General features: G+C 45.8%; 6 protein-coding genes across 6 annotated transcripts; 1 reads left to right on the forward strand and 5 right to left on the reverse strand.

The window, feature by feature from the left end:
• Positions 1–40,007: 40,007 nt before the first annotated feature.
• Positions 40,008–40,671, reverse strand: LOC123162603 (probable calcium-binding protein CML25/26). The gene has a single exon (XM_044580370.1). The coding sequence runs from the start codon at positions 40,572–40,574 to the stop codon at positions 40,137–40,139; it is 438 nt and encodes a 145-aa protein (XP_044436305.1). The 5' UTR covers positions 40,575–40,671; the 3' UTR covers positions 40,008–40,136.
• A 2,771-nt stretch (positions 40,672–43,442) lies between these two features.
• LOC123158568 (probable calcium-binding protein CML25/26) lies at positions 43,443–44,038 on the reverse strand. The gene has a single exon (XM_044576492.1). It carries the CDS (start codon positions 44,036–44,038, stop codon positions 43,586–43,588), a length of 453 nt encoding a protein of 150 aa, XP_044432427.1. The 3' UTR covers positions 43,443–43,585.
• A 1,272-nt stretch (positions 44,039–45,310) lies between these two features.
• Positions 45,311–45,827, reverse strand: LOC123156402 (probable calcium-binding protein CML25/26). Its single transcript, XM_044574529.1, has one exon. It carries the CDS (start codon positions 45,743–45,745, stop codon positions 45,311–45,313), a length of 435 nt encoding a protein of 144 aa, XP_044430464.1. The 5' UTR covers positions 45,746–45,827.
• A 36,303-nt stretch (positions 45,828–82,130) lies between these two features.
• On the reverse strand, positions 82,131–83,009 carry LOC123155599 (probable calcium-binding protein CML25/26). The gene has a single exon (XM_044573756.1). It carries the CDS (start codon positions 82,911–82,913, stop codon positions 82,452–82,454), a length of 462 nt encoding a protein of 153 aa, XP_044429691.1. The 5' UTR covers positions 82,914–83,009; the 3' UTR covers positions 82,131–82,451.
• A 2,152-nt stretch (positions 83,010–85,161) lies between these two features.
• LOC123155600 (protein FAR1-RELATED SEQUENCE 5-like) lies at positions 85,162–88,718 on the forward strand. Its single transcript, XM_044573757.1, has 6 exons — positions 85,162–85,312; positions 85,412–85,640; positions 86,246–86,936; positions 87,037–87,494; positions 87,587–87,874; positions 87,970–88,718. The coding sequence occupies exons 3-6, from the start codon at positions 86,900–86,902 to the stop codon at positions 88,273–88,275; spliced, it is 1,089 nt and encodes a 362-aa protein (XP_044429692.1). The 5' UTR covers positions 85,162–85,312; positions 85,412–85,640; positions 86,246–86,899; the 3' UTR covers positions 88,276–88,718.
• A 5,106-nt stretch (positions 88,719–93,824) lies between these two features.
• LOC123155601 (probable calcium-binding protein CML25/26) lies at positions 93,825–94,522 on the reverse strand. Its single transcript, XM_044573758.1, has one exon. It carries the CDS (start codon positions 94,422–94,424, stop codon positions 93,987–93,989), a length of 438 nt encoding a protein of 145 aa, XP_044429693.1. The 5' UTR covers positions 94,425–94,522; the 3' UTR covers positions 93,825–93,986.
• Positions 94,523–144,179: the final 49,657 nt, after the last annotated feature.

A 144,179-nucleotide genomic window follows, 5' to 3' on the forward strand; every position in this document is an offset into this window, starting at 1 on the left:
AATTGGAAGATTCCATATGTAGTCATTAATGGTATTTGGGTCAATGAACCCAATGCCATAGCGTCCAGATCTTTTCATTTCATACATCTTCATCCTGCATATAATACCACAGAAAAGAATATAGTGAGGATAATTACATGTAATGATTGATCAAAATTATCACTACATAGCTAGCTTGAGACTTAAATTACAGAAAAAATCACTTACAGACAATAGCAACTGACGAGAGACTTGTCGAGTGCGTTTTGATTGTATAACTGAAATAGTTCTGAATACTCAATGGCCAGAGCTTTCTCATGGTAGTATTGCTCATGCTTGACATTCACCATGAGGGATTCTCGATTGGAAATCTTGGTAATGTTCATGTACCATTGATGCAATTCATACATTCTCGTTGGGAGGTTCTTGACCTTGTCTGGCTCGACCAAAGGTTGGCCCCGGACATATTTCCGTTTTATTTCCGATTCTCTAGCGGAGACATGGGCTCGATTTCGAGGAGTTGTCCAACAGAGATCTTGAGCATTTCAGCCTGCATTGTATGCTCCTCCGTTATTACCACATCGCCCAGCTAGGGAACGCTAACGGTTTGCCCACAATAATATTGGGCGCGCGTACTCCTCTCATGTGTTGTTGGCACAATAAGCGGGGGGGGGGGGGGGGTCGCTTGCGTCGCCTGTTCTCCCAGCTGGGGAACGGTTTTCCCGCATTTTCTGCTAGCTGCTTGTTGGCTCGAGCTCGAGCTCGCTTCCTTCTGTAGCCGTGCTTGATGTTGCTTCCTGATTTGGCGCTCATAGTCTGAGTCAACAGGCTTGGGAGCTGGTGCTCTAGCCATACGAATGAAGTGATCAATCATTTTCTCAGGCACTTTCTCCTTTGGCGGCGGTGCCGGTTTCGGTCCAAAATGGGCGTCCACTTGGGCCTGCACTATGGCTGCATTTTGCTCCTCGGTCATGTCGTAAGGCCTCTGAGGAAGAGGAGTGAGGCTTGGACCATATTTATATCGCTTGTCTCCGCCTGTACTTCCTGTACTACCTCGACTCGTACCGCTACGCATCATAGCTGCGGCGTGTCTCTTCTGCGATTGCTGAGACGGCGGAGATGGCTGACATGGCTGAGTTGGAGCAGGAGAAATGGCCTGACGATGTGCCGGACTTGAAGCAGGAGGTGTGGCCTGACACAGTGCCGGACTTGAAACCGGAGAAGTGGCCTGACGTTGTGCCGGACTTGAAACCAGAGGAGTCAGCTCACGCGTTCGGGGACTTGGAGGAGGTGGCGGACTTCGAGGAGGAGTCGGCTCACGCGTTCGTGGACTTGGAGGAGCGGGAGTCTGCTAACTCGGTGGCGGACTTCGAGGAGGAGTCGGCTCACGCGTTCGTGGACTTGGAGGAGCGGGAGTCTGCTGGCTCGGTGGCGGACTTCAAGGAGGAGTCGGTAGACGATGCGGTGTCAGTGGACTTCGAGAGACGATGCAATCCTTTCTCCATAGGATGATACAATGTATGGCCTCTCCCAATGTGCTCTCGTCTTCACCTCCAGGAATGTCAAGCTGTAGCCCCGAATATGGGTCCATCACTTCATCAACCAAGACACGAGCATAGCCCTCTGGAATCGGGATGCAATGGAAGGTTGCTTCGGGGGTAATTGTAAAAGCAACGGTGTCAGCCACCTTCATGGATATGTTCTTCATTTTGGAGTGTAGCTCACAGTTAGTGTTCTCTATGATGTCATCCACAGGGTATGTATCCAGCAGTGTGTCGCCCGGGGCGGAACCAATGCTGCTTCTCGGCATGGATGGGACAGTGCCATCCAATGCTGGACGATCATCCGCTTGCTGCTACCGCTGCTGAGACCCCCTTTCCTGGCTAAGTGAGTCGATCTGCTGCTGCTGCTGCTGGAATTTGAGTGCCAAGTCCGCGTGCCTTGCTTCTAGGCCTTGAAGGCGTTCTGCGTCCTGCTTCCTCTGCTCCTCCTCCAGCTTCCTCTTCTTCTCCTCCTCCATCTTCTTTCTTGCATGGGTCCTGTAGTCCTCGTTCCATTCTGAAAAGCCATCATACCAGGGAATAATGCCCTTGCCTCATGTTCTTCCCGGGTGTTCAGGATTTCCTAGGGCGTGCGTAAGCTCGTCGTTCTCTCTGTTGGGCGTGAACACCCCCCTTCGAGCTTCTTCTATTGCGTCAAGTATCTTTTGTTCGGTTCCTTTTATACTTGCCTTCTGCGAAACCAGGCCTGTCTTCGGGTCCAACGCCCCCCATGTGCATAGAACCAAGTTCTGCACTTGGGGGGCCAGCTCCTAGTAACCGGAGTGACCCCTGCATCCTTCATCTCTTGCTCAGACTTATCCCACTTAGGCATTCCCACCACGTAGCCACCTACACCCAGCCTATGGAACTGCGTCTTTTTTGTGGCACTGACCTTGTTTTTTATCGACCGTTCCTTAGATAATTCTGAATCCTTGAATTTCATGAAATCGTCCCAGTGTTCTCTTTGCTTCTCCAGTGTTCTCATGAATTCTGGAGTCTTCCTTTCTGCAGTGAGGTAGTTGGCCCATACAGTTTTCTTGTGGGTGTCGAATGCAATTGTCCTCTTCTTAAGAGCAGCGCCCTTGACTTTCTCCACATCTGCTTCTGTGAAATGATCTGGTAGGGTGAAATGTTCCATCAGAGATTCCCAAAGGTCTTTTTTGGCTCTGTCGTCGACCCGAGTAACACATGGACGTTTAGTCTTTGGCTCTTTCCATTCTTGAATGGAGATCGGGAGTTTGTCATTCACAAGAACTCTGCACTGACGAGTCCACTTGTTCGCAATGTTCTTAGGCGTGAGGGGTTCGCCACTAGGTTTGGTGGATTCGATGTTGTACTTTACACCATCCTTCAACAATCTGCCCGGGCCTCGCTTTGTCTTGGTGTCTGTAGAAGCAGATTTGCTCGATCTGGAGGGCTGAAAGAAGAAAGATCGATTCGTTCATATATCTTCAATAAAAAAACATGTGATGATCACCATGATGCCTGCTTATGTAAATATACCTCGCCGGTAGTCTTTGTTATTTGAAGATCAGCATTCTCTATGTCATCATAAACATTGTCTGTGTCATCATAATCAGAATCATAGTTCATGACTTCATCAGCTCGGTCGTCGAGATTGAATATCCTTTCATCACCCTCTCCGGTATTGTTCAGATATTGGGAGTCGTCATCTGCTTCATTCAGATCATCTAGCCTGCGAGGGTTGCGTATGATGTCGAACAATTCATCTTCTCTGTCTCTGCCGGTATTGTCCGCCATACCTTTTACTTAACTAATACAGAAGAAATATAAAACAATTTAGTATTCAAATTACAATGCATGGATGCAATCAATAAGGAAAAACTGAATCATATAGTACATAATATATGCATCATCTCGATTAATATATAATCTCAAATACATCATCGTCTCGAATAATATATATAATCTCGAATACATCGTCTCGAATATTATATATCGAATGCATTACTGGCTAGGTACCTAATAAAGATCGAGTACTACAGAAGAATCTAGGGCGCCACTCGCGGTTCCTGGGGCGCGGGCGGTGGACACCCAAAGAGAAGGAACCATCACAGGATCATATCTCCGGTCATCTGCCCAAAGAACCTGCCAAGTAGTGGAGAACCTGATGTCGTCCATAGCAACCATGTAGCGATGGACGTGCTCATCTTCCTCCCTAACACGGCGACGCACCACCTCCGGCGGGGCAGGCTGCCTCTGCACTGAATGTGGCCCACGCGAACACCACCAAAGGAGATCAGGGTCGACGACGGGACCCGAGGCCGGGTTCCTCACCAAGCGGCGAGCCGCTCCAGGTAGCACCTCCTAGTGCCAGCCTAGAGGAGCCCAGTCCCGGACATTGGTCCTCTGAACTGGTCGACGGCGAGGATGCGGGCCGGGCATATCGTCGAGAACAAATACTATATATATGCCCGCAAAAAGTAACATTTTTTAAATGATTGGATTGTGATAACTAAAATTCTATATATATGCAAATTCTAACAATTTGACATTAATCTAATTCATCTAATTAACTAAAACTAATTCTAAAATTTCTAACATTTCTGATTATATAACTAAAATTTCTATAACATTTCTAATATTTATAACATTTATAACATTTCTATATAACTAACATTTCTATAACTACAAAACAGAATAATTTGTAACATTTCTATAACTAAAAAATAGAAAAAAATTCTATAACTAAAATTCTATAATGTGTGTGTGTGTGTAGTGTGTGTGTGTGTGAGTGTGTGGAGTGGCGGCCGGGGTGAGCTCACCGGCGAGGCGACGATGGGGCGGCGACGACGGGGCGACGGGACGGGGCGGCGACGATGATGGGGCGGGCAGGCGACGACAGGGCGGGGCCGGCGACGACAGGGACGGGGGCGGCCGGGGTGGCAACCAGGGGCGAGGACGGCCGGGGCGGCGACGGCGTTGATCGAGGCAGGCGACGCGTGTCATCGACGGAGAGAAGAAACAGAGAGGGAAACTGAATTTTTTTGAAGTGTTGTATATATAGGATGGACCTTTAGTACCGGTTGGAGCCACCAACCGGTACTAAAGGTCTGTTTTGGCCAGGCCAAGCGGCGGGAAGCGCCCCCCCTTTAGTACCGGGTGGTGGCACCAACCGGTACTAAAGACCCCCTCTTTAGTACCGGTTGTAGCCACAACCCGGTACTAAAGGGGGTGCGCTGGCGCAGTGCGGTGCGGCAAGTTTAGTCCCACCTCGCTAGTCGAGGGGCTACCGCACTGGTTTATAAGCCCCAGTGCGGTAGCTCTCTCGAGCTCCTCTCCTAAGCAGGCCTACTGGGCCTACCTGTTCTGTGCTGCCCTGTGGGCCTACTGGGCCTTTGCGGGCCTGCATCCTGGCCCAACAAAGGTTGTGTTTCTAGTCGTATGCAGGCTGCTTTGGCCCAGTAGGCAGGCTTTTTTATTTTCTTAATTTTTTTGCTTTATTTATTTTTGTTTTATTTATTTTTGAGTTGTTTTTTGCTGTATTTAGAGTTTCTTTGTGAATATTTTTGCTTTAAGTATAAGGAATTACAAACTTTCTGTTAGTGCCGGTAGTTTTCAAATTTGAATAGTTTAAATTTTGAATTATTTGGAATTTGTGTGAATCACTAGTTTGTGAATAACTTAACTTTGAAAAAAGATTTTTCAGTGATTCTTTTTTCTTATGTTTAATATTAGTGTGTTTTATCATTATATTCAATTTGGTATTGCTTAGGTTATTTAAAAAATGAAATGCCTTTGTAACAGATGAGTTTTCGTCCGAAACCCAGATACTTCGAAAGAGATTGTCCATTTTGTACATGAAGTGCATCCAGTTTTTGCCGTAACCCTCTCTACTTTTTTGCACATGTTATGTGGGTGAAATTATGATACCATGCCAACTTTCAACCTTTTCTGAGTTCATTTGAAATGCTTTTCAATTTCAGGGTCATTTAGCTGGAAAAATCAGTAAATGCATGAAAGAATTTGTTTGCACATAAAATTTCTTCGCGTTTCAAATGCCAAAACACATAACTACCCTAACTATTACAGAGATTCCCTCCTGGGTGTGAAACACAGAAGAAAGTGATGATAGTGAAGCCGATCACATCCCAGATCTTTGGGTGTGAAACTTTTTCTTCGCGTGTGTCCCTTTGCGCCGTAGCCATGGAAAATCTTCATCATTTAACTGGATGCTCGGGTCAATATTCACTGTGAATGGAGCAATTTCATCAAACTTTTCATAATCTTCTGACATGTCTGTCTTGTCATCCACTCCCACGATGTTTCTTTTCCCTGAAAGAACTATGTGGCGCTTTGGCTCGTCGTATGATCCATTCGCTTCCTTATCTTTTCTTTTTCTCGGCCTGGTAGACATGTCTTTCACATAAAAAACCTGCGCCACATCATTGGCTAGGACGAATGGTTCGTCTGCATACGCAAGATTGTTGAGATCCACTGTTGTCATTCCGTACTGCGGGTCTTCCGTTACCCCGCCTCGTGTCATATTGACCCATTTGCACCGAAACAAAGGGACCTTCAAACCACCTCCATAGTTAAGTTCCCATATGTCCTCTATGTAACCATAATATGTTTCCTTTCCCGTGTTGGTTGTTGCATCAAAGCGGACACCACTGTTTTGGTTGGTGCTCTTCTTATCTTGGGCGATCGTGTAAAATGTATTCCCATTTATCTGGTACCCTTTGAAAGTCATTATATTCGAAGATGGTAACTGGGACAGCGAGTACAGGTCATTTTGAATATCGCCATCATTCATGGCACGTTTCTGCAACCAACCGGCGAAAGTCCTCGTTTGTTCACGTGTAATCCAGTCGTCAGACTTCTCCGGGTGTTTGGAGTGTAGAAAATTCTTGTGTTCCTCCATATACGGAGCCACCAAGGCGGAATTCTGTAGAACTGTGTAGTGTGCTTCAGTGAGAGAATGCCCGTCCATACATATTATTTGATGCCCTCCTAGCGTGCCTTTTCCATCCAGTCTGCCCTTATGCCGCGATTCAGGAACACCAATCGGCTTAAGGTCAGGAATAAAGTCAATACAAAACTCAATGACCTCCTCATTTTCATGGCCCTTCGAGATGCTTCCTTCTGGCCTAGCACGGTTATGAACATATTTCTTCAAGACTCCCATGAACCTCTCAAAGGGGAACATATTGTGTAGAAATACAGGACCCAAAACGTTAATCTCTTCGCAAAGGTGAACTAGGACGTGCGTCATGATGTTGAAGAAGGATGGTGAGAACACCAACTTGAAACTGACAAGACATTGCACCAAATCATTCTGTAACCTTGGTATGATTTCTGGATCGATTACCTTCTGAGAGATTGCATTGAGGAATGCACATAGCTTCACAATGGCTAATCGAACGTTTTCCGATAGAAGCCCCTTCAATGCAACCGGAAGGAGTTGCGTCATAATCACGTGGCAGTCATGAGACTTTAGGTTCTGGAACTTTTTCTTTGCCATATTTATTATTCCCTTTATATTCGACGAGAAGCCAGACGGTACCTTCATGCTGAGCAGGCATTCAAAGAAGATTTCCTTCTCTTCTTTGGTAAGAGCGTAGCTGGCCTGACCCTGATGTATGCCGTCTTTTCCGTGCATACGTTGCTGGTCCTCCCGTGCCTCTAGTGTATCTTTTGTCTTCCCATACACGCCCAAAAAGCCAAGCAGGGTCACGCAAAGATTCTTCGTCACGTGCATCACGTCGATTGCGGAGCGGACCTCTAGGTCTTTCCAATATGGCAGGTCCCAAAATATAGATTTCTTCTTCCACATGGGTGCGTGCCCGTCAGCGTCCTTCGGAACAGGTTGTCTACCAGGATCCTTTCCAAAGATTACCTTCAAATCCTTGACCATATCATGTACACAGCACCAGTACGGTGGCGAGGCTTCGTCCGGTGATCCGCCTCACCTTTGAAATGCTTGCCTTTCTTTCTTACGGGATGCCTGCTCGGAAGAAATCGACGATGTCCCAGGTACACATTCTTCCTACAACTATCCAAATATATACTGTCGGTATCATCCAAACAGTGCGTGCATCCGCGGTATCCCTTGTTTGTCTGTCCTGAAAGGTTACTGAGAGCAGGCCAATCATTGATGGTCACGAACAGCAACGCCTTTAGGTCAAATTCTTCCTATCCGTGCTCATCCCACGCACGTACACCTGTTCCATTCCACAGCTGGAATAGTTCTTCAACTAATGGCCTTAGGTACACATCAATGTTGTTGCCGGGTTGCTTAGCGCCTTGGATGAGCACTGGCATCATAATGAACTTCCGCTTTATGCACAACCAAGGAGGAAGGTTATACAAACATAGAGTCACAGGCCAGGTGCTATGGTTGCTGCTCTGCTCCCCAAAAGGATTAATGCCATCTGCGCTTAGACCAAACCATACGTTCCTTGGGTCACCTGCAAACTCCTCCCAGTACTTTCTCTCGATTTTTCTCCACTGCAAACCGTCAATAGGTACTCTCAACTTTCCATCTTTCTTACGGTCTTCTCCGTGCCACCGCATCGCCTTCGCATGCTCTTTGTTTTGGAACAAACGTTTCAACCGTGGTATTATAGGAGCATACCACATCACCTTGGCAGGAATCTTCTTCCTGGGGCGCTCGCCCTCGACATCACCAGGGTCATCGCGACTGATCTTATAACGCAATGCACCGCATACCGGGCAAGCGTTCAAATCCTCGTACTCACCGCGGTAGAGGATGCAGTCATTAGGGCATGCATGTATCTTTTGCACCTCTAACCCTAGAGGGCAGACAACCTTCTTTGCTTCATACATACTCTCGGGCAATTCGTTGTCCTTTGGAAGCATATTCTTTATCATTACCGGCAACTTTCCAAATCCCTTGTCAGATACACCATTTTCTACCTTCCATTGCAGCAATTCCAGTGTGGCGTCCAACTTTTTTTTGTCAGCTTCGCAATTCGGGTACAACAATTTCTTGTGATCCTCTAACATGCGCTGCAACTTCTTCTTCTCCAAATCACTTGCGCAGTTTCTCTTTGCATCGGCAATGGCCCGACCTAGATCATCAGCGGGCTCATCTGATGCCTCTTCTTCAGCTTCTTCCCGCATTGCAGGCTCAGCTTCTTCCCCCATTGTTGTATCATCGTATTCAGGGAACCCATGGCCAGGATAGCCGTCGTCGTCCTCTTCTTCTTCATTGTCTTCCATCATAACCCCTATTTCTCCGTGCTTGGTCCAAACATTATAGTGGGGCATGAAACCGGACTCAAATAGGTGGACGTGAATGGTTCTTGACGTAGAGTAATTGTGACCATTCTTACAGCCAGCACATGGACAAGGCATAAAACCATCCGCCCGCTTGTTTGCCTCAGCGGCAAGCAGAAAAGTATGCACGCCATTAATGAACTCGGGAGAGCATCGGTCATCATACATCCATTGTCGGCTCATCTTCATTACACAACACCGAATAGACCAAATTAATACAAGTTCATACATAAAGTTCATAGATAAAGTTCATATACAACACTTAATTAAATGCAACATACAAATAACTCTCTAGCTAAAGAATTTAAATGCAACAACAAATGCGATCAAGATCGCAACTAAGGTAACAATTGATCCAACAGCATAATGATACCAAGCCACACTATCAATGGCATATTTTCTAATCTTTCTAATCTTCAACCTCATTTTCTCCATCTTGATCTTGTGATCATCGACGACATCGGCAACATGCAACTCCAATTCCATCTTCTCCCCCTCAATTCTTTTCAATTTTTCTTTCAAATACTCGTTTTCTCTTTCAACTAAATTTAACCTCTCGACAATAGGGTCGGTTGGAATTTCCGGTTCACATACCTCCTAGATAAAAATATCTATGTCAACTTGATGGGCATAATTTGTCATAAACACGAAATGCAACAACTAGTTTTAAAAGAGAATATACCACATCCGAATCATAACAAGGACGAGGGCCGACGGGGACGGATATCAAAACCATGGCACTATGTATAACAAACAACGTACGGGTAAGATAATTATACGAGTATCTATATATCTAAATCACACAAACATCAATTTGGTAATGTAAAACATTCATGAACAAGAGCCTCACCACAAGGTGGTGCCGGCGACGGGACGGTGCGGGCGATCGACGGTGGTTACGACGGAGATTTAGAAGGCACTAAGTAAACCACACCTACATATGCAAACCAAGTGTTATTTTTGACCTCAAATTGCATATAAATCAAATACTAGCACATATAATTCCTCCCAGATTGCTAAACTCACAAATTAATCACTATACAAAGCATTGCAAGAGCTAATCTAGCAATGAGAGATGAAAGGACAAAGTTGCTAACCTTTGTGATCATTTGAATGGATGGGGGCCTTCAAATCTTGACAAATTTTGGGCAAAATTTATGATGAGCTCGAGGAAGAGAGGGGAAGAACAGAGGAAGTGAGGGGAAAGGGGAAGAACAGAGCGAGCTCGGGTGGACGAAGGGTTTATGTACGACGAGCTTTAGTATCGGTTCGTTCCACGAAACGGTACTAAAGGTGATGGAGGGGCCCCAGACTGACAACATCCTACCACTACTCTCTTTAGTACCGGTTCGTGGCACGAACCGGTGCTAACAGTTCGCCATGAACCGGTACTAATGAGAGCGGCCGGCTAGCCGTTGGAACCGGCACTAATGGACACATTAGTGCCGGCTCAAAATCAAACCGGCACTAATGTGTCTCAGATTTGCCCCTTTTTCTACTAGTGCTACCCGACAAACTCTCTCGAGGCCACCCAAATTTACCAAGTTAAAAGAGCGTCGTTGCCGAGGCCACCCCAAACCCTTGAAGCATTGCCGAGGCCACCCCAAACCCTAGAGAAGCAGCGTTGAGGCCACTAATATGATTTCTTATTGTGATTATATTAGCTATCTAGTTCTGCGTTTGCCACTAATATATCTAGCTGTCATGTTTGAATAATAATTGCCATGTTGTAAATATTTGCAGAAACTATGGAGCACCCCCGAGACGAAGAAACAGAAGAGATGTTGGGGGACATAATCGCAAAAGGAAGTGATGTCGTTGCGTCGTTTCTCAATGACACTGATGGTCTAGAACGACAGGGTAGTGAGGAAGAAGGTTGTGATTATGATGGCTCCGGTGAACCAATGCCGGTACAAGAAGTAGACCGTCATGACGGCTTCGGTGACCGAACCGAGTCCGGCCAGGTATATATATTAGTTAAGCCTGTGCTGACTAGCTAATTGATGCATTCATTGTTTTCGTATGTACACACATATTAATTAACTCTCATCTTTATTCTTTTCTCTAGCCCTCCGGATCGAGCACAACTTCGGCAAAGAAATGAGGCCTGAAGAAAAAGTGTGCTCGGATGAAAGGTTTGAGATCACAGCAATCGCGCGCGATGGCAAGCCGATTGAACCCATTCGGACAAGGGATGCATTTCGTGCTCAGTGCGGGGTTCTTGTTAGGGACAAGATCCCGATCAGTATCCAGCAATGGTTAAAGCCTAAGAAGGAAGACCCTGAGGTGTCTTATGTCTCCGATATGCAGAAACAAGATCTTTGGACATCGCTTAAGGCAAATTTCACCCTACCGCTAGAGGATGATTCGGAGAAGCCAGTTAAAGAGTAATTGATCAAGTCTCATGCTCTTAATAAGATGTCAGAACTATTCAGGAGGTGGAAGAATGAGCTGAAAACAGAGTTTGTCGATGAAGATTTGACACAGAATTCACCGAGTTGAGAGATAAGATCACTCCCTTTGTCCACAAACAAAGAAGAGTAGAAGATGTCATACAAGAAAAATGGCGAGAGTACTACGAGGGGCAGGAGGTACTCAAACGAAAAGGCGAGAATGACCTGATTCTAAAGGGTCGAACCAGAGACTTGAACTGGCAGAAGTTGCCGGCTTGTCTTCATCGGACTTGACCGTAACAGGGTCGTGACGGAAGATCACTGCGAATACTACTCTAGGAGTATATCAAAGCCAGCAAGACCGTCAGAGTGAAGGATGAGCTCACAATGGCCTCATGGAACGAACCCTGATGTCTACTACACAACCTTCTTCTTGTAGACGTTGTTGGGCCTGCAAGTGCACAGGTTTGTAGGACAGTAGCAAAATTTCCCTCAAGTGGATGACCTAAGGTTTATCAATCCGTAGGAGGTGTAGGATGAAGGTGGTCTCTCTCAAGCAACCCTGCAACCAAATAACAAAGAGTCTCTTGTGTCCCCAACACACTCAATACAATGGTTAATTATATAGGTGCACTAGTTCGGTGAAGAGATGGTGATACAAGTGCAAAATGGATGGTAGATAAAGGTATTTGTAATCTGAAATTATAAAAACATCAAGGTAACAAGTGGTAGAAGTGAGCGCAAACGGTATTGCAATGATAGGAAACAAGGCCTAGGGTTCATACTTTCACTAGTGCAAGTTCTCTCAACAATAATAACATAGATAGATCATATAACAAGCCCTCAACATGCAACAAAGAGTCACTCCAAAGCCACTAATAGCGGAGAACAAACGTAGAGATTATGGTAGGGTACGAAACCACCTCAAAGTTATTCTTTTGGATCGATCTATAAAAGAGTTCGTACTAAAATAACACCTTAAGACACAAATCAACCAAAACCCTAATGTCACTTAGATACTCCATTGTCACCTCAAGTATCCGTGGGCATGATTATACAATATGCATCACGCAATCTCAGATTCATCCAACCAACATAAAAGTACTTCAAAGAGTGCCCCAAAGCTACTACCAGAGAGTCAAGAACGTGTGCCAACCCCTATGCATAGGTTCCCAATGTCACGAAACCCGCAAGTTGATCACCAAAACATACATCAAGTGGATCGCAAGACATACATCAAGTGTTCTCATAAAAGACTCAATCCGAAAAGATAACTTCAAAGGGAAAACTCAATTCATCACAAGAGAGTAGAGGGGGAGAAACATCATAAGATTCAACTACAATAGCAAAGCTCGGGATACATCAAGATCGTGCCATAGAGGGAACACGAGAGAGAACACGAGAGAGAGATCAAACACATAGCTACTGGTACATACCCTCAGCCCCGAGGGTGAACTACTCCCTCCTCGTCATGGATAGCGTCGGGATGATGAAGATGGCCACCGGTGATGGGCTCCCCCTCCGGCAGGGTGCCGGGAAGGGCTCCAGAGAGATTTTTGGTGGCTACAGAGCCTTGCGGCAGTGGAACTCCCGATCAATCTTCTGTTCTGGAAGTTTTAGGGTACGTAGGTATATATGGGTGAAAGAAGTACGTTAGTGGACCGAAGAGGGGGCCACGATGTAGGGAGCGTGCCCCAGGGGGTGGGCGCGCCCCCCACCCTCGTGAGCACCTCCCTTCTTTCCTGACGTCCACTCCAAGTCCATCGGGTGGCTTTCCTTCCAAAAATAACTTCTCCAGTTGATTTCGTTCTGTTTTGACTCCGTCTGATATTCCTTTTCCTCGAAACACTGAAATAGGCATAAAACAGCAAATCTGGGCTGGGCCTCCGGTTAATAGGTTAGTCCCAAAAATAATATAAAAGTGGATCATAAAGCCCAATATTGCCTAAAACAGTAGATAAATTAGCATGGAGCAATCAAAAATTATAGATACGTTGGAGACGTATCAAGCATCCCCAAGCTTAATTCCTGCTCGTCCTCGAGTAGGTAAATGATAAAAAAGAATTTTTGATGCGGAGTGATACTTTGGCATAATTTCAATGTAAATCTTCTTAATCGTGGTATGAATATTCAGATCCGAAAGATTCAAGACAAAATTTCATATTGACATAAAAATAATAATACTTCAAGCATACTAACAAAGCAATTATGTCTTCTCAAAATAACATGGCCAAAGAAAGTTATCCCTACAAAATCATATAGTCTGGCTATTGCTCTATCTTCATCACACAAAGTATTTAATCATGCACAACCCCAATGACAAGCCAAACAATTGTTTCATACTTTAATAATCTCAAACTCTTTCAACTTTCACGCAATACATGAGCGTGAGCCATGGATATAGCACTATATGTGGAATAGAATGGTGGTTGTGGAGAAGACAAAAAAGGAGAAGATAGTCTCACATCAACTAGGTGTATCAACGAGCTATGGAGATGCCCATTAATAGATATCAATGTGAGTGAGTAGGGATTGCCATGCAACGAATGCACTAGAGCTATAAATATATGAAAGCTCAACTAAAGAAACTAAGTGGGTGTGCATCCAACTTGCTTGCTCACGAAGACCTAGGGCACTTTTGAGGAAGCCCATCATTGGAATATACAAGCCAAGTTCTATAATGAAAGATTCCCACTAGTATATGAAAGTGATATCATAGGAGACTCTCTATCATGAAGATCATGGTGCTACTTTGAAGCACAAGTGTGGTAAAAGGATAGTAACATTTTCCCTTCTCTCTTTTTCTCTCATTTTTTTATTTTTATTTTTTTGTTTGGGCCTTTTCTCCCTTTTTTTATGGCCTCTTATTTTTAAATTTTTCGTCCGGAGTCTCATCCCGACTTATGGGGGAATCATAGTCTCCATCATCCTTTCCTCACTGGACAATGCTCTAATAATGATGCTCATCACACTTTTATTTTTCTTACAACTCAACAATTACAACTCGATACTTAGAACAAAATATGACTCTATATGAATGCCTCCGGCGGTGTATCGGGATATGCAATGAATCAAGAGCGACATGTATGAAAATTATGAAGGTGGCCTTGCCACAAATACAATGTCAACTACATGTTCATGCAAAAAGCAATATGACAAAAGTAATGTGTGTCATATGAATGGAACGGTGGAAAGTTGCATGGCAATATATCTCGGAACGGCTATGGAAATGCCATGATAGGTAGGTATGGTGGCTGTTTTGAGGAAGGTATATGGTGGGTGTATGATCGGCGAAAAGTGCGCGGTATTAGAGAGGCTAGCAATGGTGGAAGGGTGAAAGGGTGCGTATAATCCATGGACTCAACATTAATCAAAAGAACTCATGCACTTGTTGCAAAAATTTAGAAGTCATCAAAAACCAAAGCACTACGTGCATGCTCCTAGGGGATAGATTGGTAGGAAAAGACCATCGCTCATCCCCGACCGCCACTCATAAGGAAGACAATCAATAAATAAAATTATGCTCCAACTTCATCACAAAGCGGTTCACCATACGTGCATGCTACGGTAGGGCTGGAAAAAAAGCTCGAAGCTCGCGAGCTAAACAAGTAGCTCGTGACTCGGCTTGAATCGACTCGAACTCGAAGAATAACGAGTCGAGCCAAGCTTTAGTTTAAGATCGTTTATAGACCAAGTTAAACGAGCCAATCTCACGAGTACTCGTGTAACTCGTTAGGCTCGATACAATAGATCAGCCACTCCCAATACAAAGAAAAATCAGCCAATAAATAGCCTACGTCCCAGGCGCACAACCCAAGGCCGAGCAGTTGAAGGCCTAGCCTCCTAGGAGACTCACGCGTTACAAGAAAATTACAATTGTATAGTGATATATATGTTTAATATATACATAATCATTTTTATCATATTTGAGGGCTTTATGTTTATATCTTAAACGAGCTTAACAAGCTAAACGAGCCAGCTCGCGAGTTATACGAGTCGAGCCAATCTTGGGTTTGAGCTCGTTATAGTAACGAGTCGAGTTGAGCTAGCTCGTTAACGAAACAAGCTCTAGCGAGTCGAGCCGAGCTGGCTCGACTCGGCTTGAATTCCAGCCCTATGCTACGGGAATCACAAACTTCAACACAAGCATTCTTTAAATTCATAATCACCCAACTAGCATCACTTTTATATTATCACCTCCATATCTCAAAACAATTATCAAGCATCAAACTTATCTTAGTATTCAACGCACTCAAAAGAAAGTTTCACATATCTTGAATACCAAGTATATTAATGTTAAGTAAATTACCATGCTATTAAAGACTCTCAAAATAATATAAGTGAAGCATGAGAGTTCATCTGTTTCTTCAAAATAAAACCACCATTGTGCTCTAAAAGATATAAGTGAAGTACTAGAGCAAATGACAAACTACTCTGAAAGATATAAGTGAAGATCAATGAGTAGTCGAATAATTATGCAACTATGCGAAGAATCTCTCTCATTTAAGAATTTCAGATCTTGGTATTGTATTCAAGCAGAAAGAAAAACAAAATAAAATGACATTGCAAGGATAGCATAACTCATGTGAAGAAGCAAAAACTTAGGCTCAACCGATACTAACCGATAGTTGTCAAAGAAGAAAGGTGGGATGCCTACCGGGGCATCCCCAAGCTTAGATGCTTGATACTTCTTGAAATATTATCTTGGGGTGCCTTGGGAATCCCAAATCTTGAACTTTTGTGTCTCCTTAATTCCTCTCTTATTATGGTTTCTCTTTTTATCAAAAGCTTCATTCACAACAAACTCAACAAGAACTCGTGAGATAGGTTAGTATAAACCAATGCAAAACCTTATCATTTTCTACTGTAACAAATCACTAAAATTATTATTCAACATTGCATACTAAATGCCTCTGTATATTTAATACTCCTATCCTCAAATAGAATCATTAAACAAGCAAACATATGCAAACAATGCAACCATAACAGCAATCTGCCAAAACAGTACAGTTTGTAAAGAATGCAAAAGAATCAATACTTACCTGACTCCAAAAATTATGAACTAAAATTCCCACTTTAATAAATTTATCAGAGCTTAATATGAAAAAATATTCAACGTTATACCACTCTATGACTTTTCTAGGGAATTTTTGCAAGAGCGGTAAACTTTCTGTTTTCAAACAGCAACATGTATACTAGCAAAATAAGCATGGCAAAGGGTATCCTTGACTTTTTTTATTGAAACTAAAGATGCAAAACATTATTCTAACTAACAGCAAGCAAAATCTAGCAAAATAAAATGACGCTCCACGCAAAACACATATCATATGGCGAATAAAAGTATAGCTCCAAGTAAAGTTGCCGATGAACGAAGACGAAAGAGGGGATGCCTTCCGGGGCATCCCCAAGCTTAATTGCTTGGTTGTCCTTGAATATTACCTTGGGGTGCCTTGGGCATCCCCAAGCTTAGGCTCTTTCCATTCCTTATTCCATAATCCATCGAATCTTTACCCAAAACTTGAAAACTTCAACCACACAAAACTCAAAACAAAACTCGTAAGCTCCGTTAGTATAAGAAAATAAATCACCACTTAGGTACTGTAATGAACTCATTCTAAATTCATAGTGGTGTAAATCATACTGTATTCCAACTTCTCTATGGTTCATACCACTTAATACTAGCCATAGATGCATCAAAATAAGCAAACAACACAATGAAAACAGAATCTGTCAAAAACAGAACAGTCTGTAGTAATGTGTATCAAAAGTATACCTATAGAACCCCAACAATTATGAAATAAATTGCTGGACCTGATTAATTTGTCTATTAATCATATACAAAAAGAATCAACCTAAAATAACTCTTCAGTAAAAAATGGCAGCTATTCTCGTGAGCGCTAAAGTTTCTGTTTTTTACAGCAAGATCATAAAGACTTCACCCAAGTCTTCCCAAAGGTTCTAGTTGGCACTTTATTGAAACAAAAGCTATAAAACATGATTACTACAGTAGCATAATCATGTGGACACACAAAAACAGTAAGGATAAATATTGGGTTGTCTCCCAACAAGCGCTTTTCTTTAATGCCTTTCTAGCTAGGCATGATGATGACAATGATGCTCACATAGAAGATAAGAATTGAAACATAAAGGGAGCATCATGAAGAATATTACTAGCACATTTAAGCCCAACCCACTTCCTATGCATAGGGATTTTGAGAGCAAACAACTTATGGGAACAATAATCAACTAGCATAGGAAGGCAAAACAAGCATACCTTCAAAATTTTAAGCACATAGAGAGGAAACTTGACATTATTGCAATTCCTACAAGCATATGTTCCTCCCTCATAATAATTTTCAGTAGCATCATGAATGAATTCAACAATATAACCAGCACCTAAAGCATTCTTTTCATGATCTACAAGCATAGAGCATTTACTACTCTCCACATAAGCAAAATTCTTCTCATTCGGAATAGTAGGAGTATCATAAGAGACTTGAACACTAAAAATTGTTTCCACATTAAAAGAGTAATGTTCATAAAAAGGGTAATCATAATCATGACAAGTTTAATAAATATAATCATCACTACTTTTTATACCATAAGTTTCATCACAATAATCATCATAAGTAGCAACTTCGTTTTCATCATAAATTGGAACCTCTTCCGAAATAGTGGAATCACTAAATAAAGTTGACACTCTTCCAAATCCACTTTCATATTCATCACAAATAGATTCAACATCCTCCAAAATAGTGGGATCACTACTTCCTAAAGTTTACACTCTTCCGACCCACTTTCATCAATATAATCATCATAGGTATGAGGCATGCTATCATCATAACAACTTTGCATATCAAAACTTGGGATGCTAAAAATATCATCTTCATTAAACGTAGCATCCCCAAGCTTGGGACAAACATTAATTTCAGCAAATATATTCTCAAATATTTCATACTCATCGAACATAGCTTCCCCAAGCTTGGGCCCTTTCATATCATAAGCATAATCACTCTCATCATTAAAAATATTGATAGCACCAATAGTATAGCAATTATCATCATCACAATGAGTAGTAGGAGCAACATCATTTGGGAGGGATACCTTTCTACCTTTGTTGCTCCTTCTTTTCTTTTTCTTCTTCATATTATGTGTGGGTTCAACCTTCCTCTTTGAGCTCCTTATTGATGAGATTGGTTGAATAGAAAGCTCCTCCTTGTTACCTGATTCATCATGAGAAATAATAGAAGGATATTGGGAAGTCTCTTCCCTTTCATTAGTATTTTCATCATCTTCTATTTGCTTTCTTTTCTTTAGGTAATTGGCAATGTAAGGATTTTCAATGCAATTCTCTGCACAAAACAAATAAATCTTTTCTAGATCAATATGAAGAACTTTATCAAGGGCAAATTTTGGAATACCTTAGTTATACGTTTAATTTCGTCATAACCCAAGAGCAAACTAAGTTCATTATGATGTGCAAGGGAAATCAAGTCATCACAATTTTTGGACACGATACGATCATGAAACAATTTGCATTGGGTACTAAAATGATCCCGTTCATTGCAAAGTTCACAAGTATGGCTAAGAAAAAATAAATTTTCAGCACATTCATCTAGCTCTTATTGCAAAAATTTGGTTTCTAAATGCGTATGCCTCTTGCAATATATATCTTCTCTATTTGGCGTGTTCATGCAAACATGCAATCCACAAAAGTTGACATGCTCATAATAGATATTTTCATCATGACTAGAGCAATCATCATTAGTACCATGGATATTCAAAGAATTCGTACAAACAACATTGCAATCATGCTCATCATTCACATATTTTATGCCAAGCATTCTATGTAATTCTTCTTCTAGCACTTGAGCACAATTTTCCTTTCCATCATACTCACGAAAGATATTAAAAAGGTGAAGCGTATGTGACAAACTTAACTCCATTTTTTGTAGTTTTCTAAACTAGTGATAAAAACAAGAAACAAAAAGATTCCATTGCAAGATCTAAAGATATACCTTCAAGCACTCACCTCCCCGGCAATGGCGCCAGAAAAGAACTTAGTTGATGGGGTGTGAGTGAGTGCCCTTTACCTAGCCTCCCCGGCAACGGCGCCAGAAAAGAGCTTGATGTCTACTACACAACCTTCTTCTTGTAGACGTTGTTGGTCCTGCAAGTGCACAGGTTTGTAGGACAGTAGCAAATTTCCCTCAAGTGGAGGACCTAAGGTTTATCAGTCCGTAGGAGGCGTAGGATGAAGATGGTCTCTCTCAAGCAACCCTGCAACCAAATAACAAAGAGTCTCTTGTGTCCCCAACACATCCAATACAATGGTAAATTGTATAGGTGCACTAGTTCGGCGAAGAGATGGTGATACAAGTGCAAAATGGATGGTAGACAAAGGTATTTGTAATCTGAAATTATAAAAACAGCAAAGTAACAAGTGGTAAAAGTGAGCGTAAACGGTATTGCAATGATAGGAAACAAGGCCTAGGGTTCATACTTTCACTAGTGCAAGTTATCTCAACAATAATAACATAGATAGATCATATAACAAGCCCTCAACATGCAACAAAGAGTCACTCCAAAGCCACTAATAGCGGAGAACAAACATAGAGATTATGGTAGGGTACGAAACCACCTCAAAGTTATTCTTTTGGATCGATCTATAAAAGAGTTTGTACTAAAATAACACCTTAAGACACAAATCAACCAAAACCCTAATGTCACCTAGATACTCCATTGTCACCTCAAGTATCCGTGGGCATGATTATATGATATGCATCACACAATCTCAGATTCATCCAACCAACATAAAAGTACTTCAAAGAGTGCCCCAAAGCTACTACCGGAGAGTCAAGAACGTGTGCCAACCCCTATGCATAGGTTCCCAATGTCACGAAACCCGCAAGTTGATCACCAAAACATACATCAAGTGGATCGCAAGACATACATCAAGTGTTCTCATAAAAGACTCAATCCGATAAGATAACTTCAAAGGGAAAACTCAATTCATCACAAGAGAGTAGAGGGGGAGAAACATCATAAGATCCAACTACAATAGCAAAGCTCGGGATACATCAAGATCGTGCCATAGAGGGAACACGAGAGAGAACACGAGAGAGAGAGAGAGAGAAATCAAACACATAGCTACTGGTACATACCCTCAGCCCCGAGGGTGAACTACTCCCTCCTCGTCATGGATAGTGTCGGGATGATGAAGAAGGCCACCGGTGATGGGTTCCCCCTCCGGCAGGGTGCCGGGAAGGGCTCCCGATAGGTTTTTGGTGGCTACAGAGGCTTGCGGCGGCGGAACTCCCGATCTATCTTCTGTTCTGGAAGTTTTAGGGTACGTAGGTATATATGGGTGAAAGAAGTACGTCGGTGGACCAAACACTACTAGGAAAAGGGCTATAGATGATATGGACACTAATGGCGCACCAGACTTGTGGTGCACCATTAGTATATACTAATGGTGCACCATGTGTTGGTGCGTCATTAGTGTCCAAATACTAATGGCGCACCACATCCACGGTGCACCATTTTTAACTAGTAATGGCGCACCACACACACGATGCGCCATTACTAACATTTTTTTCTTTATTTTTTTCCAAAGTTAGTAATGGTGCACCGTGGGTGTGGTGCGCCATTACTAGTTAAACTAGTAATGGGGCACCACACCCACGGTGCGCCATTACTAATTTTGAAAACTAGTAATGACCCAAAATTCCTCCTAATGCACCCCCCTGGACCGCCTTTTCAGTTAAAAAAAAGAAAATGATGGAAATGTCAAAAAAAATAAAAAAAATAAGTTTCTCATGTGATATGTGGTCTAGTTGTTGGGAAAATTTGCAAATATGAATTTCGACTTTATTTGCAAAATCTCTCGAGAATTTGTAAAAATGGGCATAACTTTTGCATACTAACTCGGATGAAAAAGTTTTTTATATGAAAAATCATCTACTCGAAAAGTTACATCCAAATTTAATAGGAGGAACCCAGTTGAACATTTTCAAAATCCTCAAAAACCAAACAGAAAAAAAAGTTACGGGGCTTTTAAGATCTGGAGGCGAAAAAATTCAAAAAAATTCAATCTTACTAGTGGCGCATCGTTTGCTAGGTGCGCCACTAGTAACAGAAAAAAAATTAAGTTTCGAATTTTTTTTCGGGATTTTTTTTTCAAAATATGATATGTAATATGAACGGAAGTTTGAAATATTTTTTCAAAATTTCATCACACTCATGCTAGATATATCAACAAGTGCATGTGAAGTGAGCTGGTGCTGGGGTTGGATAGAACTCTGAAGTTAAGCGTGTTTGGGCTGGAAGTTTGACCACGGAGTGTGATTTGACCTGAGATTAAGCATATTGACCCGAGATTAAGCCATAGTGACCTGAGATTAAGAAAAATATATAAAAAACTAAAAAAAATTGAATTTTTTTTGAAAAAAATGTTACTAATGGCGCACTCCTATGTGAGATAATAATGGCGCACCTCTAGGCATACTAATGGCGCACTACATGTGCGCCATTTGTATCTGGTATACTAATGGCGCACCAGTGGTGCGCCATTAGTAAAAAATTCTAATGGCGTCATGCTAGTGGCGCACCTGTAGTGTGCCATTAGTAGCGAAAACAGGTGCGCCACTAGCAGGCATTTTTCTAATAGTGGAAGGGGGGCCACGAAGTAGGGGTCATGCCCCCCACCCTCGCGAGCACCTCCCTTCTTTCCCGACGTGCACTCCAAGTCCATCGTGTGGCTTTCCTTCCAAAAAATAACTTCTCCAGTTGATTTTGTTCTGTTTTGACTCCGTCTGATATTCCTTTTCCTCGAAACATTGAAATTGGCATAAAACAACAAATCTGGGATGGGCCTCCGGTTAATAGGTTAGTCCCAAAAATAATATAAAAGTGGATAATAAAGCCCAATATTGCCTAAAATAGTAGATAAAGTAGCATGGAGCAATAAAAAATTATAGATACGTTGGAGACGTATCACACCCTGGACGGACACGAGGCACGCCAGGCTCCGTTCCGTGGAAGGATGGCTTTCCGAACGCAGGGGGTTACAAAACCCAGGAGAGGAGGAAGAAACTGGAGCATAGCCAACTGCAGGGGCTGCACGAAAGGGTACAAGGGCTAGAGGAATGAGAGGCAGATCGCAGCAAACGACCTGCCGAATCTTCCCCTGAAGCTACCCCGCCATCTCAGCGGAGAAGCAGCGTGGCTTCCACCGAGTAGACTCAGCAGCTGGAGCCTGTCTTCACGGCTCCTCCTAGCTACCCCGTGGATGCTATCACGGAGTCTCAACATTGCCACCTTATGACGCAATGGATGACACTGAAAGTCAAGGCGGTTGTTGGCTCTGTTATACCTAATGAACCTGGCGCAACCTACCACGGCCAGCCGATTCCAGAAGGTTATGCTAGGGTGATGGTGGATCAAATAACGGACGGATTTGAGGACCTTCAGCTTGAGCACCCTACGGGTGAAGGGGAGATTCGGCTGGGTTCTTCTCTGAGGACTCCATGCCTATGGCAGAAGGAGCTCATCAACCTTCCGAACTGGACGCCTCCGCCTCCTCCTCCTCCTCAGGCGAGTCAGGGCAATCCGCCTCCTCCTCCGCCTCCTCCTCCGGCGATTGATCAGGGCACTCAGCCTCCTTCTCCGACGCGTGGCGGCACTCCGCCTCCTTCTCTGCCTGCGCCGGCGTGCCCGAGCAGCCAGCGTCCTCCTTCTCCGCCTCGTCAACAAGGGCGGATCAAGAGACCCTCCGCCGCTCTGGCTGCTCCGGCACGTCGTAGTCCTTCTCCTCCGCCTTGTAAGAAAGGAAAGACAGCCGCAGCCGCTCCGTCTGCTCCGGCGTCTAGCAGTACAGCCAGAGCCGGAGGCAATACAGATTCAGTCCTTCTCTGAAGACTCCAGAGAAGTTACCATACGAGAGGACCGTGGAGGAAAACACACAGATGGTGCAAGCCAAAGTGAAGAACTTCTTTGAAGGGGTGAAAGCAAAGAAACATACACCTCCGGAGGAGAAGATAGATCCGGTAAAAGCGAAGCATACTCTGGCTGCCCTGAAGAAATCACCAAAGTCTTCGGCGAAAGACAACTATGAGCGCATTCTTACAAAGTCATTTATCGAAGCATCGCGGTCGGGAAGTACTGTCAGTGGTCAAAGGTTAGCAGAACGATGAGCTAGGAAAAAAGTTGCCCAGCTCGGCGAACAAGCGAACCAATCGTTGCCCCCGCTCGAGGTGTCTAGCGTCGTCGCGAATCATCCGGGCAGGACAATGGTGCCCGGTTATAACGATCTTGGAGATTACCTGCCCGACGATGCACATTTCGATTTCGTGGAGGTGGACGAACACAAATACGTGTACGGGAAGCCTCTCGTCAAAGATGAAAGATCTCTAACAACGATGATGCGAAGATTCCATGATTGGTACATGAAAACCTACAGAGAGTCTGGGTGAGGAATATTTTGATGCTGAGAGTTAGAGAGGAGCATGACCTCGTTGGAATTGAACTGTTGAATGTTCCATTTGAGGAGTTCTTCGCGTTTTTCAATCTAAAGGCCCTCAATAAATTGATGATCACTTGCTAGTGCCTGTAAGTAGTACTACTTCTGTCATTAAGTCTCTATATATAGGTCAGCTCTTTCATTGCATGTATTTTTAATTATCCTCACTATATTATGCAGATTGAAGATCGCCAAATTGAAGAAAAGACAAATCGGTGATATTGGGTTCATTAACACAAATCTCATAGTTGCATATATGGTTGAATTTCAGGCCAAAGATACCGAGGCCAAGCTGCTACAATCGTTTGTATTAAATCAAAACAAAGCTATAATACTCTTCCCTTACGAATTCAAGTGAGTGTTACTGTCTTGTGCATATTTGGTTTCCCTTATTAGTCGAGGTTATAGTAATGTAATTGATGAGTTATGCATGCGTGCGCAGGTTCCACTATATTCTCCTGGAGATTAAGCTTGAGCAGGGACTAGTAACCGTCTTAGACTCGAGACGAAAAGATCACAAGGAGTATGCGGACATGACTGAAATTCTAGAGAAGTAAGTTAAATCTATCATTATCGCACCATATCAGCAACTTTGTTCATTTCCTGATATCAAGTAACTGTTTTCTTTGTCTGGCAGGGTTTGGAAAAAAATTCACCTCAAAAACTCCGGGACTGACGAAGAAGCTGCAATTTAGACACCCGAAAGTAAGTACTATAGTAGCATGTTCCACGCATCTCCTAGTGATTCAAGCGCTAGTTTCATCAATACCATTTAGCATGCTTGCTAATTATCAGTGTGATTGACCTCTATTTCTTGTAAAGTGGTTGTGGCAGGAACAAGGGAATGATTACTGTGGATACTACATTTGCGAGTCCATCCGCCACACGACCTGTGAGCGGGTCTACTCTGACAAACAATATGAAGTGCGTAAATAATAATATTCACAATTTTATTTTATTACCATCATTTGTGTTCAGTTTCATTTATTCATATATATATATGTATTGACCCCCTTCTTCAAATTAGATATTTCGGATGCGGGATGAACTCCTACCACCAGATCGTATGCGAGGAATTCAAGAGGAATTGATGGCGTTCTTTCTTGACCACGTGATCGCTAAAGACGGAGAATACCATGTGGACCCTGATCAGTTCAATTTTAATTAGGAGATTATATTGTAAGAGATACTTATATTGTATATATGTAGCTAGTAGTGTCGGATAGATATACGAGAACTTGTTGTTCGACCAATCTCTCAAATAAGGAGAGGTGGTCGATATCAGTTCTCTTTGTATGCATCTGTTCATGACGATCTTCTGTTTCCTTCATTTGCTTACTAGCTAGCGTGTCTAGTCCTCTTTATACGTATAGTACGTAGCGTCGACCAAGCATGGAGATAAGAGAGGACACTTCTCTCTATTAATTATCTAGCTAACACAATATATGAAACACCTAAATTAACCCCCTAAAAACCCCAACCCCCCCCCCTTTCAAAAAAAAACAAAAACCCCAGCACCTGAAATGCTGACGCGTGGATGCCTATTGGTCCTGGTTGGTGCCACAAACCGGGACAAAAGGGCCTCCTGCCTGGGCTCGCCGCACCGGCCACGTGGAGGCCCATCTGTCCCGGTTTATGCAAGAACTGGGACTAAAGGTTTAGGGCATTAGTACCAACACTTTAGTCCCAGTTCAAAAACCGGGACAAATGGCCCTCACGAACCGGGACAATAGGTCCTTTTTCTACTAGTGATGCGTGATGAACAAGTAGAGAGCTTCCAGTGGGTTTTTTCTGAGTTCATCAACATGATGGGAGGAAAACACCCCCAGACAATATTGACAGGTTTGTGCGAAGCTAAAAACAGACTGATGCATATGTACTTGTCTACTACTACATAATTGCACATATTTGACCCAGTTTTACTCTGTTGTCCATATTGCAGACCAAGCAAGAGCCATGGAGATAGCAATCAGAAGCGAGCTCCCTAATACCGTCCATAGGTGGTGCAAGTGGCATGTTCTCAAGAAAGCAAAAGAAAGCCTTGGCCCACTGTACACAAGTAAGAGCGAGTTTAGGGCTGAATTCCATAAAGTTAGGAATCACATGATAAGTGAGGAGGAATTTGAGACGGCATGGGCTTCACTAGTTGAGAAATACAATCTGAAATCCCACAATTACATGACAAACCTGTACGAGATACGACACAAGTGGATAAAGCCATACTTCAGAGGAGTCTTCTGTGTGAAAATGACCAGCACACAGCGTAGCGAGAGCACCAACAACATGTTGAAGATTTACATGCCACCAGCTAGCCCAATGCATGTATTCGTGCGCCAGTACATGAGGCTTCAATTCGACCGTGAATCAGATGAGAGCTACCAGGAAAAAAGAACAAGGATTGTAAGCTAGATTTACTTGTGCTTGAAGTATGTGTGATTCTATTCCATATGGAAAATACTAATCATCTATTTTTGTTGTGCTCCTTTCGGCAGAGTGGCGCTGTAATGAGGACAAACAATGCTATCGAGAGGCACGTGAGTAAGGTTTACACAAGAAAGATGTTTGAATTATTTGGTGATAATCTCTTCGAGGGTGGATCATACCAAATTGAGGAAGTGGAGAAGAAGAAAATATATATTGCAAGGCACAATGACGCTAAAAAAGGAGAGAGGTGGAGCAAGGTAGAATATGTGGTGACCATATCTGACGATGGGGATTGGTTTGATTGCAAATGCGGGCAGTTTGCACACATGGGGATGCTATGCTGCCATGCCATGAAGGTTATTTCTGCTCGCCGCTAACTTACATGATATATGGTTACAAGTGTGTTTTTGTGACATCCGTGGGGACTCACTTGTTTTCCTCGTTTACTCAGGTGATGGACCACATTGGCGTGCAGGAAATACCTAAGCGGCACATTAAGAAAAGGTGGACAAAAGATGCTAGGGACATCTTGCCACAACACAGTGCTTACATCCAAAAGGACCAGGCTGCTAATCAATCATTTACCTGTCGGAGTTCGACTCTGTACATGCATGCTATGGAACTTGTGAGGATTGGAGACTCATCAGTAGCTGCGTACGAGTTGGTACTAAAGAAGATGAAAGACCTGATCGTGGAGGCATCTCCATTTGCTGAAAATAGGGATGGACTCGATCAGGATAGAGGATAGGATAGCTGCACAAGCAAGCAGAAAGAACAATGGCTCAGGTATGGCAGTGGGTACCATTGAACCGGATGTCCCTGCCAATGAGATAACAGCATGACTGCATCTGACAACTGGGATGCGCTCGCTAGTCAGCTCCAGCCAAAAAACATGGTGTGGGACGACTGTCGGTGTCAAAACCGGCGGATCTCGGGTAGGGGGTCCCGAACTGTGCGTCTAGGCGGATGGTAACAGGAGACAAGGGACACAATGTTTTTACCCAGGTTCGGGCCCTCTCGATGGAGGTAAAACCCTACTCCTGCTTGATTAATATTGATGATATGGGTAGTACAAGAGTAGATCTACCACGAGATCAGAGAGGCTAAACCCTAGAAGCTAGCCTATGGTATGATTGTTGTTCGTCCTACGGACTAAAACTCTCCGGTTTATATAGACACCGGAGAGGGCTAGGGTTACACAGAGTCGGTTACAATGGGAGGAGATCTACATATCGTATCGCCAAGCTTGCCTTCCACGCCAAGGAAAGTCCCATCCAGACATGGGATGAAGTCTTCAATCTTGTATCTTCATAGTCCGGGAGTCCGGCCAAAGGTCATAGTCCGGCCATCCGGACACACCCTAATCTAGGACTCCCTCAGTAGCCCCTGAACCAGGCTTCAATGACGACGAGTCCAGTGCGCAAATTGTCTTCGGCATTGCAAGGCGGGTTCCTCCTCCAAATACTTCATAGAAGATGTTTGAACACAAGGATAGTGTCCGACTCTGCAAAATAGTTTCCACATACCACCATAGAGAGAATAATATTCGCACAAATCTAATCTGCTGACGTATTCCGTAGCGTGACATCATGCCACGGCCAAGCCTTTATTCGAATCGTTTTACTGTCCCACCTCAGCGTGTTTAGCGAGGCGGTTTCCTTGGAACGTCTTGTCAAAGCAGAGATCATGTCCTCTTATTCCGGGATTCTCATCAATACGGGCGTGGGTAACCCAACCGCGCCACTAATTGTGGCGCTTGGGAGATAAGCGAGTTTTACTAGGCTGGTGGGGGCACATAGTTTCGGCCGCCCATATAAGGGGATATGAATCTACCCTTTCCATCTACGCCTTCCTCTTCCTGCGCACTCGAGCTCCAGCGCCCAAGTCCGCACTTCCCACCTCAACCTTCTCCAATCATGTCCGGAGTGGGAGGCAAGTGGATGGCCTCCTCCGTTACGGAGGGGCAAACCAAAAAGCTGAGGAAAGTCGGATACTTGTCCAACGACATCGCGCACCGGCTCCCAGATGAGGGGCAGCTCATCCCCACCCCCAGGCCCCATGAGAGGGTCGTGTTTCTCCCTCATTTCCTCCACGGACTGGGTTTTCCTCTTCACCCATTTGTCCGGGGGCTCATGTTCTACTACGGCCTGGATTTCCACGACCTGGCCCCGAACTTCATCCTCAACATCTCGGCGTTTATCGTCGTGTGCGAGGTCTTCCACCGCATCTAGACCCACTTCGGCTTATGGCTGAAGACCTTCAATGTCAAGCCAAAGGTTGTGGGCGGCCGACAAGCGGAGTGCGGAGGCGCCATGGTGGGCAAGATGGCCAATGTCACATGGCTCGAGGGCTCCTTTGTGGAAACCATCAAAGGGTGGCAAACCGGGTGGTTCTACATCACCGAGCCGTGTGACCCTGAATGGGCAGCGGCCCCCGAGTTCCGATCTGGCATCCCCACATAGCTCACCTCATGGAAAGAGATGGTCCTATCGTGGGGTAATCCGGAAGAGGCGACCGGACTCCAAACCTGCGTCCAGAACCTGATGGACAAGAAGGTCAAACTCGTCAACGTAGTCCAGGTCATGCTCTTCCGCCGGATCCTCCCGTGTCAACGGCGGGCTTTTAATCTGTGGGAATTCAACCCGGCCCAGCACCAAACTCTGTCCAGGCTCTTCGACACAATGCACAAAGATGCTTGGAAGGTGCTTTTCAAGAGCTCCGAGGTTCACCCTCCCACTACCGAGGATCGCGGATTCTACGCTAAGTGCCAAGCCAGCACGGTAAGCTTAGTTTACCCATTACAGGGTATTTGTTTTTTATAGTTTGACTCTATGCGGGATCTAAACTCCCATTCCTTTAACAGGACTGGCAGAAGAAGGCCGGACAGATCGACTGTCCGGCTCCTTTGCCCGAAGACCCAGCAGGCGCCCGTTTGGCAAAGCTGCTGGTTCCGGCACCTCACGTGGTGCCATAGAAGAAGGCCAAGAAGAAGGCCACGGGAACTCGAAGGAGCTCCCGGCGACTGGTGGTGTCGGACTCATCGCCCGACAACCCCAAAGCGCACTCCTCCTCCGAAGATGAGGAGGAGGAAGAAGAGGCCTTTCCCCCTCCAGCGGGGGAGGCACGAAAAGGAAGGCCGCCCCGACTGGGGAGGCCGGAGGGTCCAAGAAGGGGAAGACCCTTCTCCCGGACTACGCCTCTGACACCGAAGACGACGGAGAGGAGTGGCCAACCAGGGCCAAGCCCCTGGCAACATCGTATCCGGATACCAGAATAACTCACGGTATTCCTTTATTGCACAGTACTTTCTGACGCCGAATATAATCATGCAGTCCGCCCAAGGCTCGGCTCGACGATTCGTCGAGTGGCTCCCTGGACTCGTTGGATATGAATAGTCTTTCACTTCCGACGGCTTCCTCCCCCCGCCCTATGGACGAAGCCGAGGTGGAGTCCCAAAAGGGGCTGAGCCAGGAGGAGGTGGTCCTGGAGGCACAGCAAGGCGACCTCCCGGACTCCAGGCCCAAAGGGGATAAAACCCTGGAGGGATCTAAGTCCGGCCCTGGGCCGGACACCACGCCGGAACCTTCAGTGGTTCCAGAGTCCGGCAGGCGGCCCCTTCGCAAGAAGGGAGAGCCTACGACGTCGGCGGCCTCCGTTCAACCGGAGGCGCCGGACAATTTGCTGGAGGTGCTTAATGGCACCTCCATCGACGAGGAGCACTACACTGTTATGAGTGCGGTGATTGAGAAGGTTCAGTCTGCCAAGAGCGGGCTGACAGAAGCTTGTGCCAGCCTTTTAACAGGCTTTGAGATATGTATTTAAAACATGTAAAAATGTTACCGCATAGACAGTAGCCCCTGATGCTCAGTTTGGTGTTCGGAAAGAGAAGCCGGACTGAGGATCTAAAAAGATATACGCATGAGTCTAACATAAATATGTCAATATGGGAATGCAGGTTGCGCTGCTGACCTCTGCCGCACTGACTGCGGAGGTCGATGCATTGAAGCAGAGCCTCGAGCAGTCCAAGAACAAGCTCGGCCTTGCCAAGAAGCAGCTCGAGGACAAGGAAGGTAGGTAGTGCCTTATGTAAATATATATAAAAATACCTAGTTGCAAATAATGACAGGACCAACGTGAATGTTACAGGGGCCGCAACCGGGGTGGCGACCCTGAAGGAAGCATTGTCCAAGGCCGAAGATAATGCGGCCATGGAGCGCACCGAGCGAGAGAAACAAGAGGCGCGGGTGGCGGAGGTGCGGCAAGTGCTCAATGCTCTCGTGAAGAAACACGAGAGTTTAGATCTTGACTCAAAGACGCGAGAGTCCGAGCTCGCCTCGGCACTTGAAAGTGCCAAATCTGACAAAGCCGAAGCCCAAAAAGCCCTCCAGGAGATTGAGGCGATGGAAAAGATAGCGGCGGGTAAGGCATTCTTTATGCAAAGCAAGCATGTGAAAGTGAATTACGTGTTACTTACCCGAATCCGGAGCTCTCCAGGAGCATTCGCAGATCTGCCCCGCAGTGTGTCCGACGCTGCCGCATTCTACCGAGCTGAAGAAGGGAGCTCGATGGAGAAGGTGTTATGGTCCCAGTATGCTGAGGCCGGACGCCCGGTGCCCTTGAGCGACCAGCTGAAGCAGCTGGTCGAGCTCCATAAGGTGGCCGAACAGGCCATGAAGGGCCTTATAGGCCGGCTTTGGCCTGGGGAGGTCCTGCCTGAGAGCTATTTCAGGCTAGAGAGGCTGCTGGTGGATGCCTGTCCGCGGCTTGAAATCATCAAGCGCTCCGTATGCATCGAAGGCGCCCGTAGGGATTTTGCCCGTGCTAAGGTGCACTGGGGCAAGCTGGATGCTGAGAAGCTGGTGACAGAAGGGCCACCGGAGGGGAAGGAGCATCGCAGGCCCGAGATGTATTATGAGGGCGTCCTGAAGGGTGCCCGCCTTGTGGCGAATGAATGTACCAGGGATGTAATTTTTGAGTAAACTCGCTCGTGTTTATCCTGTGCGCTGAAAACTTGTTCATATGCGCTAAGCAACGCTTTTTGAATTTAAAATATTACCTTCTGTGCGGCCGTTTATTAAATCTGAGAGATGCAAGTCGTCGGGTTCTGCCACCATGCCGCGAGTGCTGGGGTGTTCGGGAAAAACCTGAGCGCTCTTGTTCCCATTCTTGGGTCCTTCGAGGGAGGCGCTCAGCACAATGAACAAGGCAATCGGACTTATAATGCTTTATCACTCTCACTTAGCCATAGAATTCTATAATTCTAAATTTTGGCGAAGCCCCTAGTATTCGTAAGACTGAGTTCGGGGCGCTATCCACGCCTAGGCCGGACAAAGCCAGCTCCTCGCTCTAAGCGGCATAAGTCTTTAAGGACTCGAAAAACCTCGCGAACAGCGACCGGCTCTCACCCTATCATGACATTCAGTTTTTGCTTTCTCTAATGAGGTGTTAACCCAGCTCAACCGGGGCACAATCGCAGTAGTTCTCCCAGTGCTACCTTAGCCGATATAGCGGAACGTAAGGTACCAAAACATGGGAGCCGGGCAAACCCAACTATTGACCCAAGACATGATTCGGAGCCGATGCATATAATGCTATAAGTTCGGGGTGCCGCACTCATGAGAGTGTTTTGTCTTCTCACACCGTATTCTGGAGTAATTAAGCCCCTGGTGTATTGGCCGTACCAAAGTGTACGGTTGCATAATGTCAAAACTGAACATATGTAAGAAATAAATGCAATAATAGACAAGAGCTATATATTGTTTATTAAAGGGCTGCTATGAGAGCAGAACGATACAAATAGTGCGATAAGTAAGAGATGGGATTATTTGACATGTCCCCCTGTAGGGGCAAGCTGCGAGACTTTAAGTAAGACAGGCATTTAGCTCGTTATAGAGACCACCTGGACGTTCGACATGGATTGCTGTCTCCCTGGCTGTTGCATCGTGTGTTCGGCGATTGTACTGCCGGACAGGTCTTCCGAATAGTGGAGTCCTGAAAGTAAAAAAAATCATAAAAATTGGGAGCCCCTAGTACGGTTAAGCCGCATTCTAGGCATGCCGTGGTTGTGCCCCTCCCATTATGCCCATGGTATTTCCAGAGCGTAATTATGTACGCATGGTACTGGTTTCACAATCTCGCGAGGCCTGGGGCTGGGGCCGCACTGCTATGCTAGCTCGGAACGTGCCAGACGGTCTTGTTGTAGGTTACACCGGGCACGCTTGATGGTGTCCGGACGCTTAGCAGCCGGACTGGAGAATTGCCTTGAGAGGCTACTTTGTACTTCCGCCGCGAGGGCCACCGTGTGCTCCTTTGTTCGGAGAGAGCGTTCGGTGTTTCCATTGACCGTAATGACTCCGCAAGGGCCTGGCATCTTGAGCTTGAGATATGCGTAGTGCGGCACCGCATTGAACTTTGCAAATGCGGTTCGTCCGAGCAGGGCGTGATAGCCACTGTGGAACGGGACTATGTCGAAGATTAACTCCTCGCTTCGGAAATTATCCGGGGATCCAAAGACCACTTCGAGTGTAACTGAGCCTGTACAGCTGGCCTCTACACCTGGTATGATGCCTTTAAAGGTCGTCTTTGTGGGTTTAATCCTTGAGGGATCTATGCCCATTTTCCACACTGTATCCTGATAAAGCAGGTTCAGGCTGCTGCCGCCGTCCATGAGGACTCTAGTGAGGTGAAATCCGTCAATGATTGGGTCTAGGACCAATGCGGCGAATCCACCGTGACGAATGCTAGTGGGGTGGTCCCTTCGATCAAAAGTGATCGGGCATGAGGACCATGGGTTGAACTTTGGGGCGACTGGCTCCAACGCATATACGTCCTTGAGCGCACGCTTCCGTTCCCTTTTGGGGATGTGGGTTGCTTATATCATGTTCACCGTCCGCACTTGTGGGGGAAAGCCCTTCTGTCCTCTATTGTTCGGCGGCCGAGGCTCCTCCTCGTCATCGCTATGCAGCCCCTTGTCTCTGTTTTTGGCACTTAACTTGCCTGCCTTCTTGAACACCCAACAATCCCTATTGGTGTGATTGGCTGGTTGTTCGGGGGTGCCGTGTATCTGGCACGAGCGATCGAGTATCCGGTCTAAACTGGATGGGCCCGGAGTATTTCTTTTGAATGGCTTTTTCCGCTGACCGGGTTTAGAGCCTCTGAATCCGGCATTAACTGCCGTATCCTCAGTATTGTCGCCATTAATGCAGCGCTTGTTCTTGTTGAGACGTGACCTGCCATTGTTGTCCTTGGTATCCGAATTACCAGGGCTCTTGGACATGTTATTGCTATGAGCTAGCCAGCTATCTTCTCCCGCGCAAAAGCGGGCCATGAGTGTCGTAAGGGCTGCCATGGATTTCGGCTTTTCCTGTCCTAGGTGCCGGGCCAGCCATTCGTCTCGGATGTTATGCTTGAAGGCTGCGAGGGCCTCTGCGCCCGGACAGTCGACTATTTGATTTTTCTTGGTTAGGAACCGTGTCCAGAATTGTCTGGCCGATTCCTCTGGCTGTTGAATTATGTGGCTTAGGTCATCGGCGTCTGGTGGTCGCACATAGGTGCCCTGGAAATTGTCCAGGAATGCGGATTCCAGGTCCTCCCAGCAACCAATTGACTCTACTGGCAAGCCGTTAAGCCAATGCCGAGCCGGTCCTTTAAGCTTGAGTGGGAGGTATTTGATAGCGTGTAGATCATCACCACGGACCATGTGGATGTGAAGGAGATAATCCTCGATCCATACCGCAGGATCTGTTGTGCCATCGTATGATTCGATGTTTACGGGTTTAAAACCCTCGGGGATTTGATGATCCATTACTTCATCTGTGAAGCATAGTGGGTGTGTGGCGCCTCTATACTGGGCTATATCACGACGTAGCTCGGATGAGCTTTGTCTGTTGTGTTCGGCCTGGCCGTATTTGCCATATCCGTCGTGGCGGTTATCGTCACGTGTCGTGGGGCGCCCATGCGATCCATAGATCGATCTTGTTTGCCTTGCCTTGTCCTCCAATATGTCTCGCAGGTCTGGTGCATTTCCCCGTGCCTTGGAACATTTTGAGCGGCGCCGGGGTGCGGCTTGAGTTGATGGCCGAAAGGCCTCTCTGTCGCGGCCACGGGGTGGCAGATCGGCCGCATCATACGCTGGTGATGTAGGTTTAGTTGCTTCCTCCTCTAGTTGGGGTAGCAGCCTGCGCTTTGGGTAGCTCTTGGAGGGGCGTTCGAGTTTGTACTCTTCGACAGCTAGGACTTCCGTCCATCTGTCGGCTAGCAAGTATTGGTCAGCTCTAAGCTGCTGCTGTTTTCTCTTGAGGCTGATTGCCATGGCCATGAGCCTGCGTTTGAACGCTCTTGTTCGACGGGGTCCTCAGGCACGACAAATTCGTCGTCGTCGAGGCTTCCTTCGTCTTCGAAGGGAGGCATGTAATTATCGTCCTCGACCTCTCTGTCTGTCGCTCTCTCATGAGGGTTGGCTTCTCCATCCTCCTGCGCTGAATCCTGCTAGAGGGGATTGTCTTCGGCACTGTCCGGGGTGTTATTGTCTCCGGTGCCGGACTCGCCATTTTTGATTTTGCGGGATTTAGAGCGGCGCCGCTGATGCCGGCGCTTAGGCTGTTTCTTGGAGGGGTCATGCTCCGTTGTTCCATCGCCATCTCCTTCTTTTGGGGTGTCCACCATGTATATGTCATATAATGAGGTGGCTTTCCAGTGCCCTATAGGCGTTGGTTCTTGGTCGTTTCCTTCATCGGCATCCATACCGTCGATGTCTTCGGAGTCGAAGTCGAGCATATTGGTTAAATCGTCGACAGTGGCTACGAAGTGGGTGGTGGGTGGGCTTCGAATTTCTTCGTCGTCCGCATCCCAACCCTGATGACCATAGTCCGGCCAGTGCTCTCCTGATAAAGAGAGAGACTTTAGTGAATTCAGGATGTCGCCAAAGGGCGAGTGTTGAAAGATGTCCGCGGCGGTGAACTCCATGATCGGAGCCCAATTGGGTTCGATCGGGAGAGGTGCGGAAGATTCGGAGTCCGGAACGGAGTCCGGCGCCTTGGAGTCACGAGCTCTGCGAAGGACAAGATTGGTGTTCGGCTCGATCGCCGTAGAGATTGCAGCCCCCGAGGCGGCGTCCAGCCACCCGTCCTTGATCAGCGCAGTCGGCTCCGAGCTAAGGGTCGTAGTGGACACCTGAGCGGCGCTCTGGGCGCTGTCCGGTGGCAGAGCTAGATCATGCCCCTTGTGACAGTGCGGCACGCTCGGCTGTGGCTCAAATCCGTCGAAGATCAAGTCTCCGCGGATGTCAGCCGTGTAGTTTAAACTTCCAAATCTGACCTGATGGCCAGGGGCGTAGCTTTCGATCTGCTCCAGATGGCCAAGTGAATTGGCCCGCAGTGCAAAGCCGCCGAATACGAAGATCTGTCCGGGGAGAAAAATCTCACCCTGGACCGCGTCGTGTTTGATGATCGAAGAAGCCATCGGGCCCGAAGGTGACGACACAGAGGAACTCTCAATGAAAGCACCAATGTCGGTGTCAAAACCGACGGATCTCGGGTAGGGGGTCCCGAACTGTGCGTCTAGACGGATGGTAACAGGAGACAAGGGACACGATGTTTTTACCCAGGTTCGGGCCCTCTCGATGGAGGTAAAACCCTAATCCTGCTTGATTAATATTGATGATATGGGTAGTACAAGAGTAGATCTACCACGAGATCAGAGAGGCTAAACCCTAGAAGCTAGCCTATGGTATGATTGTTGTTCGTCCTACGGACTAAAACTCTCCGGTTTATATAGACACCGGAGAGGGCTAGGGTTACACAGAGTCGGTTACAATGGGAGGAGATCTACATATCGTATCGCCAAGCTTGCCTTCCACGCCAAGGAAAGTCCCATCCGGACACGGAACAAAGTCTTCAATCTTATATCTTCATAGTCCGGGAGTCCGGCCAAAGGTCATAGTCCGGTCATCCGGACACCCCCTAATCCAGGACTCCCTCAACGACCATGCTCAAGCAGAGAGAAAGCGTCGTATGAAGGCCTGAGCAAGAGGACTAGGTTATGTAGCATTTGTAAACTCCCAGGACACAAGAGGACTACATGCCCGGACCGTGGTGATGTTCCTAAACAACCTCGCAAGCCTGTGACTTGCAGGAATTGCGGTGTTACAGGGCATCGGCGCACCTCGTGCACTAGGCCGCTCATGCCTAACGCATCTTAGAATAAACGTTGAACCCATGTACAAGTAGAATAATAGATGATTTCCCAGTGTGTTATGTGTGGATGGATTTCCACGCTTAATCCCAGTGACTGTAAACTGTGAAGTGATGAAGCTTTCATGTTTGAACCGATGCAGAATCTAGAAGGATTGTACGCCAGTCCTTGTGGAGTGGCAAGATAATATTAGACCATTCGTCGCAACCGCATTTGCGATATGCAACATTTTGTGTGTTCAACACCGAATTGCAATGCAGGTTGGAGCACACAGCCAGACAGAGGCACATATGCATAAAGAAACAAGCACTAAAAATCTTTGGTCATTCTAAACTGATAGTTTAGTGTTTGCAGGACTTCGGATATTTTATTACCTAGCTTAAGTCACTTAAGGAAATATATCAGGGGTTCTAGCCACAATCGACAAATGATAGATGTGAGCATGTAACTTATTTAAATGACTGATTCCAATCACACAGTGTGAGAGCAGTGACTCAGGCAGTTATTTGTGAAGGTGGTAATTAGACAGAGATTTGTCAAAACAACATCATCACAAGTAAAAAAATGAATGTGAAGATGACCAAAACAAAAATCTCCATACATGGCTACATCCTTATATTTATGAGAAGAAAGTGGACAAGATGAGTCCTTCTTAACTGTAATTAATTTTCTAGATGTGAAAGTAAACACTCCAGAGGTACACTGGGTCTATATTTGGATTACTTCTCCATTACCTGGGCCATAGAACAATTCCACGGAAATAAATGTTGTGATCATTATAGTGGAAGCTCAAGATTACATGAAAGATATTTATTTTGTACGATTCTCTTAAAGCAGGAATTGAAACAAACACAGTGTTTGTAGGACTTCAGATTTTTATTACCTAGCTTAAGTCACTTAAGGAAATATATCATGGGTTTCAGCCACAATCAATAAATGATACTCTCTCTGTTCCTAAATATTTGTCTTTCTAAAGATTTCAACAAATGACTACATACGGAGCAAAATGAGTGAATCTACACTTTAAAATATGTCTATATACATCCGTATGTGGTAGTCCATTTGAAATCCTAAAAAGACAAATATTTAGGAACGGAGGGAGTAGATGTGAAGCCTATAACTAACTTACGAGACTGATTCAAATCACACGGTGTGAGGGCACACTATTCTTTCTTTGTTATTCAGAGCAATGACTCAGGCTATTATTTGTGAACGCAGTAATTGGGCAGAGATTTTTTTTCAAACAACATCATCGAAAGAAAAGAAAAAATGAATGTGAAGATGACCAAAAGAAAAAACCTCCCTACATCCTTATATTTATGAGAAGTGGACAAGATGAGTCCTTCACTGCAATTAATTTCCAGAGGTGAAAGTAAAGACTCCAAAGGTAAACTGCAGCTTTATTTGGATTACTTCTCCATTACCTTGGCCATAAAAAATAAAAACTATTCCACGAAAATACATGTTCTGATTTTATGACTCCAAAAATGGTAGTGGAAGCTTGAGCTATGCGAAAGATATTTTCTTTTGTACGATTCTCTCAAAACTAATGTATTTTATGACTCCATTTTCTTTTGTACGATTCTCTCAAAACTAAGCTGACCCCCTTCATGTTCTCTTCGAGCACCGGGCAGTGGCGAGCTGGGGCACCCATGCTCGGGTCGGCCATGCCAGTGTCACCCATGGACCATACTCATCTCAGGCGGCACCAGGCCTATGGCTGCTTCTACTGGGAGTCCACCCTGATCAAGAGAAGAGAGTTGCTTGTGCTCAACATCTAGAGAATGGAGTTCTCCATTGCTGAGCTCCCATCCTCTGGTTGGGGCACTATAGGGGTGGCCATTGTGGAGGCCGGGGAGGGCAGGCTTGGGCTGTTTGGTATCCGGGATGGAATTGCCGGTGGCAAACCTGACCTTTGCTATACAGTTAGGCGTAACAAAGGCAAGAATTCTGGTCAATGGCAGATGGTGAAGACATTCGCACTTGGTTCTGAGGGCTTGAATTATATCAAAGCCGCAACCGAGAGGTATGTGCTCCTTATATGTTCTGAAGCCCCGCGGTTCATAGGCTTGTCTATGGAGATGCCAGAGTTGGAGTATATCTCAGTGGACGTTAAGAAGCTGCAGCTTGAGTAGTACACGACTGTGTGCATCCTGTAACAAAGAGACCGGGGTAATCCCATTTTCAGAAAAAACATGATATAGGTAATCTTTCTTTACTTACTTCTCGTCCGCCAGCTCCATTTATCTTGCGACATGTGTCATTGACGTGAGGCTATATGTGCACCCCCCCTCCCAATGCTAGTTTCATAGCACGCGTTCATAGATAAAATGCTGAAGTGACACGTCAATTAAAGAAAAAAGAGAAGGGAGTTGTATCTTAGTGAAGATATTTCTTAGCACAAGTTCATACATAAAATGTTGATGTGACACATCTAAAAAAGAAAAAGAAGGGAGTTGTATTTTAGTGAAGATACGGCTCTTCTTTGCCGCGTTTTCTACAGTGTAATTAATGCTCTAATCCGGTGTGCCTTTTTTTTCTATCTTTGTATTCTGTCCTCTTCTCTGCATCTAGGCTAACAATATTAAAATGCACATGTGATCCATAAAGAATTTAAATGTGATTGCTTCTAAAAATTTATTATCACCTAGGATTACTGTTAAGAGCCAATACATTGGGAGCGCCTTGGGCACACCTTTTACGAGTATGTCAAATTCTTCCGCTAGGCTCGTCACTAAAATCAAAGGACCTTGATAAGTGACACATGTGTGGCACGAACATATGGTAACTTCGATTATTTTTTATGGCAAGTTTAGTGACGCGAGGATGGCAATTTTAATTTTCAAGCATGGCAACTTCTTTTCGGATGACAAATTTCAGTTTTTTCCGAGTTTGTTTTTTCTTTTCAGATGGCAGTTTTAGTAGTAAAATGTCAGGAGCGGAGTGCTTCGTGCCACACATGTGACACTTATCATTTGAAAAATTGAAGCTGCCGGGTTGCGCGGCCTTAGCTCCACCATATAATGATCTATACATTAGTGTCCCTCTATGGTAAAATCCGTGTGGCTGGCTCATGGTGTGACGAATGTGGATAGCTTCACTGTATGATGCTTACGACGGTGTGTGTCCAGTTGGAGTTGTGGTGGCCAAATGAATTAGTCATGAGTTCTAATTGTAATTCGGCTAAATTGCGAGTTGTTATAGTTTTGGTTTGAGACCGCTTGGGTTCAATTATCTGGCAATACTATTGATGAAAAGGGCACACAGCCCCTGATCCATTTCAAACGAAATGAAACAGAACAATATTTAGTTACAACACGCGAGGACATGCCAAATTGCTGGGGATTTTTTTATTAAAGGATTGCCAGATACTATGGGGAAGGCAATTGCTAAAAGAAATGCTGAAAAGAATTGCCAAATACTGTAGGGAAGGCATTCGGCAATTCTTTTCAGCTTAATATAGATGAGATGCAAATGTGCTTCCCGCTCGAAACCTCCTCAAGTCCTCACTCGTCACAATAAGATGCTGAAACGTTCCATGAGGTTGCAAATATAACCATCCTTTCATTTGGACAATTAAAACTAATCAACCTTCCATAACCCATATTTTAACTGAAGCCACAATCACCCCCCCCTCCCCCCCCCCCCCCCCCCCCCCCCCAAACATACAAGCGATCGTGCGAGCAAAACAATGAATAACTGAACACATAACATATGTACCAGCGATCGTGCGAGCAAAACAATGAATGAATGAACAAACACATGACTGTACACACATGTGATCGATCAATGAAATAAGTGAACATCGAAGAATGAGATCGATGATCAGGCCATCATCATGACCCGGAACTCATCGAAGGAGAGTTTGCCGTCACCGTCGAGGTCGAATCTGCAGATCATTGCCTGGCACTCCTCCACGCCCAGCTCGTGTGACCCCAGCCTGCTCAGCGTCCGCCTCAGGCTCGCCGGCGTAATCGTGTCTTCCGTGGACGACGACGCGTACATCCCGAACGCCTCCCTCAGGCACCTTCGCTTCACGTCGGCATCGTCCTCTTCCTGGGCACCGGGGGCTGTCAGCCTCGAGAACTCTTCTTGGTTTAGCAACCCATCACCGTCGGCGTCCACCGCCGCGAGGACCGCCGCTGCCTCCTCCTCGGACACACCCTCGCCCAGCGTCGCCTCCATGCAGCGCCGCAGTTCGGACACGGACACCTTGCCGTCTCCATCCTTGTCGAAGGCCGCGAACACCGACGGCACCACCATGATCGAGTGACGACTATTCGTCGATCTTGCTTCCTTTTCTCTAAATGTTGCTGCTGATCTAGCTAGCTGATTGGGAGCTGGTAACTTGATTTGTAGGATGCCTTGAAAGTAGTTGGTGATGACATGGCGCGTGTGGCGGGGTTTATATACGCGTGCGAACGGAAGACAGCATGTTGGCATCGATGGAGATGATGTGTCAGCATCGACGCCTTAGTTTCCGCGTTATTTTTTGCACTACACATCACATGTGTGTGAAATTTGGTATATATATTTCGATCCTCCGTGTTTTGTACGCGTGCAAGTCCCTTCGAAGAAGTTCATCGTCGAGCATGGACGTAGTATATATGGCGCATGCGTCGACTTCAATTCCTTGCGTCAATTAATTAAGCACCACGAAATCATGTTTTATACCAAGGGTCAAATGTTAATGACAGCACGTGGATTCATGGATATGAGATGGCGAATAATGAAGCTCGATCCGCAACGCGGACGTCAACAGCCGGCCGACCAGCACCGCCGCGACGAGAAACAGCGATCGACGACGCCCACGCGCTGGGTAAGATGTGCACGGCATGGCAGCCACATGGTGTAGTTATCTAGAGCTTAATTGATTAATTATCTCTTTCGCAAAAAAAAAATGATTAATTATCTGGGAGAGAAAAAAAATCAGATTCTCATCTGCCTCGCGAGCAAACCACTGCTAATCAGTTAGTAGGACGGATGGGATGGGCCCCTACTGAAAAATCATAAGTTTCAATGACTGAAGATTAAAACTTATTGTGCCCCTACTGTGCTCTCTACGGGATCCAACTAATTCGCGAATCGCGAGGCAATTGAGCGGCCGGACGGGACTTGGCAAGTGCGTTCCCCTGTGAATTTTCATATGTAAGTAGGTTGTTGATAACATCTTTATAACCAGCTTTCTGCATGAGTTTATTGGTTGTATTAGTCAGATCTTAAGTGATGATGATTTTTTCTCCCAAGAAAAAATTGATGATGATTTTGTAACCAATGATCTTTAGCTGTTTGCCAAAGCTAATGCAATCTGCGTGTTCCAGATTTAAAATAAATAAATCAAAGTGAGCATAATCTTACGATACAAATTATATTTGATGCGCTATGTGTCGGTAGGTTGATGATACGACCGGATCCGCCGCCTCCACATCCATTGGACAATGCACATGATAATCCTCCGATACCTACCGTGTCAGCAAGTTGCGTCCCGGTAGGTTTGCAACATGGCTCATGTTGTGCTTGGGTGTTTGCACCACGAGCCATGTAGCGCTCTCGCCTTGCCACCGGCGACTGCTTCCACCATTGCGACACAAGCATTGTTGCGCTCAACATGTCTGCAACATGTGCCATGTTGCACATCTAGCCGCCGCTCTCTATGGTTGACCTGTCCGCAACAGACCCCGTCTGCGAAGCCATGTTGCAAGGACTGTGCAACATGAACTGTTTTGCAAAGACATTTGCGTAGTGGGGCAGTGTGCCGAGCAATTACAATAGGGGGACAACTCTGCCCATGGAGGGAAGTTTCCTGCTGAGAGTGGGAATACAGAAGACAACTTCATTGCAATTGGCAATCATGCCACGAACTTGTTCATACAGTTTTCACATCCAATCGCTCTGCAAAGCTCCCACCGTTGCTCCCATCCCCGCAGTCCTCGGCACCCGCATTGCCGCCATCCCCTACGCCCGCAACGCCAACCCTCACTAGTCGGCGACACAACACCTCTTTGCCTCGTTCTTCCCAGGCGACAGCCCACCGACGCCTCTCAACCCTATGCTCGTCGACAACCCCACACGGTCCTCGGTGCCCCACAACCGCCTTCCTCACACCTTCCTGCCCCTTTGAAGGATTAAAGACGACGAATGTCGCCTGGGGGTGGGTGGGGGTTGAGTAGGAAGCTTCCAAATTAAATTCCTTTCTTATTAAATTTTAGAGTCAAGTCGGAAATATAAGTTATCTACAATGCAATTAAGTGATTCAACCCTACATGCTGCATGACAACAAGCTAGTAAGCTACACAAGGTAACACACAAGCAAGTAGGAACAAGTAAAGCTAGGGTAAAGAGAGAACCAAAAGCGGTAGAGAAGATGATGAAATATGAAGTTCACACACTTGAGGGGTGTGCTAATCTCCGTTGGAGAGGAGACCCGGGGGGAGGGGCAATGAATGTCTCACCTTCCTCTCCGAGAACCACTAGAAACGAATGCTTTGGCTCCCTTGTACTAGGGGTAGCTGTTGGGCCGAGCTGGAAACACTCTTAGGGAAAATTGAGCGTAGCTCAGATGGTTTGCTTCTTTCTGATGGAATCAACCCATCAGAATTCAAGTCCTAGACTTAGCACTGATGGATCAGTAATATAAGCCTAATTTGGCTTGGTTGCAAGCGGTTATAATTTAGGTTCAAGGCCGCTTGGGTTTAACTATCTGGTAATTCTATAGCTGAAAAGGGTGCCCAGCCCCGATCTATCCGAAACCAAATGAAACAAACAATATTCTGCTACAACACGCGAGGACAAGCCGAATTGCCTTCCCCATAGTATCTGACAATTCTTTTCAGCTTAATATATGGAATGAAGATTTGCCTCCGGCTCCAAACCTCCTCAAGTCCTCACTGTTGAAATATATTGCCCGCCTCTCTTCATCAGTTCGGACTTTTGGATGAGTTGACTGAAGCATGAATTCAATACTCACTCGCCACAATAAGATGCTCAAGTGTTGCATTAGATAGCAAATATAACCATCCTTTCATTTGGACAACTGAAACCGATTAACCCACATTTGAACTAAAGCAGCAACTTCCCCTATAGCATACTAGTGATCGTGTGAGCAAAGCAATGAATAAATGTACACATGACATAACATACTAGCGATCATGCGAGCAAAACAATGAATGAATGAACACGAGTACATGACTGTACTTACATATGTGATCGATCAACGAATTAAGTTAACATTGTATGTGATCTAGAAGAATGCAAAGAAGAGATCAAGTCGATGATCAGGCCATCATCATGACCTGGAACTCGTCGAACGAGAGTTTGCCGTCGCCGTCAAGGTCGAACCTGCAGATCATTGCCCTGCACTCCTCCACGCCCAGCTCGTGCGACCCCAGCCTGGTCAGCGTCCGCCTCAGGCTCGCCGGCGTAATCGTGTCTTCCACGGACGACGACGTGTACATCCCGAACGCCTCCCTCAGGCACCTTCGCTTGACGCCGGCATCGTCCTCTTCATGGGTGCCGGTGGTAGCCAGTCTCGAGAACTCTTCTTGGTTTAGCAGCCCGTCCCCGTCCGCGTCCACCGCAGCGAGGATCGCCGCCGCCTCCATCTCGGGCACGTCCTCGCCCAGCGTCGCCTCCATGCAGCGCCGTAGCTCGGACACGGAAACCTTGCTCCGCAAAACTCCCACCAACCCTCCCATCCCCGCAATCGTCTGTGCCTGCATTGCCGCCATCCCTGGCGCCCGCAGCGCCGACCCTCACCAGCCGGTGACACAACACCTCTTTGCCCCGCTCTTCCCGGGCGACAGCCCACAGATGCCTCTCACCCACTCGCACACCGGCAACCCCGCACGGTCCTCGGTGCCTCACAACCGTCTTCCTCACACCTCCCTGGCCCTTTGAAGGATGAAAGATGACGAATGTCTCCTGGGGAGGGCGTGAATAGGCCGCTACCAAATTATATTATTTTCTTATTTAATTTTAGAGTCAAGTGCAGAAATATAAATTATCTAGAAATGTGATACAACCCTATATGATGCATGATAACAAGCTAGTAAGCTACACAAGGTAACACACAAGCAAGTAGAAACAAGTAAAGCTACGGTAAAGAGAGAACCGAGAGTGGTAGAGAAGCTGATGTAATATGAAGTTCACACACATGAGGGGTGTGCTAATCTTCGTTGGAGAGGAGAGGGGGGAGGGCAAAAAATGCTCCCACGACAATGAATGTCTCACCTTCTTCTCCGAGAACCACAAGCAACAAATGCTTTGGCTCCCTTGTAGGGGCAGCACTTGGGCCAAGCTCAAAACCCTCTTAGGGCAAATTGAGCCTAGCTTAGATGGTTAGCTTCTTTTTGGTGGAATTAGCCTATCAGGATTCAAGTCCTAGACTTAGCACTGGTGCATCGGTCTTTCTTGATGGCCAAATGGATCGGTCATATGTTCTAAGCCTAATTTGGCTTGGTTGCGAGCGGTTATAATTTTGGTTCGAGGCTCCTTGGGTTTATTATCTGGCAATTCTATAGCTAAAAAGAGCACACAGCCCCGATCTATTTCAAACCAAATGAAACGATCAATATTCAGTTACAGCACGGGAGGACAGGCCGAAGTGCCTTCCCACAGTATCAGACAATTCTTTTCAGCTTAAATAGATAGAATACAAATTTGCCTCCTGCTCCAAACCTCCTCAAGTCCTCATTCGCCACAATAAGATGCTCAAATGTTGCATTAGATTGCAAATATAACCATCCTTTCATTTGGACAACTGAAACCGATTAACCCACATTTGAAGTAAAGCTGCAACTTCCCCTATAGCATACTAGTGATCGTGCGAGCAAAGTAATGAATAAATGTACACATGACACAACATACTAGCGATCGTGGGAGCAAAACAATGAATGAATGAACACGAGTACATGAGTGTACATACATATGTGATCGATCAACGAATTAAGTTAACATTGTATGTGATCTAGAAAAATGCCAAGAAGAGATCAAGTCGATGATCAGGCCATCATCATGACCCGGAACTTGTCAAACGAGAGCTTGCCGTCGCCGTCGAGGTCGAATCTGCAGATCATCGCCCGGCATTCCTCCACGCCCAGCTCGTGCAACCCCAGCCTGCTCAGTGTCCGCCTCAGGCTCGCCGGCGTAATCGTGTCTTCCGTGGGCGACGACGCGTACATCCCGAACGCGTCCCTCAGGCACCTTCGCTTCACGTTGGCATCGTCCTCTCCCTCGGCGCCGGCGACTAGCCTCGAGAACTCTCCCTGGTTTGGCAGCCCGTCGCCGTCGGCATCAACCGCCGCAAGGACCGCCACCGCTTCCTCCTCGGACACGCCCTCGCCCAGCGTCGCCTCCATGCAGCGCTGCAGCTCAGACGCGGACATCTTGTCGTCGCCATCTGTGTCAAAGGCGGTGAACACCGACGGCACCGCCATGATCGAGTGACGACTATTCGTGGATCTTGCTTCCTTTTCACTAAATGTTGCTGCTGATCCAGCTAGTTGATTGGGAGCTTAACTTGATTTGTATGCCTTGAAAGGAGTTGATGATGATATGGCGCGCGTGGTGGGGAATATATAGATACGCGTGTGATTTAGATGCATCCCTAGTTGGCGCAGAGGCCGGGGAACTGAAATTCTCCCCCTTTTTTTTAGTCCAGAGCAAATCCTCACTATGCGCAAACCCTAATCGTCCCGACCCGCTCCTCCCTGCGCGTCCCCCTCTCTGCCGCCGCCCGAGGTACTCACCGGCGCCGCCGCGTGGTACTGGTGAAGGTGGCGGCGGGGATCCAGGCGTATCCTCCTCGGGCAGGGAGCCTCGGATCCATGGCGGCGACCCTGGCTGGTGGCACGCGGCGCAGCTTGGCGGCGGGCGGCGCCGGCGTGGACATGTGGGCCACTTCCCTGGCCATGTGGATGGCGGGGAGGTGGTGGGCTTCAGCTGCGGCAGCGGTTCCTCCCTGGATGTTGGTAGCCATGGTGATGTTCGTCCTCGACCCCGATCTACTCCGATCTGCAGCGGATCCGGCCCTTGGTGGTTTCGGTCACCGTTCTGGGTGCTGGCCTTGCAGATCCGGTGGCTGGAAGGGTTTCGGGGGAATCTCTTGGCCGGCGTGGCGGCCACTCCGATGGCAGTGCCTTTGGATGTTGCTTCCCTCGATGGAGGCTTCAGAGAGGACCTCCTTCTTTCCACCCCTCCCAGGAGCTCAGGTGAAAACCTTAGACCCCCCCTATTCCAAGCGACGACGACACCACAGTGGTGTGCTCCTTCCTGAAGGGTTGCTCCGGGGCTGCTCAAGCGGCGGTGGAAGTGGTGGCAGTTCGGTGCCGACACATGCATTCTGGTCAGCTTCATCTTGAAGGCTGCGGCGACGTAGGCGACGCTCGTCTGGTGGAGCTACTGCCGATGGTCGAGGCATCGTCGGCAGTCTGCGCCATCAGGCTCGGGGTGCTCAGGGGGAAACCCCAGATCTGGGTCTTCCGGATCGGATGATGATGGCGTTCTATCGCTTTCCCTTCTGGGGGCATCGTTTTGGAGCAAGTGCTGGCTGGAGGGATGGTGGAGCGGTGCTTCATCTCACACTTTGATGGCGGCGGAGATCGATGACATGGCGCTGTGGAGACCCGACGTCCGATGCGCGGAGATGGGCTCGCACAGGAGGAGGTTGCTATCTGGCGTCATGATGACGTCGATGGCAGAGTGGCCAGACAAGGTAGAAGCCTCAATATGATCTGAAGACCTGTGAAAGATGGCAGCGACGACACACGAGTGCTTCTGATCGGACTGTGCCCCGAACCCGGTATGTGGCTCGGCTGGGGCTTCCGAATGAGTTTTGGCTTTGGGCTTTTGATGTTAGGCTTAAGTGAGTGGTTTGGGTAGTGGCCCAGCTAGCACCCCTTCATCATATTGGATAGGAGTAGCGGCATTTGTTGCCAAGATGGTGGATTCAGGCACATTGTTATAATACTTTGTATGGTCGTCGAGAATAATCAATAAAGTGGCCGTATGCATCTCCCAGATACAGAGGCCGGGGATCATATTCCTTTTCTAAAAAAACATACGCGTGCGATGTTGGCTTCGATGGAGGTGATGCGTCAGCATCGACGCCTTACTTTCCGCGATAGTTTTGTGCACTACACATCACATGTATGTGAAATTAAGTATATATTTCGATCCTCCGTGTTTTGTACGCGTAGAAGTTCCTTGAAGAAGTTTATCATCAATCATGGAGGTAGTATATTGGCGCGCATGCGTCGACCTCAATTCCTTGCCTCAATTAAGTAAGCACCACGAAACTGTGTTTTATATCCAATTGTTAAATGTTACTGACAGCCCACGTGGATTGATGGATATGAGATGACCAATCATGAAGCTCGATCGGCAACGCTGACGTCAACGCCGGTCGGCAAGCACCGCCGCCATGTAAAACAGCAGGCGACGACGCCAACGCGCTGGGTGAGATGTGCACGAAAACACGGCATGGCAGCCACATGGGTGGTACGGTTATCTAGAACTTAGAGCATCTACATTCGCGACGGTCAGGTACGGCTCCTCAAACATCTGCGGAAGCGTCCGCGGACACTGACTGGTCGCGTGCACAGATATTGATCAGTCATGCCTCAAATAATACAATCCACATCCAAACAACTCAATTATCACATCTCTAATCTATACAAACTCATATAACTACGTTCATGCACACACATCGTCCGGCTAATCCATCATTACTAAATAACATGTCATCGGACTACGAAAATTTGTCATGTTCAGCTATGGTGGAGATCATCCACAGCTGCCCTAACCCGTCCCGGCGCCCTTGCTGTCCTTCTCATGAAAGTACCGGTCGAAGACGCAGTAGCGACCAAGCCGGTTCCGTTCGTCGCCGGAGCTGTCCTCGTCATTGTTGTCCTCCTTCTCCTCATGCGATGGCAGTCCGGCCATGGCACGGACCGCCCGATTTTACTCTCGGGCGAGGGCGTGCGTGTTCCTCCGCTGCCGTTTCTTCACAATACGGGCGCGAATGGCTTCCTTCTCCGCGACTGGCCGCGCCGCCGCATCAGCCGCCTCTGCCGCCGCCATTTCCGCCATGGTATGGGCCTCAACGGCCCTTCCTCTCCTTCCCACGGCGGACTGCCCGTTCTCGGTGGGACTCATAGTCTGCCCAGAAAATCTCTCCTTCCCCGCATGAAGTGACACCCCAGTCAATGGATCCGGACTGGTCGGAGTCAGATCTGCTGCCTGCCATGCCAGAGACGGTCGGATATCGTCGGAGGTGAGCTCGGGTGTGGCGGAGGAAGTGGAGGGGTGAGGAGTGTGAAAAGGGTAGGGTTTGGTTCGGCGAGCGAATGGGGATGACTATCTGTGGGATCGGGTGGGCCAGCGTGGGCCGGGTACGACGTGGCGGATGCACCCGGACGTTCCCATCTCTGTCCCATATTTGGGTTGGATATAAGGGGTGCCAGTCAACCCGGGTGTTCGAGGCGTCCGTCTGGGTCTAAATTTTGTGGCCGATCGGTGATCGGGCGTGCTGTCCGAGCGTTTGAGGAGGGTTTGGGATTCCCGCTAGGGAGAGGAAAAAAAAATCAGATTCTCAACTGCCTTGCGAGAAAACTACTGCTAATCAGTTAGTACAACGGATGTGATGTCATGCATAGGCGCATAGCACGTCAGCCCATACTACTACACAATTCGACGGAGATATATCTGCTATTCAAACCACCATTGTCTTCTCTATATGTTATGAAAAGACAAGGTCAAGGTCAAATGACGTGTGACAGAAATACTAACTAGTCTTCTCTTCTTTCATGATGTTACTTCCGTGTCCTTTCTGATTCTTGCAAAGATAAACATAAGTATTGAATTTTTATATGTGAAATTCTTCTCATGCATCGATCTCACATGGACATGACCACATGAGTACCTATACTCATACGCGGCATTGTCCTATACTCATTTATCTTTTGGGCAGGAACGTGCATATCATGTGACATGTGGATGTATATATCAGCATTTGCTTCATATCCACTTGATAAGGTAGGTACCTAGGTAGTCTTTTTATTGTTGAGAAAAAGTACACAAGTTGTTGACAGCATTACACAGTACAGACACATGCGTTTTTATATATGCACATACACTCACCCCTAAGAAAACACATACACACATCCTACTCCTATAAGCATCTTCAAGAGACTGGACCGGCATATTATCTTGAGATTGACGAAGTCTCCACAAGTGCCTTGTAGTTAAGGTGAACGTCTTATCCCACTGAATGTGCATCACAGGAAATTCTGAAATAAATGCAGCGCTATTTATGGACCCGCAACAGGACTTGAACCTGATGGGTTGGGGATACCATTTTCCTTCTAATCATCCAACCACAGATTGGTTCGCAAGATTCTGTTAGTTGTACTTGTCAGGGTCTTAACCGATGATGATTTTCCCTTCCAAAAACGAAAACAAATGATGATTTTGTGACCATCAACTTTTAGTTCTTTGCCAAAGTTAATGCAATCTGAATGTTCCAAATTTAAAAGGGTCATTTACATCTGTGTCCCTAACTCGAACCCACTACTCACATTTGCCCCTAATTCGAAAGCCTGCTCAAAAATGCCCCTCCGCCGTCATGTTCCCTTATAGAATTTCCCTTCCGTGCCGTTTCCGTCCAGACAAGGCTGTTTAATTGTTAAGCGGCCGTTTCTTTGACATTTTTGTCCCTTCGTCCTTACACCTGGGCCTAGGTCACCGGTTCACTCTCCTCTCCCCCGCTCATTCTGTCGGCCGAGCCGCACGCTCTCTCTTTCTCCCCCAAATCGCCTCCCGCCGTAACCCTAAGCCTAGCTTGCTCGATCCCCTTGATCCCAACTCCTAAGGCTCGATCTACTGATGGCGGCCACGGTGGAGCTTCGGATCTGACTCCGTGTCGCACTCTGCTACGGCGTGAAGGAGACACAGGCGAGGGGATGGATGGGGACAACAGTTGCGGCGGCGACGAACGAGGGAGCACACCGCAGCTACAGAAGAATGCTTTGGCGGGGTAAGTTTCTTTTGTAATCTACTGCAGTCTCATGCCGTTTGTAGTTCGATTTGTTCTTGTAGTTTAATTTGTTGACCTAGTTCATAGTGCTCATGGCATTGGGATCTGTCTCTGTTTTCCATGGTCATCGTAGGATGGACCCCGATAGAGTAGTTGGGATGAATTGTAGAATGGAAACCACACTTCTAGCTAGTGCTGGCACAAAAGCATCCAACATAGGATTCTCTTTTCCCTTTGTTGCTGACAATCAATGGACTTTCAATCAGTTTAGATCTTCCATATGTGCTAAATATCCACGGGGTCTATACGATGCAGTGGAATTCAGGTACTGGGACATTGACAAATCAGCATGGGTCCCTGTCCAGTGTGATGATGAGCTTGGTATCATGTTTGCAATACATGATTCTTTCCCTGCTAAACTAGAAATCAGTGTCATACAAAGGGAGAGAGGAGAGCCAGAGAGCAGAGGAACAAGATCTCAGTCTAGGTCTACAGGTAAAGGTAGAACTAGCCAATCAAGGGGCAGAAAAACAACAGCTCATAGTGGAGGCAGCAGTTCCATGCAGGCACCAGGAACACCTACTGTAGAAGTTCCTAGGCATGCAGGTCCCTCTCATAATAAAGATTCAGGTGACCCATACACTGAAGAGGGACTACCAGATGATTGGCCAAGTGATGATGAGGATGAAAGGTTGTTTCCACAGTTTGTAACAAGGAAGAAGGGCAAGGAGAAAGATGATGAGGGGGAAGATTATGTTCCACCCCCTGAAGGCATGTTTGGTGAGGCAGGTGAAGATGAGAAAGAGGAGGACAATGACATGGGGTACTCTGAAACATCTGATGAGGAAAGACCAGATGTGCAATACAATAGAGATGATCCTTCTTTGAAAGAGGGAACAATATTTTCCAGTGCTTTAGACTGTAGAAATGCCCTTGCAACCTTCTCAATAAAGACTCAAAGTGAATTTGTGATAGACAAGAGTGACAGTACTAGGTTGACAGTGCATTGTGCTTATAAGAGGTGTCAATGGAGGATGCATGCCTCCTTAATGAGACACAGCACACTGTTTCAGGTATTAAATATAGCAACTAACAGTGCATTTGTAGTTAGCAGCATTGATACTGTATTTTGTTTGTTTGTTGCAGCACATAGGTTCTGACATGTTTCTGAACTATCATGAATGCAGGTTAAAGTGAACAAGACTGCTCATACATGTCCCAGTGTGAACAGGAGGAAAAGATTGAGGTCAGCTAAGAGTAGATGGGCTGTTGATGCTGTGAAGACCTGGATTTTAGAGGATTCAGAAGTGGGACCAACAGAATTGCAGAAAAATTTGAAGAAGAAGTATGGCCTGGCAGTTCCATATATGAGAGTATTCTATGGGAAGCAAATGGCACTTGACAATATCTATGGTAAGTGGGTTGACTCTTTTCAGTTATTGTATACCTTCAAGGCAGAAGTGGAGAAAGCATCTCCTGGCAGTGTAGTTAGCATTGATAAACACACTGTACAGTACAAACTGAATGGGAAGAGTAGACAGAAAGAGTGCTTTAGAAGAGTATTTGTTTCTTTCAAAGCATGCTGGCAAGGGTTTTTGAATGGGTGTAGGCCTTATCTTGCAGTAGATGCCACTGCATTGAATGGCAGATTTAGAGGGCAACTAGTTAGTGCATGTGCTGTGGATGCTTGCAACTGGATCTTCCCAGTTGCATATGGAGTTGTAGAGGGTGAAAATATAGAGAGTTGGACTTGGTTTTTCCAGAATTTAAGAGAGCTTATAGGACACCCACCAGGTCTTGTTATCCACACTGATGCATGCAAAGGCCTGGAGACTGCAGTGGAAGCTGTGTTCCCAGGTGTGGAGCACAGAGAATGCATGAGGCATTTGGCTGCAAATTTCACAAAAAAGTTTAGAGGAAAATTCTTTGATGAAAATTTATGGCCCAGCTCATTAACATACAACATAAAGAAACACAACTACCATCTTAGGCAATTGCACAGTAAGGCTGGTGTGAAAGAGTACTTAGAGGAGCATCACACCAAGCTATGGGCAAGGTCACTGTTCAATGAAGTGTGCAAAATAGATTTTGTTAATAACAATCTAGCTGAGTCCTTCAATTCAAAGATTAGAAAATGGAAGGGTGTACACATTGTGGACTTGCTAGACAAAATAAGACAATTTATAATGGAAAAGTTTGATCTCAGACAGCAGATTGCAGCTGCTACATTCATTGGCCACATCATAATCCCCAAAGTCATGAAAATGCTTCATGCAAAATCTAAGGACCTTGATATGGAGATAGTGAAAAGAAGCACATATGAGGCAGAGATTACAACAGTTGACAAGGAAAAGAGAGAGTGGAGATATCCAGTAAATTTGGAAACTAGGAATTGCAGTTGTAGAAAGTGGCAGTTAACTGGACAGCCTTGCATACATGCTTTGTATTTTATTACTTCAATGAGAGGCCCAGTAAGTGAGATTGATCAGTATGTACATGAGTACTTTTCTGTTGCTAGGTTCAATGCTACTTATGCTGAAAATTTGCCTACAATGGAGGGCAAACAACAGTGGGATGTGGTGGACCCTGGGTTTAAATTGTCTGCTCCATTGCAAAACAGGGCCCCTGGTAGACCTAGGAAGAATTAGGGCAAAATCTGAGGGAAAAGGACTTGGAGGGAGGAGAAAGAAATGTGGCAGGCGTGGAAGGCTTGCCCATCGTGCCACTCACTGCAAAGAATCCATTGACCCAGCTTTCGAGGAAGAGCACTGGGGGCTGAAAATGCAACAGATGAACCTTTAGATGCTAAAACTGATGCTGAAAATGCTATAGAGGTGGAAACTGATGCTGAAAATGCTACAGAGGTTGAACCTGATGCTGAAAATGCTAAAGAGGTTGAACCTGATGCTGCCATTGCTACAGATGCACCAACAGTGTCATCAGCTGTAAGGTGCAATTGCTACATATGTTATCATTTCAATTTTTGCATCATTTAATGTTCTCATTTCCTTTTTTGCTTCATTTAATGTTCTCAATTGTAGCCCAAGAAAGAACTACAAAAAGGCAGCTGACAGAGGGATGTCACCAGCCAAGAAGAGGCTCAAGTATGCACCAGATCCTACAGTAGGATCTGTAACTGGAAGCAACCAGCTAAGCAAAGAAGTGAGCAAAACGGTCACCACAAGGAGGAGTTCAAGGCTCTTAACTAACCCTGCTTGCAACACCAGGAGCAAGAAGATGAAAGATCTATGAACTTGTTAGCTGCTATGTTAAGTGTGTTGTTTTTGTTGTTTAAGAACTATTTATGAACTTGTTAGCTATTAGCTTAAGTGTGATACTGGAATTATGAACGTATGTAATGCTAAACTTGGGAGCTGCTATCTTGAATGTGCAATGCTATTATGAACTTATGCTATTTGTGAGATGCTATCTTGTGAGCTGCTACTTTTAAATATTTGTGAAATGCTATTTTGTCACAACAGATCATTTGGTCAGCTGCTAGTTTCATTTGAGCTGCTACTTTCAAAATGCCAAGCAAGATTCTTCAGTCATTACCAAATAGAAATATCACATCATTCCCAAATCACAACATTGTTCTGGGATAATACATTCCCAAACTAAGCTCCATCAAAGCATACACTACAAAAAGAAATCCATTTAGTATGGATTATTAGACCACCTAGAAACAAATGTGGCCAACATGCTAATACCAAGAACTATGATCAATCCCCAGGCTTGCATAACCTCGTTCCTCTTCTTCATCTTCAGCTTCAGTTTCTTGCTCATCTCTGTTAGATACATCACCCTCCTCTCTAAATGAGCTTTTAGCCAGCTCTTCTCCAATCCTGCATGAAGCTCCTCAAATGCACGGCCAACATGTTCGGTCGATGGCGGGTCAATCCAGACAACCCAGTCACATTCATCAGGAAGCTGCAAAATCAATGATCGAATTAGAAAGAGGAGAAAGAGCAGAATCAATTCAAGCTTACAAAAGCAAAAAAAACTTACATCAAGAGGGCAGCCGAGAAACCTTCTGCCAGAGCTTGCTCCTCCCCAGGCGACGCGATGAGCAGGAATAAGCCCGTGACCAGGGCACCGCCGCGACGACCGAACCTCAAGGCCATAGAATGTCATATCGGGGATGTAAAACTCCGATTGAAACTGAACTATCCCGACGCCATCAACCTATCAGCAAAGGGCAACCCAAATTGATGAACCCTAATAGCGCAATATCGCCCAAATCAACACTGAAACTTACATTGGCGGCCACCAACGAGATCGTGGAGAACATGCCCGCCGTGCCTGATGTACCCATCGCTCACCACGCCGTGCCTGGCCTGTCCCTCTCTCTTCGACCGCAGAAACGCCCGATCCAGTTATTGCTCAAAAATGCCCTTGTCGTCGCGAGGAAGAAGAAAGAGGGGAGAGAGGGTGAACCGGTTAGTTGGGCCCAGATGTAAGAAGGAGGGGTAAAAATGTCAAAGAAATGGCGCGTTAGCGGTCAAACAGCCTTGACTGGACGGAAACGGCTTGGAGGGGCATTTCTATAAGGGCACATGACGGCGGAGGGGCATTTTGAGCAGGCTTTGGAATTAGGGGTATATATGATTAGGTGGTTCGAGTTAGGGACAGAAATGCAAATGGCCCAATTTAAAATAAAAAAACAGACTGAGCATATTCTTATGTACAAATTATATTTGACACGCTACACCTCGGTGGGGTGATATGATACGTTCTGATCCGTCACCTCCACACCCGCCTGATGATGCAGAAGATAGCTATCCAACACCTACCGTGTTAGCAAGTTACGCCTCAGCCATTCTCAACATATATAGCTCATGATGTGCTCGGGGGTTTGCAATGCTAGCCGTGTTTGCACCATGGCCTGGGTTGCGACCTCTTCCACCAATGCCACATGAGTCGTGTTGTGCTCAGCATGTCTGCAACATGCACGTGATTGCACCCTGGCCTGGGTTATGACCGCTTCAACCAATGCAACATGAGCCGTGTTGCCCTCAGCATGTCTGCAACATGTGTCGTGTTTGCACCCGGGCCTGGGTTGCGACCACTTCCACCAATGCAACACGATCCGTGTTGCACTCAGCATGTCTGCAACATGTGCCATGTTTGCACCCTGGCCTGGGTTGTTTTCACTAATGCAACATGAGTCGTGTTGCGCTCAGCATGTCTGCAACATGTGCCGTGTTTGCACTCCTGGACTGGGTTGCGACCGCTTCCACCAATGCAACACTAGCTATGTTGTGCTCAACATGTATGTATCATGTGTCGTGTTTGCACCCTGGCCTGGGTTACGACCGCTTCCACCAGTGCAACATGAGTTGTGTTGCACTCAGCATGTCTACAACATGTGTCGTGTTGCAGATCCAGCTGCCGCTCTCCTTGGTTGACTTGTCCGCAACCGACCCCGTTTGTAAGGCCGTGCTGCAATGACTCTACAACATGAGCCGTGTTTTTCTTGGCAGGAAAACTTCCGATCTGTTCATGTTCAATCATGAGAATACAACAAACACTGGAAATAATAAGAATTACATCCAGATCCGTAGACTACCTAGTGATGACTACAAGCATTAAAGCGAGCTGAAGACACGCCGCCATCATCGCCTCTACCTCGCCGGAGCCAGGCAAAACTTGTTGTAGTAGACAATCATGGAGTCGTTGTGCTAAGAACCAATAAGACCAGCACACTAGAATAAGAACCGCCGCCGATTAAGAGACGTGTAGATTGGAAGGATTCAACCCAGAGACACCCAAACATAGATGAACGAAAATCTGATCCGAGTAGATCCTCCAAAGACAATCCCTGGCTGAATCATGCAATTTTCGCATGAGACACACCTCCACATGCCCTCTGAAGATGCTAAACGCACCACTGGGACAGGGCTAGGCGAGGAGAACCTTATACCATCTTCAGTAATCCGTCATTGTCTCGCCTTCCTGAACAGGATACAAACTCTAACAAAACTCAAAGAAACATCTAAAAATGGAGCCCTCCTGCCTGAAAGGGTCGAGATCTACATGCCCGGAAATGACCCCCTAAACCTCGGTTGCTCCCTAGAAATGTTATCACTAAAGACCAAAGTAGAAACCACAATATCCTCATCGTCGGATGATGAATCATCCAATGAACATATGACATTACAGTAAAAGAACTCATCCCCGTTGTCCAAAGTATCTTGTGGGCAACAGGTTGAACACCTTGCAGGTGTTGACGCTTGCGGGCATGGTGGTGTAGCGGACGGAGAAGGGCACCATCCTCTCCCTCGTGTCGGCAACAAGCCTATCCAGGTCCTCAATGCCGAGGTAAACATGGATGCGAGGGTGGTGCCGGTGGCGGTGAAGCACCGTGTCGGCGCGTGCTCCGACGATGGCGGGAAGGTGTCGCGGGGGGAATTGGTTGGACGTGGCGGCGACCTGAGTGGTGTTCAAGTGGTCAGGAGTGGGAGGCAGCGACGATGGTGGGGAACTCAAGTGTGGAGGGGGGGGGGAGAATGTTCGATGCACAGGCGAGCCATGAGGAGAACAAGGGAGGGCGTTGTTGGGGATATACATAACAGGTAGGCCCACGAAGGGTCGAAATATCATGAAGCATGGGGTCCACACAACATGTGGGTCCAGGTCAATTTCATACAGACACACTATCCACTCGACCAAGCAACATATCATCCACTCGGATGACGGTTCACCACTCGACCGTACGACTCACTCGGATATACGAAGACCAGCAGGCAGCAAGGCAGTCGGCATCTTTCTAATAGTGAGGGCTTAATGGTGGGCTGGCATTATGGCATTCATACCCCACTTTGTAACGTAGGAGGTGAGGGGGTGGCGCACTCTATATAAGCCACCCCCACCACTAGACTAAGGGGGGCTTCTGCTTCCACCTCTCTCTCTTTTCACCATTGGTCTCAGGACTTAAGCTCAGGCATGGGGATCCGTCCCTCTCGCTCACACACATTGTAATCTCCGGATATATACTCAGATAAAACAAAGCCTCTCCGGAGCACGAGACGTAGGGTTGTTATCTCCACCGTGAGAGGCCCGAACTCGCTAAAACCACCGTGTCACCCATATGCATCTCGATAGATCATGCTCCGTTATACTACCCCTATTCTACTGTCAGACTTAGAACCACGACAGTTGGCGCCCACCGTGGGGCATGGCGTCTATCGAACCATGATGCAAATGGTTTTTGTTTCTTCGATCTTCGTTCGTCGATCAACAATCATCAATGGAGGGTTTGATCCAAGATGGTCCAGACATCACTCCATCCACAGGAGAGACATGACACTCTTCATACAGAGGGATCAGGAAGTCCCATTCCATACTATCTTGTTCTTTACAATCTACCATTGATCTAACGATTGTTTGTTTTTCTTCTGTATGCACACGAGCTCATACAAAAGGATGCCTCCCTTTGTACCGATTGGTGGCTTGGCTCCCGGACGATGAAGCGCCGCTGTCCGCATGTCGTCATCTTCGGCCTCATCTACGGACGCCGTTGCCGAGCGCCCACACACGCACAGCCGCTAACGCTGTGCCTGGCTCTTCGGCCTGCGGAGCACGACGGCCGGCGGTCGATCCGGCTCCTCGGGCGACGAGGCCCCAATGCCGGCACTCGGCCCAGCTCCGCGGGCGTTGAAGTGCGACTCCGACGGCGCACGGCTCCGGCTCCTCGAGCAGTGAAACGCGACCACAGAGCAGTCTCGACCGACGATCCGGCTTCCGCACGGATGTTTGGGGAAGTCTACGTCCTCTGCAACCGCTCCATCGACTCCATCATCGTCGGCCCGCTCCTTCCCTCGACCGCCTGCTTGACCATGGTCTCTTCGACCATCTGCCCGGCTTCCAGCACGGCAGGGCGCCGCATGGACGGTGTGCTCCACACGGCGCATCTGTCCGAGGCCGGTCACGCTAGCCGCAAACGGCGAGCCCTCCTACAGGCGTCGCGGCCCCGCCGTGGCTTCCGCGGTAGTGGCGCTGGCCCGACGCGGCGCAGGTGTCAGGGCTGGCCGCGCCCGCCATGCGCAGCGGCTCCTCCCGCCGGCGTCTGCTAGCCTGCTGCAACGTCTGCAGTCAGGGCACAAGGCCACGATGCGGCAATAAATCGGCAGGGAGATAAATGGCCCATGGAAGAAGGAAACTTCCCTTACATGCATGAACGGTAACGCATTTTGCTTAATTACCACTAATTAACCCCTCCTGCATGCACGTACATGTCCTGGATATGGGCAACTCCATCAATGCATCCTAACGTCTTCTTCGTCTTTCTGGTGGCCCCGAGCGGAGAGACGCAGCAATCGACAACATGGGATTCCTGCGCCGAGTCAGCTAATCAACGGCAGCCTTCGCGCCGCGGCAACGTTTCCGACCGAGTGCTGCTCCAGTGACTCCCGTGGTGGAAGTGGAGGCTGGCCGTACCCCCGCACGCGTGACAGTTCGTCTCTCTTTCACCGGCGCTCGGTCGCGGACTGGTGGTGGCTCCCATGGTGGAGTCGCGGGCTGAGCGTCTGTCAAGTTGGCTGGCGGCCCGGCTCCGCCGAGCCACGAAGCATGATAGCCGGCAGCGCTGCCACTTCGTTCGACGTGAACTACCGGAAGCAGCCCTGTTGCAATGAAGGCCGGCCACACCCCGAGCGCACGGCTGCTCCTCCCTCTGTGGGCTGGTGGCGCTCTACTTCGATCAGGACGAGCTTGGAGGAACAAGTACCCGGCCACTCGGAAGAGGAATGAGGCCAGTGTCTTCATCGACTTACCCACTCGACTGGACAGTCTTCGTCGCTCGGCTGGACAGTCTTCGTCGACTTCTGTCAGGTGGACACGCCAGCATCACTCGGCCGCCCGCGCTTCGTCACTCAACGCCGCCCGCGCGCCGTCGCTCAGCTGCTGGACGCGTCTTCAACACTCGACTGTCCACTCATCACTCCGCGGGACACGTCTATTTCATTCAAACGTCCCGTGCCTGGTCATTCCACGTAACGCTACTCCGCGGGACGCGTCTACTTCACTCGGACGTCCCGTGCCTCGTCACTCCGCGGAATGCGTCTACTTCATTCGGACGCCCGCTCGTCGCCACACCGCCGGACGCGTCTGCTTCACTCGGACGCTCTGCCCGTCGCCACTCAGCCGCCGTCGGTTGGTCACTTCGTCACCGGTCGGTCGCCCCGCGCGTCGCCACTCGGTTGGTCACCTCATCACCACTCGGCCGCCCCGCGCGTCGCCACTCGGTTGGTCACCTCATCACCACTCGGCCGCCCCGCGCGTCGCCACTCGGTTGGTCACCTCATCACCACTCGGCCGCCCCGCGCGTCGCCACTCGGTTGGTCACCTCATCACCACTGGGCCGCCCCGCGCGTCGCCACTCGGTTGGTCACCTCATCACCACTCGGCCGCCCCGCGCGTCGCCACTCGGTTGGTCACCTCATCACCACTCGGCCGCCCACGCGTCGCCAATCGGTTGGTCACCTCATCACCACTCGGCCGCCCCGCGCGTCGCCACTCGGTTGGTCACCTCATCACCACTCGGCCGCCCCGCGCGTCGCCACTCGGTTGGTCACCTCATCACCACTCGGCCGCCCCGCGCGTCGCCACTCGGTTGGTCACCTCATCACCACTCGGCCGCCCCGCGCGTCGCCACTCGGTTGGTCACCTCATCACCACTCGGCCGCCCCGTGCGTCGCCACTCGGTTGGTCACCTCATCACCACTCGGCCGCCTCGCGCGTCGCCACTCGGTTGGTCACCTCATCACCACTCGGCCGCCCCGTGCGTCGCCACTCGGTTGGTCACCTCATCACCACTCGGCCGCCCCGCGCGTCGCCACTCGGTTGGTCACCTCATCACCACTCGGCCGCCCCGCGCGTCGCCACTCGGTTGGTCACCTCATCACCACTCGGCCGCTCTGCGCGTCGCCATTGGTTGATCGCCTCATCAGCACTCGGCCGCCCCGCGCGTCGCCAATCGGTTGGTCACCTCATCACCACTCGACCGCCCTGCGCGCCTTCAGACAGCTAAGTCATTTTACATTCTGTTATTTTCGTCTTCCCGAGTATTCCATAATTCACACATCAGGTTCACTCGGAGGCCACACCACCGAGTGTACCTGTACGCTCGACTGCTTATTTTCACATACTTGCTTAGTACTGGTTATGTGACTTCGAAGTCCAACTTCCTTTTTTCGCATATATCATTCACGAACACCATGTGTCGTTCTTCATTTCGAGTTTGCATCGGTCCTCCGGGGCTGCAACTCAGTCAAAACACTACACTTCCGTTTTATTTTAGCCAGTATTCCAACAAGTTCAGTAGGATTTCTCGCTTCGACAAGTGCGAACGAATCCTTCGCTCTTTTAAACTTTTGCTGGTCAACCAGCAAGCCCCTTGCACTCCCAGCGGGTGTCTATGGGTGTTATTCACACAAATCATTTCAGCACACATCAAATTTCCTCAAGAAATTATTGTGTTGACTTGTGCCATTTTTTACACAAGTTACCGCGATCACTCGACGGTCCTACGCGCCAACTTCATCGCTGCTCGGACTCGGTCTCCATACTGGTCCTAACGCACCACAACACTGACTTTGTCGCCCTGTTGATTTCAAACACGTCCGGCCAACCCCTCTATGGAATTCTCTTCATCATATCAATGATATAGACCTCGTCGGGCATGAGACAGATAAGTCCCTTTCATAATTAAACTTCACACTTCACTCTTTTGCGAGTTTGCTTCTTCCGAGCATCACTCGGAAGCTTCTCCTCATCTTTACCCAAATCCGACTCGATGAATTACAAATCATCCATTCAAAACTATATTTCTCATATTCCGACATGTCCGTTGTCGAAGCCTGTAGTATGCTCGGGGGCTACGCCGCACGCGGGGGCTGCATCTCATTTGGAATGACACTCTCCTAAGTGGTCGAGTACTTCATCACCAATCAGACCCTTCACTTCAACAAATACATTCGATCCGTCACTTTGACAAATTTCATAATCACTCAGACACTCTGCGTGCCATCTTCGTTCCTACTCAAATTCAGTTGTCGCACCGGTCTTGTTGCGCCACAGCCACACTACACCGACCTTGTCGCTACATCAGCTTCAAAAGCATCTGGCTAACTCCTTCAAGGACCATTTTTGCCACTCAGCTGGACACTTAGTCCTTCACTCGGCCGCCCCGCGCGTCGCCACTCGGTTGCACACGTCTTCATCACTCGGCCGTCCCGCGCATCTCCACTCGGTTGTGTGCGTCTTCACCACTCGGCCGCCCCGCGCGTCGCCACTCGGTTGCGCACGTCTTCATCACTCGGCCGCCCCGCGCGTCGCCACTCGGTTGTGCGCGTCTTCACCACTCGGCCGCCCCGCGCGTCGCCACTCGGTTGCGCACGTCTTCACCACTCGGCCGCCCCGCGCATCGCCACTTGGTTCTGCACGTCTTCACCACTCGCCCGCCCCGCGCGGCGCCACTCGGTTTTGCACGTCTTCAGCACTCGGCCGCCCCGCGCATCGCCACTCGGTTGCACACGTCTTCATCACTCGGCCGCCCCGCGCGTCGCCACTCGGTTGTGCGCGTCTTCACCACTCGGCCGCCCCGCGCGTCGCCACTCGGTTGCGCACGTCTTCATCACTCGTCCGCCCCGCGCGTCTCCACTTGGTTCTGCACGTCTTCACCACTCGCCCGCCCCGCGCGGCGCCACTCGGTTTTGACACGTCCTCGCCCCTCGACCGCCCCGCGCATCGCCACTCGGTCATACACGTCCTCGCTCCTCGGCCGCCCCGCGCGTCACCATCAGTTGGACATGTCTTTACCTCTACACCCCCAGCACGGGAACGGCTAAGTTACTCATATGGTCAAACCTCATATCACACTCTGTAGCAAGCTTACCTCCTTCGAGCATCACTCGGGGGCTACGCGCGGCAGTTGGCCATGTCACCCTCAGGGGTTGCGCCCATTTGGTCAACCTGTTGGTCACATCAAGATATTCTTCTGACCATACATGCTCGGTTCGCCGAAGATCTATAAGTGAAGCACGTCCACTTGGATAAATACCCCTTTTCATCCAAAAGGGTAAAAATGAAGCGCCATCGCTGAATCGTACAGGCGACCTTACTCATCGTTCGTACAACCACCTCGTTACGCATCCATCCGATTGATTCAATTCCAGACAAAGATGTTTGCCATGCCAACTGCATGGAGGTTTACCGAGAGACTTAAACCCTCTGCCAGACTCATCTAGTCCGACAGAGGCTCGGGGACTACACCCAGTGGGTGCACTCAGCGTGCCCCCACTGGAAGAGGACTCAGAAAGAAACATTTTGCTCGATGCAAACCCATCTCCAGTATTACTCGACCTCCGAGTCAGAGAAGAACAAGTTCGATCAGTATCAACAACAAAAAGACAGGCTCTAAGACTCCCGCCGACTGCCCGCAGTCGACAGCAGTCTCGGGGACTACACCCAGTGGGTGCACTCAGCGTGCCCCCACTGGAATGGTATCCACTCGGAACGGTCCGCCCAACCTGAGTGAAGAACAAGTTCGATCAGTATCAACAACAAAAAGACAGGCTCTAAGACTCCCGCCGACTGCCCGCAGTCGACAGCAGTCTCGGGGACTACACCCAGTGGGTGCACTCAGCGTGCCCCCACTGGAATGGTATCCACTCGGAACGGTCCGCCCAACCCGAGTGACGGCCAAACAACAACAAAAAGACAGGCTCTAAGACTCCCGCCGACTGCCCGCAGTCGACAGCAGTCTTGGGGACTACACCCAGTGGGTGCACTCAGCGTGCCCCCACTGGAATGATATCCACTCGGAACGGTCCGCCCAACCCGAGTGACGGCCAAACAACAAAAAAGACACGTTCCAGGCGTGAAGAAATTCTGAGTAATCAGTTACTCGATGCAGGCCCAGCTCCAAATCACTCCAAAAAATATTCTATAAGGCGAGTTTAACGCTCCTCCGTGGACCTGTTTTGAGCCTTCTTCTAGGACTCAAAGTGTGAAACTCACAAGTGTGGATCTAAAACCGACTCGTATTGACGTTCCTCCGGGATAAGAATGGCATCTCTCTAAGAGAACAGTCCATGTGTCAATCCGGTCGCACAGATTTAATGACACACCCATACTCAGATCATGAGTTAAACCTCTCCTGAGAGATGAACGAATGTCACCAAGTTGCTCCTCAAAGACACTTACCTCGATTAGTCGGGAAGCATGGTGCCGGAATCCATTGAGATTTTGTTCAAACCTTGGTTGTCTGAAAGCACGGCGACATGTACCGAGTATTTCTGTAATCACTCGGACCAAACTGTGTCTTACACCAACTCGTTCTGCAAAATCGCAATCGATTCGGGGGCTAATGTTGGGGATATACATAACAGGTAGGCCCACGAAGGGTCGAAATATCATGAAGCATGGGGTCCACACAACATGTGGGTCCAGGTCAATTTCATATAGACACACTATCCACTCGACCAAGCAACATATCATCCACTCGGATGACGGTTCACCACTCGACCGTACGACTCACTCGGATATACGAAGACCAGCAGGCAGCAAGGCAGTCGGCATCTTTCTAATAGTGAGGGCTTAATGGTGGGCTGGCATTATGGCATTCATACCCCACTTTGTAACGTAGGAGGTGAGGGGGTGGCGCACTCTATATAAGCCACCCCCAGCACTAGACTAAGGGGGGCTTCTGCTTCCACCTCTCTCTCTTTTCACCATTGGTCTCAGGACTTAAGCTCAGGCATGGGGATCCGTCCCTCTCGCTCACACACATTGTAATCTCCAGATATATACTCAGATAAAACAAAGCCTCTCCGGAGCACGAGACGTAGGGTTGTTATCTCCACCGTGAGAGGCCCGAACTCGCTAAAACCACCGTGTCACCCATATGCATCTCGATAGATCATGCTCCGTTATACTACCCCTATTCTACTGTCAGACTTAGAACCACGACAGGCGTCACGCTCGTCCGCGCCGTGTCCGCTCCGACGCGTTTGGGAAATGGGTTGCGGCAGACAGAAAAATAGACGCTAGTCTGTTTGCATAGGTGCATTGGGCTGGCGTTTCTGGCCGTTTTTCAATCCAAACGGACACGTGCGGACCAAATGCGTCGGTGCATTGGAGTTGGCCTCAGACTAATCCAAAACAAACCAATGTAAAAACTGAACTAGAACTTCAACTTCAGAACAAACTATTCACATGTTTACGCTTGTATCTAGTAGTTCTATATATAGATGAAAAGAACACTGGTCCATTTCAAACGAAATGAAACAGAACAATATTCAATTATAGCAGTCGAGGACAGGCCACCTCCACTCTCCGGCGTCGTCATTAGGGCTTCGACGTCGTCATTAGGGCTTAGCATGTGTTGCAACTAGCCACCTCCACTCGCCGCCGGTTGTGTGATCAGACCTAGCAGTCCGCCGCACCATGTTCCTCCTGCACGTGCGGATATCGTTAGAGGCGGTGCACTTGTGCCGCTCAGGCGAACCTTTTCGCGGGATCCGATCGGCTACGTGGGAAATCGGCAAGGAGGAGACGACTCCGGGAACGTGAGGCGACTCCGGGAATGCGCTGCTTCAACTCTACTTCCGCTGCACGGCACTGCGCGTCTAGTGGTAACAAACTGTGATCCATCTCCTCTAGCATGTTCCTGGATGCTCTGCACATAGGAAATTTTAATTTGCAGTCAACGCACCCTACCGTAGAACCCAAAAGTAGTTACCTAAGAGGACTAAAGAAGTATTTATCGGTTATGGTGGTGATAAAGAGTTCATCGTAAAGAGTTACGTCGATGTAAGATTTACATCAATCCAGATGACTCTGAGGAAAAATTTCCATGTGATGCTCAACTCAAAATCCTACACCTACCAATCCCTTCGAGTGAAGCCATTGGAAATCTCATACAGTTCAGTCAAATTCTTCAGTGACAGAGATGAAGTTCTTCTGGTCTCTGAGGAATTTTTTCTGACTGAGGAGTTAGGAATTCGCCAGTGCGGATTGCCTACACAGTGAGGAACATGATAGCCCTGAGGAAATTGAGAGTCAAAATTCCGACCATTGTTGTGCTACGCGCCAGCTGTCCCAAAATATCTACCCACCTAACGGTCATATTATTGAAGGGCATTTTTGTCTTATCATGTCGTGCTGCTCTCTAGGCTATAAATAGCCACCCCCTACAACCACTAGTTGGTTTGCTGCTCCGAGAGAAACTGACACATGTCATTTGAGAGCATCCCATCCTCCGAGGACTTTGAGCAAAAAACATCAAGAGAGGAAAACCCAAAACCCAAACCCAAACACCTTTAAACCCAAAGTGATTGAGCATCACTGAAGAGATTGATCCTGCGTGGATCTGACACTTGTTACCTTTGAAAACTGTGCTTCTTCCAGACGGTTAGGCGTCAAGGTCTAGAGCATCCAAGAGGAATTGTGGATCACCGAGTGACCGAGTTTGTGAAGGTCTGGAAGTCACCTGAAGACTTACCACGAGTGATTGGGCGAGGTCTGTGTGACTTTAGCTCATGGAGAATACGGTGAGGACTATGTGTCTGGGACTGTGTGTCCTTTGGTTTAAATACCTAGCCGCTCCAACCAGATGTACAACTGAGAGAGCAGTTGGAACTGGTCTACCAAATCATTGTCTTCACCAAGCTTACTGGTTCTATTTCCTCATCTCTTTCAATTCCCCATTTCACTTGTTGTGTGCTTGTTCATATCTATTTGTAGACTTTGACTGAAGACTTTCTCACTTTCCTCAGTTCTATTTCTTCAGTCTGTCCGTCCTCATCTTGTGTTATCCTGTGTTTACTCTTTCTGTACTCTGTGCTTGTCTTCATTTCATCATGATGACTATGCTTGTGTTCTGTTATGTTTACTTCTGAGTACTTATTCCGCTGCAAGTAGTTCTTCACTAAGGAATTTCCTCACCAGCTAATTCCCCGGTGAAGAATTCATAAAAATCGCCTATTCACCCCCTCTAGTCGATATAACGCACTTTCAATTGGCATCAGAGCAAGGTACTCCCTTGTTCTGTGTGATTTTGGTTTAACCGCCTGGAGTTTTAGTTACGTCGACCGCAAGTATGATCAAGGTCTCTGCTGGGTGTCCTACCTTTGATGGAACGGTCTACCATACTGGAAGAATAAGATGCGAATGTATCTTGACGCAATTAATAACAATCTCCGGTATGTTGTGGAAAATGGTGTTCCCTCAGTCACACCTTCTCTGAACGCTACTGATGTGAAGAGATTCAAGAAACTCAATTCTCAAGCGAAGAACATCATATGTGGCCAACTGAGCAAAGGGTAGTATGGAAGAGTGAGTTCTTTGGAAACTACTAAGCTTATCTGGGATAGGCTGTCCAAAGTGAATGAAGGAGTCTCAACTCAACGTGACTCTCGTGTTGACGTTCTTCGCAATATCTTCAACCACTTCAAAAGACTCGACAATGAAAATGTTCAACAGACCTTCGATCGCCTCACTGACATCTCAAATGAGCTTCAAGCACTTGGTGCCACTGACATCACCGACCATGAGGTGGTGAAGAAATTGCTGAGATCGCTTGATTCTTTATTTGATACTCTGGCACTGATGATTCAAGAACGTGCTAATTACAAGTCACTTGATCCTGCTGATATCCTTGAGAGACTAAACACTCATGAGTTCCAGCTGGCCGAGGAGAGAGATCTCTATGGTTCAAGCTATGGCAGACCACGTGCTCTGAAGGCCAAGGCAGTCTCTGAGTCTGAAGGTGAAGACTCTGGCAGCAGCCTTGGTGATCCTGATGAACTGGGCCCGGAACTAGCACTAATCGTGAAGAAATTTCAGAAGTTCTCAAGACGTGGTCGCTTTGGAAAATCCTCAAGGAGTAATGATTCCTCATCCAGTGACTACAAGAAAAGGCTATGCCACAAATGCAAAAAGCCTAGTCACTACATTCAAGATTGTCCTCAGTGGGATAAGGAATTAAAGAAGAAAAAATACAAGGATTACCGTTCTGATGATGCCAAGAAGAAGAAGAAATCTTCAAAGTCTTTGCCATCAAAATCCTCAAAATCTTCATCTCACAAGAAGAGCAGCTCCAAGAAGTCTCGGGCATTCATTGGCAAGGAAATGGATTCTGAGGCTAAATCTGAGGAACATGAGGAAGAGGAGGCTTCTGAGGAGTCTGAGTCCGGTGTGGCTAGCCTAGCTCTCCCTACTGCATTCGTCAGCAAGTCTATCTTCAACTCTGAAGAAAATGGCATCAGCAACAATGATGATGAAGGCAATGATGACTAAGCTCCCACCTATTGCTTCATGGCAAAGGGTGCCAAGGTAACTAAATACCCCTCCTTTGAATCTAGTGAGGATGAATCTGATGAAAACCTCAAGCCTAGCTACTCTAAACTTGCTAAGATTGCTATGAAACAACAAAAGGCTATTGAAAAGGTTCAAAACATGCTAGACAAAAGTGATGATATGTTGGGTGAAGAAATGGATCGCACTAAAGACTTGACTGAAAATCTTCAGAGACTCCAGTCTAAGTTTGACAACCTTCAAGGTCATCATAACACTCTCTTATCCGATCACGAGAATATTTCTTATGAATTTCTTCAAAGAAAGCAAGATCTTGAGAAGATAAGAGTGAGTTATGAAGATCTTCAGAAGGAGCGCGATTCATTGCTTGCTCAACAAATCAACGCTACTCAGGAAGAATTTGTTCCTCCATGTTTGAAGTGCATTGAACGTGAAACTGCTAATTCTTCACCTGAATGTTCAAATGCTTCTAACGCTACAAATTCTTCATCTGTCTCTGCTATCACTAATTCCTCATCTGAGGACATGGCTCGTATCACTGATGATACAGGGCTAAAGGAATTGTACATGAAAGGCATGTACAAAAGCCTCAAAGGGCATCAGATTCTTTGTGATGTGCTTAAAAAGCAGATTCTAAACAAAAACCCTAGGAAAGAGGGTATTGCCTTTGAGAGAAAACTCAATGCTGATGGAACATATTGGAAGCCTGAGCAGTACCTCGAAACCTCATGGGTTGCTGCAAAGGGACCTCCAGTTGATCCATCCAATTTATCTGGCTTTACATGTGAATCTCCTCATTCTTCTGATGAGTCGTTTGACTCCAACTATAAACTGTTCAAAAAACAGAATGGTGAAGTATTTGCTAGATATGTTGGCACTAACTGCAGGAACGGTTCCCCTATGAATAAAATCTAGGTTCCCAAAAGGTGCCTTGAAAGTCTTCAGGTGAATGTCCTCCTGACACCACCTGTGAAGAATAGGAACTCCAGATCAAATTCTTCATATGGACCGAATTCTTCATATGGATCCAAGTCCTCATACGAACAAAATTCCTCACATGGATCAAAGTCCTCAAAAGGATCAAAATCCTCATATGATCATCATCGTGTTAACCCCTCTGTTTCGCAGGGAAGAGCTAAGGGCTATGAATATCAACATTATTCTTCTAACCATTATGTTCATAAGTCCTCGAAGAATTTCTCTGCTTATTCATATGCTTATCCTAACTCCTCTTATGTGAAACGAAGTGGACTGGCTTCTACGCCACCTTTCTCATATGGAGCTCGCAGAGTGATGAATTCTTTGCCACCCCTTTAGATGTGGGTGGTAAAGAAAAGTAACTAATCTCTTATCCAGGGTCAGGGCTCTAGACGTGCTTAAAACATCTGAAGAATTTGCTGGAGACCTGAAATTGCCTGAAAGGATGCAGGCTAATCATGAAGAAATGAACTTCTATTTCTCACGTCCGCATACTGTTTTATTTGTGCTATTGCTCGATGAAATTGATCTGATGATATTGATGTCATATTCTTCATTGATGAAGTATATGAGTTCGTAAGTTGCAACTAATTCATCTGCAGGGTGAACAACCCAAAGCAAATGAGTGGGTCCTCGATAGTGGATGTACGAATCACATGACTGGTGACAAGAATCTATTGATGGATGCTCCCTTATCACCATCGCATCTGAAGCATATCATCTTCGCTGACAAAGGCAAAAGTCAGGAATTGGGTCTACGTAGGGTTGCAATCTCAAAGGATCGACACATGGACAAAGTCATGCTTGTCGAGTCCTTAGGATACAACCTCATGTTTGTCTCGATGCTTTGTGATATCGATATGGTTGTTGTCTTTGGCAAATATCGTTGTGTTGTGATCTTGCAAGCTGACAATTCCAAAGTCTTCGAAGGCTTTAGGAGAGGAGACTTGTACATTGTTGATTTCTCTAAGGACCACAACCGGCTGTATGCCTACTTGCAAAAGCTTCAGAAGGCTGGCTATGGCATCGACGACTTGGTCATGCTGGCATGAGGAATCTGGACACGCTTGCGAAGAAGCATGTCATTGGCATTGAGAATGTCAAATTCCTCAAGGATCATTTATGCGGAGCCTGCGAAGTTGGAAAGATGACCAAGGCCAAACATCCAGCGAAGACTATCATGACTACCACTCGACCATTTGAATTGCTTCACATGGATCTCTTTGGTCCTAATCATTATTCTGCTGTTTCAAATGATGCATCTCAATATGGCTTTGTTATTGTTGATGATTATTCTCGTTACACATGGTTGCACATTGTTACTTACAAACATGAAGTGCAGGAAGCCTTCAAACGACTTTCCTCGAGGGCTTCAACCAACTTTGGTGTGAAGATCAAGCACATCAGAACTGACAATGGGACTGAGTTCAAGAATTCTGGTCTTGATGACTATCTTGATGAACTTGGTATTACTCATGAGTTATCTTCTCCTTATACACCTCAACAGAATGGCGTAGTGGAGCGCAAGAACAGAACTCTTGCTAAGATGGCTCGCACTATGCTTGATGAATACAAGACACCTCATCTCTTCTGGATTGATGCAATTGATACTGCGTGCCACGTCATCAACAGAGTATATCTTCACAAATTCTTCAAGAAGACTGCTTATGAACTCCTCACTGACAAAAAGCCCAATGTGAGTTATTTCAAAGTCTTCGGTGCTAAATGTTGGATTAGAGATCCTCATCACAGTTCTTAATTCGCACCGAAAGCACATGAGGGTTTTATGCTTGGTTACAGAAAGGACTCGCACACCTACAGAGTCTTCAACATTGTTCTTCACAAAGTTGTTGAAACTGTAGATGTGCGGTTCGATGAAACTAATGGCTCGCAAAGAGAGCACCTACCTTCTGTGATAGATGAACCAACACCTGAGGAATCTATCAAGTTCAAGGCTACTGAGGATGTCATTCCTACCAAAGAATCTGCTGAAGAATTCATTCCAGAACGTGAAGAACGTCGAGCTGGAGCACCTGAAGAAAATGGTGCTGAGGAAAATGGTCCTGAAGAAAACACGGATCAAATTCCTCGATGACAACTGCTCATCCTCGTGTTGCAAATGAAGTGCAAATTGAGAGAATCATCGATGACATTGAAGCACCAGGTCCTCTCACACGCTCAAGAGCTTCACATTTGTCTAACTTTTGTGGGCACTTTGCTTTTGTCTCTATCACAGAGCCCACTAAGGTAGATGAAGCATTTCTGGAGCCTGAGTGGATTCAAGCTATGCAAGAAGAATTACATCAGTTCGAGCTTAACAACTTTGGTAACTGGTTAATCGTCCAGATCCTTGCAAGCACAATATCATTGGCACAAAGTGGATCTACCGCAACAAGCAAGATGAAAATGGCCTTGTGGTGAGGAATAAGGCACGACTTGTAGCTCAAGGCTACACACAGGTTGAAGGAATTGATTTCGATGAAAATTTTGCACCTCTTGCTAGAGTTGAGGCTATTCGCATATTACTTGCTTATGCTAACCATCATAATATCACTCTATATCAAATGGATGTGAAAAGTGCATTCCTCAATGGTAAGCTTGAGGAAGAAGTATATGTTGCTCAACCCCCAGGTTTTCAAGATCCAAAACATCCTGACAAAGTCTTCAGACTCAACAAGGCCCTGTATGGCCTCAAGCAGGCCCCTCGGGCGTGGTATGATACTTTGAAAGAATTCCTCATGAAGAAAGTCTTCAAACCCGGTTCACTTGACCCAACTCTTTTCACTAAGTCTTATGATGATGAATTGTTTGTGTGCCAAATATATGTTGATGATATTATCTTTGGCTGTACTGACCAACGTTATAGTGATGAATTTGCCTATATGATGAGTGAACAATATCAAATGTCTATGATGGGAGAATTGAAATTCTTTTTAGGTCTTCAGATTCGTCAACAGCGCAATCTCAGGAGAAATACCTCAAAGATGTATTGAGAAAATTCGGCATGCAAGATTGCAAAGTGGTCAAAATTCCAATGCCTACAAGTGGCCATCTATGCGCTGATGAAAATGGTATCGACTTCAATCAAAAGGTATACCGCTCCATGATTGGCTCTTTATTGTATTTATGTGCATCTAGGCCAGCTATTAAGCTTAGTGTTTGTATGTGTGCCCGATTTCAAGCTACACCGAAGGAATCACACCAGAAGGCTGTGAAGCATATTCTTCGATATCTAGCTCACACATCAACACTTGGATTATGGTACCCCAAGGGCTCGGCTTTTGATCTCATTGGATATTCAGACTCTGACTATGCTGGTGATCGTGTGGACCGCAAGTCAACATATGGCACATGCCATTTCCTCGGACGATCTTTGATCTGTTGGTCCTCAAAGAAACAGAACTGCGTATCACTATCTACAGCTGAAGCTGAGTACATTGCTGCTAGTTCTTGCTGAGCTCAATTGCTGTGGATGAAGCAAACTCTCAAGGACTACGGCGTCAACATGAAAAATGTGCCTCTCTACTGTGACAATGAGAGTGCAATCAAGATTGCTCACAACCCAGTTTAGCACTCGAAGACAAAGCACATCCAGATTCGTCATCATTTTCTTCGTGATCATGTGTGGAAGGGCGAAATCTCTATTGAGCATGTACGGATTGAAGAACAGCTAGCCGATATCTTCACTAAGCCCTTGGATGAGAAGAGATTTAGCAAGTTGAGGTGTGAGCTAAATATCCTAGAATCTTCGAATGTTCTTTGAAAAGGATAATCATCCTAACTCTTATGCAAAATTGATGACTTAGATGCGCAACACACAAAATAACGTTTTTCTTCAATCAATGAAGACTAACCCTCTAAGTGTGAAGAAATTAACGAAGAAATTGATTCTCAGAGCCCTACGATAATTGTATGCGGCGTTTGAAATCAGCTTTCTTATACGGTGGTTACGCCACCACCAAAAGTTGAAAATCTTCAATTTGAGTTTTTCCTCAGTTTTTGAAATTCCTCGGTTGTTCAAATTCTTCAACTTTGCATTGTATTCATTGTCTCCGTCGTTATTCTTCAATGGCTAATTCTTCAAGCTATTGCTAATTCAGTTATTGCTAATTCTTCAAGCTGTGTTTTCTGCTAAGTGAATGTGATCGGACCCTTCCCCCTCTATGCTAAACTCAACCCAATCTTTTCACAAATTCTTCATGTGCGTTCTATTTGAAACTCGTTCAAAATATTCACTGTGTCCTTGTCAGATGAAGAAATTGCAAACAAAACTTTTAACTTATCTTATCTAAAATTTTGGTTTTGCCGCTCAAATAGTTCCGCATCGCACGATAATACTTTTCTATTCACCCACGATCTCACACGATCGCCACTTCACAGTACGTGGGTGACACATGTCAAGCGAACGAGAAGGGTCAGGGGCACGTTCGTCCGATTTCCTCGGGCGTACAGTTTTTTACTCCGACTATAAATACCCCCTCCCCTTCCTCACTACGTTTATACTCCGCTCATTCTCACTCCCGCTCGAGCTTCTCAAACCCTATCGTCGCCGGTGAGGAAGAGCTTCACTGCCTCGACCTCGTCGCCGTCGTACTCGCACCGGCTGCGGATTTCTTCACTCTGCCACCGCCGTAGCTGTCTTCCTCTGCCGAGTTAGGGCGTGGAAGATCTGAACTGACGAACTTCACATCTACACTTCCCAGTTCGTCGTGTTCTTCATCAAGGGGTAATTAAAAGTTACTTTTACTGCCCTCTTTGATTCAAAAGTTTTTTTAAAAATCTTCAAAGGTGTTTATTCTTCAAATCTTCACACACTGAACACCTCACATGTCATCTGTTCTTGATTCGTTTCTCTAAGCACTAATTTTTCTTCAAGATTCCTCAATTGTGTGGATCTTCGATCTATACAACTCTGGAACCTAAGACAAAGCACGCTTAGTGAAATTCTTCAAGACTCATCTGGTCAAATTCCTCAAACTTATTCTTTTTGAAAAACCTTCTGAGAACGCATATGACCTCTCCAAATTCCTCGCAACTATACTCTGTTCACAGGTACTCATGTCTACTGCTGAATCACTAGGTTCTCATCAACTTAACTCATTTGCAGCGTTCCTCGAAGAAAAGTTGCATACTTTTTCAGAAAATTCTATTGCTCACATTTCTCAGCTGAAGAAAATGGCTGATGGTAAGAAGCCACAGAAGGGTGGAAAGAGGCCTGAGGTCAATACTGCTTTCGGAATCCCTGATGACATATACAAGGATTTTTGCACTCCTGATGAGGCCAAATTGGCAAGGAGGACAAAAATTAGCGCAAGGTGCGCATACAAAGGATAGAGAGGAGATGGGCACGGGAATGGAGGGAGTACAGATATGTTACTCCCAAGTATATGAACAAATTCGCTCTCAATCCTCCATGCCCAAGACCTCCGTTGGGTCCTAGTCAATTGGCAGACCCCACCAGCCTCAAGCGCGGTGAGGATTATCCTGATGAATGAGCAAAGTGCCAGGCCAAACTGGCCAAACAGGCAAAAGAAGCAGTGAGGAAATTTAATGAAGACTTTGCTGCTGCTGCTGCTACTGCTACTGAGGCCTCTGCAAGCAAGCCAAAGAAGGTCATGCCTCAGAATCCAGCTCACAAGCCAAGTGCTTCAACCTCAATACCCTCACGGCCAAGCTCCTAAGCAATGCCCTCACGGCCAGATTCTTCAGAGCCCTCACGGCCAATTCCTCAATCTGCTCCTCCTTCAAAGTCTTCAGCTCCTCCGTCAAAGTCCTCAGCTGCTCCAACAAAATCCTCTACACCTGTGCATCTCGCCACATGTCAAAGGACTATAGGCATCTCAATTGCCTCAGGAGAGTCTGCAAGTTCCTCAGCTGCACCAAATTCTTCAACTGGCCCCTCTCTACTGAAGAAAAAGGCCACTGCTGGATGAGGCCCTCGACTAAGTCCTCACAAGAAGCAGGTCGCTTTTCAAGTGCCATCTGATGATCATGAGGCTGATGATGAAGAACTTGCCGACATCATCAGAGACAGGCAGGTCAAGGCTGCTAGAGCCAAAGGCTGCAATGTGCCAATGTTACTGGATCCGAAGTTGATCCTAGATTTCATTGGTTTATGGCACAAGGACACAAACACACCTTTGCCGGAGATGAACCTCACTCCTGGTCAAAGTCATGTCTTGACTGCTTTCCTTGAAGAAGAAAAATGGAAGTATGACCAAGCAAGGTCATTGAAGAAAGCGTAGTACAAAAAGCAGCGCTACCTAAAGGACAACGTCCTCAATCTTTCGCCTGAGCAGCTTATTGCACTGTAAGCTGAAATCAAGAAGCTCAGCAAAGAATTTGAAGCCTACAGGGCTGACTGTAAGGGCGCCAAGGTCCAATTCGTCAAGCTGACGAAGACTTTCACTTCAACTGCTGCTCTTGTGCGCATTGAAGTCACTCCGGCTGAAGCATCTGTTCAACCTACTGTAGAACATGCCAGCACCGCTGATGACAATCAGGCTGCTGAAGAAAATGAAAGTACCAGGGCTGATGACTTCATTCCAGCCGCTGAAGAAATTGCCAGGGCATCCACTAGTGGTGCGCCTGAAGAAAATGAAGAAATTGCCAGGGCATCCACTAGTGGTGCGCCTGAAGAAAATGAACAAGTCAGGGCAACTGCATCAGTTGTGCCTGAACAAAATGAACCAAATTCCTCTGCTCCTCCTGTACCAACACCAACACCAACGCCAACCCCAATCCTTCCATCTGCATCAGATGTGTAGAAGACCAAGGCTGCAGAGCGTGCAACAATGAAGAAAAGGAAGGCATCAACTTCATCAGATTCTTCAGCTCCGAAGAAGATGAAGCCATTGACAAGCTCATTTGACAACCCAATTGATGTCGTTCCTGTCTCATCCATGCCATCAAAGGACCTTGTTCCTTTTGATGAAGATTATGTGATTCTAAGTGGATCAGATGAAGAAATTCCTTCTGTTGCTTCGTCAGAGCAGTTGGATGAAGAAATTGAAGTGGATGCAATCCCTTCAACACCAGTTGTTTCCTCGCCTATGCCTCAGTTTACTGCTGAAGAGGTCGGCGTTGAAGAAATGGCATATGAAGATGTGGAATTGGTTGTACCACTCCCGTGCTGAATGATGACTTTTGGGAAAGTCAGCACCCCAACTCTCCACTGTTCACTCCACTTCAACAAATTCCTCAGTCCCCTGTTGCTACTGAAGTACAAATGGGATCTGAAGAACCTCATGCAACCCCATCTGTCCATGAAGAAATTCCAGCCACTAGTGCTGATGAGAATGTAAATGAAGAATTGATGACCCAGGCTGCAACTGAAGAAGAGCCTGAAATTCGTCAACCTGTGGAACCTGAGATTGCGATTCCTGAGGTGGTGATGCAATTGACCGATACTCCTCACCCCAAGCCAAAGGATCCCTTCTCAAAGAAGCAAAAAATTCAAGGATGATGATTTCTTCTGCGAGCATGTTTTCTTCACTGAATTCAACCCATATGACTCTGCTCGTCTTAGAAGGAAGCACTTCTGGACTGCTAGCCAGGCCAACTTCTATTTGTCACTGCTTTTCAACAAAGACAAAGTCTTTAACCACGCGCATATTCCTCACATGGATATGGAATCAATGCCTTGCTTCTCTCCAGTACTCAGAGTGATTCATGATGCAGGACTGCTCAACTTTTGCATTGACATTGTTGATTGGAATGAAGAGCTTATTCTTCAGTTCTACGCAACGCTGCACATCACAGGTGATGCTGATGATGTCAACACTTGGGTGTTGGACTAGATGACCAAGAATACTCATTATAAGGCACCGGCCTCTGAATTACTTCATGCCCTGCCAATCAGTCCTCCACCTGAAGGTGCTCGTTGTCTGTACCAAGAACCTGAACTTACTTCTCATTACATGGAAGTGCTCATGAAGCCTCTGAAGCCCGGTCAAGCCCCAAGGACTGAATTCCTCGTGATGGACTTACTGTATGTGCCAAGAACAGTCTATCGCATTCTGACGAAGACTTTGACTCCTATCAAAGGCCACGACTCATCTGATGAGGACATTGTTGGCATCATGAAGAATCTGCTATTCAACATCATGCATGGCATTCCTGTCAATTATGATGATTTCTTCATGAGGACTCTTGCAAATGTTGCACAATCTCCGTTTGAGCTGATGCCTTATGCTCCTTTCATTATGAGATTCATCCGAACAAGGTCTTCACTCAACTACAAAGCTGATACACTCAACCATGGCAGCTACTTGCCCCCTATTGAAGTCCTCAAGCGGACATTCTCCTCAGCTGATGAAAACGGCAAGGCCACTGCTATTGTTGATGAAGGCATTAGTCCATTGGATGGTCAGTTTCGCAAAGCTGCATCTTATTCCACCAATGATGACTCTGCCACTCATGATTCTGCTGCCAATGCACCCAAGTCAAATCCTCAAGCCACTGCTCCTCGTGTGATGACTGGTCGTGAGCTACTTCTTAGTCTTCACCAGAAGGTGGATCGAAACCACAAATGGGTTAACCGCCAGTTTGGTTCAATTCTTCACAACATGACGTCTACACATAATGCAGTGAAGAAAAACCATTACTACCTCCATGAAGTCTTTGATCGCACATGGGCTATTCTGTCACATCTATATGGTGAAGAAGATCTGAAGCAAATGGGCTTCAAGGACGATTTTGACTGGTCTGCTCCTTCACCGAAAAAATACAAGAGGGTCAAGGTTCCTCCCTTGGTAGCCAGTTCATATTCTTCATCACGCAACACGGACGAGTATGAAGACTTGGACGACACTGCGGCAGGCACTACAACGACACAAGACCCCAACAACGCTGGCGCTCCTCCATCATCATGCTATTCTTCACGGGTGTTAGTCCTCATTTTCAACCCTTTTGGTCATTCGATGACAAAGGGGGAGAAATTTGAGTTAGTCTTCAAGTGGGTCTATCATATATGGGCGTTTTTTTGCAAGTTACAACTCTCGTTGTTTTGATGACTTTGCTGGATCGAGTTGTAAACTTAAACTCTATGGTGGCCTGATACTTTTGCTGAGTTCTTCTGCATGCTTATTCCTCATTAATGTCATTACACGCATGCTGAATTACATCAGTCACCATATTTCATCATGCATTTCAAATTCTTCATATTATGTCAAATGCGTGTATGAATTACAAGATATAGGGGGAGATCTCCATGATTTTACTCTTCAAGTGTGCATTGCTTCAAAAGCAAATTCCTCACGATGCACATCTTCAGGGGGAGTTCTTCTACATCTTGCAATCAAATTCCTCAATATCAGTATTTACACTTCATATGATTATCCCCGTTGAAAACTTAACCTATATTGTCATCAAGCACCAAAAAGGGGGAGATTGTAAGTGCATCTAGTGCCCCTTAGTGATTTTGGTGTATTGAAGACTTATAGGTTAAGGGACTGATGCCTTTGTGAGTGTACACAGGTCTATAAGTCTATGAGGAGTTTGATATTTACAGAGAAAATCGACCCCTAAAACTGAAGTTCTTCTACTGAAAACTTTGGATTTCTGAAGACTTTCTGAAGATTTTGAAAGTGAAGAAATTGGTGTGACCTTGAAGACTTGGAATTCATTCGAGGAACATGAAGCGTGAAGACTTTTGTTTTCGTAGTTTCATTTTCTCTTTCTTGAGTCATAAGAAACACCGTACTGTTAAAGGGGGTCGAGGAAATACTAAGAAAAAATTTCCATGTGATGCTCAACTCAAAATCCTACACCTACCAATCCCTTCGAGTGAAGCCATTGGAAATCTCATACAGTTCAGTCATATTCTTCAGTGACAGAGACAAAGTTCTTCTGGTCTCTCAGGAATTTGTTCTGACTGAGGAGTTAGGAATTCGCCAGTGTGAATTGCCTACACAGTGAGGAACATGATAGCCCTGAGGAATTTGAGAGTCAAAATTCCGACCGTTGCTGTGCTACGCGCCAGCTGTCCCAAAATATCTACCCACCTAATGGTCATATTATTGAAGGGCATTTATGTCTTATCATGTCGGGCTGCTCCCTAGGCTATAAATAGCCACCCCCTACAACCACTAGTTGGTTTGCTACTCCGAGAGAAACTGACACTTGTCATTTGAGAGCATCCCATCCTCCGAGGACTTTCAGCCAAAATCATCAAGTGAGGAAAACCCAAAACCCAAACCCAAACACCTTCAAATCCAAAGTGATTGAGCATCACTGAAGAGATTGATCCTGCGTGGATCCGACGCTTGTTACCTTTGAAGACTGTGCTTCTTCCAGACGGTTAGGCGTCAAGGTCTAGAGCATCTATCCAAGAGGAATTGTGGATCGCCGAGTGACTGAGTTTGTGAAGGTCTGGAAGTCAACTGAAGACTTACCACGAGTGATTGGGCGAGGTCGTGTGACTTTAGCTCATGGAGAATACGGTGAGGACTGTGTGTCCGGGACTGTGTGTCCTTTGGTTTAAATACCTAGCTTCTCCAACCAGATATACAACTGAGATAGCAGTTGGAACTGGTCTACCAAATCATTGTCTTCACCAAGCTTACTGGTTCTATTTCCTTAACTCTTTCAATTCCTCATTTCACTTGTTGTGTGCTTGTTCATATCTGTTTGAAGACTTTGACTGAAGACTTTCTCACTTTCCTCAGTTCTATTTCTTCAGTTTGTCCGTCTTCATCTTGTGCTATCCTATGTTTACGCTTTCTGTACTCTGTGCTTGTCTTCATTTCATCGTGATGACTATGCTTGTGTTCTATTATGTTTACTTCTGAGTATTTATTCCGCTGCAAGTAGTTTTTCGCTAAGGAATTTCCTCACCAGCTAATTCCTCAGTGAAGAATTCATAAAAATCGCCTATTCACCCCCCTCTAGTTGATATAACGCACTTTCAACATAGAAAATTTGCAAAATACATACTGCTCTGAATTTAGCAGACCCGTTGACTAAACTTCTCTCACAAGCAAAACATGATCACACCTTAGTACTCTTTGGGTGTTAATCACATAGTGATGTGAACTAGATTATTGACTCTAATAAACCCTTTGGTTGTTGGTCACATGGCAATGTGAACTATGGGTGTTAATCACATACAGATGTGAACTATTGGTGTTAAATCACATAGCGATGTGAACTAGATTATTGACTCTAGTGTAAGTGGGAGACTGAAGAAAATATGCCCTAGAGGCAATTATAAAGTTGTTATTTATATTTCCTTATATCATGATAAATGTTTATAATTCATGCTAGAATTGTATTAACCGGAAGCTTAGTACATGTGTGAATACATAGACAAAACAAAGTGTCCCTAGTATGCCTCTACTTGACTAGCTTTTTAATCAAAGATGGTTGTGTTTTCTGACCATAGACATGTGTTGTCATTTGATGAATGGGATCACATCATTAGAGAATGATGCGATGAACAAGACCCATCCATTAGCTTAGCATAATGATCGTTATGTTTTATTGCTATTGCTTTCTTCATGACTTATACATGTTCCTCTGACTATGAGATTATGCAACTCCCGAATACCGGAGGAACACCTTGTGTGCTATCAAACGTCACAACATAATGGGTGATTATAAAGATGCTCTACAGGTGTCTCTGAAGGTGTTTGTTGGGTTGGCATAGATCGAGATAAGGATTTGTCACTCCATGTATCGGAGAGGTATCTCTGGGCCCTCTCGGCAATGCTCATCAGTATAAGTCTTGCAAGCAATGTGACTAATGAGTTAGTTGCGGGATGAAGCATTACTGAATGAGTAAAGAGACTTGTCGGTAACGAGATTGAACGAGGTATGAAGATACCGATGATAGAATCTCGGGCAACTAACATACCGATGACAAAGGGAACAACGTATGTTGTTGTGCGGTTTGACCGATAAAGATCTTCGTTGAATATGTAGGAGCCAATATGAGCATCCAGGTTCCGCTATTGGTTATTGATCGAAGATGTGTCTCGATCATGTCTACATCGTTCTCGAACATATAGGGTCCGCACGCTTAACGTTTGATGATGATTTGTATTATGAGTTATGTGTTTTGGTGACTGAAGTTTGTTCGGAGACCCGGATGAGATCGCGAACATGACGAGGAGTCTCAAAATGGTCGAGAGGTAAAGATTGATATATTGGAAGGTGGTATTCGCACACCGGAAGGGTTCGGAAGTGTATCGGGTACAAACCGGAGTACCGAAAGGGTTACCGGAACCCCCCGGTGGAAGATATGGGCCATATGGGCCATGGGAGGGAGGCTAACCATCCCACAAGGGGCCGGTGCGCCCCCACAAGGGAGGAGGCTGAATTGGACTAGAGAAAGAGGGCGCCACCCCCCTTTCCTTGTCCTACTCCCTTTCCTTCCCCGTTTCCACCTCTGTAAGAAGGAAAAAAGAGGGGGGGGGGCAAATCCTACTAGTAGTGGATTCCTAGTAGGACTCCCCCGTCCCTTGGTGCGCCCCTGGTGGTCGACCTCCTCCTCCCTCGTTTATATACGGGGGCAGGGGGGCACCCCAAAGGCACAACATTGTCTTAGCCGTGTGCGGTGCCTTCCTTCACCGTTTACTCCTCCGATAGTATCATCGTAGTGCTTAGGCGAAGCCCTGCGCGGATCACATCATCAACACTGTTGTGCTGACGAAACTCTCCCTCGACCCTCTGCTGGATCAAGAGTTCGAGGGACGTCATCGAGCTGAACATGTGCTGGACTCGGAGGTGCCGTACATTCGGTGCTAGATCGGTTGGATCATGAAGATGTTCGACTACATCAACCGCGTTAACATAACGCTTCCGCTTTCGGTCTACGAGGGTACGTAAGCACACTCTTCCCCTCTCATTGCTATGCATCTCCTAGATAGATCTTACGTGACTATATGAAAAGTTTTGAAATTGCTTGCTACGTTCCTCAACGGAGGTGTGGCGGGGGGGGGGGGGTGAATTGGGTGGATGTGGCGGCGGCCTAGGTGGTGTCCAAGTGGTCCGGAGTGGGAGGCGGCGACGATGGTGGGGGAGTCGAGTGTGGAGGGGGAGGGAAAGAATGTTCGATGTGCTGCCACCGGGCGGGCCATGAGGAGAACAAGGGAGGGCGTCGCGCTCATCCGCGCCGTGTTCACTCTGACGCGTTTGGGAAATGTGTTGCGGTAGACAGAAAAACGAACGCCGGTCTGTTTGCATAGGTGCATTGGGCCGGCGTTTTTGTCCGTTTCGGTCCAAACGGACACGTGTGGACCAAATGCGTCGGTGCATTGGAGTTGGCCTCAGACTAATCCAAAACAAACCAATGTAAAAACTGAACTAGAACTTCAATTTCAGCCCAAACTATTCACATGTTTACGCTTGGGTTTAATTATATCTAGCAGTTCTATATATAGATGAAAAGGGCACTGATCCATTTCAAACGAAATGAAACAGAACAGTATTCAGTTACAGCAGTCGAGGACAGGCCGAATTGCTTTCCCCACAGTATCTGACAATTCTTATAAGCTTAATTGATGCGATGCAAATTTGCCTCCGGCTCGAAACCTCCGGAAGTCCTCACTCGTCACAATAAGATCCTCAAGTGTTGCACAAGACTGCAAATATAACCATCCTTTCAGTTGGACAACTGAAAACAGTCAACCCACATTTGAACTAAAGCCACAACTTCCCCAATAACCTGACATACAAGCCATCATGCATTTGTGCGACCAAAACAATGAATGAATGAACACATGACTGTACATACATATGTGATCGATAAATGAATTAAGTGAACATTCTATGTGATCTAGAAGAATGCGAAGAAGAGATCGAGTCGATGATCATGCCATCATCATGACCCGGAACTCGTCGAACGAGAGTTTGCCATCGCCATCGAGGTCGAACCTGCAGATCATTGCCTGGCACTCCTCCACGCCCAGCTCGTGCGACCCCAGCCTGCTCAGCGTCCGCCTCAGGCTCGCCGGCGTAATCGTGTCTTCCGTGGGCGACGACGCGTACATCCCGAACGCCTCCCTCAGGCACCTTCGCTTCGGGTCTGCATCGTCCTCCTCTTCATGGATGCCGGCGCCGGCTGTCAGCCTCGAGAACTCTTCTTGGTTTAGCAGCCCATCGCCGTCCGCGTCCACCGCCGCGAGGACCGCGGCCGCCTCCTTCTCGGACACGCCGTCGCCCAGCGTGGCCTCCATGCAGCGCCGCAGCTCGGAGGCGGACACCTTGCCGTCGCCGTCCTCGTCGAAGGCGGCGAACACCGACGGCACCGCCATGATCGAGTGACTATTCATCGATCTTGCTTCCTTTTCACTAGATGATCTGCTGGCTAGCTGATTGGGAGCTGGTAATTAACTTCATTTGTATGCCTTGAAAGCAGTTGGTGATAACATGGCGCGTGTGGCGGGGTATATATACATACGCGTGCGAACGGAAGGCAGCATGTTGGCATCGATGGAGATGGTGTGTCAGCAACGACGCCTTCATTAGTTTCCGCGTCATTTTTGTGCAGCGCACATGCATATGTGAAATTAAGTACTATATGGGTGTTTCCTACGCGTACAAGTCCCTTTCGAAGAAGTTTAACATCGATCATTAGTAAACGTGGCGCATGCGTGGACCTCAATTCCTTGCGTCAATTCATTCAAATTCGAATGATTTGAGGATTGCTCGCCACGCCTGACGTGCGGTCCTTGCGTCAATTTATTAAGCACCAACAAATCATGTTCTATATCCAAGGGCCAGATGTTTATGACAGCACGTGGATTGATGGACATGACGAATAATGAAGCTCCATCGGCAACGCGGCCGTCAACGGCCGACGACGCCAACGCGCTGGGCGAGATGTGCACGGCATGGCAGCCATGGTAATAGTTATCTAGAGCTTAATTGATTAGTCAGCAGGGGAGAGAGAAAAAAAATCATATTCTCAACTGCCTCGCAAGAAAACTACTGCTAATCAGTTACAAAGTACTCGTACGTAACCTAAAAAATGTCTTATATTTTAATAAGGCGGTAATAGCTTTAAAAAAATGAATATTGTTCTCGATGGATGGGATGTATCATGCATAGGCACAGAGCATCTCAGCCCATACTACTACACAATTCGATGGAGGTATGTATCTGCTACTTCCTCCATTCCATAATGTAGTGCCTATAGATTTTTATAAAAGTCAAACTTTGCCAACTTTGACCAAGTGTATAGAGAAAATTGTCTACATCTACAATACCAAACATGTATATTCTGAAAATATAACTCACGATGTATCCAATGAGGTGCATTTGGTATTCTAGATGTACCTACTTTTCTTTATATACATGGTCAAAGTTTGTAATGTTTGACTTTTGTAAAAATCTATAGGCACTACATTATGAAACGGAGGGAGTACTATTCAAAACCCCTTCTGTTTCTGTTATGAAAAGACAAGGCCAAGGTCAAATGATGTGTGACAGAAGTACTAACTAGTCTTCTCTTCTTTCATGATGTTACTTCTGTGTCCTTTCTGGTTCTAGCAACGATAAATATAGCAGTACTATTAAATTTCTACGTGCTCATCTTATGTGAGATTCTTCTCATGTCATCAATCTCACATTGATATGAGTACGTATGCTTACATACGCGGCATTGTCCTATTCTCAGTTCTCTTTTGGACAGGAACGTGCAAATCATGTGGTAGGTACGCCAGTTTTTTGTTTTTTTTTGCGGGTTAATTGGTTGTTGTGAACATCTCTCTCTCTCTCTCTCTCTCTCTCTCTCTCTCTCTCTCTCTCTCTCCCTCTCTCTCTCTCTCTAAATGGAGTAAATTTCGGTAGGTGTTTCCATGTAAATATTCAGACTAGTAACTTGGTCTTTCAGGTTGACTAAGATACACGTTGCCGTCCAAAAGAGAACTGAGAATGATCAGCTTCGTTGGGTCAGTCGCTGATGTTCAACTCCGTGTTGCTATAAATCCACATGACATGCACGTCCAAAAGATACTGCAAATTGACGGGATCTGTATCTACTCTTTTGGGTCGGTCGCCTATGTTCAACTCCGTGTTGTTATAAAAAGTTGCAGATTTTTTTTCCTGCAAAAAAAAAACAAGTTGCAGATTAAAAAAAAACGACCGGGCACATATAAGATGTGATCTACATATATTTCTCCTATCCTATATAACAAGGAGCTATATATAATCATTATACTAAAAAAGGAGCTATATATGAGAGCGGCATTGCTGGTTATAGCGGCATCTGAACACTTTATCCTGTTCGTTGGTTCACGACTTGGGATGCGCGCTAATGGACCCATGTCAAACAATACGGACCAAGTAAAATGTTATTGGCCGGCTGAATACGGTCATGAACAGTTGTGTACGCCAGCCCACGGGCACGTTGTGGAAACGTGCGGTTACGTCGATGAGCCGGTTCGTGGCTCAGGTCCGTTAGAAAAATCTTGTTCCCCGAGCAGACACGTAAGGCCGCCGTCTGATGCAAAAAGCCGTCGTCATCGCTGCAGTAAATGATGTCCACGTAGGACAGGTGTGGGGCAGCTGGAGACATCGCGGTGTCCCTTCTTTGCAAAAATGAGCAATTCCCCCAACCCTACGAAGCGAAGACGGCGGGAGGTGAAGGAATGGCGGCGGAAGGAAGTGCAGCGATCTGCGTGGAAGAAGTGTAGAACGGGCTTGAATTTCTGCTAGATCCAGCCGACAGGTACGATGTTTAACTCATCACTCTATTCTTCGGTATTCAGGGATGCCCCAGCAACAGGAAGAGGCTGAATGCTTCTCATTTTCCCCCCTGATGCCATAGATTTCCTTTGACTGAAGTCACTGCCCACGTTGAGCGGCCAGATCCACTGGTGCTGATGGACGTCCCACGGTCGGCGCCGGCAACTGGCCACTCATCTTGCGCGATTGTAGTTGGTCACATCGGCGCTTCATCTCATCCTAACAGGTCCGCGGGCAAGAGGCCGCTGTCACCAGCAAAATCTGCTGAATCCACTGAAAGTTAACCCCGAGGCACCGGGGTGGACCAGGAGGTAAATATCTGATTCATTGATCTTTTTTAAAGCGCACAATTTGGTAGAGGTGTGCAAATTATAGTAAAACAAATTGTGACAGCTAGTGTCATGAAAACAAAACAAAGTTAGATTTACAGTCACACTAGTCATATCCTCCTGAGATTAAACCATAAGATTGGTGAACTGAAAAGTGAGCGTCCCTCAAATATTGGTGAACCTTAATATTGGTGAACCTTAAGATTGGTGAACCTTAAGATTGGCTTCGAGTTGGGCGCGCTCCCCCGGATAGAGTGCCATGTGCTAGGAGGGTAACTCCTTTGGAAGAAACCATACGGAGATATGCTGACAAAACTTCAGAAATTCTAGTAAGGCCAGAGATTGGGATGAGTTTTGATTCCCTTGGAGAAGCATACGATTTTTATAATCTATATTCATGGGAGCTTTGATTTGGTATACGATACGGCAAGAGTCGTTTGAATCTTGAGAGGACTAAATGTATGCAAGAATTTTTTTGTGGATGCTCGGTTAGCACCTTGAAAATCACAAAAAAAAATATTTTGGGGATAGTCATAGCCCCTGTATTTTCATATGTTAATCTCTGACTACTGGAAAATTGTTTGCAGGGGAAACCAGAGCAGCAGAATAGCAGGTCTTGCCGTTGCGAGTGCCCTGTGATGGTCAGATTACTAAGAGCTACTGACAGTGGATGGCACATTGCTGAGCACCAGCCGAGTCACAATCATTCCTTGTCGCTTACGTGCGGAGAAAAAGTGCACTGGCCATCCCACAAACACATAGATGTGTACACAAAGGATTTGGTGAAACAGCTCAGGGCAAACAATGTGAACCTCAACAAGGTGTATAGCCCAGTTGGCAGCTTCTTCGGGTAGTCACAGAGCGTTCCTTTTACAAAAAGGTCATTGCGCAATCTATGCGGGAGAATAAGCCGAGACCAAGCTGATGATGATGTGAACAAAACCCTTGCCGTATTCAAAGAAATTCAGCGGAATGACCCAGAATTCACATACAGGGTCCAGGGCGATGAGGAAAGCAGAATCAAAAACCTTATGTGGATGAATGGGAACAGCAAGTTGCAGTACAAGTTCTTTGGCGATGTTGTCACATTTGATATGACGTATCAGACAAACTTGTATGACTTGCCGTTTGGTTTGTTTGTTGGAGTGAACAACCACTTTCAGTGCATAATTCTTGCTGGAGTGCTGATGCGTGATGGACAAGTAGAGAGCTTCTGGTGGGTTTTTTCTTAGTTCATCAACATGATGGGTGGAAAACACCCCCAGACAATATTGACAGGTTTGTGCGAAGCTAAAAACAGACCGATGCATATGTACTTGTCTACTACTACATAATTGCACATATTTGACCCAGTTTTACTCTGTTGTCCATATTGCAGACCAAGCAAGAGCCATGGAGATAGCAATCGGAAGCGAGCTCCCTAATACCGTCCATAGGTGGTGCAAGTGGCACGTTCTCAAGAAAGCAAAAGAAAGCCTTGGCCCACTGTACACAAGCAAGAGCGAGTTTAGGGCTAAATTCCATAAAGTTAAGAATCACATGATAAGTGAGGAGGAATTTGAGACGGCATGGGCTTCATTAGTTGAGAAATACAATCTGAAATCCCACAATTACATGACAAACCTGTACGAGATACGGCACAAGTGGGCGAAGCCATACTTCAGAGGAGTCTTCTGTGTGAAAATGACCAGCACACAGCGTAGCGAGAGCGCCAACAACATGTTGAAGATTTACATGCCACCAGCTAGCCCAATGCATGTATTCGTGCGCCAGTACATGATGCTTCAATTCGACCGTGAATCAGATGAGAGCTACCAGGAAAAAAGAACAAGGATTGTAAGCTAGATTTACTTGTGCTTGAAGTATGTGTGATTCTATTCCATATGGAAAATACTAATCATCTATTTTTGTTGTGCTCCTTTCGGCAGAGTGGCGCTGTAATGAGGACAAACATTGCTATCGAGAGGCACGTGAGTAAGGTTTACACAAGAAAGATGTTTGAATTATTTGGTGATAATCTCTTCGAGGGTGGATCATACCAAATTGAGGAAGTGGAGAAGAAGAAAATATATATTGCAAGGCACAGTGACGCTAAAAAAAGAGAGAGGTGGAGCAAGCTAGAATATGTGGTGACCATATCTGCCGATGGGGATTGGTTTGATTGCAAATGCGGGCAGTTTGCACACATGGGGTTGCTATGCTGCCATACCTTGAAGGTTATTTCTGCTCGCCGCTAACTTACATGATATATGGTGACAAGTGTGTCTTCGTGACATCCGTGGGGACTCACTTGTTTTCCTTGTTTACTCAGGTGATGGACCACATTGGCGTGCAGGAAATACCTAAGTGGCACATTATGAAAAGGTGGACAAAAAATGCTAGGGACATCTTGCCACAGCACATTGCTCACTTCCAAAAGGACCAGGCTGCTAATCAATCATTTACCCGTCGGAGTTCGACTCTGTACCTGCATGCTATGGAACTGGTGAGGATTGGAGACTCATCAGTAGTTGCGTACGAGTTGGTACTAAAGAAGATGAAAGACTTGATCGTGGAGGCATCTCCATTTGCTGAAAATAGGGATGGACTCGGGATAGAGGATAGGATAGCTGCATAAGCAAGCAGAAAGAACAATGGCTCAGGTATGGCAGTGGGTACCATTGAACCGGATGTCCCTGCCAATGAGAACAGCATGACTGCATCTGGCAACTGGGATGCGCTCGCTGCACTGTCAGCTCCAGCCAAAAAACGTGGTGTGGGACGACCATGCTCAAGCAGAGAGAAAGCGCCGTATGAAGGCCTGAGCAAGAGGACTAGGTTCTGCAGCATTTGTAAACTCCCAGGGCACAAGAGGACTACATGCCCGGACCGTGGTGATGTTCCTAAACAACCTCGCAAGCCTGTGACTTGCAGGAATTGCGGTGTTACAGGGCATCGGCGCACCTCGTGCACTAGGCCGCTCATGCCTAACGCATCTTAGAATAAATGTTGAACCCATGTACAAGTAGAATAATGGATGATTTCCCAGTGTGTTATGTGTGGATGGATTTCCACGCTTGATCCCAGTGCCTGTAAACTGTGAAGTGATGAAGCTTTCATGTTTGAACCGATGTAGAATCTAGAAGGATTGTATGCCCAGTCCTTGTGGAGTGGCAAGATAATATTAGACCATTCATCGCAACCGGATTTGCGATATGCAACGTTTTGTGTGTTCAGCACCGAATTGCAATGCAGGTTGGAGCACACAGCCAGACAGAGGCACGTATGCATAAAGAAACAAGCACTGAAAATCTTTGGTCATTCTAAACTGATAGTTTAGTGTTTGCAGGACTTCGGATATTTTATTACCTAGCTTAAGTCACTTAAGGAAATATATCAGGGGTTCTAGCCACAATCGACAAATGATAGATGTGAGCATGTAACTGATTTAAATGACTGATTCCAATCACACAGTGTGAGAGCAGTGACTCAGGTAGTTATGTGTGAAGGTGGTAATTAGACAGAGATTTCTCAAAACAGCATCATCACAAGAAAAAAAATGAATGTGAAGATGACCAAAACAAAAATCTCCATACATGGATACATCCTTATATTTATGAGAAGAAAGTGGACAAGATGAGTCCTTCTTAACTGTATTAATTTTCTAGATGTGAAAGTAAACACTCCAGAGGTACACTGGATCTATATTTGGATTACTTCTCCATTACCTGGGCCATAGAACAATTCCGCGGAAATAAATGTTGTGATCATTATAGTGGAAGCTCAAGATTACGTGAAAGATATTTATTTTGTACGATTCTCTTAAAGCAGGAATTGAAACAAACACAGTGTTTGTAGGACTTCAGATTTTTATTACCTAGCTTAAGTCACTTAAGGAAATATATCATGGGTTTTAGCCACAATCAATAAATGATAGATGTGAAGCCTATAACTAACTTACGAGACTGATTCAAATCACACAGTGTGAGGGCACACTATTCTTTCTTTGTTATTCAGAGCAATGACTCAGGCTGTTATTTGTGAACACAGTAATTGGGCAGAGATTTTTTTTTCAAACAACATCATCAAAAGAAAAGAAAAAATAAATGTGAAGATGACCAAAAGAAAAAACCTCCCTACATCCTTATATTTATGAGAAGTGGACAAGATGAGTCCTTCACTGCAATTAATTTCTAGAGGTGAAAGTAAACACTCCAAAGGTAAACTGCAGCTTTATTTGGATTACTTCTCCATTACCTTGGCCATAGAAGATAAAAACTATTCCACGAAAATACATGTTCTGATTTTACGACTCCTAAAATGGTAGTGGAAGCTTGAGCTATGCGAAAGATATTTTCTTTTGTACGATTCTCTCAAAACTAATGTATTTTATGACTCCATTTTCTTTTGTACGATTCTCTCAAAACTAAGCTGACCCCTTCATGTTCTCTTTGAGCACCGGACAGTGGCGAGCTGCGGCACCCATGCTCTGGTCGGCCATGCATGCCAGTGTTGCCCATGGACCATACTTATCTCAGGCGGCACGAGGCCTATGGCTGCTTCTACTGGGAGTCCACCCTGATCAAGAGGAGAGATTTGCTTGTGCTCAACATCTAGAGAATGGAGTTCTCCATTGCTGAGCTCCCATCCTCTGGTTGGGGCACTCTAGGGGTGGCCATTGTGGAGGCCGGGGAGGGCAGGCTTGGGCTGTTTGGTATCCGGGATGGAATTGCAGGTGGCAAACCTGACCTTTGCTATACAGTTAGGCGTAACAAAGGCAAGAATTCTGGTCAATGGCAGATGGTGAAGACATTCGCACTTGGTTCTGAGGGCTTGAATTATATCAAAGCCGCAACCGAGAGGTATGTGCTCCTTATATGTTCTGAAGCCCCGCGGTTCGTAGGCTTGTCTATGGAGATGCCAGAGTTGGAGTATATATCAGTGGACGTTAAGAAGCTGCAGCTTGAGAGGGTCTGTCTGAAGCCTTTTGTGAATTCCTTGTCCAGGACGCGCATATATGCCCACTTCCCGCGGTTGCTGTCCTCGCCGACTATATGAAGTGAATAGTGATATATGTTTTTACTGCATCCTAGTTGTGGAGAACATTATACTTAATATTTAGCAACGTTATTATTATGATGGTTAACTATACTATCTATGTATGAAAATTAAGAATGTAGCATAATAAAAATCATTTATAGGAAATTATAAAAGTTCAGTATAAAAGGACTTATTTTAATTTACAAAAGGCAAAAATTTATTTGCATCACTGCTATACAATAATTTGTTTGCAGTTGATCAAAACTCTTGTAACAGATTTTTGTACCCTTTCAATCTTCGACTGTGTTCACGTGTTTCATGTCAGTAGAAATCACAACAGAGGCTCATGAAGCAGAAAAGCTAGATTATTCGCAAAATTCCATTCAAATTATACTACAAAGTAATAATGTTGAACATCGGTAATAGCATTGTTCTCTTTAACAGATTATTCCGGATGTAATACAACAATAATGTGCCATTAATTAATGATGTAAAGTGCAATTATTTATATAAATGATGCCTTAAGTGCCCTTGTGTTGATATAAAACTTTTTTTATTTCAATGTGTGTAGTACACGACTGTGTGCATCCTGTAACGAGAGACCGGGGCAATCCCATTTTCAGAAAAAACATGACATAGGTAATCTTTCTTTACTTAATTCTGGTCCGCCAGCTCCATTTATCTTGCGACATGTGTCATTGACGTGAGGCTATATGTGCACCCCCCCCCCCTCCCAATTAGTTTCATAGCACGCGTTCATAAATAAAATGCTGAAGTGACACATCAATTAAAGAAAAAAGAGAAGGGAGTTGTATCTTAGTGAAGATATTTCTTAGCACAAGTTCATAGATAAAATGTTGATGTGACACATCTAAAGAAGAAAAAGAAGGGAGTTGTATTTTAGTGAAGATACGGCTCTTCTTTGTCACGTTTTCCACAGTGTAATTAATGCTCTAATCCGGTGTGCCTTTTTTTTCTATGTTTGTATTCTGTCCTCTTCTCTGCATCTAGGCTAACAATATTAAAATGCACATGTGATCCATAAAGAATTTAAATGTGATTGCTTCTAAAAATTTATTATCACCTAGGATTACTTTTAAGAGCCAATACATTGGGAGCGCCTTGGGCACACCTTTTACGAGTATGGCAAATTCTTCCGCTAGGCTCGTCACTAAAATTAAAGGACCTTGATAAGTGACACATGTGTGGCACAAACATATGGTAACTCCGATTATTTTTTATGGCAAGTTTAGTGACGCGAGCATGGCAATTTTAGTTTTCAAGCATGGCAACTTCTTTTCGGATGACAAATTTCAGTTTTTTCCGGGTTTGTTTTTTTCTTTTCAGATGGCAATTTTAGTAGTAAAATGTCAGGGGCGGAGTGCTTCGTGCCACACATGTGACACTTATCATTTGAAAAATTGAAGCTGTGGGGTTGCGCGGCCTTAGCGCCACCATATAATGATATATACATTAGTGTCCCTCTATGGTAAAATCCGTGTGGCTGGCTCATGGTGTGACGAATGTGGATAGCTTCACTGTATGATGCTTACGACGGTGTGTGTCCAGTTGGAGTTGTGGTGGCCAAATGAATTAGTCATGAGTTCTAATTGTAATTTGGCTAAATTGCGAGTTGTTACTAATTTTGGTTTGAGACCGCTTGGGTTCAATTATCTGGCAATACTATTGATGAAAAGGGCACACAGCCCCTGATCCATTTCAAACGAAATGAAACAGAACAATATTTAGTTACAACACGCAAGGACATGCCAAATTGCTGGGGATTTTTTTATTAAAGGATTGCCAGATACTATGGGGAAGGCAATTGCTAAAAAAAATGCTGAAAAGAATTGTCAAATACTGTAGGGAAGGCATTCGGCAATTCTTTTCAGCTTAATATAGATGAGATGCAAATGTGCTTCCCGCTCGGAACCTCCTCAAGTCCTCACTCGTCACAATAAGATGCTGAAACGTTCCATGAGGTTGCAAATATAACCATCCTTTCATTTGGACGATTAAAACCAATCAACCTTCCATAACCCATATTTTAACTGAAGCCACACCCCCCCCCCCCCCCCCCCACCCCCAACATACAAGCGATCGTGCGAGCAAAACAATGAATGAATGAACGAACACATGACTGTACACACATGTGATCGATCAATGAAATAAGTGAACATTATATGTCTCTACTACTATAGTACACAAATTTTCAAACTTGGATAAGCCACCCACAGTGATGCTGTTAGCCGTTGATCTCTTCCACCGGGTGAATCGCTGCCATTTATCAATGTTGGCCCCAAGTGATCCAACGGTCATGGTTCGTTGGATTCGCTTCATACATTCGCGCGCCAAAACGAGGTTGGGTAGATCTTTCTAGAGTTAACCGCACTTGGCATCTGACCAGACTCAGCTTGGTGGAGAACTTTCACGTGAGGACTGAGGACCTAGCTTTATTGTAGTGAACTGGCTCTGTTAGATAAGGACATACTCCAGTGTAGACTAGAAACATCTAAACAAGTGTGTACGTAGAGGCTGGCAGCCTATGTTACTGTAGACTGTAGTAGAAATTTGCTCCTCACATGAGTACAGTGGAATGCATGCACGGAAGCATATTTTATTTTTCTCAAAGAATTATTCCCTCCGTCTAAAAATACTTGTCATCAAAATGGATAAAAATGGATGTATCTACAATTAAAATACGTCTATATATATATATATATATATATCTCCGTTTATCAATTTTGATGACAAGTATTTCCGGACGGAGGGAGTAGTAATATTGTTGTACGTTGAGAAATATGCAAACGACAAGTAGAAAATTTAGATTTGGATTTTCTTTTCTTTTTCCTAACGGGTGTTAAGTTATTTATAATGTTGTTCGGTGGAGAACACAAAGATGAAATAGAATTAATAAGAAAATGCTGACTTGAAGGTTTGGAAAGGTGAAAATTATAACATCACACTAATTTTATATGTATTTCAAGTTTGAATTTGAAGAAACTAAAATATTTAACAAACACATCAATATTATATTACTTTTAAAATAAAAGTATATGTTTTTTCTGATGCATTCTTCATATAGAAATTTGTTGTGCTACTGTGATTTGATACGAACAGTAAAAAAATCCATGAGTTCCTACCACAAAACACAAATATATTATTGAAAATTACATTATAATTTCATTATAACATACTGTAGAATATTTACTTTTACTTTAAAATGATTAAGTACTGTGATCACACATAATAATCTAACGTGCAAAGCACGTACAAATTACTAGTATCTAGAAGAAGAGAGATCGACGATCAGGCCATCATCATGATCCCGAACTCATCGAAGGAGAGTTTGCCATCGCCGTCGAGGTCGAACCTGCAGATCATTGCCCGGCACTCCTCCACGCCCAGCTCGTGCGACCCCAGCCTGCTCAGCGTCCGCCTCAGGCTCGCCGGCGTAATCGTGTCTTCCGTGGACGACGACGCGTACATCCCGAACGCCTCCCTCAGGCACCTTCGCTTCACGTCGGCATCGTCCTCTTCCTGGGCACCGAGGGCTGTCAGCCTCGAGAACTCTTCTTGGTTTAGCAACCCATCACCGTCGGCGTCCGCCGCCGCGAGGACCGCCGCCGCCTCCTCCTCGGACACGTCCTCACCCAGCGTCGCCTCCATGCAGCGCCGTAGCTCGGACACGGAAACCTTGCCGTCGCCGTCCTCGTCGAAGGCGGCGAACACCGACGGCACCACCATGATCGAGTGACGACTATTCGTCGATCTTGCTTCCTTTTCTCTAAATGTTGCTGCTGATCTAGCTAGCTGATTGGGAGCTGGTAACTTGATTTGTAGGATGCCTTGAAAGCAGTTGGTGATAGCATGGCGCGTCTGGCGGGGTATATATACGCGTGCGAGCGGAAGACAGCATGTTGGCATCGACGGAGGTGATGTGTCAGCATCCACGCCTTAGTTTCCGCGTTATTTTTGTGCACCACACATCACATGTATGTGAAATTTAGTATATATTTCGATCCTCCGTGGTTTGTACGCGCACAAGTATCTTCGAAGAAGTTCATCGTCGATCATGGACGTAGTGTATATGGCGCACGCGTCGACCTCAATTCCTTGCGTCAATTAATTAAGCACCACGAAACCATGTTTTATATACAAGGGTCAAATGTTAATGACAGCGCACGTTGATTCATGGATATGAGATGGCCAATAATGAAGCTCCACCAGCACCGCCGCGGCGTGAAACAGCAATCAGTGATGCTACACCTACGTAATTTTCTTTACGTGTTTATTTTTTTCGAAACGAGGCAAAAGATTTGCCATTTTCATTGATTAAAAAGGAGTGAGAATTGCCCAGTTAATTGACGGAGAACCGGGCTAAAACCGATACAATCCAACCCAGACAACATGGGTACCACCGGTCAACCTGGCCATCGACATGGGATCACCGAGCTATAGATAGCTGCACAGAAACCATGACAGCACATGCCAACAGAAGACCACGCGCGCGAACAACCGACAGCTTCGACTCAGACGACGATCATCACAAGGGAAATATGCAGGACTTGTGCCGGCCGTGCCCTCCGTAACCGACCACCGAGCGCCTGTCATCGTCACCGCATGGACACACTCCACCGCAGCTCCGACTTCAAAGCAACCAAGCAACCAACGGAAGAGCACCTCGGACGCGCCGGGAAGATCCGACTACTGAAGCCCGAGCCGCGACCAAAGCTTCTCTCGACGCCATCATCATTGCCAAACAGAAATCAGCGCCCCCGAAATGTCCGCCTCGGCAAACTACGCGGCGAAGATGCCGCCATCCACTGGTATCCAGGTTGTGGCCGACTCCGAGACGATGTCCCCAAGGAGGAAGAAGACGTGAAGGCGCCTTCATCGCCCGATCTCGAAGATCTGAGATTCTCCGGAGCCAAGGCCGTGAGGAGGGAGGAGGAGCACCACACAACAGCAATGCTTTCAAGAAAGAGCACGACGCCCACGGGCGTCACCGTCGCCGGATCCAGCCAAGGCCGGACATAGGATTTCTCCCGGAGATGCTCAACCACCACCTGCCCACATCAAAGCAGCCAACAAACCCCATCTTGCCGAGACCAACCTCGCCCTGGCCGTGGGATCCCACGACCCACCACGCCCACACGCACGCACCCCCCCCCCCAGGCGAAGCCGCTTCCACCAAAACCGGGAACCTCGCGCCAGCAACGCCGACGAGCCAAATCGAGCTGCATCGGCCGGATCCAGCATCCAACCGCCACTGCGCCACCACCGTCACCCAGCACGCTGCCATCACGAAGCTGAAAACAGAGATCTCGAACAGGGAGGGGGGCGCCACCCCACCCCATCACGCCACACCGCAGCAGGCAGCCGAAGCTCACACCGCGCGGAGCCGCCGCGGCCCCAGCTGGAAGGCCACATGGACCGCCGAGGAGCACTGCCAAGAGATCCGCCGGGGCGACGCCCAGCCAGCAGAGAGGCGGAGGACAGAGCCTCCCTCCACCACGACCACGCGAGGAAGCTGCCGGCGAAGATCCACGCCCAGAAGGCCACGCAGCCACCAGAGGTAGCCTGCCGCCGCCGCAAGAGCCCATCACGCCACCGGACCGGACGCCATCCTCGCGCATCGGCCACCGCGCCCCTGCACCGATGCTCGCCTCCGCGCCGCGAGAGCCCGCCCCACCGCCGCTGTCCGCGGCGCGGGCTTAGCCCGGACGCCTCCTCCGGCGGCGGCGAGGAGTTGAGGAGGGGAAGGAGGTACCGGCGGTTGGCGGCTAGGGTTTCCCCCGTGTCGCCCATGAGAGCGACGCGGGGGTCGGGGGGAGCAGCTGGCCGGTGCTCTTTACGTGTTTAATGTAAAGAGCAACATGGAGGGCACTGACTGGAAATGGAGAGAGGCGGGCCCCACCCCACGTTAAACTCAGAAGGGGGGGGGGGGGGGCAAGTGTAATTTAGGCAATTTACGTAACTGTTTACGTAGCTTCACGTAGATGTTGCATTATTGAACAGCAATCGACGGACGCCAACGTGCTGGGTGAGATGTGCACGGCATGGCAGCCACATGGTGGTGTAGTTATCTAGAGCTTTTTTCTTTGCGGGGTAGTTATCTAGAGCTTAATTGATTAATTATCTGGGGAAAGAGGAAAAATTTCACATTCTCAACTGCCTCGCAAGAAAACTACTGCTGATCACTTAGTACGACGGATGCGATGTCATGCATAGGCGCATAGCACGTCAGCCCATACTACTATACAATTCGACGGAGATATCTGCAAACCACCATTGTCTTCTCTATACGTTATGAAAAGACAAGGTCAAGGTCAAATGATGTGTGACACAAGTACTAACTAGTCTTCTCTTTTTTCATGATGTTACTTCCGTGTCCTTTCTGGTTCTGGCAACGATAAACATAAGTACTGAATTTCTATGTGAGATTCTTCTCATGCGTCGATCTCACATGGACTATCTAGAACGTACCTATACTCATACGCGGCATTGTCCTATACTCATTTATCTTTTCAACAGGAACGTGCATATCATGTGACATGTGGATGTACTGTATATATAAGCATTGTTTCATATCCACTTGATAAGGTAGGTATGTAAGTAGTTATTTTTTTGTGGAGAAAAGGTACATAAGTAGTCGTTGAGAACAAATTAACGACAGCCATGCAAAAATAACAGTGCTGCGGTGGTGATTCAAACCGACAAACTGCACAAATGGTAGATTGTACTTATTGGTTCTATATGTGCTATCAAAAACAATACCAAAAGCAAAGCCCTGCGTTGTGCTCTAAGGACAAAATGGGAAATCCCGAAAGAGTGTGTGTTCAGATTCACAGGCAGAGATTGGCTGCAGATGCTTCTATTGAAGAACCCAGAGATGATCAGAAGCCGGATTCTGCTAATACTTTGGAAGGCTTGGCATCTAAGAAATAATATAGTTCATGGGGATGGGAGAGAAACAGTGAAGGGAGCGGTGCAACAGCTGATTAGACTCGAGGAGGATGTGCACACGGCCATGCAGAAGGAAGCACGGGACAACAGTAAAAATACAGTATCCCTGTTCTGTAGCAATCCTTGCAAACCAGTCTCGTTAGTGTCCAATCAGTGGGAAGCACCCAATCCGGGTACGGTGAAACTGAATTGTGATGCGGCATTTGACGCTGAGACTGGAGACACGTGGGGGGGGGGGGGCGCAGTCGCCAGAGACCACAAGGGGCTGGTTTTTGTGGCTGTCGGACGGCGCCTGAACCAATGTCAATCAGTGGAAGAAGCGGAAGCCTCGACTGCTGTAATGGGACTCTCAGAATTTGCAAAGCTGTACCATGGGCCCCTTGTATTGGAAATGGACTGCTCGTCTGTTGCAAGGGACGTTCTGCTGGACACAACATGCAGATCCCCATGGTATGCTCTGATCGGAGAAATCAAAAGGGTCTCCTTGGTGTTCTCAAGCATGGAATGTTGTGTGATCAGCCACAAGAAGAATTTCCTGGCACACGAAGTTGCAGCTACTGCCCGACGAACTGGCGACCTCAGGACGATCGCAGACGTACCTGCGAGTATTAGAAAGATTATGCTCGACGAATGTAACACCTCCATGGCATAATGTGTGCCCATGGTTCTCAAAAAAAAACAATAATGCCTCCGAAAGCCTCGTAGTCAAGTCGGGATTGACTATCACACCAAAACAGTCCCTTCAGATGGTCAGCTTCATCAACCAAGTACCTGAAGAAGAAAAATCTGAATCTCGCTCTCGCCTCGCCACCATGTGATTGATCATCATTTGAGCATCCCTGGAAGCAATTGATTCCTGCTTGTTAGCATGGTAAAAATTGTAAATGTCCCTCTTGTGCATCCAACCTCATCATATCCACTGTATTGCATGCACAAAATATCCATAATATGGTGTTTCCTAATCGCTGACTTTTACATGTCTGCGATGTCCGCTTTCTGCTCATCGCTAATTTTACTGTGTGAACACAAAAGACACGACAGATCCCGTGGGGCTAGAGGATGGTTGTGTTCATCGATGAAATCCTTCACAAACCACTGACATGTTTCCTCCTGTCTTGCAATCACCAATTTAGCTTTACACCCTACACGAGTTATACTCCGTGGCCTCCTCTTTCTATCTTCCATCTTCCTCTTCATGTGCTTCTCTTCACGAACCCCTTCACGACTACACACCAATTTCCTTAAAATTATATGGCAGTCGGATACATCCCACTTGATATAGCTTCTCTGAACACTAAAACCTTTCTCAAGACCATATTTGTTATAGAATCTATAACCTTCATCCTCACTATTAAACATCTTGTTGGCAATATGATAGTACTCCAGCATTGACTCATGACTTACATCCGCCATGTCTTCCTGCATCACCATTCTGATGAATAAAAATTTGTAACGACAAACAAAAATGCATGCAAAACCCAGTATGAAATCTTGCGTGGAATTTTAAACTTTGCTCCTTGTACATGTTATGGCAAGCGATCATCAACGTCCATAAACTGGGTCCCCCATAAACTAGTGAAGTGACCATGGATGATGAAAAATTCTAAATTAAATTGCATGCACTAGGGTCTAAGTAGGAAGTGCAGGCTACAAATCAAAGTAAGTTGAGATTCGAGCGATTCATACCTTACAATGCAAGTCCGGAAGCGATGGGATGGCCGGGGCGAGTTCCTATAGCGCCACCGCCGACACTGCCGCCGCAGATGTCACGCCTTATTCTTCTTCTTGCCGTCGGGCACGTCTTTTATAGTGAAGGGGGCGAGGAGGAGGACAAGGACGACGCCGACAACTGTGAATTGGTTCCTCTCGCCGGGCTCGTTGGACAAAAGGAAGGGGACGAGAACAAGGACTTGACCTCCTGGATCGACTAGATGTGGTTCTGGTCCTGGAACGTGATTGGTCCACAATATTTTACCCTAGACCATTATGCCCTTATCGGATTAAACTAATTAGGTCTATTCATTTTTAATCCCTCACCAGATCGGACGGCTAATAAAAATCAGAGGGGCAAGTACTCGAAAGTACTCCTAGTACTACGCCAATCACCGTAAAAGAGCTCTATTTTACCGCTGTGAAATTAAAAACCGTTATTGATTCCAAGCAACAGAGCTGCCAAGGCAGTGACACAATTGTAAGGCGGAAAAGGATTATATGTGACCCGGCGAGGAAAACAGCTTGCATCCTGCAGGAAGCGGAAAGAGGATTTTCATCGTCTCGTGTCGTCACCCTTGGTTTTCCTAAGGAAAGGCGCACTAGTAGAAAAGGGGGCAATGGTCCAGGCCAGGTCAGCCCATTAGTTTTGGTTCAATCCAGAACCGGGACCCATGGGGGCATTGGACCCGGTTCGTGAGCCCTGGGGGCCGGCCGGGCCACGTGGGTCATTGGTCCCGGTTCGTCTAGACCTTTTGGTCCCAATTGGTGGGACGAACCGGGACCAATGTGCCTCGCTCCTGGCCCACCACCATTGGTCCCGGTTGGTGGACTGAACCGGGACCAAAGGCTGCCCTTTAGTCCCGGTTCGTGCCACGAACCGGGACCAATTAATTGCCTATATATACCACTTGCCCACGAGCAGAGCACTCCGACTGCTCTGTTTTTCCTGGCCGGCGAGGAGAGAGCTTTGTGGTGCTCTAGCTCACCTCCTATGCACACGAGGTGTTCGATGGAATGCCCGAGCCACACTACTTAAGCTTTCTCCTCTCCAAGCTCGACCTCCAAGCTCCATTTTCCTCAATATTTGTCTAGGTTTAGCGGTCCGTCACGTCTCGTCACCGTCTTCACCGCCGTCGATCGCTCGCGCCGATCTCGTCGCCCGCACCACCGTGGTGAGCCTCTTGTTCTTATCTTCTTTCTGAATGGAAAAAAATTCTTACTTGTATGTTTATATATATACTTGTATAATTTTCTTACTTCTATTATTTCATCTTATATAGTGCGATGGTTTTGGTATCCGCCCCCGTCGGCCCTCGTCCTGTCTATGATTCGGATGTGGTATATATTATCTTTTCATAACTATTGATTCATTTATTGTTTATGACAATTATGCCGACCAACGTGACATAGATTTTATTTATCTAGGAGGTTGTTGAACCGGAAATTCCAACCGACCCTATTGTCGAGAGGTTAAATTTAGTTGAAGAAGAAAACAATTTCTTGAAGGAAAAAATAAGAAAAATTGAGGAGGAGAAGATGATATTGGAGTTGCATGTTGCGGATGTCGTCGATGATCACAAGATCAAGATGGATGCAATGCGCTTGAAGATTAGAAAATATGTCATTCATACCGAGGCTTGGTATCATTATGCCGTTGGATCAGTTGTTACATTGGTTGTTCGCATTGAAATGTTTTACATAGTTTCAATGTATGGTTTAATTAATTTAAATGCTTTGCAGAGCTTTATGTTGTTAGATGAGAACTATGTATGTACTTTGATTTTAATGTGATGATGAACTTCTATTAATTTGGTCACTTAATTATCTATTCATGATGTTCTGTAATGATTTTTGACACACTTAATTATATATAATGCACGCAGATGAACCGACAATGGATGTACGGTTCAAGACACACCTCCCAGTACATTAAGGGCGTGCATGATTTTCTCGAAGTGGGTGAGGCAAACAAGCAAAATGGTTTTATGTGTTATCCATGCCCTATATGTGGGAATACGAAGTCTTACTCTGACCGCAAAATCCTTCACACCCACCTGCTTTACAAGGGTTTCATGCCACACTATAATGTTTGGATGAGGCACGGAGAAATAGGGGTTATGATGGAAGACGGCGAAGAAGAAGAGTACGATGACAACTATGTGCCCCCTGAATACGGTGATGCTACTGAAGATCAAGAGGAACCAGACGATGTGCACGATGATGCTGCAACGGGCGAAGCTGTTGAAGATCAAGAGGAACCAGACAATGTGCCTGATGATGATGATCTCCGCCGGGTCATTGTCGATGCAAGGACGCAATGCGAAAGTCAAAAGGAGAAGCTGAAGTTCGATCGCATGTTAGAGGACCACAAAAAAGGGTTGTACCCCAATTGCGAAGATGGCTACACAAAGCTCGGTACCGTACTGGAATTGCTACAGTGGGAGGCAGAGAATGCTGTGCCTGACAAAGGATTTGAGAAGCTACTGAAAATATTGAAGAAGAAGCTTCCAAAGGATAACGAATTGCCCGACAGTACATACACAACAAAGAAGGTCATATGCCCTCTAGGATTGGAGGTGCAGAAGATACATGCATGCCCTAATGACTGCATCCTCTACCGCGGTGCGTACAAAGATCTGAACACATGCCCGGTATGCGGTGCATTATGGTATAAGATCAGATGAGATGACCCTGGTGATGTTGACGGCGAGACCCCCAGGAAGAGGGTTCCTACGATGGGATGTGGTATGCTCCTATAATACCATGGTTGAAACGTCTGTTCAGAAATGGAGAGCATGCCAAGTTGATGCGATGGCACAGTGAGGACCGTAAGAAAGACGGGAAGTTGAGAGCACCCGCTGACGGGTCGCAGTAGAGAAAAATCGAGAGAAAGTACTGGGATGAGTTTGTAAGTGACCCAAGGAACGGATGGTTTGCTTTAAGCGCGGATGGCATTAATCCTTTCGGGGAGTAGAGCAGCAATCACAGCACCTGGCCCGTGACTCTATGTATGTATAACCTTCCTCCTTGGATGTGCATGAAGCGGAAGTTCATTATGATGCCAGTTCTCATCCAAGGCCCTAAGCAACCCGGCAACGACATTGATGTGTACCTAAGGCCATTAGTTGAAGAACTTTTACAGCTGTGGAATGGAAACAGTGTACGTACGTGGGATGAGCACAAATAAGAGGAATTTGACCTAAAGGCGTTGCTGTTCGTGACCATCAACGATTGGCCCGCTCTCAGTAACCTTTCAGGACAGACAAACAAGGGATACCACGCATGCATGCACTGTTTACTTGACACCGATAGTATATACCTGGGAAGCTGCAGGAAGAATGTGTACCTGGGCCATCGTCGATTTCTTCCGACTAACCATCAATGTCGAAAGAAAGGCAAGCATTTCAAAGGCAAGGCAGATCACCGGAAGAAGCCTGCCATGCGTACTGGTGATCACGTACTTGCTATGGTCAATGATTTACACGTAATCTTTGGAAAGGGTCCCGGCGGACTAGCTGTTCCGAGTGACGCTGGGGGACACGCACCCATGTGGAAGAAGAAATCTATATTTTGGGATCTACCCTACTGGAAAGACCTAGAGGTCCGCTCTTCGATCGACGTGATGCACGTGACGAAGAACCTTTGCGTGAACCTGCTAGGCTTCTTGGGCGTGTATGGGAAGACAAAAGATACAGCTGAGGCACGGGAGGACCTGCAACGTTTGCACGAAAAAGACGGCATGCCTCCAAAGCAGTATGAAGGTCCTGCCAGCTATGCTCTTACCAAAGAAGAGAAGGAAATCTTCTTTGAATGCCTGCTTAGTATGAAGGTCCCGACTGGCTTCTCGTCGAATATAAAAGGAATAATAAATATGGCAAAGAAAAAGTTTCAGAACCTAAAGTCTCATGACTGCCACGTGATTATGACGCAACTGCTTCCAGTTGCATTGAGGGGGCTTCTACCGAAAAACGTCCGATTAGCCATTGTGAAGCTATGTGCATTCCTCAATGCAATCTCTCAGAAGGTGATCGGTCCAGAAATCATACCAAGGCTAAGGAGTGATGTGGTGCAATGTCTTGTCAGTTTCGAGCTAGTGTTCCCACCATCCTTCTTCAATATCATGACGCACGTCCTAGTTCATCTAGTTGACGAGATTGTCATTCTGGGCCCCGTATTTCTACACAATATCTACCCCTTTGAGAGGTTCATGGGAGTCCTAAAGAAATATGTCCGTAACCGCGCTAGGCCAGAAGGAAGCATCTCCATGGGCCATCAAACAGAGGATGTCATTGGGTTTTGTGTTGACTTCATTCCTGGCCTTAAGAAGATAGGTATCCCTAAATCGCGGTATGAGGGGAGACTAACTGGAAAAGGCACGCTTGGAAGGGACTCAATAATATGCAGGGACGGATATTCTTGGTCTCAAGCACACTACACAATTCTACAGAACTCTACCTTGGTGAACCCGTATGTCGATGAACACAAGAACAGTCTGCGCTCCAAACGCCCGGAGCAGTGCGATGACTGGATTACATGTGAACACATCAGGACTTTCAGCAGTTGGTTGGAAACACGTCTCAGAGGTGAAAACACTGTTTATGATGACCTATACTTGTTGTCCAGGGAACCATCTTCGACTGTTACGATTTGGAAAGGATACGAGATAAATGGGAATACATTTTACACGATTGACCAAGATCAAAAGAGCACCAACCAAAACAGCGGTGTCCGCTTTGATGCAACAACCGAGAGGGGAAAGGACACATATTATGGTTACATAGTGGACATATGGGAACTTGACTACGGACATGATTTTAAGGTCCCTTTGTTTAAGTACAAATGGGTCAATCTGTCAAGAGGCGGGGTACAGGTAGACCCACAGTACGGAATGACAACAGTGGATCTGAAAAATCTTGGGTACACTGACGAACCGTTCGTCCTAGCCAATGATGTGGCACAGGTTATCTATGTGAAGGACATGTCTACCAGACCGAGAAAAAGAAAAGATAAGGAAGAGAATACATCATACGATGAGCCAAAGCGCCACATAGTTCTTTCAGGAAAAAGGGACATCGTGGGAGTGGAGGGCAAGACAGACATGTCTGAAGATTATGAAAAGTTTCATGAAATTCCTCCCTTCAAAGTCAAGGCTGACCCCAGCATCCTGATAACGATGAAGATTATCCATGGTTACGGCGCAATAAGCAAATGACACAAGCGAAGAAAAAGTGAAGACTTTCTACCGCAACTATTATGATGATACCATGCCAACTTTGTAACAGACGAGTATGATACCATTGTCCGTTTTGTACATGCACATGCTATGTGGGTGAATTTATGATACCATGCCAACTTTCAACTTTTTCAGAGTTCATTTGAAATGCTTTAATATCTTATGGTTCGTCCCTCGTAATACCATTAATCCCGGTTCGCTCCTTGTCAACTATGTTCTCACCAAGAACACTCTCAACAGAAAGTTTATAATTTTTCTAAAACTAATGGCACTAACAGAAAGTTTATAATTTTGCTGACCTAAAAGCAAAGAGAATTAAAAAATAAAGCAAAAAACAAAAGAAAATAAATAATGCAGAAAACAAAACAAAAAAACTGGAAAAATAATAAAAATAGCAACAATAAGTATTTTGTTGTAAGTAGAAACAAAATAAAATAAATAAAGCAAGAAAGAAAACAAAAAAACAAAAATAGTGTTTTCAAATTTGAAAACTAATGGCACTAATAGAAAGTTTATAATTTTACTAAAACTAAAAGCAAAAAGAATTAAAAAATAAAGCAAAAAACAAAAGAAAATAAATAATGCAGAAAACAAAAAAACTGGAAAAAAACTAAAAAAACTGAAACCTATTGGGCCACCACGGCCTGAATACGATTAGAAACCCAACCTGGGCCAGGATTCAGGCCCGCAGAAGGCCCAATAGGCCCACAACAGCAAAGTGTGAGATTAGGCCTAAAAGCCTGCAGTTGAGAGGAGCTCGAGAGGGTGGGCGCAGCAGTGCTTATAAACCACTCTCGAGCCCTCTCAACTAGCGAGGTGGGACTAAACTTTGGACGCGACGCGGGCAGCACAGGGGCCTTTGGTCCCGGTTGGTGGCACCAACCGGGACGAAAGGGGGGGCATTGGTACTGGTTGGTGCCACGAACCGGTACCAATGCCCCACCTTTAGTCCCGGTTGGTGCCACCAACCGGGACCAAAGGCCGCCTTTGGTCACGGTTGGTGCCACCAACCGGGACTAAAGGGGGCATTAGTCCCGGTTGGTGCCACGAACCGGGACCAATGGCTTTGCTATATAAGCAAAGACTTGTGAAAAATTCTCAGTTTTCATCGCCAGTTGCCCCCATCCCCCGACGACGCCGAGCTCATCGACGCCGTCAGGCTGCTCCACCTCGCCGTCGTTGTCGCCGCCGCCGTCGCCTCCCTGAGCCCGTGCCGTCCTCGTCGCCGGCCTCCCCGAGCCCGCGTCGTCCAAGTCGCCGGCCTCCCCGAGCCCACGTCGTCCTCGTCACCAGCCTCCCCGAGCCCGCCGTCCTTGTCCCCGTTGCCGCGTGCCTCCCCGAGCCCACCCTCCTTGTCTCTGTCGTCGTGTGCTGCCCGAGACCGCCGTCCCCGTCACCGCGTGCCGCCCCGAGCCCCTGCCGCGTCCCGCCCCCGCGCGCCGGCGCCTTCGCCGCCCCCACCGTCGCCATCGTCATCGCTAGCCGCCCCCGCTGTGAGCCGCCGCGCCGCCCCGGCTCTGTTTTTTTTCATTTTTATTAGTTTAATTTTTTTGTTCATATATATATATACATTATATATATATATAAATATATATATATAATATAAATATATATATATATAATGTATATGTGTATGTATGAGGCTATGCGGCTCTGTTTTTTTCATTTTTATTAGTTCAGGGTTTTTGTTCATTATATACATACATATATATATGTATATATATATATATAAAATGTATATGTGTATGTATGTGGCTATGTGTATGTAGATGTTCAAAATGTATAAAAAATTTGTTCAGAGCATGTTTTTGTTCATGCATATATGTATTTTTTGTTCATATGTGTATTAATGTTTTCATATATGCAGAAGATAGATTTTTAGAAAAGTTAGGATTTCTTTTCTGTTCGTAGATTTTTTTGGTGATATTAATTATTGTAGAATATGCAAATGTTTGTATATTCATATGAACAATGCATTAGGCAAAACCTTTGTTTTTTTTCAAAATTTTCTATTTGAACATTTTTTTAAAACAAGCAATACTAAAAGAATGAGAGGAAAAAGGAAAATAAGAAGAGGAAGAAAGGAGAAGAAGAGGAGAGGAAGAAGAGGAGAAATAAATAAGAAGAGGAAAAAAGAAAAAAAAGAAGAGGAGAAGAAGAAAGGAATAGAGGAGGAGAAGTAGAAATTTTCTATTTTTTCTTCTTCTCCTCTATTCCTTTCTTCTTCTCCTCTTTTTTTTTATTTTTTTTCTTCTTCTTCTTCCTTCTTCCTTCTTCCTCTTTTCTTCCTTTTCCTTATTTTCCTTTCTCGAGGGAGAAGAAGAAAAAGAAGAGGAGAAGAAGAAGAAAGGAATAGAGGAGAAAGAAGAAACTTCAACACGAGGGGGGGTACCGATACCCCCTCCCCGATAACATTATTTTCCCATGTATATGTATGTCGTGTCGTTGTCGATATAACCCCCTCGAGATAACTTCGACATCTGGGGCGGTCGATATATATACCATCTCGACCATGATAACTTATACCACGGCAGCACCCCCCTCGGCCCTCTCGCTTGACCAAAACTCTCAAGGACACCCAAACCCTAGAGAGAAAATGATGTTGGTCTCCTACCCCCTCCCGCCGCGCCCCTACCCGACAAATTAACTCTCTCGAGGCCACCCAAATTTACCAAGTTAAAAGAGCGTTGTCGTCGAGGCCACCCCAAACCCTTGAAGCATTGTGTCGAGGCCACCCCAAACCCTAGAGAAGCAGCATCGAGGCCACTAACATGATTCCTTATTGTGATTAGCTAGCTAGTTTGCCACTAATATATATCCATCTGTACCATGTTTGAATAATAATTGACATGTTGTAAATATTTGCAGAAACTATGGAGCACTCCCGAGACAAAGCAACTGAAGCGATGTTGGGGGACATAATCGCACAAGGAAGTGATGTCGTTGCGTCATTTCTCAACGACACCGATGGTCAAGAAGGACTGGCACTACTGGAAACAGGGAATTTGCCATCAGTCAACTCTTTGCCGTCTGCCAGCGGATGGCAAAGAACGTCTTTGCCATCTGCTTACAAAAACGGACGGCAAAGAACTGACAGATGGCAAAGAACCTGGTTGCCATCAGCCAGTTCTTTGCCATCCGCCAGCCGATGGCAAAGAATCTTTGCCATCCGCTGGCAGATGCCAAAGAGGTGGGTAGGGTCCAGTGCTGGAACGGCCTATATACCCACCTCTTTGCCATCTGCCAGCAGATGGCAAAGAATATTTTCCGTCTGCTGGCAGATGGCAAAGAAGTGGGTGGGGCCGAGTGGATGACGGCGCTGTAACGGCCCAGTAGCCCCACCTCTTTGCCATCTGCCAGCCGCTGGCTGATGGCAAAGATATGGGCCTTTGCCATCCGCTGGCTGATGGCAAAGAAGTCGGACTATCTCCTCCCCTCTCTTCTTCTAAAAAAATCTCCTCCCTCTCTCCCAGCCCAGCCCCACCCCTCTCTCTCTCTCCCAGCCCGGCCCCACCCCTCTCTCTCTCCCCCCACCTCACCCACCCACCACCGTTGTCTAAAAAAAAAACCACCCACCACTGCACCCGCGCGCCCCAGCCCCGTGTTCCGGACGACGCCCAGCACCGCTGCCGGCCCGCCACCGCCCAGCACCTCCGGCGGCGCGCCCCTCCCCGCCACCGCAACCCTCCCCAGCCCCTCCCCGCCACCGCAGCCCGTCCCTCCACCGTTCCAGGCCGCGGCGCCGCCCCCTCCCCGCGGCGCCGCCCCCTCCTCGATGTGCCGTTGCCGTCGCCAGCTGCGGCCTCCTTAGCCCGCCGCCGTCGACCGCAGCCTCCTTAGCCCGCCGCCGTCGACCGCAGCCTCCTTAGCTCGTCGCTGTCGGATGAAGCATCCTCGACGCGCTGCACCGCCGCGCCATGGCTGCAACCTCCGTCTTATACCTAGCCTGGTAAGTCACCATCTCCCCCAAATCCTGCTCGACCCTCCGGCCTCCTTGGTTCATCAATGCCGCGTCTCCACCTCCGGAAGCCATCTCCAACATCTTGGCTTCCCCTGTGTTACAGAAGCTCTTTCATGGTCACAGCTGCAGTTAGCACACGACCGATTGTTGCACGAACCAGATTAGATAGCTCAGTAGAGTATGTCACTTGGAGATTACTTTGCTGACCTTCAAAATATTGTCTTATGAACAGATTCATCCAGAGGGGTATACTGAGTCTTGAATCTACTTATTCTCGGTGCAGTGGATGTGGAAAAATTGTGAAGGTACATTTCTGCTTCAGAGGCATATTTTTGTCTATTTGTTCTTCCAAGTTCAGGTTTTATGGTATTATTGTCATATGAGGTGAAGTTGATATCCATTATGATACTCAGTTACATCACTGTCATAAGAGGTGAATGAATATATTTGCTTTAAACAAGTTGATATCTGCCTCGTCCTCCCCGGCGAGCTTGCCTAGCATGCCGTCTCCGAGGGCACCAAGGCCGTCACCAATTTCACCAGCTAGATAGGCCGTGTATGTTTATCGATAGTTAGCTGCTGGATTGTGCCCTAACTAGATGTTGTCTTTTCAATGGAACAACACAGACATGTAATTTCCGGTCTGAAGAAAGACATGTTGATGCTTGGATGTTGGACGTGTTCTGATGGTTTGATTGATGTTTGCTGAATGCTTGTTGATGTCGTTGGTTGTGAGAACTGAATTCTGCACCGAGCTGTTCCTTCGGAGTGAAATGGCAGAGTTGCCTCGAGGTATCTAAGGTAAGCTTTCTTGGACTGAACCTTTCATGGAAGATACATCAGTTCAATCCAATCTCTTGTGACATTTTGCCCCACTTCATGAAAACTAAGATTGTTGTTCTTGCTCCTATGAACATCTACTTGATAATATAATATGTCATGAACCTAGTGTCACTATCATTTAGCACTCCCTCATTTTGTTGTAGTACGGCTAACAAATCAAATCAAATCTGCCAAGGTTTTTGGTGGTGCCGAGTTATTACATATGACAGAATCTGTCTAGTCTACATGTTTGAATCTGTCTAGAAAAATCTGTCAATTCTGTCTAAACTGTGTGTCTGAATTTGGCCAGGTCAGCAATGTACTTGGCTCCTTTACATTACCTAATGAAATGGAATAGTGTACGAATGGTAGCTTTCTCTTGGTTTGGACTGTGGATTCATTCACCTTACTCTAGTTGATCCCATCTTTCTTCAAACTGCAGATGCCATGCTAAACAGCAGCGCTGCCTCCCTACAAATACAATGCAAAACAGTACTACTCATACAATTGTCTTGCCCCATAACTTATTTGTGCCCTGAAGCTCCTGGCAAAAAACTCGCACTATTTTATTTTTTCAGATGAACAAAACTCCAGTAGTAATTAAGTGGTTAATTCTCCTACTGTTCTGCAGCTCCAATAAACAAAACAACAAACATTTCCTTAGCCTTAGACAGATCTGCACATATTTTGCAATTTAAGCATTCAGTACATTTCCAGTAATCTTACTCTGTTCATTGTTATTCAGTGTGGCTTGTAAGGCTGGACTGCGCAAATACAGAAATACCAACATAGGTCATCTCATGGTTGTGTGCCTTGAGGCGAACCTACACATACACACAACCCCATTTGCAGTATTTATAACAACTCAACTTTATCTCTCCCGAACTCCTATATTTATTTTAAATCTGGGACTACTTCGTTCCACTCCTATATATAATACATAGGCATCAGGCGGTTTGCTGTTGGCAAAGTGTGGCGATGTTTTCATGTATTTGTATGGGTGTTGTGGCTTACATAGTTGCAGTGGTTTTTTCATATTGTAGCTCACTCTGCTGCATCTGCTCAAGATTATCTGTTGGCTGTTACTTTATTTTACTTTATTTTGTTTTCTAAAGATATGTTTGGCCTGCTGTATAACTTGCGTGACCTGATTCTATGTTTCACATGTACGTATAGTCTGCAAGAAAGCTAGCTGACTCCTTTCTCCTTTTTCTTTTTGTCGGTAAGTAACTCTTTTTTTCCTGAAACTGAACGGTAGCTAAACTGGGAAGTTGGAATGTTTGGGTTTTATGTTTAACTGAACGACAGCTAACTTCGGAAGTTTGAATACTTGACTTCAGTATGGCTTTTTAAGAGAGTGCTTGGTTATGTACGATCTCTTCGTGGTAACCGGGAGAATGAGGAGAGGACGACTAGGCTGTTGGAGGAGGAGAGGAACCGGAACGACTCGGCTAACCGGGCCATGTACGATCTCTTCGTGGTAAGTTTCTTCTGCATATTAGCTAAATCATGCACGCAATGTTCCTTTCATTAGTAACTAATATGACTGACTCGTCAAAACCAAATGTGCAGTCCATGTGCGAGAAGAACGGCCAGACCCCTCCACCGATGCCAGTCATTGCTCCGGCGGGCACGGTGAGTTTCATTTGAACAGTCATTAGTTACTAGTCTTCACATTTGAGTTGCATCATGCTAACGATACATTGGAAATAATCTTTGGTGCAGCGTAACTCTCGACAAGCATCGACCGATCCTTCTCCGTCTGCCACTGGCGCGACCGGTCCTACACCTACACCTCCATGATGATGGTAAGTTTCCCAAGTGTTTTGCTTAATAGAGTTTTGTTGTGATGCCATGTTGTATCTACACATATCGTGCATAATGTGTGTATGTTTGAAATGCATTGTATGTGTGGGATTCGACACCTAGTGATGTGCCTTTGGTAGCCTTCCATACAGGAAAATGCCTCCTAGTGCTTCCACTGAGCCATGGTAGTTCGCTACTGCTCTGGAACACATGGATTGACCGGCATGTGTCCTTCTTTGCTCCTTTGTCTGTCCCTACGGGGAAATGTCACGCGGTGTATCACCGAAGTCCTTGTAGCTTGCTACGACTTGGTTGAACTCGCTGATGACCGACACGTGCATTGTTGGGTCATGTATGCCTGTCCCTGTACGTTTGTGCCACCTTGGTTCTATGACTAGTCATGTCGGCCCGGGTTCTCTGCCATATGGATACTAGCGACATAATCATATACTTAGCATTTTTTCCTCCAAAATGACTCAATATGCTTAGCTAGCTCAAAAATGACATAATAAGCTTAATTAGCTCCAAAATGACATATTTAACCTAGGATAGCTCTAAAATGACCTATACTTAGCATTTTTCCTCCAAAATGACTTAATATGCTTAGCTAGCTTAAAAATGACATATTTAACCTAGGATAGCTCTAAAATGACCTATACTTAGCATATTTTCCTCCAAAATGACTTAATATGCTTAGCTAACTCTAAAATGACATAATATGCTTAAGAAATGACATATTTTAGCTCCTAAATGACTTCACATGCTTAGCTAGCTCCAAAATGCCATAATAACCTTACTTAGCTCTAGAATGACCTTAGCATGTTTTACACCAAAATGACTTAGTATGCTTAGCTAGCTCAAAAATGACATAATAACCATACTTAGCTCCAAAATGACCTATTTTACAGATATAAGTTGCATCAATAATCTTCACATTTTAGTTGCATCATAATAATCTTCTTCTTCTAGTCTTCTTCTTCTAACTTTCTTCTTTCCCATTTTACAGATTTGCTTGAGATCGCGGAAGCTTGGGTTGATGGAGTGCTTGTATTTAGTTTTTGTTTTGACCTTGTGAAACTTGCTACCTATGGATGAAACTGTGTAATATTGATGAAACTATGTATATGTACGGATGAAACTTGCTACTATTGGTAACATGTGTTGGATACATATGTGTTCATGACTATTGGTAATATGTGTTGAATATGCTATATTGGTCATATAAATATATTTGTGTTTGATTTCTGTGAAAATGAATTGATATAAGAAAAACAAAATTAAATGGGGCAATATAGTCACTTTGCCATCTGCTGCCAGATGGCAAAGAGCTTTGCCATCAGCTGGCAGATGGCAAAGAGGCCACGTGTCATCTACATGTAAAATTTGGGCTGGCCTATTTGGGCTCTTTGCCATCTGCCAGCAGACGGCAAAGCATGCAGCCTTTGCCATCTGCTGGCAGATGGCAAAGTATTCCGTTAGCCTTCTAATGGGGCTAACCCCGTTAAGAGGCTTTGCCATCTGCCAGCAAATGGCAAAGCCACGGGCTCTTTGCCATCAGCCAGCAGACGACAAAGAAGCCTTTACCGGCAGGGTTTCAGACAAACTGTTTGCCATCTGCTGGCAGATGGCAAAGCCTTTGCCATCCGCCGACCATGCCTTTGCCATCTGCCATGGCAGATGGCAAAGTGCCAGATTCCAGTAGTGTGGGTGAAGAAGAGGGCTATGTTCATGATGGCTCCGGCCCATTAATGCCGGTACAAGAAGAGGGCTATGTTCATGATGGCTCCGGTGACCCAATGGAGGTACAAGAAGGAGACCGTGCTGACTGCTCCGGTGATCGAACCGAGTCCGGCCAGGTATATATATATTAGTTAAGCCCGTGCTGACTAGTTAATTGATGCATTCATTGTTTTGGTATATGCACACATATTAATTAACTCTCGTCTTTCTTCCTTTTTCTAGCCCTTCGGATCGATCACAACTTCGGTAAGGAGACGAGGCCCAAAGAAAAAGTTGAGCTCGGATGAAAGGTTTGAGATCATAGAAATCGGCGAACCGATTGAACCCATCCGGACAAAGAACGCATTTTCTGCTCAGTGCGGGATTCTTGTTAGGGACAAGATCCCGATCAGCATCCAGCAATGGTATAAGCCTGAGGAGGGAGACCCTAAGGTGTCTTATGTCAATGATATGCAGAAAGAAGATCTTTGGACTCAGCTGAAGGCAAATTTCACCCTACCGCCAGAGGAGGATCCGGAGAAGCCAGTTAAAGAGCAATTAATCAAGTCTTGTGCTCTTAAGAAGATGGCAACCCTATTCAGGACGTGGAGGAAAGAGCTGAACAAGTTTGTCGACAAAAAAGAGACACCAGAATTCATCAGCAAATATGAGAAGATAAAAGATCACTGGCCCGCATTTGTGGCCCATAAGACATCGGAAAAGAGTAAGAAGATGTCGGCGACAAACAAGCAAAATGCTGCGAAGAAGCAGTTTCACCATCGCACGGGGTCAGGTGGCTACCTCAAAGCCCGGCCTAAGTGGTCCAAGGCTGAGAATGATCTGCTTGATAAAGGGATCGAACCAGAGACAATGAACTGGCCAGACCGTTGCCGGACTTGGTTCTTCGGGGCTGGCGGAACCTTGGACCCTGTATCAGGGAAATGCCATTGGACGGACGAGCAACGGAAAATACCAGTCAAGAGGCTTCGGCACTATATCAATGCAGCGCAGCAAGGGACGTTCGTTCCAGACAGGGAGAAGGACGAGCTCACAATGGCCCTCGGGAATCCTGAGCACCCTGGACGGACATGAGGCACGCCAGGCTCCATTCCGTGGAAGGTTGGTTTTCCGGATGCAGGGGATTAGTAAACCCACGAGAGGAGGAAGAAACTGAAGCAGGGCCATTTGCAGGCGCTGCACGAAAGGGTAATGGGGCTAAAGGAACGAGAAGAGGAACGAGAAGCAGATCGCAGCAAACGACATGCTGAAGCTTCCCCCGAAGCTACCCCGCCATCTCAGCGGAGAAGCAACGTGGTTTCCACCGAGCTGCTTCAGCCGGAGCATGTCTTGACGGCTCCTGCCAGCTATCCCGTGGATGCTATCACGGAGTCTCAAAATTGCCACATTATGGCGTGATGGATGAATATGAAGGTCAAGGCGGCTGTTGGCTCTATTTATCCTACTGAACCCGGCGCAACTTTTCACTGTCGGCCGATTCGAGAAGGATATGCTAGGGTGATGGTGGATGAAATAACGGAGGGATTTGAGGACCTCCAGCTTGACCACCCTACCGGTGAAGGGGAGACTAGGCTGGGTTCTGCTCTGAAGACTCCATGCCTATGGTGGAAGGAGCTCATCAACCTTCCGAACTGGACGCCTCCGCCTCCTCCTCCTCCTCCGGTGAGTCAGGGATCCGCCTCCTCCACCGCCTCCTCCTCCGACGAGTGACGATCAGGGCACTGGGCCTCCTTCTCTGGCGCGTTCTCCGCCTGCGCCGGCGTGCCCGAGCAGCCAGCAGCCTCCTCCTTCTCCGCCTCGCCAGCAAGGGCGGAAGAGACCCGCCGCCGCCCCGGCTGCTCCGGCAGGTCGTAGTCCTTCTCCTCCGCCTCGTAAGCAAGCACGAAAGAAGACAGATGCCGCAGCCGCTCCGTCTGCTCCGGCGTCTAGCGGCACAGCCAGAGGCGGGAGGCAATATAGATATGGTCCACCTCTCAAGCCTCTAGAGAAGTTACCGTACGAGAGGACCGAGGAGGAAAACGAGATGATCGTGCGGACCCACGTGAAGGAGTTCTTTGAAGGGGTGAAAGCAAAGAGACATCCACCTCCGGAGGAGAAGGTAGATCCGATGAAAGCAGAGCGCACTCTCGATGCCCTGAGGAAACTGGCAAAGTCTCCGCCGAGAACCAACTATGAGCGCATTACTGAACAGACATATCTCCAAGCGGAGCGGTCGAGAAGTACTGTCAGACATCAAAGGTCAAGAGAACGAGCAGCTGCGAAAAAATTGACCAACTCAGTGCTACCTCTTGAGCACTGCGTTGGATTTCCCCGGAGAGGAGAGGATGATGCAGTAAAGTAGCGTAAGTATTTCCCTTGGTTTTTGGGAACCAAGGTATCAATTCAGTAGGAGACCACGCACAAGTCCCTCGTACCTACACAAAACGATAGCAACTCGCAACCAATGCTTAGGGGTTGTCAATCCCTTCACGGTCACTTACGAGAGTGAGATCTGCTAGAGATAATATTTTTGGTATTTTTGATAGATAGATGCAAAGTAAAAATTAAAAGGCAAAGTAAAAGCAAAGCAAGTAAATAAAGTGATATAGATTGATATGATGAGCATAGACCCGGGGGGCATAGGTTTCACAAGTGGCTTCTCTCAAGAGCATAAGTATTCTACGGTGGGTGAACAAATTATTGTTGAGCAATTGACAGAATTGAGCATAGTTATGAGTATATCTAGGCAATGATCATGTATATAGGCATCACGTCCAAAACAAGTAGATCGAAACGATTCTGCATCTACTACTATTACTCCACTCATCGACTGCTATCCAGCATGCATCTAGAGTATTAAGTAAAAACAGAGTAACGTCGTAAGCAAGATGACATGATGTAGAGGGATAAATTCATGCAATATGATAAAAAAAACATCTTGTTATCCTCGATGGCAACAATACAATATGTGCCTTGCAACTCTTTCTGTCACTGAGTAAGGACACCGCAAGATTGAACCCAAAGCTAAGCTCTTCTCCCATTGCAAGAACTACCAATCTAGTTGGCCAAACCAAAAAGATAATTCGAAGAGACTTGCAAAGATAACTCAATCATACATAAAAGAATTCAGAGAAGAATCAAATATTTTCCATAGATGATACTGGATCATAAACCCACAATTCATCGGTCTCAACAAACACACCGCAAAAAGAAGATTACATCAAATAGATCTCCACGAGAGAGGGGGAGAACATTGTATTGAGATCCAAAAAGAGAGAAGAAGCCATATAGCTACTAGCTATGGACCCGAAGGTCTGAAGTAAACTACTCACACTTCATCGGAGGGGCTATGGTGTTGATGTAGAAGCCCTCCATGGTGGATGCCCCCTCCGGCGGAGCTTCGGAACAGGCCCCAAGATGGGATCTCGTGGATACAGAAGGTTGCGGCGGTGGAATTAGGTTTTTGGCTCCTGTTCTGATCGTTCGGGGATACGTAGGTATATATAGGAGGAAGGAGTACGTCGGTGGAGCTCCGAGGGGCCCACGAGGTAGGGGGGCGCGCCCTCCACCCTCGTGACCTCCTCGGGCACTGCTTGGAGTAGGGTCCAAGTCTCCTGGGTCACGTTCGGTTGGAAAATCATGATCCCGAAGGTTTCATTCCGTTTGATATTCTGTTTCTTCGAAATACTGAAAAAGGCAAAAAACAGCAATTCTGGGTTGGGCCTCTGGTTAATAGGTTAGTCCCAAAAGTAATATAAAAGTGTAAAATAAAGCCCAATATAGTCCAAAACAGTAGATAAAGTAGCATGGAGCAATCAAAAATTATAGATACGTTGGAGACGTATCAGGCATCCCCAAGCTTAATTCCTGCTCGTCCTCAAGTAGGTAAATGATAAAAAAGAATTTTTGATGCGGAGTGATACTTTGGCATAATTTCAATGTAAATCTTCTTAATTGTGATATGAATATTCAGATCCGAAAGATTCAAGACAAAAGTTCATATTGACACAAAAATAATAATACTTTAAGCATACTAATCAAAGTAATCATGTCTTCTCAAAATAACATGGCAAAAGAAAGTTATCCCTACTAATTCATATAGTCTGGCTATGCTCCATCTTCCCCACACAAAATATTTAAATCATGCACAACCCCGATGACAAGCCAAGCAATTGTTTCATACTTATGACATTCTCAAAACTTTTTCAATCTTCACGCAATACATGAGCGTGAGCCATGGATAGAGCACTATAGGTGGAATAGAAGGGTGGTTGTGGAGAAGACAAAAAGAGGGAAGATAGTCTCACATCAACTAGGTGTATCAATGGGCTATGGAGATTCCCATCAATAGATATCAATGTGAGTGAGTAGGGATTGCCATGCAACGGATGCACTAGAGCTATAAGTATATGAAAGCTCTATAAAAGAAACTAAGTGGGTGTGCATCAACTTGCTTGCTCACGAAGACCTGGGGCATTTTGAGGAAGCCCATCATTGGAATATACAAGCCAAGTTCTATAATGAAAAATTCCCACTAGTATATGAAAGTGACAAAATGAGAGACTCTCTATCATGAAGATCTTGGTGCTACTTTGAAGCACAAGTGTGGTAAAAGGATAGTAGCATTGTACCTTCTCTCTTTTTCTCTCATTTTTTTTATTTGGGCCTTTCTCTTCTCTTTTTTTATGGCCTTTTTTTTATATAAAGTCCGGAGTCTCATCCCGACTTATGGGGGAATCATAGTCTCCATCATCCTTTCTTCACTTGGGACAATGCTCTAATAATGATGATCATCACACTTTTATTTTTCTTACAACTCAACAATTACAACTCGATAGTTAGAACAAAGTATGACTCTATATGAATGCCTCCGGCGGTGTACCGGGATATGCAATGAATCATGAGTGACATGTATGAAAGAATTATGAACGGTGGCTTTGCCACAAATACAATGTCAACTACATGATCATGCTAGCAATATGACAATGATGGAGCATGTCATAATAAACGAAACGGTGGAAAGTTGCATGGCAATATATCTCGGAATGGATATGGAAATGCCAAGATAGGTAGGTATGGTGTCTGTTTTGAGGAAGGTATATGGTGGGTGTATGATACCGGCGAAAAGTGCGTGGTATTAGACAGGCTAGCAAAGGTGGAAGGATGGGAAAAAGTGCGTATAATCCATGGACTCAACATTAGTCATAAAGAACTCATATACTTATTGCAAAAATCTAGAAGTTATCAAAGCAAAGTGTTACGCGCATGCTCCTAGGGGGTTAGATTGGTAGGAAAAGACCATCGCTCGTCCCCGACCGCCACTCATAAGGAAGACAATCAATAAATAAATCATGCTCCGAGTTCATCACATAACGGTTCACCATACGTGCATGCTACGGGAATCACAAACTTCAACACAAGTATTCTTTAAATTCACAACTACTTTAACTAGCATGACTCAAATATCACCATCTTCATATCTCAAAACAATTATCAAGCATCAAACTTATCTTAGTATTCAACACACTCAAAAGAAAGTTTCACATATCTTGAACACCAAGTATATTAACATTAAGCGAATTACCATGCTATTAAAGACTCTCAAAATAATCTAAGTGAAGCATGAGAGATCAAATAGTTTTTTTAAAACAAATCCAGCATCGTGCTCTAAAAGATCCAAGTGAAGTACTATAGCAAAAATTATCACACTCAAAAGATATAAGTGAAGCACTATGAGCAAAACTATCAAGCTCAAAAGATATAAGTGAAGCACATAGAGTATTCTAACAAATTCCAATTCATGTATGGCTCTCTCAAAAGATGTGTACAGCAAGGATGATTGTGGTAGACTAACAAGCAAAGACACAAATAATACAAGACGCTCCAAGCAAAACACATATCATGTTGGTGAATAAAAATATAGCTCCAAGTAAATTACCGATGGAAGTGGATGAAAGAGGGGATGCCTTCCGGGGCATCCCCAAGCTTTGACTTTTTGGTGTCCTTGGATTATCTTGGGGGTGCCATGGGCATCACCAAGCACTCTTGCCACTCCTTGTTCCATAATCCATCAAAAGAATTCACCCAAAACTTGAAAACTTCACAACACAAAACTCAACAGAAATCTCGTGAGCTCCGTTAGAGAAAGAAAACAAAAGACTACTTAAAGCTACTGTAATGAACTCATTATTTATTTATATTGGTGTTAAACCTACTGTATTCCAACTTCCTTATGGTTCATAGACTTAATTACTAGCCATAGATGCATTGAAATAAGCAAACAGCACATGAAAAACAGAATCTGTCAAAAACAGAACAGTCCGTAGAAATCTGTAGCTAACGCAAACTTCTGGAACTCGAAAAATTCTACCAAAATAGGAAGTCCTGGACAATTTGTATATTTATCAGCAGAAAAAAGAATCAACGCAAAAGCACGTTACTGTGATTTATCATAACTAAATTTGTGCGCGTAAAGTTTCTGTTTTTCAGCAGAATCAAATCAACTATCATCGTAGGTTGTCCTATAGGTCCTACTTGGCACAAACACTAATTAAAACATAAAATAGTTGGGGAATGTAGTAATTTCAAAATTTTCCTACGCACATGCAAGATCATGGTGATGCATAGCAACGAGAGGGGAGAGTGTTGTCCACGTACCATCGTAGACCGAAAGCGGAAGCGTTATGACAACGCAGTTGATGTAGTCGTACGTCTTCACGATCCGACCGATCCAAGCACCGAACGTACGTTACCTCCGAGTTCAACACACATTCAGCTCGATGACGATCCCCGGACTTCGATCCAGCAGGGTGTCGGGGATGAGTTCCGTCAGCACGACGGTGTGGCGATGATGATGATGTTCTATCGATGCAGGGCTTCGCCTAAGCACCGCTATGATATGACCGAGGTGGAATATGGTGGAGGGGGGCACCGCACACGGCTAAGGAATGATCACAAAGATCAACTTGTGTGTCTAGAGGGGGCCCCCTGCCCCCGTATATAAAGGATTAAGGGGGGAAGCCGGCCGGCCCTAGGGGGCGCGCCAAGGAGGGGGGAGTCCTCCTCCTAGTGGGAGTAGGACTCCCCTTTCCTAGTCCAACTAGGAAGGAGGAAGGGGGAAGGAAAGATAGGGAGAGGGAGAGGGAAAGAGGGGCCGCGCCCCCCTCCCCTTGTCCAATTCGGACTCCCCATGGGAGGGGGCGCGCCACCTCCTGGGCTGCTGCCCTCTCTCTCCCCTTGGGCCCACTAAGGCCCAATACTTCCCCGGGGGGTTCCGGTAACCCCTCCGCCACTCCAGTTTTCTCCGAAATCACCCGGAACACTTCTGGTGTCCGAATATAGTCGTCCAATATATCAATCTTTATGTCTCGACCATTTCGAGACTCCTCGTCATGTCCGTGATCACATTCGGGACTCCGAACAACCTTCGGTACATCAAAAGTTATAAACTCATAATAAAACTGTCATCGTAACGCTAAGCGTACCCTACGGGTTCGAGAACTATGTAGACATGACCTAGAACTGTTTCCGGTCAATAACCAATAGCGGAACCTGGATGCTCATATTGGCTGCTACATATTCTACGAAGATCTTTATCGGTCAAACCGCATAACAACATACGTTGTTCCCTTTGTCATCAGTATGTTACTTGCCCGAGATTCGATCGTCGGTATCCAATACCTAGTTCAATCTCGTTACCGGTAAGTCTCTTTACTTGTTACGTAATGCATCATTCCATAACCAACTCATTGGCCACATTGCTTGCAAGGCTTATAGTGATGTGCATTACCGAGAGGGCCCAGAGATACCTCTCCGACAATCGGAGTGACAAAACCTAATCTCGAAATACGCCAACTCAACATGTACCTTTGGAGACACCTGTAGAGCTCCTTTATAATCACCCAGTTACGTTGTGACGTTTGGTAGCACACAAAGTGTTCCTCTGGAAAACGGGAGTTGCATAATCTCATAGTTGTAGGAACTTTGTATAAGTCATGAAGAAAGCAATAGCAACATACTAAACGATCAAGTGCTAGGCTAACGGAATGGGTCAAGTCAATCACATCATTCTCCTAATAATGTGATCTCGTTAATCAAATGACAACACATGTCTATGATTAGGAAACATAACCATCTTTGATTAATGAGCTAGTCAAGTAGAGGCACACTAGTGACATTATGTTTGTCTATGTATTCACACATGTATTATGTTTCCGGTTAATACAATTCTAGCATGAATAATAAACATTTATCATGATATGAGGAAATAAATAATAACTTTATTATTGCCTCTAGGGCATATTTCCTTCAGTCTCCCACTCGCACTAGAGTCAATAATCTAGATTATACAGTAATGATTCTAACACCCATGGAGTCTTGGTGCTGATCATGTTTTTCTCGTGGAAGAGGCTTAGTCAACGGGTCTGCAACATTCAGATCCGTATGTATCTTGCAAATCTCTATGTCTCCCACCTGGACTTGATCCCGGATGGAATTGAAGCTTCTCTTGATGTTCTTGGTCCTCTTGTGAAATCTGGATTCCTTTGCCAAGGCAATTGCACCAGTATTGTCACAGAAGATCTTCATTGCCCGATGCACTAGGTATGACACCTAGATCAGAAATGAACTCCTTCATCCAGACTCCTTCATTTGCTGCTTCCGAAGCAGCTATGTACTCCGCTTCGCATGTAGATCCCACCACGACGCTTTGTTTAGAACTGTACCAACTTACAGCTCCACCGTTTAATAAAAACACATATCCGGTTTGCGATTTCGAATCGTCCGGATCAGTGTCAAAGCTTGCATCGACGTAACCATTTACGACTAGCTCTTTGTCACCTCCATAAACGAGAAACATATCCTTAGTCCTTTTCAGGTATTTCAGGATGTTCTTGACCGCTGTCCAGTGATCCACTCCTGGATTACTTTGGTACCTACCTACCAAGCTTATTGCTAAGCATACGTCAGGTTTGGTACACAGCATTGCATACATGATAGAGCCTATGGCTGAAGCATAGGGAACATCTTTTATTTTCTCTCTATCTTCTGCGGTGGTCGGACATTGAGTCTGACTCAACTTCACACCTTGTAATACAGGCAAGAACCCTTTCTTTGCCTGATTCATTTCGAACTTCTTCAAAACTTTATCAAGGTATGTGCTTTGTGAAAGTCCAATTAAGCGTATTGATCTATCTCTATAGATCTTGATGCCCAATATGTAAGCAGCTTCACCGAGGTCTTTCATTGAAATTTTTTTATTCAAGTATCCCTTTATGCTATCCAGAAATTCTATATCATTTCCAATTAACAATATGTCATCTACATATAATATCAGAAATGCTACAGAGCTCCCACTCACTTTCTTGTAAATACAGGCTTCTCCAAAAGTCTGTATAAAACCATATGCTTTGATCACACTATCAAAGCGTTTATTCCAACTCCGAGATGCTTGCACTAGTCCATAAATGGATCGCTGGAGCTTGCACACTTTGTTAGCACCTTTTGGATCGACAAAACCTTCCGGTTGCATCATATACAACTCTTCTTCCAGAAATCCATTCAGGAATGCAGTTTTGACATCCATTTGCCAAATTTCATAATCATAAAATGCAGCAATTGCTAACATGATTCGAACAGACTTAAGCATCGCTACGGGTGAGAAAGTCTCATCATAGTCAACCCCTTGAACTTGTCGAAAACCTTTTGCAACAAGTTGAGCTTTGTAGACAGTTATATTACCATCAGCGTCAGTCTTCTTCTTGAAGATCCATTTATTCTCAATGGCTTGCCGATCATCGGGCAAGTCAACCAAAGTCCATACTTTGTTCTCATACATGGATCCTATCTCAGATTTCATGGCTTCAAGCCATTTTGCGGAATCTGGGCTCATCATCGCTTCCTCATAGTTCGTAGGTTCGCCATGGTCAAGTAACATGATTTTCAGAATAGGATTACCGTACCACTCTGGTGCGGATCTTACTCTGGTAGACCTACGAGGTTCAGTAGAAACTTGATCTGAAGTTTCATGATCAATATCATTAGCTTCCTCACTAATTGGTATAGTTGTCACAGGAACCGGTTCTTGTGATGAACTACTTTCCAATAAGGGAGCAGGTACAGTTACCTCATCAAGTTCTACTTTCCTCCCACTCACTTCTTTCGAGAGAAACTCCTTCTCTAGAAAGGATCCAAATTTAGCAACAAAAATCTTTCCCTCAGATCTGTGATAGAAGGTGTACCAAATTGTCTCTTTTGGATATCCTATGAAGACACATTTCTCCGATTTGGGTTCGAGCTTATCTGGTTGAAGTTTCTTCACATAAGCATTGCAGCCCCAAACTTTAAGAAACAACAACTTTGGTTTCTTGCCAAACCAGAGTTCATAAGGGGTCGTCTCAACGGATTTTGATGGTGCCCTATTTAACGTGAATGCAGCCATCTCTAAAGCATAACCCCAAAATGATAGCGGTAAATCAGTAAGAGACATCATAGATCGTACCATATCCAGTAAAGTACGATTACGACGTACGGACACACCATTTGGTTGTGGTGTTCCGGGTGGCGTGAGTTGCGAAACTATTCCGCATTGTTTTAAATGTAAACCAAACTCGTAACTCAAATATTCTCCTCCACGATCAGATCGTAGAAATTTTATTTTCTTGTTACGATGATTTTCCACTTCACTCTGAAATTCTTTGAACTTTTCAAATGTTTTAGACTTGTGTTTCATCAAGTACATATACCCATATCTGCTCAAATCATCTGTGAAGGTGAGAAAATAACGATACCCGCCGCGAGCCTCAATATTCATTGGACCACATACATCAGTATGTATGATTTCCAACAAATCAGTTGCTCGCTCCGTAGTTCCGGAGAACGGCATTTTAGTCATCTTGCCCATGAGGCACGGTTCGCAAGTACCAAGTGATTCATAATCAAGTGATTCCAAAAGTCCATCAGTATGGAGTTTCTTCATGCGCTTTACACTGATATGACCTAAACGGCAGTGCCACAAATAAGTTGCACCATCATTATCAACTCTGCATCTTTTGGCTTCAACATTATGAATATGTGTATCACTACTATTGAGATTTAATAAAAATAGACCACTCTTCAAGGGTGCATGACCATAAAAGATATTACTCATATAAATAGAACAACCATTATTCTCTGATTTAAATGAATAACCGTCTCGCATCAAACAAGATCCAGATATAATGTTCATGCTCAACGCTGGCACCAAATAACAATTATTTAGGTCTAAAACTAATCCCGATGGTAGATGTAGAGGTAGCGTGCCGACTGCGATCACATCGACTTTGGAACCATTTCCCACGCGCATCGTCACCTCGTCCTTAGCCAATCTTCGCTTAATCCGTAGTCCCTGTTTCGAGTTGCAAATATTAGCAACAGAACCAGTATCAAATACCCAGGTGCTACTGCGAGCATTAGTAAGGTACACATCAATAACATGTATATCACATATACCTTTGTTCACTTTGCCATCCTTCTTATCCGCCAAATACTTGGGGCAGTTCCGCTTCCAGTGTCCAGTATGCTTGCAGTAGAAGCACTCAATCTCAGGCTTAGGTCCAGACTTGGGTTTCTTCTCTTGAGCAGCAACTTGTTTGTTGTTCTTCTTGAAGTTCCCCTTCTTCTTCCCTTTGCCCTTTTTCTTGAAACTGGTGGTCTTATTGACCATCAACACTTGATGCTCCTTCTTGATTTCTACCTCCGCAGCCTTTAGCATTGCGAAGAGCTCGATAATAGTCTTGTCCATCCCTTGCATATTATAGTTCATCACGAAGCTCTTGTAGCTTGGTGGCAGTGATTGAAGAATTCTGTCAATGACACTATCATCGGGAAGATTAACCCCCAGTTGAATCAAGTGATTATTATACCCAGACATTTTGAGTATGTGTTCACTGACAGAACTATTCTCCTCCATCTTACAGCTATAGAACTTATTGGAGACTTCATATCTCTCAATCTGGGCATTTGCTTGAAATATTAACTTCAACTCCTGGAACATCTCATATGCTCCGTGACGTTCAAAACATCGTTGAAGACCCGGTTCTAAGCCGTAAAGCATGGCACACTGAACTATCGAGTAGTCATCAGCTTTGCTCTGCCAGACGTTCTTAACATCGTCAGTTGCATCTGCAGCAGGCCTGGCACCCAGCGGTGCTTCCAGGACGTAATTCTTCTGTGCAGCAATGAGGATAATCCTCAGGTTACGGACCCAGTCCATGTAATTGCTACCATCATATTTCAACTTAGCTTTCTCAAGGAACGCATTAAAATTCAATGGAACAACAGCACGAGCCATCTATCTACATCAAACATAGACAAGCAAAATACTATCAGGTACTAAGTTCATGATAAATTTAAGTTCAATTAATCATATTACTTAAGAACTCCCACTTAGACAGACATCTCTCTAGTCATCTAAGTGATCACGTGATCCAAATCAACTAAACCATGTCCGATCATCACGTGAGATGGAGTAGTTTCAATGGTGAACATCACTATGTTGATCATATCTATTATATGATTCACGTTCGACCTTTCGGTCTCCGTGTTCCGAGGCCATATCTGTATATGCTAGGCTCGTCAAGTTTAACCTGAGTATTCCGCGTGTGCAACTGTTTTGCACCCGTTGTATTTGAACGTAGAGCCTATCACACCCGATCATCACGTTGTGTCTCAGCATGAAGAACTTTCGCAATGGTGCATACTCAGGGAGAACACTTCTTTATAATTTAGTGAGGGATCATCTTAAAATGCTACCGTCAATCAAAGCAAGATAAGATGTATAAAGGATAAACATCACATGCAATCAATATAAGTGATATGATATGGCCATCATCATCTTGTGCTTGTGATCTCCATCTCCGAAGCACCGTCCTGATCACCATCGTCACCGGCGCGACACCTTGATCTCCATTGTAGCATCGTTGTCGTTACGCCATCTATTGCTTCTACGACTATCGCTACCGCTTAGTGATAAAGTAAAGCAATTACAGGGCATTTGCATTTCATACAATAAAGCGACAACCATATGGCTCCTGCCGGTTGCCGATAACTTCAGTTACAAAACATGATCATCTCATACAATAAAATATAGCATCATGTCTTGACCGTATCACATCACAACATGCCCTGCAAAAACAAGTTAGATGTCCTCTACTTTGTTGTTGCAAATTTTACGTGGCTGCTATGGGTTGAGCAAGAACCGTTCTTACCTACGCATCAAAACCACAACGATAGTTCGTCAAGTTAGTGTTGTTTTAACCTTCGCAAGGACCGGGCATAGCCATACTCGGTTCAACTAAAGTTGGAGAAACAGACACCCGCTAGTCACCTGTGTGCAAAGCACGGCGGTAAAACCAGTCTCGCGTAAGCGTATGCGTAATATCGGTTCGGGCCGCTTCATCTAACAATACCGCTGAACCAAAGTATGACATGCTGGTAAGCAGTATGACTTGTATCGCCACAACTCACTTGTGTTCTACTCGTGCATATAACATCAACGCATAAAACCTAGGCTTGGATGCCACTGTTGGGGAACGTAGTAATTTCAAAATTTTCCTACGCACATGCAAGATCATGGTGATGCATAGCAACGAGAGGGGAGAGTGTTGTCCACGTACCCTCATAGACCAAAAGCGGAAGCATTATGACAACGCGGTTGATGTAGTCGTACGTCTTCACGATCCGACCGATCCAAGCACCGAACGTACGGCACCTCTGAGTTCAGCACACGTTCATCTCGATGACGATCCCCGGACTCTGATCCAGCAGGGTGTCGGGGATGAATTCCGTCAGCACGACGGCATGGTGACGATGATGATGTTTTACCGACGCAGGGCTTCGCCTAAGCACCGCTACGATATGACCGAGGTGGAATATGGTGGAGAGGGGCACCGCACACGGCTAAGGAATGACCACAAAGATCAACTTGTGTGTCTAGAGGTGCCCCCCTGCCCCCGTATATAAAGGAGCAAGGGGGGAGGCCGGCCGGCCCTAGGGGGGGCGCCAAGGAGGGGGGAGTCCTCCTCCTAGTGGGAGTAGGACTCCCCTTTCCTAGTCCAACTAGGAAGGAGGAAGGGGAAGGAAAGAAAGGGAGAGGGAGAGGGAAAGAGGGGCCGCGCCCCCCTCCCCTTGTCCAATTCGGACTCCCCATGGGAGGGGACGCGCCACCTCCTGGGCTGCTGCCCTCTCTCTTCCCTCAGTTCCACTAAGGCCCAATACTTCCCCGGGGGGTTCCGGTAACCCCTCCGGCACTCCGGTTTTCTCTGAAATCACCCAGAACACTTCCGGTGTCCGAATATAGTCGTCCAATATAACAATCTTTATGTATCTACCATTTCGAGACTCCTCGTCATGTCCGTGATCACATCCGGGACTCCAAACAACCTTCGGTACATCAAAAGTTATAAACTCATAATAAAACTGTCATCGTAACGTTAAGCGTGCGGACCCTACGGGTTCGAGAACTATGTAGACATGACCCAGAACTGTTTCCGGTCAATAACCAATAGCGGAACCTGGATGCTCATATTGGCTCCTACATATTCTACGAAGATCTTTATCGGTCAAACCGCATAACAACATACATTGTTCCCTTTGTCATCGGTATGTTACTTGCCCGAGATTCGATCGTCGGTATCCAATACCTAGTTCAATCTCGTTACCGGTAAGTCTCTTTAATCGTTACATAATGCATCATTCCGTAACCAACTCATTGGCCACATTGCTTGCAAGGCTTATAGTGATGTGCATTACCGAGAGGGCCCAGAGACACCTCTCCGACAATCAGAGTGACAAAACCTAATCTCGAAATACACCAACTCAACATGTACCTTTGGAGACACCTGTAGAGCTCCTTTATAATCACCCAGTTGCGTTGTGACGTTTGGTAGCACACAAAGTGTTCCTCTGGTAAACGGGAGTTGCATAATCTCATAGTTGTAGGAACTTTGTATAAGTCATGAAGAAAGCAATAGCAACAGACTAAACGATCAAGTGCTAGGCTAACGGAATGGGTCAAGTCAATCACATCATTCTCCTAATGATGTGATCTCGTTAATCAAATGACAACACATGTCTATGGTTAGGAAACATAACCATCTTTGATTAATGAGCTAGTCAAGTAGAGGCACACTAGTGACATTATGTTTGTTTATGTATTCACACATGTATTATGTTTCCGGTTAATACAATTCTAGCATGAATAATAAACATTTATCATGATATGAGGAAATAAATAATAACTTTATTATTGCCTCGAGGGCATATTTCCTTCAAAAACCACATCCAAACATAAGGTAGATGGATTATTTATTCCTAAACAGAAGCAAAAACAAAAAAGACAAAATAAAATTGGGTTGCCTCCCAACAAGCGCTATCGTTTAACGCCCCTAGCTAGGCATTGAGATTTCAATGATGCTCACATGAAAGACAAGAATTGAAGCACAAGAGAGCATCATAAAACATGTGACAAACACACTTAAGTCTAACATACTTCCTATGCATAGGCATCTTGTAGGCAAACAAATTATCAAGGCAAGCAAAAACTAGCATATGCAAGGAAGAACAAAGATATGATAGCAATCTCAACATGAAGAGACGTAATTTAGTAACATGAAAAATTCTACAACCATATTTTCCTCTCTCATAATAAATACATGTAGGATCATAAGAAAATTCAACAAAATAACTATCACATAAAATATTTCCATAACGATCCACATGCATGCGAAGTTGACACTCTTCCAAGATAGTGGGATTAACATTAACTAAAGTCATGACCTTTCCGAACCCACTTTTATCAAAAATATCATAAGATTGAACATACTCCAAATATGTGGGATCTAAAGTTGACACTCTTCCAAACCCACTTTCAATATTATTGTAAACACTATTATCAATCTCATATTCATCATGGGGATTAAATAAATTTTCAAGATCATAAGAAGAATCACCCCAATCATGATCAATGCAACAAGTAGAGGACATAGCAAAACTAGCATCCCCAAGCTTAGGGTTTCGCATATTTTTAGCACAATTGACATCAATAGAATTTATAGTAAAATCATTGCAATCATGCTTTTTATTCAAAGATCTATCGTGAATCGCTTTATAAAGTACTTCATCACAATTTTTAGATTCATGAATTTCAGGCAAAACCTCATAAAGATAATCTAGTGCACTCAATTCACTAGCAATAGGTTCATCATAATTGGATTTCTTAAAGAGATTAGCAAGTGGATGAGGATCCATAAACTTTTAGCAAGCGAAGATGCAAGCAAAAATAAGGCACATGGTAACACAAGATTGAACGGAGGAAGGGCGAATAAAACGGCAAGGGTGAAGTGGAGGAGAGGAAAACGAGAGGCAAATGGCAAATAATGTAATCTGAGAGATAGGGATTGCGATGGGTACTGGGTATGGTTGACTTGCTTGCGTGAGCCTCCCCGGCAACGGCGCCATAAATTCTTCTTGCTACCTCTTGAGCACTGCGTTGGATTTCCCCGAAGAGGAGAGGATGATGCAGTAAAGTAGTGTAAGTATTTCCCTCAATTTTTGAAAACCAAGGTATCAATCCAGTAGGAGGCCACACACAAGTCCCTCATACCTACACAAAACGATAGCAACTCGCAACCAACGCTTAGGGGTTGTCAATCCCTTCACGGTCACTTACGAGAGTGAGATCTGATAAAGATAATATTTTTGGTATTTTTGATAGATAGATGCAAAGTAAATTGTAAAAGGGAAAGTAAAAACAAAGCAAGTATATAAAGTGATATAGATTGATATGATGAGCATAGACCCGGGGGCCATAGGTTTCACTAGTGGCTTCTCTCAAGAGCATAAGTATTCTATGGTGGGTGAACAAATTACTATTGAACAATTAACAGAATTGAGCATAGTTATGAGTATATCTAGGTAATGATCATGTATATAGGCATCACGTCCGAAACAAGTAGATCAAAACGATTCTGCATCTACTACTATTACTCCTCTCATCGACCGCTATCCAGCATGCATCTAGAGTATTAAGTAAAAACAGAGTAACGCCATAAGCAAGATGACATGATGTAGAGGGATAAATTCATGCAATATGATAAAAAAGCCCATCTTGTTATCCTCGATGGCAACAATACAATATGTGCCTTGCAACTCTTTCTGTCACTGAGTAAGGACACTGCAAGATTGAACCCAAAGATAAGCACTTCTCCCATTGCAAGAACTACCAATGTAGTTGGCCAAACCAAAAAGATAATTCGAAGAGACTTGCAAAGATAACTCAATCATACATAAAAGAATTCAGAGAAGAATCAAATATTTTCCATAGATAATACTGGATCATAAATCCACAATTCATCAGTCTCAACAAACACACCGCAAAAAGAAGATTACATCGAATAGATCTCCACAAGAGAGGGGGAGAACATTGTATTGAGATCCAAAAAGAGAGAAGAAGCCATCTAGCTACTAGCTATGGACCCGAAGGTCTGAAGTAAACTACTCACACTTCATCGGAAGGGCTATGGTGTTGACGTAGAAGCCCTCCATGGTGGATGCCCCCTCCGGCGGAGCTCCGGAACAGGCCCCAAGATGGGATCTCGTGGATACAGAAGGTTGCGGTGGTGGAATTAGGTTTTTGGCTCCTGTTCTGATCGTTCGGGGATACGTAGGTATATATAGGAGGAAGGAGTACGTCGGTGGAGCTCCGAGGGGCCCACGAGGTAGGCGGCGCGCCCTCCACCCTCGTGACCTCCTCGGGCACTACTTGGAGTAGGGTCCAAGTCTCCTGGGTCACGTTCGGTTGCAAAATCACGATCCCGAAGGTTTCATTCCGTTTGGACTCCGTTTGATATTATGTTTCTTCGAAATACTGAAAAAGGCAAAAAACAGCAATTCTAGGCTAGGCCTCCGGTTAATAGGTTAGTCCCAAAAGTAATATAAAAGTGGAAAATAAAGCCCAATATAGTCCAAAACAGTAGATAAAGTAGCATGGAGCAATCAAAAATTATAGATACATTGGAGACGTATCACTCGGCGAACAAGCAAACCAATCGTGCCCCCCGCTCAATGTGTCTAGCGGCAACATCGTCGCTAATGCTCCGGGGATGGTGGTGTTGGGGAACGTTGCAGAAAATTAAAAATTTTCCTACGGTTTCACCAAGATCCATCTATGAGTTCATCTATGCAATGAGTGAAAGGAGAGAGATGCATCTACATACCACTTTGTAGATCGCGTGCGGAAGCGTTCAAGAGAACGGGGTTGAGGTAGTCATTCTCGTCGTGATCCTATCTCCGGAGATCCTAGTGCCGAACGGACGGCACCTCCGCGTTCAACACACATACGGTTAGCGTGACGTCTCCTCTGTATTGATCCAGCAAGGGGGAAGGAGAGGTTGATGAAGATCCAGCAGCACAACGGCGTGGTGGTGGATGCAGCAGGACTCCGGCAGGGCTTCCCCAAGCTACTGCGGGAGGAGGAAGAGGTGCAGCAGGGGGAGGGAGGCGCCAAGACACAGGGTGCGGCTGCCCTCCCTCCCCCCCTCCTTTATATAGGCCCCCAGGGGGGGCGCCGGCCCTAGAAGATCCAATCTCCCAAGGGGGCGGCGGCTAGGGGGGGTGGAGTGCCCCCCAAGGCAAGTGGGGCGCGCCCCCACCTAGGGTTTCCAACCCTAGGCGCAGGGGGGGCCAGGGGGGCGCACCAGCCCACTAGGGGCTGGTTCCCCTCCCACTTCAGCCCACGGGGCCCTCCGGGATAGGTGGCCCCACCCGATGGACCCCCGGGACCCTTCCGATGGTCCCGGTACAATACCGGGTGACCCCGAAACTTTCCCGATGGCCGAAACAGCACTTCCTATATATAATTATTTACCTCCGGACCATTCCAGAACTCCTCGTGACGTCCGGGATCTCATCCGGGACTCCGAACAACATTCGGTTTGCTGCATACTCATATTCATACAACCCTAGCGTCACCGAACCTTAAGTGTGTAGACCCTACGGGTTCGGGAGACATGCAGACATGACCGAGGCGGCTCTCCGGTCAATAACCAATAGCGGGATCTGGATACCCATGTTGGCTCCCACATACTCCTCGATGATCTCATCGGATGAACCACGATGTCGAGGATTCAAGCAACCCCGTATACTATTCCCTTTGTCAGACGTATGTTACTTGCCCGAGATTCGATCGTCGGTATCCCAATACCTCGTTCAATCTCGTTACCGGCAAGTAACTTTACTCGTACCGTAATGCATGATCCCGTGACCAGACACTTGGTCACTTTGAGCTCATTATGATGATGCACTACCGAGTGGGCCCAGTGATACCTCTCTGTAATACGGAGTGACAAATCCCAGTCTTGATCCATGTCAACCCAACAGACACTTTCGGAGATACCTGTAGTGCACCTTTATAGTCACCCAGTTACGTTGTGACGTTTGGTACACCCAAAGCACTCCTGCGGTATCCGGGAGTTACACGATCTCATGGTCTAAGGAAGAGATACTTGACATTGGAAAAGCTCTAGCAAAACGAACTACACGATCTTGTGCTATGCTTAGGATTGGGTCTTGTCCATCACATCATTCTCCTAATGATGTGATCCCGTTATCAATGACATCCAATGTCCATAGTCAGGAAACCATGACTATCTGTTGATCAACGAGCTAGTCAACTAGAGGCTCACTAGGGACATGTTGTGGTCTAAGTATTCACACGTGTATTACAATTTCCGGATAATACAATTATAGCATGAATAAAAGACAATTATCATGAACAAGGAAATATAATAATAATTCTTTTATTATTGCCTCTAGGGCATATTTCCAACAGTCTCCCACTTGCACTAGAGTCAATAATCTAGTTACATTGTGATGAATCGAACACCCATAGAGATCTGGTGTTGATCATGTTTTGCTCGCGGAAGAGGTTTAGTCAACAAATCTGCGACATTCAGATCCGTATGTACTTTGCAAATATCTATGTCTCCATCTTGAACATTTTCACGGATGGAGTTGAAACGACGCTTGATGTGCCTGGTCTTCTTGTGAAACCTGGGCTCCTTGGCAAGGGCAATAGCTCCAGTGTTGTCACAGAAGAGTTTGATCAGCCCCGACGCATTGGGTATGACTCCTAGGTCGGTGATGAACTCCTTCACCCAAATTGCTTCATGCGCTGCCTCCGAGGCTGCCATGTACTCCGCTTCACATGTAGATCCTGCCACGACGCTCTGCTTGCAGCTGCACCAGCTTACTGCCCCACCATTCAACATATACACGTATCCAGTTTGTGACTTAGAGTCATCCAGATCTGTGTCAAAGCTAGCGTCGACGTAACCCTTTACGACGAGCTCTTCGTCACCTCCATAAACGAGAAACATGTCCTTTGTCCTTTTCAGGTACTTCAGGATATTCTTGACCGCTGTCCAGTGTTCCTTGCCGGGATTACTTTGGTACATTCCTACCAAACTTACGGCAAGGTTTACATCAGGTCTGGTACACAGCATGGCATACATAATAGATCTTATGGCTGAGGCATAGGGGATGACGCTCATCTCTTCTTTATCTTTTGCCGTTGTCGGGCATTGAGCCGAGTTCAATCTCACACCTTGCAATACAGGCAAGAACCCTTTCTTGGACTGATCCATTTTGAACTTCTTCAAAATCTTATCAAGGTATGTGCTTTGTGAAAGACCTATGAGGCGTCTCGATCTATCCCTATAGATTTTGATGCCTAATATGTAAGCAGCTTCTCCAAGGTCCTTCATTGAAAAACACTTATTCAAGTAGGCCTTAATGCTGTCCAAGAATTCTATATCATTTCCCATCAAAAGTATGTCATCTACATATAATATGAGAAATGCTACAGAGCTCCCACTCACTTTCTTGTAAACACAGGCTTCTCCATAAGTCTGCATAAACCCAAACGCTTTGATCATCTCATCAAAGCGAATGTTCCAACTCCGAGATGCTTGCACCAGCCCATAAATGGATCGCTGAAGCTTGCATACTTTGTTAGCATTCTTAGGATCGACAAAACCTTCCGGCTGCACCATATACAGCTCTTCCTTAAGATAACCGTTAAGGAATGCCGTTTTGACGTCCATCTGCCATATCTCATAATCATAGTATGCGGCAATTGCTAACATGATTCAGACGGACCTAAGGTTCGCTACGGGAGACAAAGTCTCATCGTAGTCAATCCCTTGAACTTGCCGATAACCCTTAGCGACAAGTCGAGCTTTATAGATGGTGACATTACCATCCGCGTCCGTCTTCTTCTTAAAGATCCATTTGTTTTCTATCGCTCGCCGGTCATCGGCAAGTCAGTCAAAGTCCATAATTTGTTTTCATACATGGATTCTATCTCGGATTGCATGGCTTCTAGCCATTTGTTGGAATCTGGGCCCGCCATCGCTTCCTCATAGTTCGAAGGTTCACCGTTGTCTAACAACATGATTTCCAGGACAGGGTTGCCATACCACTCTGGTGTGGAACGTGTCCTTGTGGACCTACGAAGTTCAGTAGCAACTTGATCCGAAGTACCTTGATCATCATCATTAATTTCCTCTCCAGTTGGTGTAGGCATCACAGGAACATTTTCCTGAGCTACACTACTTTCCGGTTCAAGAGGTAGTACTTCATCGAGTTCTACTTTCCACCCACTTACTCCTTTCGAGAGAAACTCTTTTTCCAAAAAGGATCCGTTCTTGGCAACAAAGATCTTTCCCTCGGATCTTAAGTAGAAGGTATACCCAATGGTTTCCTTAGGCTATCCTATGAAGACGCATTTTTCTGACTTGGGTTCGAGCTTTTCAGGTTGTAGTTTCTTGACATAAGCATCGCATCCCCAAACTTTTAGAAACGACAGCTTAGGTTTCTTCCCAAACCATAATTCATACGGTGTCGTCTCAACGGATTTAGACGGTGCCCTATTTAAAGTGAATGTAGCTGTCTCTAGAGCGTATCTACAAAATGATAGCGGTAAATCGGTAAGAGACATCATAGATCGCACCATATCTAGTAGAGTGCGATTACGATGTTCGGACACACCATTACGCTGAGGTGTTCCAGGCGGCGTGAGTTGTGAAACGATTCAACATTTTCTTAAGTGCGTACCAAATTCGTGACTTAAATATTCTCCTCCACGATCTGATCGTAAGAATTTTATCTTTCGGTCACGTTGATTCTCTACTTCATTCTGAAATTCCTTGAACTTTTCAAAGGTCTCAAACTTGTGTTTCATCAAGTAGACATATCCATATCTACATAAGTCATCAGTGAGAGTGAGAACATAACGATATCCTCCGCGAGCCTCAATGCTTTATAGATGGTAACATTACCATCCACGTCTGTCTTCTTCTTAAAGATCCATTTGTTTTCTATCGCTCGCCGATCATCGGGCAAGTCTGTCAAAGTCCATACTTCATTTTCATACATGGATCCTATCTCGGATTGCATGGCTTCAAGCCATTTGTTGGAATCTGGGCCCGCCATCGCTTCTTCATAGTTCGAAGGTTCACCGTTGTCTAACAACATGATTTCCAGGACAGGGTTGCCATACCACTCTGGTGTGGAACGTGTCCTCGTGGACCTACGAAGTTCAGTAGTAACTTGATCCGAAGTACCTTGATCATCGTCATTAGTTTCCTCTCTAGTCGGTGCAGGCACCACAGGAACATCTTCCTGCGCTGCGTTACTTTCCGGTTCAAGAGGTAGTACTTCATCAAGTTCCACTTTCCTCCCAGTTACTTCTTTCGAGAGAAATTCTTTCTCCGGAAAGGACCCGGTCTTGGCAACAAAGATCTTGCCTTCGGATCTGAGGTAGAAGGTATACCCAATGGTTTCCTTAGGGTATCCTATGAAGACACATTTTTCCGACTTGGGTTCGAGCTTTTCAGGTTGAAGTTTCTTGACATAAGCATCGCATCCCCGAACTTTTAGAAACGACAGCTTAGGTTTCTTCCCAAACCATAATTCATACGGTGTCGTCTCAACGGATTTAGACGGTGCCCTATTTAAAGTGAATGTAGCTGTCTCTAGAGCGTATCCCCAAAATGATGGCGGTAAATTGGTAAGAGACATCATAGATCGCACCATATCCAATAAAGTGCGATTACGACGTCCAGACACACCGTTACGTTGAGGTGTTCCAGGCAGCGTGAGTTGTGAAACGATTCCACATTTCCTTAAGTGTGTACCAAATTCGTGACTTAAATATTCTCCTCCATGATTTGATCGTAAGAACTTTATCTTTCGGTCACGTTGATTCTCTACCTCATTCTGAAATTCCTTGAACTTTTCAAAGGTCTCAGACTTGTGTTTCATCAAGTAGACATACCCATATCTACTCAAGTCGTCAATGAGAGTGAGAACATAACGATATCCTCCGCGAGCCTCAACGCTCATTGGACCGCACACATCAGTATGTATGATTTCCAATAAGTTGGTTGCTTGCTCCATTGTTCCGGAGAACGGAGTCTTGGTCATTTTGCCCATGAGGCATGGTTCGCATGTGTCAAATGATTCATAATCGAGAGACTCTAAAAGTCCATCAGCATGGAGCTTCTTTATGCGCTTGACACCAATGTGACCAAGGCGGCAGTGCCACAAGTATGTGGGACTATCGTTATCAACTTTACATCTTTTGGTATTCACGCTATGAATATGTGTAACATTACGTTCAAGATTCATTAAGAATAAACCATTGACCATCGGGGCATGACCATAAAACATATCTCTCATATAAATAGAACAACCATTATCATCGGATTTAAATGAGTAGCCATCTCGCATCAAACGAGATCCAGATACAATGTTCATGCTCAAACTTGGCACTAAATAACAATTATTGAGGTTTAAAACTAATCCCGTAGGTAAATGTAGAGGTAGCGTGCCGACGGCGATCACATCGACCTTGGAACCATTCCCGACGCGCATCGTCACCTCGTCCTTCGCCAGTCTCCGCTTATTCTGCAGCTCCTGCTTTGAGTTACAAATATGAGCAACGGCACCGGTATCAAATACCCAGGAGTTACTACGAGTACTGGTAAGGTACACATCAATTACATGTATATCAAATATACCTTTAGTGTTGCCGGCCTTCTTGTCCGCTAAGTATTTGGGGCAGTTCCGCTTCTAGTGACCCTTCCCTTTGCAATAAAAGCACTCAGTCTCAGGCTTGGGTCCATTCTTTGACTTCTTCCCGGTAACTGGCTTACCGGGCGCGGCAACATCTTTGTCGTCCTTCTTGAAGTTCTTCTTACCCTTGCCCTTCTTGAAGTTAGTGGTCTTATTGACCATCAACACTTGATGTTCTTTCTTGATTTCAACCTCTGCTGACTTCAGCATTGAAAATACTTCAGGAATGGTCTTCACCATCCCCTGCATATTGTAGTTCAGCACAAAGCTCTTGTAGCTCGGTGGGAGCGACTGAAGGATTCTGTCAATGACCGCCTCGTCCGGGAGGTTGATCTCCAGCTGGGACAGGCGGTTATGCAACCCAGACATTTTGAGTATGTGCTCACTGACAGAACTGTTTTCCTCCATCTTACAACTATAGAACTTGTCGGAGACTTCATATCTCTCGACCCGGGCATGAGCTTGAAAAACCATTTTCAGCTCCTCGAACATCTCATATGCTCCGTGTCGCTCAAAACGCTTTTGGAGCCCCGGTTCTAAGCTGTAAAGCATGCCGCACTGAACGAGGGAGTAATCATCAGCACATGACTGCCAAGTGTTCATAACATCTTGGTTTTCTAGGATTGGTGCTTCACCTAGCGGTGCTTCTAGGACATAATCTTTCTTGGCTGCTATGAGGATGATCCTCAGGTTCCGGACCCAGTCCGAATAGTTGCTGCCATCATCTTTCAGCTTGGTTTTCTCTAGGAACACGTTGAAGTTCATGTTGACATGAGCGTTGGCCATTTGATCTACAAGACATATTTTGCAAAGACTTTAGACTAAGTTCATGATAATTAAGTTCATCTAATCAAATTATTTAATGAACTCCCACTCAGATTGACATCCCTCTAGTCATCTAAGTGTTACACGATCCGAGTCGACTAGGCCATGTCCGATCATCACGTGAGACGGACTAGTCATCATCGGTGAACATCTCCATGTTGATCGTATCTTCCATACGACTCATGTTCGACCTTTCGGTCTCTGTGTTCCGAGGCCATGTTTGTACATGCTAGGCTCGTCAAGTTAACCCTAAGTGTTTATGCATGTGTAAAACTGTCTTACACCCGTTGTATGTGAACATAAGGATCTATCACACCCGATCATCACGTGGTGCTTCGAAACGACGAACTTTAGCAACGGCGCACAGTCAGGGGGAACACTTTCTTGAAATTATTATAAGGGATCATCTTATTTACTACCATCGTTCTAAGTAAACAAGATGCATAAACATAATAAACATCAGATGCAATTATATAATAGTGACATGATATGGCCAATATCATATAGCTCCTTTGATCTCCATCTTCGGGGCTCCATGATCATCTTCCTCACCGGCATGACACCATGATCTCCATCATCGTGTCTTCATGAAGTTGTCACGCCAACGACTACTTCTACTTCTATGGCTAACGCGTTTAGCAATAAAGTAAACTAATTTACATGGTGTTCTTCAATGACACGCAGGTCATACAAAAAATAAAGACAACTCCTATGGCTCCTGCCGGTTGTCATACTCATCGACATGCAAGTCATGATTCCTATTACAAGAACATGATCTCATACATCACAATATATCATTCATCATTCATCACAACTTCTGGCCATATCACATCACATGACAATTGCTGCAAAAACAAGTTAGACGTCCTCTAATTGTTGTTGCATCTTTTACGTGGCTGCAATTGGGTTCTAGCAAGAACGTTTTCTTACCTACGAATAACCACAACGTGATTTTTTCAACTTCTATTTACCCTTCATAAGGACCCTTTTCGTCGAATCCTCTCCAACTAAAGTGGGAGAGACAGACACCCGCTAGCCACCTTATGCAACTAGTGCATGTTAGTCGGTGGAACCTGTCTCATGTAAGCGTACGTGTAAGGTCGGTCCGGGCCACTTCATCCCACAATACCGCTGAAGCAAAATAAGACTAGTAGCGGCAAGCAAGTTGACAAGATCTACGCCCACAACAAAATTGTGTTCTACTCGTGCAATACAGAACTACGCATAGACCTAGCTCATGATGCCATTGTTGGGGAACGTTGCAGAAAATTAAAAAATTTCCTACGGTTTCACCAAGATCCATCTATGAGTTCATCTAAGAAAAGAGTGAAAGGAGAGAGATGCATCTACATACCACTTTGTAGATCGCGTGCGGAAGCGTTCAAGAGAACGGGGTTGAGGTAGTCGTTCTCGTCGTGATCCTATCACCGGAGATCCTAGCGCCGAACGGACGGCACCTCTGCGTTCAACACACGTACGGTCAGCGTGACGTCTCCTCCGTCTTGATCCAGCAAGGGGGAAGGAGAGGTTGATGAAGATCCAGCAGCACAATGGCGTGGTGGTGGATGCAGCAGGACTCCGGCAGGGCTTCGCCAAGCTACTGCGGGAGGAGGAAGAGGTGCAGCAGGGGGAGGGAGGCGCCAAGACACAGGGTGCGGCTGACCTCCCTCCCCCCTCCTTTATATAGGCCCCCAGGGGGGGCACCAGCCCTGGGAGATCCAATCTCCCAAGGGGGCGGCGGCCAGGGGGTGGAGTGCCCCCCAAGGCAAGTGGGGCGCGCCCCCACCTAGGGTTTCCAACCCTAGGCGCAGGGGGGCAGGGGGGCGCACCAGCCCACTAGGGGCTGGTTCCCCTCCCACTTCAGCCCACGGGGCCCTCCGAGATAGGTGGCCCCACCCGGTGGACCCCCGGGACCCTTCCGGTGGTCCCGGTACAATACCGGGTGACCCCGAAACTTTCCCGATGGCCGAAACAACACTTTCTATATATAATTCTTTACCTCCGGACCATTCCAGAACTCCTCGTGACATCCGGGATCTCATCCGGGAGTCCGAACAACATTCGGTTTGCTGCATACTCATATTCATACAACCCTAGCGTCACCGAACCTTAAGTGTGTAGACCCTACGGGTTCGGGAGACATGCAGACATGACCGAGATGGCTCTCCGGTCAATAACCAACAGCGGGATCTGGATACCCATGTTGGCTCCCACATACTCCTCTATGATCTCATCGGATGAACCACGATGTCGAGGATTCAAGCAACCCCGTATACTATTCCCTTTGTCAGACGGTATGTTACTTGCCCGAGATTCGATCGTCGGTATCCCAATACCTCGTTCAATCTTGTTACCGGCAAGTCAGTTTACTCGTACAGTAATGCATGATCCCGTGACCAGACACTTGGTCACTTTGAGCTCTTTATGATGATGCACTACCGAGTGGGCCCAGTGATACCTCTCCGTAATACGGAGTGACAAATCCCAGTCTCGATCCGTGTCAACCCAACAGACACTTTCGGAGATACCTGTAGTGCACCTTTATAGTCACCCAGTTACGTTGTGACGTTTGGTACACCCAAAGCACTCCTACGGTATCCGGGAGTTACACGATCTCTTGGTCTAAGGAAGAGATACTTGACATTGGAAAAGCTCTAGCAAAACGAACTACACGATCTTGTGCTATGCTTAGGATTGGGTCTTGTCCATCACATCATTCTCCTAATGATGTGATCCCGTTATCAATGACATCCAATGTCCATAGTCAGGAAACCATGACTATCTGTTGATCAACGAGCTAGTCAACTAGAGGCTCACTAGGGACATGTTGTGGTCTAAGTATTCACACTTGTATTACGATTTCCGGATAATACAATTATAGCATGAATAAAAGGCAATTATCATGAACAAGGAAATATAATAATAATCCATTTATTATTGCCTCTAGGGCATATTTCCAACAGGTGGCCGGTTATGGCAATCTACAAGATTACCTGCGTGACGATCAACTTCCTGATTTCATGGAGGTGGATGAACACAGATACGAGTACGGGAAGCCTCTCGTCAAAGATGAAAAATCTCTAACAACGATGATGCGAAGATTCCATAATTGGTACATGAAAACCTGCAGAGAGTCTGGGGGAACGAATAGTTTGTATCTGAACATTAAAGAGGAGCACGACCTCTGATCTGTTGTGTGTTCCATTTAAGGAGTTCTTTGTGTTCTTCAGTCAAAAGGCCCTCGATAAATTAACGGTCTTTTGCTACTGCCTGTAAGTACTATTTCTGTCATTAAGTCTCTATATATAGCTCGGCTCTTTCATTGCATGTATTTATAATTAATTATCCTCAATATATTATGCAGATTGAAGATCGTGGAGTGTAGAAAACAAGAAATTTATGATATTGGGTTCATTAACACAAATATCATAGATGAATTTCTGGTTAAAAAGCACGCCGAAGAGGCCGAGGCCAACTTGCTACAATCGTTGATCAAAAATCAAAACAAAGATACCATACTCTTTCCTTACAACTTCAAGTGAGTGTTACTGTCGTGTGCATATTCGGTTTCCCTTATTACTTGAGCGAGGTTATAGTAATGTAATTGATGAGTTATGCATGCGTGCGCAGCTTCCATTATGTTCTTCTGGAGATTAAGTTTGAGCGGGGACTAGTAACCGTCTTAGACTCGAGACGAAAAGATCCCGAAACCTATGCGGACATGACTAAATTGCTCAACAAGTAAGTTCAATCGATCATTATCGCACCATATCGGCAATTTTTTGTTCATTTCCTGATATCTCAAGTAATAATAATTATTTTTTGTCTTGCAGGGTTTGGAAATAGTTCACCGCAGAAGCTTCGGGACTGCCGAAGGAGCTGCGATATACATACCTGAAAGTAAGTACTACTGGCTAGCTAGTTGTGCGCATCTCCCGTTGATTCTATAGCTATACTTTCATAAATGCCATTTATAATGCTTCATTATCAGTTTGATTGACCTCTATTTCTCGTAAAGTGCTTGTGGCAGGAACAAGGGAATGATTTCTGTGGATACTACGTGTGCGAGTTCATCTACAAAACGACTTTGAAAAATAAGCGGGGCTACTCTAAAAGACAATATGAAGTGCGTAAGCAATAAAATTCACAATTTCATTTTATTACACCATCATTTCTGTTGAGTTTCATTCATATATATGTATTAATTAACCCCCTTCTTCAAATTAGACGTGGCAGATGCGGAATGAACTCCTAGAACCAGATCGCATGAAAGCAATTCAAGAGGAATTGACGGGATTCTTTCTTGACCACGTCATCAATAAAGCCGGAGAATACCATGTGGAAGTTGATTTCAATTGCTAGGGGATTGTACTTAAGAGATCTTACATATTGTATATGTATGTAGCCAGTAGCGTCGGATATATAATACGAAAACTTGTTGTTCGACCAATCTCTCGGAAAAGGAGAGGTCGATCGATCACTTCTCTCGGTATGCATGACGAACTTCTGTACTTAATGGTTCCCTTCATTTTCTTACTAGCTAGCGTGTCGAGGGCCTCTCTATGTATAGTACGTAGCATCGACCAAGCACGAATATAAGAGATGACACTTCTCTCTATTAATTAGCTAGCTAACACAATATATGAAACACCTAAATTAACCCCCCAAAACCCCCAACCCCCCCCCTTCAAAAAAAACAAAAAACCCAGCCACTGAAATGCTGACGCATGGATGCCTTTTGGTCCCGGTTGGTGCCACCAACCGGGACCAAAGGCCCCCCTGCCTGGGCTTGGCGCACCGGCCACGTGGAGGACCATCTGTCCCGGTTCGTGTTAGAACCGGGACTAAAGGGGGGAGATATTAGTAACGACCCATTAGTCCCGGTTCATGAACCGGGACTAAAGGCCCTTACGAACCGGGACAAATGCCCCCTTTTCTACTAGTGGCGTAGCCTTGTTGATCAAGAAGAAGTCCGTATAGCGGAGCACCTGAGTACCATAAGGAAAGCCAAAATAACCGATCTAGGCCTCATGTATATAAGGGCACCCGACGCCAAGAGGAAGACCAGAAGATCTACCAAAGCCGTAGTCTAGATATCTTAGCCAGATCGGTATGCGACATTTTGTCTAGATCAACCATAAAGAACTCAATGAGTTGACATCCACCTCGTCGAGACCCTCCTTGCAACACTCATTGTGCTCAATATCTATATTAATGACACATAAGTAGGAGGAGGGCTATTACCTGCATCAAGGAATCGAACCTGAGTTAAACTTGTGCACCTTGTTTATTTAATGACCGAAGGTGACATCACATTAAAGGTGCCTTGACAATATCCTCAACACCACCCTAACCAGAAGATGAGAAGGGCCCTAAATACTAAATTATAATTATAATAAATGTATTGTTATCGTTCAAAAAATTATTGAATACGTGAAAAAATAAACCTCCATTTGAATGAACAAATCGACACCATTGAACAATTGTGTGTACCATGCACAAATAAATTCAATCTAGTCGGCGGTGGCAGTGAGTTGCCTGGTACTCTCTCTCTCTCTCTCTCTCTCTCTCTCTCTCTCTCTCTCTCTCTCTCATAGATGTTCTATATGACTTCATGTATAAACCGAAAATTCAAGTGCATTCAAGATAAGCATATCAAATAAACAAATCATATGTATGAAAAACTAGATCAGGTGGTACTTTGAAGTTTGTTGGTGATTACTGAGCGATGATATTTCAGTATCAGACTCCGAGCATGTACATGTTGTCAACCTATTATTGAACTCAACTTGCAAGGCACATTTGTTCAATTTGTATTCTAGAAGTTTCTAAAATGTCCTTATCAAATATTCAATGGAAACCAATGTTAACATGTTTTTTAGACTGTACACTTTAAAGATCTTTACCATGATATTTACCTTATTAAACTATACATGAACAAATCCATATACATACAAATATGTATACGTATACACCATATAATATATGCAATTGTTCATAGTTTATTCAGAAAATAATCGGCTGGAACAAACAATTTGAATTTAGTAGAAGCTAATTTTCCAGTGATATACATTTTAATATTTTAATAAAAACATTGTAGCTAATATTTAGCAACGTTATCATTATGATGGTTAACTATACTATCTATGTATTAAAATTAAGAATGTAGCATAATAAAAATCATTTATAAGAAATTATAAAAGTTTAGTATAAAATGACTTAGATTTGCACCAAGGCAAAATTTTATTTATATCACTGCTATACAATAATTTTCTTGCAGTTGATC

Source organism: Triticum aestivum, chromosome 7B, assembly GCF_018294505.1.
Source record: "Triticum aestivum cultivar Chinese Spring chromosome 7B, IWGSC CS RefSeq v2.1, whole genome shotgun sequence".
NCBI classification, from domain to species: domain Eukaryota; kingdom Viridiplantae; phylum Streptophyta; class Magnoliopsida; order Poales; family Poaceae; genus Triticum; species Triticum aestivum.

Coding starts and splice junctions, on each gene's coding strand:
- LOC123162603 (XM_044580370.1), bottom strand. CDS start 40,574: ATGGTGGTGCCGTCGGTGTTCGCGGCCTTCGACAAGGATGGAGACGGC.
- LOC123155600 (XM_044573757.1), top strand. CDS start 86,900: ATGATGGGTGGAAAACACCCCCAGACAATATTGACAG. Junction 86,937..87,036: donor CCCCCAGACAATATTGACAG/GTTTGTGCGAAG, acceptor TCCATATTGCAG/ACCAAGCAAGAGCCATGGAG. Junction 87,495..87,586: donor AGGAAAAAAGAACAAGGATT/GTAAGCTAGATT, acceptor TCCTTTCGGCAG/AGTGGCGCTGTAATGAGGAC.
- LOC123156402 (XM_044574529.1), bottom strand. CDS start 45,745: ATGGCGGTGCCGTCGGTGTTCACCGCCTTTGACACAGATGGCGACGAC.
- LOC123155601 (XM_044573758.1), bottom strand. CDS start 94,424: ATGGTGGTGCCGTCGGTGTTCGCCGCCTTCGACGAGGACGGCGACGGC.
- LOC123155599 (XM_044573756.1), bottom strand. CDS start 82,913: ATGAATAGTCACTCGATCATGGCGGTGCCGTCGGTGTTCGCCGCCTTC.
- LOC123158568 (XM_044576492.1), bottom strand. CDS start 44,038: ATGGCGGCAATGCAGGCACAGACGATTGCGGGGATGGGAGGGTTGGTG.